General features: G+C 36.1%; 1 non-coding gene across 1 annotated transcript; it reads right to left on the reverse strand.

The window, feature by feature from the left end:
* Nucleotides 1-128,167: 128,167 nt before the first annotated feature.
* On the reverse strand, nucleotides 128,168-128,274 carry LOC141662938 (small nucleolar RNA R71). Its single transcript, XR_012551037.1, has one exon. It is a non-coding gene; the product is annotated as a small nucleolar RNA R71 (small nucleolar RNA).
* Nucleotides 128,275-144,179: the final 15,905 nt, after the last annotated feature.

Raw genomic sequence — 144,179 nt, forward strand, 5'->3', positions numbered from 1 at the left:
CCATAAGAATTGATAATTCAGAAGTTTGTCTACTAAGTAGAACATCTGTGGAAGACAGCTGGAACTGGCGTACAAGACTTTCTCACCTCAACTTCAACAATATCAATGAATTTGTGAGGAAAGATCTTGTAAGAGGATTGCCCAGTGCAATGTTTACTCTTGATGGCTTATGTGTTTCATGCCATAAATCCAAACAAAGGAAGACATCTTTCAAAAGTAAAACTGAATCCTCCATTATTGAACCATATTATCTACTTCATGTTGATCTCTTTGTTCCAGTGAATGTTATGTCTATTGTCAAGAAGAGGTATACACTTGTGATTGTTGATGAATATACAAGATACACATGGGTGTATTTTCTGCACACCAAGGATATATCTCCATCCATTTTTCTTGATCATGTGAGGGAGCTGGAAAAAGGATCAATATACAAAGTGAAGATCATCAGAAGTGATAATGGAACTGAATTCAAGAATAGCTCTATGGAAGAGTTCTACAAACTCAAGGGGATAAAATAAGAGTTTTCTGCTCCTGGAACTCCATAACAAAATTGAGTTGTTGAAAGAAGGAATAGAACTCTAATAGAAGCTGCAAGAACCATGCTAGAAGAAGCAAGATTGCCTACCTACTTCTGGGCTGAGGCTGTGCAAACTGCTTGTTATACACAAAATGTAACATTGATCAACAAGCATGGAAAAACACCATTTGAGATGGTGAAAGGGAAGAAGCCAAATTTGAAATACTTTTATATATTTGTTTGTAAGTGTTTTGTTCTCAAAACTCATCTGGAGCAGCTTACCAAGTTTGACTTAAAAACTGATGAAAGAATCTTTGTGGGATATCTATTGTCTACAAAAGCCTTTAGAGTTTATAATCTGAGAAAAAGAACAGTCATGGAATCTATACATGTATCTTTTGATGACAAGAAGATAACAAGTCTAGAAGATGCAGACGACCATGACAAGTTGAGATTTAAAAATGAAGTACCTTATGCTGAACTTATAAATCCTGACTCTGATTCAGTAAATCTTGATATCACTCAAAGCTCTGAGGTTCCACAGTAAAGTGGAAATTCTTCTGACACTAAAGCATATGTTGAGGGCGAGCAACATGACTCAAATCCAGAGACTACTGCAAGTGATTCAACTCAAGAAACATTAGTAGAAAGATCATCAGACTCATCTTCCTCAATTCTGATGAGTCAAATACTGATAACAATGGGAACACTGATTCAGGGGGAGCATCAGGAAACAATAGTGGTAATACTCAAGGAAATAACAGAGAAGTCATGGATCAGGGGGAGGTTCTTCTTCCAGGAGTCAACTTCCATCTGCAAGAAAATGGTCTAAGTCACACACACCTGACTTAATCATTGGAAAATCTGACAGTGGTGTAAGAACAAGAAAAGTCACACATAATGCAGGTCTCTACCATTCTTTCTATCTCAAAATGAACCTAAATAGGTTGAAGAAGCTCAGCAAGATGCTGACTGGGTCACAACAATGCAAGAGGAACTCAATGACTGGACTCTTGTGCCAAGACCAAAGAACAGATCTGTAGTTGGCACAAAGTGGGTGTTCAGAAACAAAAATGACAGTAAGGGCATTGTTACAAGGAACAAAGCAAGAGTGGTTGCAAAGGGTTACTCACAACAAGAAGGCATTGACTATGATGAGACATTTGCTCCAGTTGCAAGATTATAGGCAATAAGAATCTTTCTTGCCTATGCTGCTCATAAGAAGTTTAAGGTGTTTCAAATGGATGTGAAGAGTGCATTTTTAAATGGAGAACTCGAAGAGGAAGTTTATGTTGAACAGACTCCAGGGTTCATTGATCCAAAGTATCCAGATCATGTCTACTTACTGGATAAAGCACTCTATGGATTGAAGCAAGCTCCATGAGCCTAGTATGAAACACTTGCTCTATTTATGCTAGAGAGTGGTTTCACAAGAGGTATAATTTATTAAATTCTCTTTTATAAATACCATGGTAAGGACTTGTTATTAGTACATATATATGTTGATGATATCATTTTTGGATCTACTAATGATAAACTCTGTGAGAGATTTGCAAAGCTAATGCAGTCCAGGTATCAAATGAGTATGATGGGAGAATTGAGTTACTTTCTGGGGTTACAAGTTAAACAGACCAATGAAGGAATCTTCATAAATCAATCCAAATACACCATAAATTTACTCAAAAGATTTGGAATGCAAGGCTGCTCAACTACATCAACTCCTATGGCCACTGCAACCAAGTTAAATTTAAATACTGGTTCTTCAATAGATATAACTAACTATAGAGGTATGATTGGCTCACTCCTAATTCTGACTGCTATTAGACCTGATATCATGTATGCTACCTGTCTCTGTGCAAGGTTCCAAGCCGACCCTATAGAACCTTATCGGTTAGCTGTGAAAAGAATATTTAAGTATCTCAAAGGCATCATGAATTTGGGATTATGGTATCCTAGAGATACAGACTTTAAGCTAATTGGATATTCAGATGCTGATTTTGCAAAATGCAAAATAGACATGAAAAGTACTTTTGGAAGCTGCCAATTTCTTGGAGGCAGATTGGTTTCTTGGTACATCAAGAAACAAAACTCAATTTCTACATTAACTGTAGAAGCATAATACATTACTGCATGAAGCTGTTGTGCTCAGATTCTATGAATGAAGAATCAGCTACTGGATTTTGGGTTAGACTATTCTTCAATTCCTATGTATTGTGATAATCAAAGTTCTATTGCATTGACATGAAATTTAATGCAACATTCAATGACTAAGAACATCAGTATCATATACCATTTCATAAGAGAACATGTGGAAGCTGGTACAGTGGAATTGGTCTTTGTTCCAACAGATCAGCAAGTAGCAGATATATTCACCAAGCCTCTCTATGAAGCCACATTCACAAGATTGGTGAAAGAATTGGGAATAATCTCAGGATAATTCTCAAACTCTGATAATTAAGTCTGCTGATATTTTGAAGCATGGTATCTTATTATGTGTCAGTACTCGCTAACACTGATTTTTGTGCTAAATGTTTGATGCCATGATAACATGCAAACTGTGCTAAATGATCTTATATGAAAATTGCATGTTAAACTACTGATTATGCTTATAAACTCTGTTATTAGTTAAACTTGTTTTGACTAATAGTTTATATCAGTAGTTGATAAATCCTGATATTTGTAATTACCTGTTGTTAATGGTCAAACTTTGATTGACTATTTCTTCTTGAGAAAAATATTTAAATCAGCATTGTAATTACAAGGTTGAAGTTCGCCTCAAATAGAAATTTTTTATGGGTACAGGTGTTTACTGTTGAGTAAGATTTGGAACATGTTCGTTTAATGCTTAACCTTATTCTCGGGAACTGTGCATACAGTAACACACATTTACATGATTACTTTTTAAGCCAATCGTATGTTGCCACGTATCCTATTAAACTGAACGTGACTAAATTAGTGGAGAAAAGTATTGTATAAAATCAATTTTTGATTCTAGATGATACTTTGCTTATCTGTGTTATTCTCTCTTCGCTACTTTACCCTTCTCAAAATGGTAAACTCTGAAACCATAACTACTGTTCATACATTCTTCTTGAAAAATTAACCATGACTTCTTGATTACTTTCTTATGTGCTTGAATGTTCTTAAATGCTAAATCCAAATCAGTACTGCATGCTACACTTCAGATATTTTTCATAGTGCATGTGAATAAACTAATCTCTGTTTGAGTTCATGTGTCACTTCAGTACAGATTGAGCACTACAGGAAGTAACTGTTGTTAAATAGGAAAATTTAAGGAAATATTTAATTCTTAATCACTAAGAGTTATAATCTTTTAGTGTTGCTTACAATTCAAAATCTTTTGAAACTTACTTTTTCTGATCAAGAAAGTTGTCCACAGTCAATCTCAAATTTCATATATCTTATATCTTAAATTTATTCTTACAACTGAAATACTTGAATTCTTTTCTCAAATGTTGCCAAAAATCAAGTGATATAATTCTTGAATTATGATTCACCACTCAGAAATAACATTTAGTTGGTTAGAGACTACTTGCTGAGGTAAATCTTAATGATACTAATAGAGACACAGAGGTTTCATCAATTTTTACTGAAGACTATGTGATAGCTTTCAATAAACACATTGAAGTTAGTTCTTTACAAGAAGAACAAGGTCTGAGATTATGGTACATGACAGTAACCTGATCAAATTCTCTCCAATTCAAATGGAGGTTCTCATTACTGATGAACAACAACTGTCATAACCACAGTATCTACTGTGAGCCTAATTGTGAATTTACAAGGTATAAATACTAGTGTTACTTTATCAGCATTTATTTTAAATACTGATTTAGTTCTTTCATCATTTATAGTATGATTTTCATGATATAAATCCTGTTGACGAGATTACCTCTAGTTGTATGATCACATATCACCCTTCTTTAGCCACCTCTTATTTCTGTTGGACAATCTTTCTGAGCCTTTTTCTGTGAGATGTGTAAAAAGATTGAGAGAAAAACATAATTTAAGAGAGGTAGGATCCTTCCCGGCAAAAGGAGAGGTAGATGAGAGATAAATTTAGTAATCCTTGTGAGGAAACTCTGACTATTAAAAGTCATGAGATGTGTGGTGTGAGAAGTAGTGAGACTACTGTAAAAGAATAAAGAGATTAAGTTTTATTTGCTATATGTTTGTATATGCTGAGAGTACTAAAGGAATAGATGCTGAACAACAGTCTGTTGAATCTCATGAAAACCCTGATGTATCAAAGGCTATTAATCTCCCTGCGAGTCTAAGTACTGATACTTTCTTGCAGTCCATACATTCTACTATTCTACCACATGAGATAATCCCTGTTTTTGTTAAAAATAGTCCATTCATTCTACTTTTCCATCACCTAAAAAATCCCTGTTGTTGCTAAAGATGTAGTAGCACAACAGTCCATTCATAATGATTCATCCATTTCAGAATCACCACGACATTCTACAGGACCTGAGCTCCTGGAAGTCAATCTTGAAGCTTTAATTCATTTATCTATAATACTTGAAGATGTGGAGATAACTGCTGAAGGTGTGGAAGCTTCTGAAGCCACTGGATCAATTTCTCATTCTATTCTGCATGTTGAAGCTGGTGATAAAGTTCAACAATTAGTGCAAGATCCAACTACTATTGAAGAATCTAATGATGGTAAAGAAACTAGTGTATCTAATGCTATGTTAGATCTTGAGGATGAACTTTTCTTTCTTGAAGATATGCCTTTGCATGTAAGACAATAGAAAATGAAAGAGTTAGATGCTAAGAAGAAGCAGGATTATTCTGATAATCTCTGGAATGCTTATTGGAAAGATAATACATATTCTATTTCCAGAACACAAACAGTTGAACATCTGGAAACAACAGAACAAAATAATACAAATCCAGATGTGCTGAATCATCTGAAAGCATCAACTTTGGTTGTCAGATCCTTACACACAGCTCATGAAGCAACTACTACTCAAATCAATTAGATTAAAGAATCATTGATTGCTTCGAAGCTGCTTACTCATCAGGAAATTCAGAAACAAATTTTACCAATAGTTACCAGACAAATTGCAATTGAAGCCAGTTAAGCTAGATTGGAAGCTCATCAAGCCAGTTAAGCTTACCAATAGGTTTCCTTGTTGTTAATAGAATATGATTCCTTATGCATTGGTAGTTGTGCTCTATATAAAGCACATATTAGGTTCATGCTATATGCCTTGTGACATTGTTATATTGTTAGCAATATATTGTGAACTTGATGATAAGTTGAACAAAATACCTTAGTAGATTTAACTTAGTGTTTTTGTAGCTCTTGACGGATGTTTTACTATAGTCCCGACGGATGACATCTGAACATCCATGGAGAGTGTAGCTTATGTAATAATAAGTATTGTAGCACATTTCTGTAAATATCAATGTTTTAGTTGAGTAGATGCTGTAGGATTCTTTAAGCCATGTTGACTATTAGATTGATATGCAGAATAGGTTGGCTAATTATAAATATAATATGTCTTGTAATTCTGCATAAGTGAAATAGAATCAAGTGACAGAAAGACTCCCGATGGATAATCTACAAAGACTCCCGATGGATGATCTACAAAGGCTCCCGACAGATAATCAACAAGGCTCCCGACGGATGAACAACATAGTCCCGACAGATGATAATATTCAAAATAGCAGTTGACAGTGACAACACAGTCACATGCGTCGGGTGTTTGCAAATGGAATGTGGCAGCCTAATTGCAGAATTTAGAGAACAAAGAAGCATTACCATTTCCATGTAATTGTGAAGATATTCAATGATGTTGGATAGAGTAAAGTAGCAGCATGAAGTTAGACTAGATACAGTTTGTCTTATTTTCTTGTCTTACTATCATGTAACTTGGTAATATATAAACCAAGTGAAGCAAGTAGAACAATTGGACTGAGTAAGCATTATTTTTCAGAGAGATAGATAAAGCTGTATCTGTTAAGAATCTCTTTGTAATTCTGTAAGTTATCTTGTAAGTAGCTGTGTGCTATTCAAGCATCACAGAGTTCTCATCTTTATATATATATATATATATATATATATATATATATATATATATATATATATATCTGGTGGATAATTTCAAATCCACCAGAAAGTTTTAAGGCCTTGTGTTTAATTACTCTGTATTTTGATTTCTATTTTACTTTCATTCCGCACTTCTTGCAAAATCAAACACAGTTATATATTAAGTAAGAACATTCTTAAAATCAGAAAAAGAAGCCATAATTACATTTAACCCCCCTTCTGTAATTCTTGTTGCATTATTTGGGAATAACATATATCTTTCGCATAACCTAGCAGCTCTCAAGGATCTGTTCATCCTTTCGAGAGAGTACATGTATAATAAGTTTTTATCAGTTAATATAAAAACTGTTGATTCTATTGAAGCTTTGTCGATTAGATTGTATTAAATGTATTCACCCCCTCTATAGTTGATTAAGGGCCTAACAAATAATGTGCTTGTTGATTTATTTCTCTAACACAATATCTCTGTAAATATAAACTGCTTTATTTATACAATATTTAAATAAGTTTTAAAAAGGCTAAAAATCCAAGAAACACATTCACCCCCCTCTGTGTTGCATTCAATATCTGACAAGTGGTATCGGAGGAAAATATGAAAGTAAACAGATAAAGATCTTGGAAGTATGAGTGCACAAAAGATAAGCAGTATCAAGATACCAGCCTTTGATATAATCAACTATATACTTTGGAAGAAAAAGATGATGCTATTCATTAGGATGGCAAACCCAATGTACATCCAGATTCTCAAGAATGCCCCTTTTATTCCCATGGAAAGGGTTGATGAATCTACTGATGGAGACATGGTCATTCCAGCTCATTATGCCCCTAAATACTCCTCAAAATACACTGAAGCTGAAAAAGAAAAAGTCTCTTTGGATAATAGCCTGCAACTAATTCTGATAGAGTCACTTGACAATATTATGTACAACAATATTGTCAACTATGACACATCCAAACAGATTTAGGAGATGATTGAGATTTTGTGTGAGGGTATAGAGGAAGTAAGATCTAATCAAAGGAGAATACTAGTGTCTCAGTATAAGGGTTTCATGGCAAAGCCTAAAGAAGGAATTACTGAAGTTTTTGAAAGATTCAACAAATTGATAAATGACTTGCAACTTCATGATAAATATTATGAAGCTAAGGAGGTTAACCTAAAGTTCTTGCTAGCTCTTCCTGACCATCTTGGACATAAAATATAAGTTATTAGAGAAGGAAGAGACTTGAGCAGAATAACACTGGAAGTTTTGTATGGGATCTTAAAAACATATGAGCTTGAAATGTTGCAAAGAAAGTCATTAAAGGAAAACCAAGGACATGTGGTTGATGGTTCCAGTGCCTTAGTTGTCAATGACTGTGGCGCCCCAAAACCCGGGATCAGGAGTCTCGGAAGCCACACCATCTAAACTCACACTACAATATGTAAATACTCACGCTTAACGACCCCACACTTATCACACTCACACTTACAGGTTATTGTCTTGGAAACGAACCATCATCACTAGAGTAATTTTATTACAACCCTAATATAATTAGTCTTACCGGGGTGTGACCTTTAGGTAAGGTTAGTCCTCCGACAAAATATACGTTTCTTGTTTCTTATCTTACATAAACCATACTTATAAATAAGCCGAACTATAAACAACTGAAAACTAATCCAACTTATTCTGACTACCTGAGGTACATCACCAAACAATCTACGGAACAACTGGCCATTTCCTACCCGTTTCCTGGCTGTGGTTCTCATGGCAGGCATCTTGAGTCACTGTTGTGTTATGTCAATTTAAGAAAACAAGTGTGAGCTATAATGCTCAGCATAATAATGTACAATATGGAAATGACTGTATGAAATCATCATATATTATATATATGTTTTATTCGAAAATAGTTTTCCTTGGTGTTACACACCTTCTTACGAAAATAATTCTTTAAAGGGGATTTTATAACCTGCGAATACCTTGATAGTAATACCAGCACCTAGGCTTGGGTTACGGTATTGCATCTCAATTCCAATTGGAAGAATTTGGACATTCACTGGAGCCACCGCATACGATGACCAGTCGTACTACGAAAATAGTAACCTTTTCTACTAGTAGAAGGACGAAACCGTCATCTCTCGGGTATCACCCTGGCCGCATACGGGCTATGTGTCCTCATTTCGGGTATACACACACTTCGCAGGTCCATAGGTACATATTATACCGTCTCCTACGGTACCAGTAGCCTATCCAATACACGAAGTACTTAGATTCTACCCCTCCCTTGTCCTTTAGGAAATCCTATCGTGTCTTGAGAACTCGAACCACATCGAAGTTCCTCCAAGCGTTTTGCTTGTTGATATGCATATCTTTACTATATATATATATGTACTTCCGAAAGTTTCGGAGGAAGTACTAAGGATGTGAGTTGACCGTTGTCAACAGATAATCAATAAGGGGAAAAGTTTCTCCTGGAAACTATATTCAAAATATTTATAAGTCGGGATAATATTCACCGACAATCTGAAATTATTCGAATGATACTTCTAAATCAGAAAGTATGTTTTAAATCAGGATTTATGATTTTTAAGTCAATAATAAACCCTTTAATAAATAATTAAATGATAATCGATAAATAATTAAACTTCGAATGAGTTCACTCTTTAAAATAATATTTTAAATAATATTCCTCAACTAGTTCGTGTCTACATAATTAATAATCTATAATGATTAATCGGGTTTGAATAAATAAACGTTGAAGTATACTACTCCTATAATAAAGGAATACGTATATAATATTTATTATCCGAACAATAAAATATAGTTGAGGGAATATGATCGTTGAAAAATTGTTTTAATAAAAGTTCGAGGTGTTTTAATGTTTTATAAATGGACGATAAGTCCCTCTAAAACGTACTATTATGGACTTATACCCATCCTATAATATCTCCGGAATGTTTTCCGGGTTTTATCTTAAATCCCGACCGATCCTCGGTCTTATATAATACGTCACGCCTAAAGCGAAATAACATTTCACGATATATACTTATCGTACAACATCGCTATATTATGCGAAAATTCAACAACTACGTATCATGAAAAACATGGTATTTATGTGATGATAGTAAAACAATCCTTTGACAACACAACAGTAAAAATGAAGTTGGGTTTGTAAACTTGCCTGGGTATCTCGAGGTGGAGGATGCTCTAGGTTCCGCTCGAAAATCTATAACCATAAACACTTTTCATTTTGTTAGGTTCCGTTCTAATTTACAGCAACTCGCACTCACGCGCTACTTATTATGCACCCTTTCAACTCATACTATCCTTAACATTTCTTTTAAGTCATAATCACGTTATGGTTACTTCATTTTCCTAAGTATCTTGGGTTCATTCTCATTATCGTCGTCGGCTCCGCTTAAGGATTCTTGCGGTTTCTACCCGCGCGGTCTCGGCTCCGACATTTTTATAAAATTGAGAAATCATTATTTTTACTTGAAATTTTTATGTCAGTTAGAAAACTTAATATTTTACTCTCTGTAAAAATTTCATGATTTATGAATACTTTTAAGTCTATCCTTTATATTTTCAAAATTCGTAATTCGTAGCAGTTTTTGTCGCGTAAATCACTTTTACTAAAACGTCCATAACTTTTGATCCGTAAATCAGAATCAAGTGATTCAAGCGCCTAAAAGATCCTTATAACATTGTCTATCCTAAAAAAGGTTATTTTTTAAGAATCTATAGTTTACAACTTCGGGACTTTCTACAGAAACTTAAAGTTACGGTTTGTTGGTTTTAACGAAGTTACGTTTACGATCGGGGTTTCGTTTACACCCTAACTATCAACACAACCACCAAAAATCATCATATCATTATCAAAACACAAAATCCTCTCAAGAACATCATGTTCTTGAGGCAACAACAATCAACCTTAAATCTACTTAACTTAATCATCAAGATTTCATCAATAACACTTAGTAAGCTAGGTTTACTACCTCATACTAAATGGATCTTAAAAATAAACCTTAATTGGGCCAAAGATTTTTACCTCTTTTGAAAGCTTGAGATGTGTTCTTGAGGATGGTGGAGGCTTGGAAGTGCTTGGTATGATTTTTAGAACCTAAAACCACCATTGAAATCAAGAAACCAAAGAGAGGTTACTATTCACACTATTCACTAGTGAGTTTCTCGAATTTATTCCACCCATCAAACCTTGATAAAAAGAGATGAAAGAATTTATTACCTTAGTTTAGTTGCTAGGAGGCTTGAAAATTAATTGGGTGATTTTACCAGAGCTTAAACTTGGAGTTTTGAATTCCAATTCTCCCTTTTTTCTTCAAATTACCGAATGGAACAAAAATGGGGATGGGGGTATTTATACTACATGGTTGTTTCTCTTGGATGCTTGGATAGGTTTCTTCTTGGAAGGTGACTTGATATCTTTGCAACTTGATTTTATTCTTCCTAGGATAGCATTCTAGGTTTATTCCTTGTTGCCAAATCCATGGACATATCTTTGTAGCTTGCTAGCTTACAAGCTAACTACAAGGTTAGCTTCTTAGCACACTATTTGCTAGCTAGCTTGGTCATCCTATGGTTAGCTCACTATTTGATGAAGTAACCATGGTTACTTCCTTACCATGGTTTAGTTAGTGCGTTACGTTTATTTAATCATTTACGCGTTCGCTCGGTTACTTAAACGTTCTCCGTAATACTTACTCGTAAGTGGTTCGCAATGTAATTCCTTTCGTATTTATTCCTTATATTTTTATTTATCCTACTTGAATATAAATCCGTAGGATTTTAATCTCGTAATTATATTATGATTCCCGTAATCCTCGATAAGTCGTAAATACGGTGATTTTTCAAAGTTCGTTTTCTTCGAAAACTAATAGCGTTTACATACACTCATTTGGTACGTATAGTCGTAATATCAATTCCGAAACTCATTTTCTCATGCATTACATAGTGTGGGCTCAAAAGTTTTTTCCCGTCTGTCAGGGTTACTATTCATTAAACGTTTTACAAGGTCTCAAAAATTCAATTTATTACAGTCTTCCGCTCTAACAAGGATTCCGTCCCGGAATCAATTAGAAAATAAGTGGGGATATCTATTCCTCATGGCGTCTTCAAGTTCCCAAGTTGATTCCTCAACATTTTGATTTCGCCACAAGATTCTAACTAGCTTCACCGTTTTGTTCCTCAGCACTTGTTCTTTCTGGTCCATTATCCTTATTGGCTGCTCGATATAGGTCAAGTCTAGTTATAAGTCTATCTGCTCGTACTCTATTATATGTCGTGCATCGGCATGGTACTTTCTCAACATGGACACATGGAACACGTTGTGTACTTGTTGCAAATTAGGAGGCAAGGCGAGCTCGTAAGCTAGAGGTCCTATTCTCCTCAAAATTTCAAAGGGTCCTATGAATCTGGGACTCAGCTTCCCTTTCTTTCCAATTCTCATCACTCCTTTCCACGGGGATTCCTTTAATAGCACATAATCTCCTACTTCATATTCCCTATCCTTCCTGGTCTGGTCGGCGTACTTCTTTTGTCTGTCCTGGGCTGCTACCAGTCTTTTCCTGATGAGTCCTACCATTTCTCTGGTCTGCTGGACTAACTGTGGTCCTAATATCTTGTGTTCTCCGACTTCATCCCAACACAGGGGAGAGCGACATCTCCTCCCGTAAAGAGCTTCATACGGGGGCATTCCTATGCTAGCGTGATAGCTATTGTTATAAGCAAATTCGATCAGGGGTAAGTGGTCATCCTAATTTCCTTTGAAATCAATGGCACACACTCGTAGCATATCTTCTAGGGTCTGAATAGTCCTTTCACTTTGTCTATCGGTCTGGGGGTGGTAAGCTGTACTCATGTTTAGTCTGGTGCCTACACATTCCTGGAAGCTTCTCCAAAATCGGGAATTAAACCTCGAGTCTCTATCTGACACTATGGCTACGAGAACGCCATGTCTCACTACAATTTCCTTCAAGTAAATATCTACCAACTTGTCTACGGTGTACCTTTCGTTGATTGGTAGGAAGTGTGCGGACTTGGTCAGTCTATCAATGATAACCCATATGGCATCGTGATTGGTCTTTGACCTTGGTAAGCCTGTCACAAAATCCATGGCTATATGCTCCCATTTCCATTCCAGAATTTCTAGGGGTCGTAATAGTCCACTAGGTCGCTGATGTTCCGCCTTCACTCTCTGGCATGTCAAGCACTTGCTGACGCACTCTGCTACTTCTCTCTTCATGTTAGGCCACCAATAATATTCCTTAAGGTCACGGTACATTTTCGTACTTCCTGGGTGGATTGAATATCTAGAGCTGTGCCCTTCGTGCAGCAGCTCATCCTTCAATTTTTGCAAATTCGGAATCCAAATCCGGGACGCATACCTCATGATCCCTTTCTCATCCTTCTCGCATCTCATTTCTTCACCGGTCAATGTCCCTTTTTCCTCACTCATCATCTTTTCCTGACATACTCGTATCTTTTCAGCCAGTTCTGGTACTAGCTTAATCTCAAATAATCCTTTCTTTCCCTTACCGGTCACTCTCACGTCAATTTACATCTTCTCAAATTCCTTAATCAACTCCTCCGATGTCATTATCATCTTGAGTCTTTCCTTCCTACTAAGGGCGTCAGCCACCACATTGGCTTTACCCGGGTGATATAAAATTTCACAGTCGTAGTCTTTTATCAACTCTAACCATCTCCTCTGTCTCATGTTCAGTTCCTTTTGAGTAAAAATATGTTTGAGGCTTTTATGGTCAGTGTAGATCTCGCGTTTCTCACCGTATAGGTAGTGTCTCCAAATTTTTAGGGCAAACACTATGGCTGCTAATTCTAGATCATGCGTAGGGTATCTGCTCTCATATTCCTTCAATTGCCGAGAGGCATACGCTATAACTTTGCCGTGCTGCATTAGTACACATCCTAATCCTTTAAGCGATGCGTCGCTGCATATCACAAACTCTCCCTTTCCATCGGGAAGAGCGAGCACTGGTGCTGACACCAGTCTCCTTTTCAGTTCTTGAAAACTCTCCTCACATTTCTCTGTCCATACAAACTTTTCTGCCTTCCGGATAAGTCTAGTCAGTGGACCGGCTATCTTAGCAAAGTCTTGCACGAATCTTCGGTAATATCTTGCTAAACCCACAAAACTCCTAACCTCTATTGGGGTAGTTGGTCTTTCCCAATTGGATACCGCCTCTATCTTGCCAGGGTCAACTAAAACTCCTTTGCTACTCACCACATGTCCTAAAAACTGAACTTCTCTCAACCAAAATTCGTACTTTGAGAACTTGGCATATCTCATTCCTCAAGATTTCTAAGATTATCCTCAAATGTTCTGCGTATTCTTGCTCTGTCTTTGAGTAGATCAGAATATCATCGATAAAAACTATCACACATATATCCAGGTACTTTTTGAACACTCTGTTCATCAAATCCATAAAGGCTGCGGGTGCATTGGTTAACCCAAACGACATAACTAAGAACTCATAGTGTCCATACCTAGTGCGAAAAGCAGTCTTCGGTATTTTTTCCTGTTTGATTTTCAACTGGTGATATTCTGTTCTTAAATCTATTTTGGAAAAATGTACAGCTCCTTTGAGTTGGTCGAATAGGTCATCAATTATGGGAAGAGGGTACCTATTCTTAATAGTCAGCTTGTTCAGCTCTCGATAGTCTATGCATAATCTCATGCTGCCATCCTTTTTCTTTACAAACAGTACCGGCGCTCCCCATGGCGACACACCGGGCCTTATCATTCCATTATCTAATAATTCTTGCAGTTGAGAAGCTAGTTCTTTCATCTCAACTGGGGCTAACCTATATAGGGCCTTGGATACTGGTGCCGTTCCTGGTGCTAACTCTATAGCGAACTCTATTTCTCGGTCAGGTGGTAATCCTGGTAAGTTTTCTTGAAACACATCCTCGAATTCATTTACTATGGGTATGTCCTGTATTTTGGGGACTTCCTTCTTGGTATCTATCACATTAGCCAAATAGGCCTCGTTACCTTTCCTTAACAATATTTTTGCCTGAAGCATGGTCAGAAATTTCTGGTTCTGTCGTTGACCTTTAAACACTACTTCTTTTTCATTCTGCACTCTTATCTTTACTTTCTTTCATTCACAATCTATTTGCGCTCCGTTACTGGATGACCAATCCATTCCTAAGATTACATCAAATTCTCCTAATGCGAATGGGATTAGGTCGACCTCGAAGATCTTCCCTTCTAATTTCAACTTGCATTTAAGGTGTACTTGATCTTCATGGATTATTTCTCTGTTTGTTATTTCCACTCGCAATGTCTCACGTAAGGGTATGGCATTAAGTTTTAACTTTTTAGCAAAATCTTGAGATATAAAAGACTTGGTTGCTCCAGAATCAAATAGGATATTTGCATGTTCGGAATTTAACAAAAGGGTACCTGCTATCACGTCAGTGTTTCAGACAGCATCCTGAACAGTCATGTTGAAGGTCTTAGCAGCTGGGGGTCGGTTGGATGTAGCTTTGCTCATCCCTGAGGCTGGGGGCTTCAACATTGGGCAATCCTTCTTCATGTGTCCTACCTTTCCACATTGGAAACACATTACGATAGACCGGGTGCAGCTGTTGGCAAGGTGTCCGATTTGGTCACACCGGTAACATCTCAGAGGGGCTCGTGTCTGGGTACACACTCCAAGGTGCCTCTTCTTACAGGTTTGACACTCTGTTATTGGGGCACGTGGTTGGCTATAAAATGTTGCCCTAGATTGTCCGCCGCCCTGTCCAACGCTCTCACTCGGGGCCTTGTGCAGGTTGGGACACCGCTCCCCTGACGAACCTGCTTGGAAGGCTCCTGTTCCCAGTTCCTATCCCTTGACTTCCTATCTTCCTTTTCCTATTTTCCTTTTCTTTCACAATCTGCTCACTGCCAGCTTCAAAAATTGAGGCCTTCTGTACTAAAGTTGCATAGTTTGTCAGCTCTAACACTGCTACTCGGTTCTGTATCCACTGTTTCAGACCAAGCTGAAACCTTCACGCTTCTTTTCTTCGGTATTCACAAACTCAGGCACAAATCTAAATAACTCAGTAAATTTGGCCTCATATTCTGCCACAGTCATCTTATCCTGTTTCAACTCCAGAAACCTAATTTCCATCTGGGTTTCCATAAACCTAGGGAAGTACTTGTCTAAGAACAGTCGGGTAAATCTATCCTATGGAATCACAACATCTGTTTCTAGATTTCGTTTGGACTCCCACCAGTAGTTAGCCTCTCCTTTTAGCATGTAAGAAGCGAAAATGGTCTTATGTCGTTCCTCAACACCTAGTATCTCGAAGGATTTTTCTATTTCTTTGAGCTAGGCCCGTGCTTCAACGAGGTCGGCAGATCCTAGAAACTCTGGAGGTTTGAGATATTTGAAGGCTCTAAAGGCAGTAGCCGTAGTCTGTTGGGCAGCATAGGGCTGTGGTGGAATAGGCTGTTGGTTCAGATTTGCTCTTAGCAGTTCCATAAATTCATTCATGGGGTTCCCTCCCTGATGGGTATCCTCAGCCTCTTCTTCTACATATTCTTCCTCATCATATTCATTATAGTCTAGGTCTTCTTCACTTTCCTCATTTACTACTGGGTCACTTCGTTGTTGGTTAACAGATTCTGCGGGCTGTGGCCTGGTTCCTCTTCTACGGGGTGGCATTGTTCTGATAAAGAAAATTGGTCACATAATTATAGCAGTTGGGTTATTTTATTCATATGTAAGCATGTCATTTATTATCTAACAGGTTTTATAAAGAGCAATAATATAGACATCATTTCTTAATAACTGCTTAGATATATATTAATAAGATCTCCCATTTATATCTTGGGGGATGAAACAGCTAGCCGAGTTCATACACGCCTGATTACAATCTATCACTACTAGTTTTGAATACTGAAATGAAAATACATAGGCTGTGTACCCTGAAAGGCTAGGAACGCTATCTACTACTAGCAATCCTATCAAAATTGGTGACAAGTCACCCAACCTTCTTCAAGGTCTACATCTAGTCACTAGTCTCTCAGTCACTATCACTGTGAGTGAGGTCACGCACCCTCCTCATCGCTCCTGCAATCATCATCTCTGCATCAACTACCGGGATGTATCCTCCCACTGATGCCATCCTCATCTGAACCCTGGTACGGAGCTCGATCCCATCGATCTCTCTACGGGCTATGGCTGGGGAAGTAGCTCTGAAATATCCTGGGTATCCTAGTCGGGTGGCCCTCTCAGCTATCAGTGCCTGGCGTAACTCCGCAATGCGAGCAGATGCCGCAGTGATCTCAGCGTTAAGCTGACCCACTATCCAGTCGTGTACGGCTACATGCATGGTCGCCGGTGGTGGTAAAGGTGAATCTGGGTCGCTAGAGGATATGTCATGGACCTCATGGAACTGTGCGCGTATCGCCTCCTCCTCCTCATCATCATCAGTATAGGACATATGGCTCTGGATCCCTGGGGGTGGTGTAGGAGAGCGAATAGCCTGGCGTGGGTACATCTCTACATCTCTCCATACTACGCCATTACTACGGGAATATGAAGCTCAGTCTCCTCCTCTAGGACATCCTCAGTAGGGTCATTATCTGAATCATCAATGGGTAGGCTCTCTGGCTCAGGAATAGGGTCACGTTCAGGAATCATGACATCATCAACAAGATCAACCTCCCTCCTAGGCTCCACTGGTACCTGACACAATAGGCAAGGTGTTACTAAGTTAGAGTTGAAATTCCCTTGAGGGTAAAACAGTCAAGACTACCCGTGTAGCCTGACGACGAACTCGCTTGAGCTCTAATTAATTGTTTAATTATTCTTAGGTCTACGTATTTTATATCCTATCGTTTCCAAGATTTGATAACCTAAGGCTCTGATACCATTTCTGTGGCGCCCCAAAACCCGGGGTCAGGAGTCTCGGAAGCCACGCCATCTAAACTCACACAACTCACACTACAATATGTAAATACTCACGCTTCACGACCCCACACTTATCACACTCACACTTACAGGTTATTGTCTTGGAAATGAACCATCATCACTAGAGTAATTTTATTACAACCCAAATATAATTAGTCTTACCGGGGAGTGACCTTTAGGTAAGGTTAGTCCGCCGACCAAATATACGTTTCTTGTTTCTTATCTTACATAAACCATACTTATAAATAAGCCGAACTATAAATAATTGAAAACTAATCCAGCTTATTCTGACTACCTGAGGTACAACACCAAACAATCTACGGAATAACTGGCCATTTCCTACCCGTTTCCTGGCTGTGGTTCTCATGACAGGCATCTTGATTCACTGTTGTGTTGTGTCAATTTAAGAAAACAAGTGTGAGCTATAATGCTCAGCATAATAATGTACAGTATGGAAATGACTGTATGAAATCATCATATATTATATATATGTTTTATTTGAAAATAGTTTTCCTTGGTATTACACACCTTCTTACGAAAACAATTCTTTAAGGGGGCTTTTATAACCTGCGAATACCTTGATAGTAATCCCAGCACCTAGGCTTGGGTTATGGTATTGCATCTCAATTCCAATTGGAAGAATTTGGACATTCATTGGAGCCACCGCATACGATGATCAGTCGTACTACAAAAATAGTAACCTTTTCTACTAGTAAAAGGACGAAACCGTCATCTCTCGGGTATCACCCTGGCCGTATACGGGCTATGTGTCCTTATTTCGGGTATACACACACTTCGCTGGTCCATAGGTACATATTGTACCGTCTCCTACGGTACCAGTAGCCTATCCAATACACGAAGTACTTGGATTCTACCCCTCCCTTGTCCTTTAGGAAATCCTGTCATGTCTTGAGAACTCGAACCACATCGAAGTTCCTCTAAGCATTTTGCTTATTGATAGGCATAGCTTTACTGTATATATATATATATATATATATAATCCGAAAGTTTCAGAGGAAGTACTAAGGATGTGAGTTGACCGTTGTCAACAGATAATCTATAAGGGGAAAAGTTTCTCCTGGAAACTATATTCAAAATATTAATAAGTCAGGATAATATTCACCGACGATCTGAAATTATTCAAATGATACTTCTAAATCAGAAATTATATTTAAATCAGGATTTATGATTTTTAAGTCAATAATAAACCCTTTAATAAATAATTAAATGATAATCGATAAATAATTAAACCTCGAATGAGTTCACTCTTTAAAAGAATATTTAAAATAATATTCCTCAACTAGTTCGTGTCTACATAATTAATAATCTATAATGATTAATCGGGTTTGAATAAATAAACATTGAAGTATACTACTCCTATAATAAAGGAATACGTATATAATATTTATTTTCCGAACAATAAAATATAGTTGAGGGAATATGATCGTTGCAAAATCGTTTTAATAAAATACAGCTTGGGTTTTGAGGGGAGTTGTTCCCACAGGAGGAACCTCCAATTGAATTGGAGAGGATTTAGATAGATCCCCCTCAGGAGTACTACCCACAAACCTAACAACCTGTGAAGGTTGATTTGTACATGAAGGTGCATTTGTGACCATCACAGGGTCTTTAGTAAAAACTGATGAAACCTCTGTGGTTTTATTGGTGTCATTTAGGTCTACCCCAGCATGTAGCCTCTCACCAACTAATTGTGGGTCCTGGGTTATGAGCACAGTTTCTAGAACCGTGTCACTTGATGTTGGCAACACTTGAGAGTTAGATTCAAGTGTTTAACTATAGGATGAAGTAATTTTATAAATCAGACTTTAAATCTTAGATTGGAGTGTTGGCAGCTCCCCCTGAGTAGAAGAGGGAGCTTCAAGTGATGTGCTCTCCTTGTGTATGCCATCTTTATGTCTCCTTTCATACAGTTAAATTTGTTCAAGTGATGGTGCAGACTCTGTACAGGGTACATTGGGGTGAATGCTTTGTTCAATAGAGACACCCTGTTGGGAGGATTCCCCTAGAGTCTATTTTTGTCCCTCTTTTTCAACTACACCCTTTTGAGAGGATGCATAGGTGTCTTGAGTGGTCATCTCAGATTGTTTTGCCTTCTTTGTCTTTTTCACCAGGGGCGAATCTTGTTTAGTTTGTTCCTCACCACTCTCAATTATTACTGCTAAGGGTGCTTGCTTTCTCTTCTTTTTACTCACTTCACCCTTTTGAGAGCATGAAGTGGTTGGTTTCCTAGCTTCTAATGGTATAGAAGAAATGGTATCAGCTTGGGAAGGCCCCTGTTAGTTGACCTGTGTTTGTACTTCTACAAGGACATGAGCCACTACTGTACTAGAATTAACATTAGTTCACATGTCAGGCATATGATAAGGGTAAGTGTAACGCCCTCCAAACCCGGGGTATAAGTCTGGGGGTTACTAGCTAATCTCCATTCCTGTACAACCTGTATAATAATTGAGTAGAGATATATCTAAACCCCTTTAACAGTAACCATGATCTTTTTAGATTAAAGTATGAAAACAAGAACCACTATCTAACTTTATTATAAACCAAATTTAAAGTCTCATAAACTCTCTTTATTACAAGCCATTGTCTAACAAGTTTTAAACTAATTTTCTCATTTATTTAAACACACTCATTAACTATCTAAACTACACCTGCTCAGGAAAATTAAAGCTTTCTTCCTGGATTGGGATCAACACCTTTGGTATGAGAGGGTTCCGCGGCTTAACTCGCTTCTTTACCACTCGGGTCCTGATAGGTTTCATATTCCTTCTTAACTGAAAACAATAAGGTGAATAACAAGAAGAAATTGGGTGAGCCATAAGTTGCTCAACAAGTTCGCAATATATCAATAGTGCTATAGTAAGTTAAAAGAACCGATAACTTGATTACATCTGCAAGGATATAATCTCACAAGAAAAGAATGAAGGACATTATTGGCAATCACAAACGAACTAAACTGGATACAAGTTCACACCTATATCCTGCTGATCAGTCAGGATACACTGCAGATCTATATCTCACTATATAGATCCATTCGGGTACCCAGGCTCCACGGCCCAACTCAAGGATCCGGTTAAGTCCTGGTCCTTAGGATCAAGTGTATAATTAATCCCAATCGTCACTATTTAGTCCATAGAGGAGCAACCGGAACAATCGGTATGCTTTGATATATTCCAACACCAGAATATATCAATATATGGGTCTAGTTTTGGAATAGGAATAGAGGATTCAACGAATTAAGAGAAATCAGGAATCGAAAAAAAAATAACTAAGGAATAACAATTGTGTATTAGTGTTTGTGAACATGAATCAAAAGTGTGCAAGTGCGATAAGAATCTGAAGTAATTTCACTATCTTGAAATTAGAATAGGGGAAAAAACTTGCCTTTCACGCGATTTACTACGATTAATTCACCGTCTTCTATCTCCGGCTCGACTTGCCTTGTTGGTTTCGCTTCTATCAAAGAAATATACTTATTTAGTCATCCCGTATCTCAATCGCGTCTCAAATCGACTTCACATAGCCCTTATCGTATACCCATACGCGTATTACTAACCCGTATATCAAGTATTAACAGATAAGACTCGATTAACCACGTAATACACATAAGCACATAATCCACATATTCATTTTAGGTTAAAAAAATTTTTTGGAATTAAAATCGACTCGCTATTTGCTTAACTGATCATTATCTGACTCGTTTCCTATTTTCGGGATTTATCGGACTCATCTTTATAAACGACATGGCTTATAAGTAATGAAATATCAAAAGTCAACTAGTTTCTAAAAGAAATTAAAATTTTAAACTATTTTTAATGAAAACATGTCATTTTTCTGAGTCAAAAGGCTTTCATTTCGCTCAAATCGGATAAACTGTTCAATTATTATTCGATAATAACAGATAAATCAATTTATTATTCAATATAAATAATTATTACTAATTATTGAACCCTAAAAATATTTTTAATTAATTATTTGGGAAAAATCAGAATTAAAAATAATTTTTCCATAATTTTTGGAATTAAAATAAATTTATTATGATTTTTGAAATTATTTGATTAATTATCAAAATAATCAATCATTTTTAAATAATTATTAAATTATAAATAAATAATAAATAACTAAATAAATAAATCTGATTTTTAGAAAATATTTTAGAATTATTTATAATATAAATCAATTAATTAAATAATTAATCAATTTATTAAATAAATAAAAACTGATTTTATAATTAATAAAAAATAATAAAAATAATAATAATTCAGAAACACTTGTCAGAAAATTGTTTATGATAGAAACAGATCAAAAGCGGGTTGGAATTGGGTTAGAAACCAGGTTGCCAAGAACAATCTGGGTCGGGATGAACACACCGGAAAATTCCCAGATTCCGGTGGGTTCCCCGGACTCCGGCAACCTCCGATCTTGGTAAAAAACGTACCGTTTGGTACCGTTTTTGATCCTAAATCATTCTAAATCACTTCACCAACTTCAATCAACTGAGAAACAACCAAAATCATCCCTGAATCTGCAACTCCGGTCAAACCCGATTGAAACTCCGGCCAAATATCCATCTAACTATTCTGTACATGAAACTTCGTGTTCTATATCTCACATCAAAGCTTAAAACCTGTAGAATAAAACCCCTAACCTCTAACATACAAAAAATTCTTTAAAATAAAAAACGTTCAAATCAAAAATTGGGTATAAACCCTAATAATCTAATATCACTATTCATGAATCGTTTATTCAATTAAAACCATGAATCGATTGTAAATCATCAGATAAAGCTATATCAATCATCAAATCATCCTAATAACCCTAGAATCAAAAGACCCAATTCGAACATAAACCCTAGAATTCGAAATTCAAAAACAACGAATTAAAACATGAAATTGATGATAGAAATATAAAGAACATATCAAAACCTTCAATTTGGGTACTTGAATCACACGATTTGATGCAGAAATCAGCTTGAAATCACGATTTAATCTTCGACTCGACCCTGGAACGCCCGATCCGAATTTCAGAGAATTTTAATTATTTTTCTGATTTTCTGTAATTAATTAATAATAAATAAATAAAAACTAGGCTATTTATAGTAGTAAAATTAATACTTCTAATTATACATCTTTTAAAATTAATTGGCCCCTAATTTTAAAATTTTTGAGTTTTAAAATTTAATTTTTAAATATTTTATATATACAATATATATGCCAAAAATTCCCAAAAATTGTGAATAATTCAAAAATGAAAAGAAATGGTATAAATGAAAGTCCTATAATTTCATAAAAATATAAATATGATTTTTGTGGGGTTTTTGACATCCAATGGGGCCCAGAAAATTTATTTCTCGCGAAACGAGAAAAATTATAAATTATATAGATGTTCAGAATAACGCGATGGTACAAGCCGTTTTATGAAAAATAAGGCCAATTATTTTTTTTTGAAATATCAGCTATAAAATCATAGTTCGGGTCGTATAACTTTTGATACGAAGGCTGTAACTACGAAATAAAATATCCTAAAAATACCCTGAAATTACCCAGACAATACGGAATACACCTAGCACGTAGCAGTTAGGGTTTTATTGCTAATTACACATAATTGACATATTAAAACACATAATTTTATCATTAATACGATATAATACAAACGTAATTTCCCAGGCGTTACATCCTTTCCCCTTAATAGGATTCTGTCCTCAGAATCTCACTAGGAAAATAAATGGGGATACTTTTCTAACATTTCACTTTCAAGTTCCCAGGTTGACTCTTCAACCATAGGATTTCTCCACAAAACTCGTACTAAAGGTACGGAATTATTCCTCAATTATCTTTCTTGCCGATCTAGAATTCTTATTGGCTGTTCTACATAGGACAAATCAGGTTGAATTTCTATCGGCTCATATTCTATTACGTGTCTGGAATCAGGATTATATCGCTTAAGCACTGACACGTGAAATACGTTATGAATTTGCTACATGTGAGGTGGTAAGGCTAATTCTTAAGCAACTTTCCCGACTTTCTTCAGAATCTCAAATGGACTAACATATCGTGGCTTCAGTTTACCCTTGTTTCCAAATCTGGTCAATCCTTTCCATGGCGATATCTTGAGTAATACGTGCTCTCTTTCTTGATAGTTCATATCTTTCCTGGCTTGATCTGCATATTTGCGTTGTCGATCCTGCGCTGCTTCGAGTCACTTCCGGATAAGTTCTATCTTTCCCTTGGTTTGTTGAATCAATTCTGGACCCAAAATTTTGCGTTCTCCAACTTCATCCCAATATACAGGTAATCTACATTTTCTTCCGTATAAAGCTTCATAGGGTGGCATCCCGATGCTCACATGATAGCTGTTGTTGTAAGAAAATTTGACTAAGGATAAATGCTCGTCCTAACTACCTTCAAAATCAATGACACATATGCGCAACATGTCTTTGATTGGTTGAATAGTTCTTTCACTTTGTCCGTCGGTTTGCGGATGATAAGCGGTACTCATATTCAATTTGGTTCCAAGACATTCTTGAAATTGCCTCCAAAATCTTGAATTGAAACGCGGATCTCGATCAGATACAATAGATACTGGGACTCCATGTCGCATCACAATTTCTTTGAGATATAAATGTACTAACTTGTCAAGTAAAAATCTTTCGTTGATTGGTAAAAAATGTGCTGACTTCGTTAGTCTGTCAATAATCACCTAAATTATGTCATGATTCGCTCTGGTTCTTGGAAGTCCTACTGTTAGGTCCCAATTTGTTTGTAGAAGGGGGGGTTGAATGCAAACAATACCGTTTCGTCGAATAAAATGCGGAATAAAATTGTGAAACAAAATTCAAGTTAAATAAAACTTTTATTAAACTTGAAAGGTGTTACAACTACGGTATCGATTACAAGGGATTAATCTCAAATCAATTATTACAAATTTAGAATAAATTCGACATGAACTTTTTCTATTTTTGTAATTAAAAGATCAAATGCTAAAAGCGATTTGAGATTAAGTTCTAGGGATTTTAATCCGCTAGATTGATATACAAGAACAAGATAAGTAATTCTAGTGGTTTGGATTTAACATTAACAAACTAGAATATTTGATCTTGAATAAGCAGATGAATGATGAAATATTTTCTTTTGTTTTCTGCTGTGTTTTCTTGTTCTGTATGTGCTGCTCTGTTTTTGCTGAGTAGTCTGTTGATATTGTCTTCTGCTTTCTTTTAATCAATCACAGCCGAAGTTGTTGAACTGGTGTGACAATCTATTTGAGCTTGAAAGACTTTCGGTGAGACAATCTATTAGAGCTAGGAAGACAATTAAAATGAACTAGCAAGACTTTCGGTATGACTATTGATTGTCATACCGATTGTCATAGTAGTACAATTGAAATTGTTTTTCTGAATACATAATTGATTTTAATCTAATTGAAAATTCTATCAATACAATCAACTGAATTAGCAAGACATTCGGTATGACTATCAATTGTCATACCGATTGTCATACTAGTACAATCAGTTGTCTTTTTAGAATTATCACAGATTTTAATCAATTAACATTCTGAAAATCCTTATTATTAATTCTAAATTAATTAATCAATTTAATTCAATTAATCAATAAATTAATCCTTGCAGATTTAATTTATTCTCTTAATTAAATAATATGACTTAATTAATTAATAGTGAATTAATACTATCCCTGAGCAGCATCCATTCTTCTGACAATCTTCTGAAAGTCTCTGAGACTTATGAATCAATTCCGTCACTTCAATGCTGACACTCGATGTACTGTCTGGTTCATGAGTGACTAACTTTTGTGACGTTTCTTCATGTCTTGACTTTGTTGTTCTGATTGAATCCTTGTAATAAATGATACCTTGACGAGATCTCTGTCACTTGATTAAATCCACGATCTTGATTTATATCATTGAGGCATGATCAAATTCTTGAACTTCTTCCAGTGAATCTTCAAGTCTGCAGATGAACAATGTTTCTTTATTCTTTGACAGATGTTACTTTGTGAGATCTCTCTGATGCTTGATCCACTATTTACTTATTACATTCTTATTTGAGTTGAGTTAAATACTCGAATAAACGAGTAGGCTATGACATATGCCTTTCAATCTCCCCCTATTTGCTTGTTAGACAATAACAACAAATACCTAGAGGATAACTCAACTAACAAATAAGAAAAAGATATAAACAGTAATGTAAAGTAAATAGCAGAAAAGTTCTGGATTATATTTAACATTTTCCAGATTCCAAATGAAATTTACAAGTGAATACAAGATAGATGTTCCTCTAGCCTGAACATATAACTACATTAGACTATCTTGATTCATAACGCTCTAATCATATTACATTGAGTTTTGAGCTAATTGACTTTAGTTGTCTTCTCTTCTGACTTCACCTTCTTCTAAATCTTGAAGCAATTCCTTGTCAAAAACACGATCCTTTTCTGAAGTGAAGCTTGCAGGTCTGACTGGTTGAACTCCAACTGTCTTCAACTTATTCTTGAGTTGATTGTACCTTTTAACATTCTTCTCACAATAAGCTTGAATCAAGTCAGCAGCTTGAGTCTTCAACATGGATGAATATCCAGCAGTTCTCAAATGATGTTCCATCCAGACCAGATGCTTAGCTGAGTAGTCTTTAAGAGATTGTACATCTAGCTGACAGATTTGAAGACAATCAGACTTAAAGAATCTCACCTGATGAGGATTGTTGACCACTTGAGGACTAGCCCTGCTGGCAAACTCTTTAAGCCTTTCCCGAAGAACTTCATTCAACTCTGAGCTTCTTTTCACTTTGTTTAAAAGAACCCAAATCTCTGACAACGAACGATTCTCAAATAGATGAAGTGACACCTTGAATGATCCTTCACTCTGACAATATACAAAAATGCTCATCTCATTTAGGGATCTATCAAAAGCAGCTGTGATCCTTGAGACTTCAGTCTTGATAGCATTCATGTACATGTCATTGTTAGGATTTGAGATTTCCAGCTTGTCAAGAAGATGTAAGAACTGCCTATCATTGTTAGTGCATAGCTGAGGCATATCGAGTACTCTCCTAGCTTCATCCCACTTTCCACCAATCTTCAGTCTGACATCTCTTCTCCTTTCTTGAGCTTTAATGTCATGAAGACGTTGCTTTTGAAGAGTTTCTGTTCTTTGTATGTCTTTTCTCCTATCAATGATCTGTGAGACCTTCTTGAGTTCAGCTTCTTTTCTTTGCATCTCTGACTGCTCTTTCTGAAATTCTTTCTCAAACCTAGGATCCACTGTATCTTCTTCTTCCCAATCTTCAAAATCACTTTCTTCTTCAGCTTCAAATAACCCATCTTTATCTTCCTGAATTGGTTCAGTGGGAATGTCAAAAATATCGAAGTCATCCTGTTCTCCACTGTAGTAGGCATCATCAGCCTTTCCTTTATCTCCAGCAGAAGTATCTTTTTCTTTCCCTTTGGAACTACTCCCTTTCTTCTCCCCCTTAGTTGAGGGATCCTCTACTGACTTTCCTTTGAAACCTCCACCACTTCCAGAGCCTGATCCTCCACCAGACGGTCCTTCAAAATAAGCTCTTTGTTCTTCATTAGGGCAATGAGAATTCTTGATCATGTAATATAAGTGCTTCATGCCTTCATTTAGATGTTCCATGCCCGTCTCTATCTTTAGAAATCTTGAGTTGTCCAGTGAATGATTCATCTCAACGAGGTCTTCAAGAGAAGTCATTCTTGTATGTAGGGAGCAGAAGTTGGATATGTCATTAGCTGATAAATTTGGAGTGTCCTGAATAGAATTGAGCTTTGGTATTACAGTAGTCTTTAAATCTGAGATGTCATTCCTTATGATTGCAAGCTGATTGTCGACAGAGGTGGAAGAAGAAGACCGTTCAACCACTTGTGCTTTGAATGCTTGAGCTTCAGCTTGACTTTTAGCAAGTTCTTCTTTCAGGGCAGCAATCTGAGCTAACAGGTTGACAGTATCAGTGTCTGTGTGTGCTCTCACCTGAAGTTCACTCGTGTTTGGTTCACTCATCTCACGTGCATGTGTTTCTCTCAATATGATTGCTCGTGAGGAGTCTTCCAATTGCTGTTCTTTTGTACCTGCATTAAAAATCACCCTAGCCTCTTCAAGAGAGGTCAGTGGTGGTGCAATGGGAATTCGCGAGTCCCGATCCTCAGTCAATGCTATCAAATCTTTTGGAATAGATGTCTGAATTGCTTCAGGGATAGATTGACCGAGTTGCCCTCCACTTTCTCCAGATAAATCTGCGAGTGGAGAATCCCATAAGGGAGCCAGAGTTGTTGGATCTGGGAGGGGAGAAAATGACTCTATTAAAGATGGTGGATAGTCAGATTTTCCCTCTGAAGCATGTGACTGCTCTTCTGCCGTAACTATGGCAGGCACTGTAACCGACTCGACGTGCACTCCTCGCTGGGTGTCCTGAGTATTATCTGGGGAAGTGTATGGTTCCATTGTGAGTAATGGAATTGTGCTTGACTCAGTACAAGATGCCATGGCCCGATGGCGAATTTCAATAGATGCATCCTGTTGAGAGAATGCCTCTAGTAACTGTTCATTGGCCATTTCAAAGTCCATGTCCTGTTGGGAGGACAAGGATGGGCTTTCAGATGCCTCAGAATAGGTTTTTCTTTTCTTAGGAGGAGGCAGAGCTGAGGGTTCACTCATATTTGACATTGTACTACTTCCTAGTAATCTTCTGGGTAACATTTTAGACAGTAGGGGAGAGGGTGAGATAGAATGAGACTCTGTGTTTGGCTCTATGACCTGGGATTGAAGCTGTGGTTCTACAACTTCATGGTCAGCCCTATCAACCACTGAGGGTCTGTTAACAGAAGTAGGAAGAGAGTGAGAGTGAGAGTGAGGAGTTACTACCTGTAATGGAAGAGCCTGGGTGGCTTGAACCACTGGAGGTTGAGGTTGCTGTTCATGGCCGGGAAGATTAAAAATAGGCAAGGGAATATAATTGGCCATGAAAGCAGATACAAGTACTGGTACTTGCATAAATTTGAAGGTTGTGTCTTGGCGAGTGTAAATCTTTTTGCTAACTGGTGGGGGTTCGGTTACAGCAGAGTTAGCAAAAAGTGCTTTGTGTTCAGGGGTGAGTAGATGATCTGCTATAAGCATAAGAAAACGAGCATAGTAACATGATACCCTACGATTTGTAGAATGATCACGTAAAGCAGAAGTTAGACGTCTCAAGAGAATGGGAAAAAGTAGTTTGCCAAAATTGATTCTTTGATTGAAAACAACCGCAAGACCAATATACTGCAGGGTGGAAGTAATGTTATGAAAATTAGATTTTGTGCAGTTGGCAAACACTTTGGAAAGTGTATCGAAGAATATATCCCATTCAGACACCAAATTTGATTTAGAAAGTTTGGTTAAATTGATCACCCCCTGATAGTGAATAGCATTGAAAAAATTTGTGATATCATTTTCAGAGGGTAAATTACAGAAATTGTCTAGTGGAAAATTTAACGCACGATTGACGACTGTTTCATCAACTACATACTGTGTGTTTGCGATGGTGAATGAAAAAGATTTTGAATCATCGGCCACAGTAGAAGTTGTGCAAATCAGTCTAAGTAGATCGACGTTTAAAATCACATTTGATTTAATAGCAGAGCTAACAATCGAATGATCATTTAAAAATCTAATCCAAGGCTTAAATTTTTCAACATCACATTTTTCCGGATTGAAATAACCAACTTGATTATGCGCGACAATTTGGAAATTGAGAGCCATTTTTTTTTATAAAATAATAATAAGACACAAGCTTTTCAGAATTTTAAGAATAATATTAAGAAAATTCGAATTAATTAAATTAATTTAATAATTCGAATTAAATTAATTATAATCGAAAAATTTAGACAGAAATGTATCTCGTTAAAATTCTTAAATCACTAACACAGTTTTGACACACCAAAAGACACAAATAAGAAATTAAAATTAAAATGGAATTTGAAGGGGCAAACTGATTTTAATATGATTTTTGCTTTTTTTTTTATAAAAACTTTTATTTTTAAGAAAATTCAACAGCACTTGTTTATGTATATACTTATATGTATATATCACTAAAGTGATGATTAAGTGTGCTGAGTAAAAACTCGAGCAAGGAAATATGGTGACTGTTTTTTTTTGTTTGTTCGAGGAGAGAGAAGAGAGAAAATGAGAGTGAAAACTGTTAGATTTTTTTTTTTTGAAAATGAACTGCTAAGTTGAATTGGTGAAAAACAACACAGCAACAGCCTTTATATAACAGCTGGTATGACAATCCGGGATTGTCATACCGATTGTCATACCAGGCAAAAAGAAGAAAAATAAATAACAGAATGAGTATTAAAATTATAACTGGTATGACAATCTGATAGTCATACCGATTGTCATACCAGTACAAAATAAAACAATATAATTCTGATATTAATTTTATTACTGGCATGACAATCAATAGTCATACCGATTGTCTTGCCAGTTATAAAATTAATCTGATTTTAAAATAAGCAATCATTATTACTAAAATGACTTTCAACAAGACAATTTCAATTGTCTTGCCGATTGTCTTTCTAGAATAAGATAAAATAAGCATTAACAGATTTATATTTTCATGTTTACTGAAATGATTTTCAGCAAGACAATTTTAATTGTCTTGCCGATTGTCTTTGCAGTAGAAAAACAAAATGAATATGTACAGACAACTATTAATGTACTGAAGCTATATTTCATAATAGTACAACTGAAATAAACACTTAAAATTTTCACAGAGACAAAGACAATATTTCAGAATTAATTATTTTTATTCTAAAAATAGATTTCTGTTGAATTTTAGCAAATAAAATTCATAGAAAAATATCTTTAGAGGAAATAAAATATTCTGAGATATTTTAAATTAACAAGTAGAGTAAATAACATAGATAAGATAATATATATTACATAGAAATAAGCAAGAAATATGATAAAATGATAAAATAAATTTGCAAATGAATTTTTCATTTATGAAAAATTCATTTGTAAATTCATTCAAGAACAGATTCCAGATATTAATTAAATTAATCACAAAAACTATTTAACATGCCCAATTTACCAACTAATCTGGTAAATGTGGATTCATCAAGTGGTTTAGTGAAAATATCTGCTATTTGTTCTTCTGTTGGAACAAAAAATAGTTCAACAGTACCATTCATGACGTGCTCTCTAATAAAATGATACCTGATGTCAATGTGCTTTGTCCTCGAGTGCTGCACAGGGTTGTTGGTGATGGCTATTGCACTTGTGTTGTCACATAAAATAGGAATCTTGTTCAATACAGAGCCATAGTCTCGTAGTTGGTTCCTAATCCACAAGATCTGAGCACAGCAGCTTCCAGCAGCAATATATTCAGCCTCGACCGTTGAGTTGGAAACTGTTTGCTGTTTCTTGCTGTACCATGAGACTAGCCTGCTTCCTAAGAATTGACAACTTCCTGAGGTGCTTTTCCTATCAACAACACTTCCTGCATAATCTGAATCTGTATATCCGACAAGGTTAAAACCAGATTCTTTAGGGTACCAAATACCTAGATTTGGTGTTCCCTTAAGATATCTTAAGATTCGTTTAACAGCAACGAGATGAATATCTCTAGGATCCGCTTGGAACCTTGCACATAGGCATGTAGCATACATAATATCTGGTCTACTTGCAGTAAGATAGAGTAACGAGCCAATCATACCTCTGTAGCTTGTGAAATCTACCTTAATGGAGTTTTCACATGGTCCAAGCTTGACAGCTGTAGTTGATGGAGTCCTTGCTGATGCAGAATCCTCCAGATTGTATTTTTTGAGGAGTTCCTTGAGATACTTGGATAGACAAATAAATGTTCCGTCTAACCTTTGATTTACTTGTAATCCAAGAAAGAACTTCAGCTCTCCCATCATGCTCATTTCAAACTTGCTGTGCATTAACTTAGCAAATCTCTTACAGAGATTATCATTAGTAGACCCAAATATTATATCATCCACATAGACTTGGACTAATATAGTATCATTCTTATGTTTTTTAGAAAAGAGAGTTTTGTCTATGACACCTCTAATAAAGCTATTTTCAATAAGAAATTCAGAGAGAGTGTCATACCATTTTCTTGGTGACTGTTTTAGCCCATAGATAGCCTTGAAAAGAAAGAAGACAAAATCCATATGATCTGGATCTTCAAAACCAGGAGGTTGCTCTACATATACCTCTTCATCCAGCTTTCCATTCAGAAAGGCGCTCTTGACATCCATTTGATAAACTTTAAAGTTTGAAAATGCTGCGAATGCCAGAAATATCCTGATGGCCTCAAGTCTAGCCACTGGAGCATAGGTTTCATCATAATCAATACCTTCAGCTTGAGAATACCCTTTAGCTACCAGTCTTGCTTTATTTCTTGTAACCACACCATCTTCATCTAGTTTATTCCTGAATACCCACCTTGTACCAACAGCTTTCTTGTGTACAGGCCTAGGTACCAGTTTCCAGACTTGTTGACTTTCAAACTGATTGAGTTCATCTTGCATAGCAATCACCCAATCTGGATCAGTCAGTGCTTCTTCAATTTTCTTAGGTTCCATCTCAGAAAGAAATCCTGAGAACAGACACTCATTTTGAGTAGCACGTCTAGTTCTGACTCCAACATCTGGATCACCAATAATCAACTCAAAAGGGTGAGCTTTATTCCAGACAGTCTGTCTTGGAAGATTTGATCTTGATGATTCGCCTTGAAATTCAATGTGATGTTGTGTCCTACTAGATGATCCTTCAGCATCTCCCCCTGAGTTGTTGCCATGTTGACTTGAAGATTCTCCGTCAGTAGCAGTGGTATCTCCATTGTTTCCAGAGTTTCCATCACTATTACCTTGAGTATTATCAGGATTAACAGGTTCTTCAACAGCAACAACCTCAGGTTCTTGACCATGTTCTGACTCTGAATCTGACGTATCATCAAACTTCAGTTTCTCAGAAGGATCTTCAGTTTGGATACTAGGGAGTTTAGTGTCATCAAATGTAACATTGACACTTTCAGTTACTTTGTGTTGATCAATGATATACACTCTATATGATCTTCTTCCATATCCAACAAAAATACCCTCATATGCCTTTGCCTCGAACTTACCACGACGATCATCTCCATCCTTGAGCACGAAGCATCTGGCACCAAATACATGAAAGTATTTGATAGAAGGTTTCTGTTCATTCAAAATCTCATAAGGAGTTTTCATGAAGTCTTTGTTGATTAGAGTTCGATTCTGAGTATAACATGCAGTATTGACAGCTTCAGCCCAAAAGTACATTGGAAGACCTGATTCATTTAACATCGTTCTTGCAGCTTCAATCAATGTACGATTCTTCCTTTCTACCACTCCATTTTGCTGAGGGGTTCTAGGAGCTGAAAATTGTCTGGTAATCCCTTTGTCTGTACAGAATCCATTTAGAAGTGCATTCTTGAATTCTGTTCCATTATCTGACCTTATTGCTCTAACAGGGACGTTAGAATCTAACTCAATCATCTTGATATGATCAATCACAACTTGTGGTGTTTCATCCTTAGAGTGAAGAAATAAAACCCACGTATACTTGGAATAGTCATCAACTATCACAAGACAGTAACACTTCTTTGACATAGAAAGGATATTAACTGGACCAAATAAATCCATGTGCAATAATTGCAGAACACCAGTTATGGAAGATGTGTCAGTGCCTTTGTGACTTGCTTTCTTTGACTTTCCTTTCTGGCAAGCCTCACATAGTCCTTCTGGAGAGAATTCCAGCTGAGGCAGACCTCTTACCAATTCTCTTTTGACAAGAGAATTCATTGTCTTGAAATTGAGATGGGAAAGTCTCTTGTGCCATAGCCAACTCTCATTTGACGATGCTTTTGCATAAAAACAATTGACTTCAAGATTGCTTCCAGAGTTCATGTCAGCTACGAACAGATTTCCTTTCCGTATTCCCATTAAGGAGGGTTTTTCACTTTTCTTGTGCAGAATCTGACACTTCAGCTTGTCGAATAAAACATTGTAGCCGTTGTCACAGAACTGACTAATGCTAAGCAGATTGTGTTCAAGTCCTTGCACAAGATATACATTTTCAATGATAACATTTCCAGCTTGCAAACAGCCATATCCCTCCGTTAAACCTTTGCTGTTATCTCCAAAGGTAACCACTGGGCCAGCTTTCTCAACCACATTTAATAGCAGGGCTCTATCTCCGGTCATATGTCTTGACGATCCACTGTCAAGAATCCACACTACCGGTTGTACCTGTTTAATGCCCTCTTTTCTTGACGATGAGGTGCTTGCATCACTAGCCATGAGAGCAAGATTCCCAACTTCTTCATCTTCACTGTCAGTATCATCCCAGCTTCTTCCCTTTGCCAGGTACGCCCTTTCAGATTTACTCTTCTGATTAGAATCGTAAGAGTTCTTCCTTGCTTGTTTTGGCTTCCTGCATTCTGTGGCAAAGTGTCCCAACTCATTACAGTTGAAGCATCGAATGGTGCTTCGATCAACCATCCCTGTTTTATACCCACCACTGCTGGTGTTAGAGGATGAAGATCCACCTTTCTGGAATCTGTTGTAGTTGGACTTGTACTTGAACTTGGGATTCCTTTTGAATCTGACATTTGAGAATCTCTTGACAATCAGGGCCATTGACTCATCCTCCAATTGCTCCAGTTCTTCCAAGGAATAATAATCATCTCCTGATTGATTTGTAGTAGGTGAATCAAATTCTGCTACTATCACATTATCTTCAACCTTGGAAGACTGTACCATTCTATCTGACTGTTGAGATTGTTGTTGATATAGTGGTTGTTGTTGTTGTTGTTCATCAGCTACCAGAGCAGTAGACGTGCTGACCACTCTTCCTTTCCCGTAAACTTCCTTCTGCTGAATCTGCTCCAACTCATAAGTCTTTAACACACCATATAGCCTTTCCAAAGAAATCTCACTCAGATCTCTTGCTTCTCTTATGGCAGTGATTCTATGTTCGAGATGAGTTGGCAGTGTTAAAAGGAACTTTTTATTGACCTCCCTGATGGAATAGTATTTACCATTAATGTTCAGGTTGTTGATCAATGCATTGTACCTCTCAAACACTTCAGTGATTCCTTCTCCTGGATTAGATTTAAAGTATTCATACTCAGAGGTTAGGATTTCTAGTTTATTCTCCCTAACTTCCTCTGTGCCTTCATTAATAATCTCAATAGTTTCCCAGATATGTTTAGAATCTTTACAATTCATCACATGTTTGTTCATTAGGGGATTAAGGGAATCTACTAAGATTAATTGAAGGCTAGCATCCAGGGAAGCTTCTTCTATTTCAGCAGGAGAGAAGTCCTCAGGATCCTTCACATAAGTTCTCGCTTTGGTGATCACCACATCATTCTCTATTACCTCTGGTTCAATAACCATAGGAATTTTTGGACCCTTCTTCAACACTTGCAAATATTTGGGATTAGCAACCTGTAAAAACAGTAGCATCTTCTTCTTCCACATCACATAATTTTCTTTATCGAAAAGTGGAATTTTAACGGTTCCAACTTTTTGTGTAGTCATTATGAATTTTTGAGTGAATAAAAATTCAAGAAGTGAAAGAAACACAAAAGTCTAGGATCTTGATTTGTACGTTAATCAGAAGGCTCTGATACCAATTGTTAGGTCCCAATTTGTTTGTAGAAGGGGGGGTTGAATGCAAACAATACCGTTTCGTCGAATAAAATGCGGAATAAAATTGTGAAACAAAATTCAAGTTAAATAAAACTTTTATTAAACTTGAAAGGTGTTACAACTACGGTATCGATTACAAGGGATTAATCTCAAATCAATTATTACAAATTTAGAATAAATTCGACATGAACTTTTTCTATTTTTGTAATTAAAAGATCAAATGCTAAAAGCGATTTGAGATTAAGTTCTAGGGATTTTAATCCGCTAGATTGATATACAAGAACAAGATAAGTAATTCTAGTGGTTTGGATTTAACATTAACAAACTAGAATATTTGATCTTGAATAAGCAGATGAATGATGAAATATTTTCTTTTGTTTTCTGCTGTGTTTTCTTGTTCTGTATGTGCTGCTCTGTTTTTGCTGAGTAGTCTGTTGATATTATCTTCTGCTTTCTTTTAATCAATCACAACCGAAGTTGTTGAACTGGTGTGACAATCTATTTGAGCTTGAAAGACTTTCGGTGAGACAATCTATTAGAGCTAGGAAGACAATTAAAATGAACTAGCAAGACTTTCGGTATGACTATTGATTGTCATACCGATTGTCATAGTAGTACAATTGAAATTGTTTTTCTGAATACATAATTGATTTTAATCTAATTGAAAATTCTATCAATACAATCAACTGAATTAGCAAGACATTCGGTATGACTATCAATTGTCATACCGATTGTCATACTAGTACAATCAGTTGTCTTTTTAGAATTATCACAGATTTTAATCAATTAACATTCTGAAAATCCTCATTATTAATTCTAAATTAATTAATCAATTTAATTCAATTAATCAATAAATTAATCCTTGCAGATTTAATTTATTCTCTTAATTAAATAATATGACTTAATTAATTAATAGTGAATTAATACTATCCCTGAGCAGCATCCATTCTTCTGACAATCTTCTGAAAGTCTCTGAGACTTATGAATCAATTCCGTCACTTCAATGCTGACACTCGATGTACTGTCTGGTTCATGAGTGACTAACTTTCGTGACGTTTCTTCATGTCTTGACTTTGTTGTTCTGATTGAATCCTTGTAATAAATGATACCTTGACGAGATCTCTGTCACTTGATTAAATCCACGATCTTGATTTATATCACTGAGGCATGATCAAATTCTTGAACTTCTTCCAGTGAATCTTCAAGTCTGCAGATGAACAATGTTTCTTTATTCTTTGACAGATGTTACTTTGTGAGATCTCTCTGATGCTTGATCCACTATTTACTTATTACATTCTTATTTGAGTTGAGTTAAATACTCGAATAAACGAGTAGGCTATGACATATGCCTTTCACCTACCACAAAATCCATCGCTATATGTTCCCATTTCCATTCTGGAATATCCAATGGTTGTAGTAATCCACTTGGACGTTGATGTTCTTCTTTGACTCGTTGGGATGTGTAGCATTTACTTTCCCATTATGCTATTTCTTTCTTCATATTTGGCCACCAAAAGTTTTCCTTCAGATCTCGATACATTTCTGTGCTTCCGGGATGTATGGAATAGTTTGAGCTGTGAGCATCTCGTAGTATTTCTTCTTTCAGTTCTAGCACATTAGGTATCCAGATTTTTGATGAAAAGCGTAGAATTTCTTCATTATCCTTCTGAGTTGTGATTACTTCTCCAGTTAAATTATCGCCATCTTGACTCATCACCTCTTCTTGGCATCTTCGAATCTTTTCTAATAATTCTGACTGGAAGGTCATTGCATGAATAGCTTCAGTGGATTCATTTGGGATACGAATCTCAATTTCCAATTTTTCAAATTCTTTGGCTAATTCTTCTCAAGAAGTCAACAAATTCAATCTTTCTTTTCGGCTTAGCGCATCTGCCACGATGTTCGCTTTTCCTGGATGATAGCTCATTGTGACATAATAATCCTTGATTAACTCTAACCATCGTCGTTGTCTCATATTGAGTTCATTCTGCGTAAAGATATACTTTAAACTCTTATGATCTGTGTAGATTTCGCATTTTTTACCGTAAAGATAGTGTCTCCAAAGTTGTAGTGCAAATACAATGGCTGCTAGTTCCAGGTCATGCGTAGGATATTTCTGTTCATGAGGTTTCAATTGTCTTAAAGCATAGGAAATTACTTTACCATGCTACATCAATACACATCCCAGTCCTCGATATAAAGCGTCACTGTAAATGACAAAATCTCCTTGCTCATTTGGTAACACGAGTACCGGTGCAGTTACTAACCGATTTTTCAGTTCTTGAAAACTTTCTTCACACTTGTCATCCCATACGAACTTTTCACTTTTTTGAGTCAACTTAGTCAATGGCGTTGCTATCTTCGCAAAATCTTTGACAAATCTTCTGTAATAACCTGCCAATCCCAAGAAACTTCTGATTTCTATCGGTGTCTTTGGCCTTTCCCAATTTAGCACAACTTCAATCTTTGCTGGATCAACTTTAATTTCTTCCATGCTGATGATATGACCTAGAAATTGTACTTCTTTTAACCAAAATTCGCATTTCGAGAACTTCACGTAAAGCTGTTCTTTTCTTCAAATTTCCAAAGCAACCTCAGATGCTCGGTATGTTCTTTTTCAGTCTTTGAGTAAATCAAGATGTCATCAATAAATACAATCATAAACTTATCCAAATATCTCTTAAATACCATGTTAATCAAATCCATGAATTCTGCTGGCGCGTTGGTCAAACTGAATGCCATTACGAGAAATTCATAATGTCCATATCTGGTACGAAAAGCAGTTTTGGGGATATCTTCAGCTTTGATCTTCAATTGATGGTATCCCAACCTTAAGTCTATCTTGGAAAACCATGCGGCTCCTTTCAGTTGATCAAACAAATCATTGATTCGCGGAAAAAGATATTTATTCTTGATAGTCAGCTTATTTAGTTCACGATAATCGATACATAGTCGCATGCTACCGTCTTTCTTCTTCACAAACAATACCGGTGTACCCCATGGGAATACGCTGAGTCTTATAATTCCTCTGTCTAGAAGATTTTGTAATTACGTCGACAATTCTTTCATTTCAACCGGTGCCATCCAATATGGAGCTTTCGAAACTGGTTCTGTACCCGGCGCTAAATTGATAGTAAACTCAATTTCTCGGTCCAACGATAACCCTGAAAGTTCATCTGGAAAGACGTCAGGAAATTCACATATAACCGGAAAATCTTCTATCTTGAGACTTTCTTTTTCCGTATCCAATACATAGGCTATATACATTTCACATCCCCGTCGTAGCAATCGTTTGGTCTGCATTGTTGTCAGAAATTTCTTTCGTTGTTTTTCGCCCCTAAACATTACCGTTAGATTTTCCGCAGTCCACAATTTAACTTTCTTATTCGCATAATCGATCTGAGCATTATGACAGGCTAACCAATCCATCCCTAAAATAACATCAAACTCTCCTAACTTGAAAGGAATCAAGTCCATAGAGAAATAATGCCCGGCTATGAATCCATAACTTCAATCCCTGTTGGAATCTCTTAGCCCGCTTTTCTTCAGTATTAACATGCTTCAGAACAAACCTAGCCAACTCAGTAAACTTGGCTTCGTATTCTATCACAGACATATTCCCTTGCTTCAGTTCCAAGAACTTAATTTCCATCTAGTTCTTCACATAGCGAGGAAAATGTTTTTCCAAAAATATCTCTTTAAACCTATCCCAAGTCATAATGTCTTCACCCTCTAAAACTTTCCTTGATTTCCACCAATAATTCGATTCTCCTTTCAGGAAATAGCTAGCAAAATCAGTCTTTTGATCCTCTTCAACCTTCATGAGTGCAAATGCTTTCTCCATTTCTTTTAACCAAGCCCTAGCCTTAGTAGGATATGCTGTACCTTCAAACTCTGGAGGCTTAACTGACTGAAACTGCTTAAAGGTAACAACATGCACAACTGGTGGTAACTGAGGTTCAGGACGAGGTGGCTGTTGTAATATCTATAACGACTCGTGTATTTTTATTTTTATTTTATTTCTAATATTTGGAAGTGTAATAAAAGTTTAAGTAAATAAATAAAAGGTGTGTATTGATTTTGGCAGCGATTATTGATTGTTATTTAATTATTTATGATTTGTTAATATGTGGAATTGGAATTATGTGATTTATTGGCGAGTTATATGATTTTATTTCGCTTGTAAAAGTGATTTTATGATGATTTTAATTCCATAAATATTTGGGTTGTCTTTAAAATTTGTTTTCCAATTTTATAATTTTAATAATTATTTTAGGACTTTATAAAATTGAGAAATCAATATTTTGTTAATTATTTATGTTTAAATGATTTTCTGAGTGTGTTAAATGCTAAAATTCATATTTAATTATGGAAATCTTTAAAAATTACGAAACTTATATTTTAAGAAGTTTATAATATTCTGAGAATTTTAAAATTATTTTGGAAATTTTCGGAAATCGTTTTTCCCGCGCGTCGTTTCGTTATTTGTTAAAAATCGGGTACGGAGAGCACCTTAAAAAGTGTTTTAAAAATTTCAAAATTTATGTCTTTATAAACTTCGGGTTATTTATGACATTTTGATATTATTTTTGCAATTTTATGAAATTATTTTTCGTACACCCAAATTCGTTAATTTCAAGTTGTGGGGTGAATCGAACCGTAAAAACCTCTGTAATTATCCTAAATGCTACGTGTCCATTCCATATTCTTCAGAGGACACGTGTTTTCTGCGTATGCTGTGGAGTTGCAATCAGTTAAAAAAAAATATATAAGAAACCAAGACCCCCTTGCTTTGGCTACACGCGCCTCGTCTCTCTCTCTGTTTATTCTTCTTTCAGTTTCTCTTTTTTTTTTCTTTCTTCCTTCCGTTTCTTCCCTTCATCTCCGGCGTTACCTCTGGTGGTGCTAATTCTGGTAATACTCCCGGCTTGCTTCAGTTCTGTTGTAATTAAATTGCTTGCATGTATATATACATGTATGTATATATCTGTGTGTGCTCCTGTGTTTGTGATGTGTGTGCGTCTGTGTGTGTTGGTGTCAGGTGTGTGTGGCGGCCGTGAGGCCGTGCGTGCGATGGGGAGTGGTGGCTGTGCTGTTGTGGTGCGGCTGTGTTCTTTGTGTTTGGGCTTGGTTTTGTTGGGCTCCTTGTGTTGTTGGGCTTGCAGTTGGGCCATATTTTGGGCCTCTACTGTTGGGCCAAATTCTGCAGTTGGGCTTGATGGTTATAACTTTTAATTCTTATTTCCTAATTTCTGCAGGATTTTTGATTAATATTCATGATATTAATTATTTGTGCGGAGTAATTTTAAGGATTAATCGGTGAAATTTTGCGTTGGAAACCCGAGAATTTATCGGGGACCCGCGAAATTTTGCCGCCGTCCGCGATGACTTTTTACGAGTGGACGGTGGACGGTGATGACGATGTTCTGAGTCCTAAATTCTATAAATAAATAAAATAAAATAATTATGTAAAATATGTTTGAATTTGAATGATTAATTTTTATTTTTATTGGTGTTGGGTTGTACAGAATAATATTGTGGATGGTTGAGAATTGTTGACGTCGACTATAATCGATGGGTAGTCTTATAAATAAATAAGTTGCTGCCAAAATTTTCTAAAAAAAAATATATTTGTAATTATACATAATTATGTTTTACGTGATATCCCTATTTATGTTCGAGAAATATAATTGCATGATTATGTGTATAATATTAATACGAGTCGGGTTGTCGGATTTGGGTTATCAGGATTTGAGGATATCAAGCATGTCGGTATAACTAATTAGGGTATTCTAAAATTGTAGATCCCAGTCGAGTTGTTCCAAGATCAAAGTCAGCGTGAAAGCTATTAGGGTTTGTAAAGCGTTGCAAGGAAAGTACCCCTGACCATTCTTTTATGGTTCAGTGTATATGAATAGCTAAATGTTTTATTCTCGTAATGGAACATAAACGTTTTAAGTTACGTATCCCCTGTAGTTATAAAATCATTGTTTTCGAATTGTTTTGGGGAAAAGTAACTTCGAAAGGTACCTGTCTCAAATAAAATGATTTGCGAAACGGATTTTATATGTGTGCTGGCTAAATAAATGATTTTGAAAATGAGATAGGTACAAGTGTTTTTGAAAATTGGATAAAACGGTCATATATGGGATACATTGGGGCCAGAGTAGGCCTATTGAGGTGGCGTAAGAGGCTAATTCGGTTGCGCACATTATAAAACCGATTAGTCCAGCAGGTCAGAGACCTAGCTAGTCTATGAGTTCCGAAACAGGTAAATGGGATGGCAGTTAGAGCCGTCTGGTGTTGATAGCCTGATCAGCTATCTTCACATATCCGCTATGTATCTGATTGGGATTTGTGAATTATATGAAAGCATGATTGATTGATACAACGGTTTTATAAAATGGTTAGCATGCTAAAATTGGACTTTGATATTTGTACACAGCACACTAATACGTTTTTTTATTGAAAGCATGCTAATTAGTGATATCCAGTTACTTTGATTATCATTATGAAATGTTGATATTATGATTACAGCTCTGTTCCCATTATTGTTACATTACTGTTTTAATCTGTTATTCATATTTGGTACTGCTGAGCGATTATGCTCACCCTTGCAAACTGTTATGTACATTTCGCAGATGCCTAGAAGATCAGTCAGACCGACCTATGTTCTCGCCCCTACTGGACCCGGCTCCTCTGAGGTAGTTTGTATCAGGCCATGAGGCCTGAGGAGTTGCTGAATAAAGTTAGTGTGTCGTAGTTAGTGAATAAAGAGTTTGTAATAATAAGAATCTGAATTATACTTGAACCTGAATCGGATCATGGTTTGGGGTCAAGTTAATATATTCTAATAATAATTCTGTTGTTTATATTTTTGAGTAATTGTGTTTAGTGACGTCAACTCCTAACCCCGGGGTTGAGGCCGTCACAATATCTGTTGCTGTTGTTGCTGCTGTTGCTGCATTATTACCATATGCTGTTGCATTAGATGGAACATTTGGTTCATAGTGTCATTAGTCTGTCCCTTAGAGTTGCTGTTGGAGGTTTCAGTTCTGGTCTTTCTTTTTGATTCCATTTTCTGATAATAAAACAAATGATTCTTTTCAATAATTCGTTAGACAGTTGATAATAGATAAAGAAACAATTTATCTGTTATTCAAACAAAATTTAAATAATAAATTATGGAGAGGAAACAATTTGATTAATATTAAACAAAAATTTGAGTGATTTCAAATTTAAACAATCAGTTGAAATGATTTTTTTTTTATAATTTGAAATGAAAATGATGATACACTGTTTTAGATTAAGCAGAATTTAAAATATGAAAAACTGTAAAATAAATGTAAGTGCTGTAAAGATTGAAATTTAAATTAACAAAAGAAAAAGTTGAAAAAGTTTATGTTATATATATGACACCAGCCTCTGGTGTAAGTGCTTGATACAAAAAGTCTTGGTAAGATTTGTCATGGGTATTGCTACTACAAGTCAAACTAGATAATACACACATACATAGCTAACCACACTATATTATGCTGCATCTACCTACATATGTCACATATAATACACAACTATTCTCCTGCTATCAATCCTCAAAACCCTGGCGGAATGCGCCTCAACTCATCCTGAAGTATCTGAATAACCGACTGTGCCAAACGGGTAGCTCTACGATACTCTGCATAGGAATGTGGTCCATTATGCATCAAAGCATCTAACTCAAAAGTAGCACTCATCACTGTCGACTGAAGCCTCTGCCTCATCACGTAATCTGGCTGAAATGCAGCTAACGGCCCTCGATCTCTCTGGTCAAACATGTTGGGAATATGTTGTGAACTTGATGATTTTATTAACAAAACACCTTAGTAGATTCAACTTAGTGAATAATGTAGCACTCGACGGATAAGGAATATAGTCCCGACGGATGACTCAATATAGTCCCGACGGATGATGATTTGATATCCATCGAGTGAGTAGCTTATGTAACAATAAGTCATGTAGCACATTTCTGCAAACACCTTTGTATAGATTCTGTAGTAGCTTATGAATCATGTAGACTGCTAGTGGATGTGAAGAATAGGCTAATTAAATATAAATAGATGATGTCTTGTAATTCTGCACAAATGAAATAGAGTCAAGTGTTAAATGGCTACCTGGCGGATGATCAATAAAGCTAACCGACGGATTATCAACAAAGCTACCCGACGGATGATCATGTACCCGACGGATGATCAATTCAAACATCTGTTAACAGTGACAACACAGTCACATGCGTCGAGTGTATGCAAAAGTAACGTGGAAGCCTATTCAACTGGGTTTTTGAGAACAAAGAAGCATTGTCATTTCCATGCTATAATGAAGATATTCAAAGATACTGGAATAGAGTAGTGAAGTAGCATAGTATTAGACTTGATAGGTTTTGTTTTATTATCTTGTCTTATTACTGTGTAATCTTGGTGATATATAAACCAAAAGTAGCAAGTAGAACAACAACAAGACTAAGCACAGATTTTCTCAGAGAAATAATTGTAAGCTGTATCCTTTAGCATTTCTCTGTAAGTTTAGTTATTCTTATTTTGTAAGTAGCTGTGAGCTATTCAAGCTTCACAGGGTTCCCTCGATATATATATATATCTCTGGTGGATACATTAAAATCCACCAGAAAGTTTTAAAGACTTGTGTTTTTATTACTTTATGTTTTGATTCATATTTAACTTGTCATTCCGCACTTTGCAAATCAAAACACTAACATATATATTTTAAGTTAGAACATTTTATAATTCAGAAAAAGTTTCAAGATCCATTCAACCCCCCTTCTGTAATTCTTGTTGCATTGTTAGGGACTAACAATTGGTATCAGAGCAAGCTCTTGAAGAACAAAGAGTTTAAAAATCACAACAAACAGCAAGATGATCAAGAAGGATGTTGGAGTCAAGATTCCTTTTCTGGACAAAGATAATTACCATCACTGGAAGGTAAAGATGCATCTTCATTTAATTTCTCTAGATGAGGCCTATGTGGATTGCATAAAGAGAGGCCCTCATGTACCAATCAGAGCTGCAACGGGAAATGAGCCATCAGTTCCCAAGCCAAGGCATGAATGGTCAGATCCTGATATTGAACAAGTCAGGAAAGACAAGAAGGCCATGCATATTATATTCAATGGAGTTGATGGTGACATGTTTGACAACATCATCAATTGCAAAACTGCCAAGGAAGTTTGGGATACAATTCAGATTATCTGTGATGGCACTGAACAAGTTAGAGAAAACAAGATGCAGTTATTAATTCAACAATATGAGCATTTATACTTTGAAGAAGGTTAAACTCTCACTGATATCTTTAGTAGATTTCAAAAGCTACAAAATTCTATAAAGCTGCATGGAAGAGTCTACCAAACCAAAGATTCTAACCTCAAATTTCTGAGATCCCTACCAAAAGAATGGAAACCAATGACAGTCTCCTTGAGAAATTCATAAGAATACAAGGAGTTTACACTAGAGAGACTGTATGGCATTCTAAAGACTTATGAGCTTGAAATAGGGCAAGATGAAAGAATGGAGAAAGGGAGAAAGAAAGGATGGTCCATTGCACTGGTTTCTGAGTTAGAGAAAGAGAAGGAGATGAAGATAGAAGCTGTTGAGTCTACTTCAAAGGTCTGTGAAAACAAGGGCAAGGGGCTGGTAGCAGAAAATGAAGATTCTTTGAGCCAAGATGATATGGATGACATTGATGAGCATCTAGCATTTCTTTCTAGAAGATTTTCCAAGCTCAAGTTCAAGAAGAACTTTGGAGCAGCTAAGCCAAATAGAAACATGGTGGATAAATCAAAATTCAAATGTTTCAAATGTGGCTTGGCAGGGCACTTTGCCAGTGAGTGTAGAAAGTCAGATTCCAGCAAGAAGAAGTTTGAGCCTGTGGATTATAAATAGAAATATTTTGAGTTTCTCAAACAAAAGGAAAGGGCTTTCAGTACACAAGAAAATGACTGGGCATCAGATGGTCTGGATGAGGATGAGGATGTCAGCTATGTCAATCTAGCCCTAATGGCCAAGTCTAATGAAACAAAGACAAGTTCTTCAAGTAATCAGGTAATCACCACTAACCTAGCACATTTATCTAAAGCTGAGTGTAATGATGCTATCAATGACACGTCTACAGAATTATATCATTTGCGTGTTACACTTAAGTCTCTCACTAAGGAAAATGCTAAAATTAAAGAAAACAATTTGTTTTTAAGTGAGAGGAATAATATGCTAGAGTCTCAGTTTATTGAATTTGAAAAATTGAGAATTGAGTGTAAGATTGCTAAGGATGAATTAACTGAGTCCTTGAAGAAAGAAGAGTTTTTGAAGAAGCAGCTTGAACGAGAACAAGATGTGATTAAGGCATAGAAAACATCTAGATAAGTTCATGCTCAAATCACCAAAGTTCAAGGTATTGAATCCTTTTGTGATGCAGCCTGGAAGAAGAATAAGGAGAAGCTGGAATCCAATCTGGTTGAAGGATTGCTAACAGACGTGGACTCGATGGATGATGAGAGTCATCCGTCGGATAACCAAAAGGATTATCCGTCGAGTGACATAAATCCTCATCCGTCTACTGCAAGCAAACCTGTAAGTAAAGCCAAACTTGCCAAGTTAAATGAAAAATATGGATCAGTTTCCAAAACTTCATTTCAGGAGAATCTAGTCAAGTGAAGAAGGAGAAGAAAGTGAATGTTGATCATCTGTCTATCAAGCTATTGAATGACAGACTAGAAAAGATTGAGGTTAAAACAGAGGCTAAAAGGAAAAATAATAGAAATGGTAAAGTAGGGATTAACAAACATAACAACTACACACCTGATAAGTATGCTCCAAGAAAAATCTGTGTTAAATGTGGTAGTGTAAATCATCTATCTGTTAATTACAAAACTGCCATGCCTACTTCCATATCTGTGCCACCTCCTTTTCCCAACATGAATGCCATGCCTTCTATGCCTATAAATGCTATGTCTACACAGAATATGAATGCATAATTTGCTAATATGCCATTTGCACCTAATCTTTGTTATGCTGCATTTAGTATGCCTCAAATGCCATTTAGCATGCCCTACTGGAATAACATGTTTGCAAATAGCATGCCATTTCCTGTTAATCAAAATGTGCATGCTAATTCTATTTTAATGAATGGTTTCAAAGGTCCAACTCAGATGACTAATGATGAATCTGATATCCCCAAGTCAAATGAGATCAAACCCAAGAAACAGAAGAAGAAAGCTAACAAGGCAGGACCCAAGGAAACTTGGTTACCAAAATCAACTTGAATTGATTTTAATGTGTGTAGGGAAATAGAAAGAATCCATGGTACTTGGATAGTGGTTGTTCAAGACACATGACTGGTGATTCTACCCTGCTCACAGAGTTCAAGGAGAGAGCTTGCCCAAGTATTACTTTTGGAGATGACAACAAGGGTTATATTGTGGGATATGGCTTGATTTCAAAAGAGAATGTCATCATTGAGGAGGTTGCCTTAGTGGATGGCCTCAAGCACAATTTGTTGAGTATCAACCAACTTTGTGATAAAGGCAATTCAGTGACCTTCAACTCAGAAGCCTGTGTTGTGAAAAACAAGAGGAGCAACAAAGTGGTTCTCACTGGAGTGAGGAAAGGAAATGTGTACTTAGCTGACTTCAACTCATCAAATGCAGAATCTGTTACTTGTCTTCTCAGTAAAGCAAGTCAAGATGAAAGTTGGCTATGGCACAAGAAGTTATCCCATCTAAACTTCAAGACCATGAATGAACTTGTAAAGAAAGAACTGGTTAGAGGCCTTCCTCAAGTGGAGTTTTCTAAGGATGGACTGTGTGATGCTTACCAAAAGGGAAAGCAAATTAAAGCATCATTTAGAAAGAAGCTTGATTCAACAATTGAAGAACCTTTGCAACTGCTACACATAGATTTGTTTGGACCAGTAAATGTGTTATCCATCTCAAGGAAAAGATTTTTCCTAGTAATTATAGATGATTCTCAAAGTTCTCTTAGACATATTTCCTTAAGTCTAAAGATGAGGCTAGTGAAATCATCATCAATCACATAAGGCAAGTCAACAATCATCCTGATTTCAAAGTTGAAAGAATCAGGAATGACAATGGAACCGAGTTCAAGAATTCTGTCATGAAAGCATTTTGTGAAGAAAATAGGATTTTGCATGAGTTTTTAGCAGCAAGAACTCCACAACAAAATGAAGTAGTAGAAAGAAAGAACATATCACTTATTGAAGCTGCAAGGACAATGCTTGAAGAATCTAAGTTACCAACATATTTTTGGGCTGAAGTTGTAAATACTGCATGCTACACTCAGAATATTTCTCTGGTTAATCAAGCAAAATGCATGACTCCCTACCAATTGTTCAAGAACAAGAAGCCAACTCTAAATTTTTTTCATGTCTTTGGCTGCAAATGTTATATCTAGAGAAATCAAATTGATCAGAATGGGAATTTTGATGCTAAAGCAGATGAAGGAATTTTTGTTGGATATGCTGTTGGTAAAGCATATAGAGTGTACAATCTGAGAACCAAAATTGTTGTGGAATCAATACATGTTGTGTTTGATGATAAAAAGATTGAAGGACTACAAGATGGAGATGACCATGAGAGCCTCAAATTTGATAATATGGAGATGGTTAGTGATGACAATGATGATGAAAGTGATCAAGAAATAGTATTAAATGATAATTCAGAGAAATCTACTACCAATGAAGCACAAAATTCAACATCTGTCAAGTTGCAAATTGCTTCATCCATTGGGGGACAATCTGCTTTATCCGTCGGGAGACAACCAGCTTCATCCGTCGGTACTCAAGATTCACCATTTGTCGGGTCATCAAAAGAAGCTGAAAGTCAGAATAGATCACTTACAAAAAGTTCCCCTTTCTCAAATCAAAGATCCATAAACTCAGGGGGAGTTTCCAATAATCAAAACATAATCACACATCAAGACAATAATGAGGCCTCTTCATCTAGTGCTAATCTACCTCAACAAAGGAAATGGATAAATGATCACCCCTTTGAGCTCATCATTGGTGATGTAACTTCTAGATTTCAAACAAGGAGAGCAACTCAAGAAGAATGTCTATATAGCAGTTTCCTATCTAAGGAAGAACCAAAGAAGGTAGAAGAAGCTTTATTGGATCCTGATTGGATTTTAGCTATGTAGGAGGAGCTAAACCAATTTGAAAGGAATAAGGTATGGAAGATGGTACCTAAGCCTAAAGGAAAGAATCCAATAGACACCAAATGGGTATTCAGAAACAAGATGGATGAAAATGGCATAGTAGTCAGGAATAAAGCTAGATTGGTCGCTAAGTGCTATTGTCAACAAGAAGGAATAGATTTTGATGAAACATTTGCTCCTGTTGCAAGACTTGAAGCCATCAGAATCTTCTTAGCCTATGCAGCCCATGCCAATTTCAAGGTCTATCAAATGGATGTTAAAAGTACCTTTCTGAATGGAGATTTGGAGGAGGAAGTCTATGTCAGTCAGCCTCCTGGTTTTGAAGATCCAAATTTTCCAGAATATGTCTACTATCTTTTAAAAGCACTTTATGGACTGAAGCAAGCACCTAGAGCCTGGTATGACACTTTGTCAAAGTTTCTTTTAGAGAATCACTTCACTAGAGATACTACAGACAAAACTTTATTTTTTAGAAATGTTAATGGCTCTAGCATACTTGTTCAAATTTATGTAGATGACACTATTTTTGGCTCTACAGATGAAAAACTTTGCAAAACGTTTGCTAAATTGATGCAAAGTAAGTATGAAATGAGCATGATGGGAGAACTAACTTACTTTCTTGGTTTGCAAGTTAAGCAAGTTAGTGATGGAATATTCATTATTCAAACTAAATACATTTATGATCTTTTAATAAAGTTTGATCTAATGGATTGCACATCTGCAAAAACTCCTATGGCCACTGCAACTAAGCTTGAATTAAACACTACTGAAATGTCTGTGGATATTTCAAGTTATAGGGGCATGGTTGGCTCACTTATGTACTTAACAACTAGTAGGCCAGATATAATATTTGCTACATGTCTTTGTGCCAGATTTCAAGCTGATCCTAGAGAATATCACTTAGTAGCTTTTAAGAGAATTTTCAGATATCTCAAGAGAACACTAAAACTTGGCATTTGGTACCCTAGAGATTCTGGTTTTGATCTAATTGGTTATTCAGATGCAGATTATGCAGGTTGCAGAATTGATAGAAAAAGTACAACAGGAACCTGTCAATTTCTAGAAAACAAGCTTGTGTCCTGGTTCAGTAAAAAGCAAAATTCAGTTTCTACTTCTACAGCTGAAGCTGAATATATTGCTGCTGGAAGTTGCTGTGCATAGATTTTGTGGATAAAAAACCAATTGCTAGACTATGGTCTGCAAGTGGAAAGAATTCCTATTTTATGTGATAACACAAGTGCAATTTCCATCACTGAAAATCCAGTACAACATTAAGGGAACATGTAATGAATGGTAATGTGGAACTACATTTTGTTCCAAGTGAAAAGCAGCTTGCATATATATTTACCAAGCCACTGGATGAATCCACCTTTTCAAGGTTGGTAAGTGAGTTAGGTATGCTTAATTACTCTTGAATCTTTTTAGATAATTTGCAAGTTGTAATGCAGCCAAAAATTTAATTGTTTTTTCAGTCTAGGATGAAATTTTTGCTAAGTCAAAACTTACATCTCGACGGATGATCATATCCATCGAGTTTGATCATCCGTCAGTATACAATTTTGTTAATAAAATCAATTATTTTTCTGGAATATTTTTTGTCTCGACGGATAACTGATTTATCCTCATCCGTCGAATTATCTTAATCTTAGCCGTTGATTCTCTGAACATTATCCATCGAGTATACTTATAGTTTGTAATCATAACACGACGGATAATTGATGGAATTTTCACAGTTTATTTTTAAACGGCTATTTTGGGCAATTCTTATTGGTTACTTTATTTTACTTTATTATTTTTGATAGTTATTTTTGAGATAGTATAAAAGCATAATTCATTTTCATTGCTTTTCTTTTATCATTCTCAAATCATCTGCTCTAACTTCTTTCTTTCTCAAAAGCACTTATTCCCTCTCTCTGCAAGTTTTTACTCTCTAACAATGGCACCAGTCATCAAGATCATGTCTCAAATTGGATTTATCTATGAGAAGAACAACTTCACGGCTTTAGTGAATAAGGGGATTCGGCAGTCTGAGGACTACCACAAAATGATGGATTTTGTGAAGAACTGCAAACTCAACTATGCCATACTGGAATCACCCACCATTTACTGTGAGGTTGTTGAATAAATGTGGACGACTGCAATATACAACTCAACTGATAAGACTATCACTTTCACTATTAAAGGTAAGGAATTTTGTGTTAATAGTGATATTGTTAAAGCATGTTTCAAAATTTCTGATATTAGTGTAACTTCTTCACACACAGACACTGACATTGTTAATATGCTTAATTTCATGGGCTATGCACTCTCTACTTCTAAATTAAGTGAAATAAGGAGGTTGGGTATTAGGAGAGAATGGAGTTATCTGTGTGATGTAGTTACTAAGGTATTTTCCAGGTAAAATTAGCAATTTTGATTCAGTTAATATCTCTATGCTCAACATGCTTTACATACTAGTAACTGATAAATTTTTCAACTTTAGTGATCTTGTCATATTTGAGTTGGGGTTTAAGTTAGGGGAGCTAAATAAGAGGGGTAAAAATATTTACTATGCTAGATTTTTAATGATGCTTGCTAACCACCTCTCTGAGGATATTGTGCTTGAGAACCCAACCAACAAATTAGATTGTTGGGTTCAAGAAAGGAGAATCATTGCAGATTTGAACAGGGCAAACCATCACAAAGAGGTGCCACTCTTCTATTTTCCAGTTATGGAGCCACCTCAAGTAAATGAGGTAATCTCAACTGTCTCTACTCTTCCAACCTCACAAACTTCTTTGCATTCTAGTATAGCTATGGCAACTGTGTCATTGACCCAACAGTTGCCTACCCAAGCTACCAAATCCAAAATTTCAAAAACAAAGACAAAGAAAACCCCCTTTAGTGTCTCTCAAAAGATGCCAGTTGTAAAATCCACCAAGCATAAAGAGGGGAGTGTGAAGGTGGGTAAGAAAGGTGAGGGATAGGGTGAACATCAAAAAAACCCTAAGGATAAGGTTGGAGAGGTGAGTGTTTCCCAGCCTAGCCACATTGCAGTTTCCCAACAAACTGTAGTGCTTAATAAGGATATAAGCTCACTACTAGTTGCATCCTCCCAAAAGGATGTGACTATTGAACATAGCTCTCAGGCAAGAACATAAGCCAAAAGGGTAAGGGACACAAGCTCACCCCAAACTTACACTAGAAAGAAGAAATCAAAGACCCTTGGGGATGTACATGGTTTACACACTGTGCAAACTGGTGCTAAAGACACAGTCACTGCACCTTCTCAAAGTCAGGTTGATGTGGCTCTAATAAATGTGGAGTCACAGCCAAAATCTCTAATAATAGAAGCATCTGAAACACCAAATTCTCCCACACACTCTTTGGATGTTGACATGATAAACACATCACTTCCAAATTCTCCATCTTTAACTCTCATGGAGAAGCCAAAAATCCAAGCAAGTGAGCATCATCTTCTAGATGATTTGTTGGCTCACTTTCCATTTCTTTCTGAGACTGTTATGACATCTGTGCCAAAATTTTCATCAATCTGCACAGAGCACAATAGTCTCCACTCCAAACTCATTTATTTCTACTCTCTCGATGGATATTGTTCATCCGTCGAGTAGTGATTGTATCCCGACGGATGTGCCTAACAGCAGTCATCCGTCGGTTAGCAAAATTACTACTCTGATGGATATTTCTTATCCATCGAGTGTCTCTGCACAACTTCAAATTTTATTAATTATTACAAGTGCAGAAGACTTAGTAGTAGTGCAATCACTCCTAGGACTGAGGGAAGGGAGTGAAATAAGTGAGAGTCTGGGTTGCTCCCAGGAAAAAGGAGAGGAAAAGAGTGAACCTATGCAGTCCATTTCTTCAGGACTGGAAAAAGTGAGTGTGAGGAGTCCCACCTTAAATGGTGAAGGTGAGGGTGTGAGGGTGGGGAGCCAAGGTGAGATGTTGATGCAACAAAAGAGAGATCATGAGAGAAATACAGGTATAGGAGTGATCAGGATGGAAACCATTGCAAGTGAGTCAATGAATGTGAATGATGTAGGAAAGGAAAGGCTATTTCAGCAAGAATATCAAGCTGTTATAGATTCTATTTCCCTGGATGCTGAGACATTTACTTACCCTGTGACAACTTACCAAACTCTAGCTGTACAGGGCAATGATGAGGCTAAAAGATTGCTGAACATGGTGCATACTACACAATCTTTACAAAGAGCAAATGATGCAATCACTGCTATGCCTTCCAATATTGGCAGTGATTTTGAACTGGATGAAACTTCTTTTGGGGATGCTGGTGGGGATGATGAGGAAGATAGCATGGACATAGGGGAAGATGCAGATGTTTCTGCCTGGATGCTAATAAAAGAATGCTCCTACTCACATCTCCAATCAACACTATTCAAGCTAATTCATGACACCCAAGCAGCCATTCAGGCATCTACTAATGCCATCACAAAGAAGCTACTCACAACATGTTAGTCCCTTAACAATATCACAAGAATTACAGAAGGGAGGGGGGTTGAATGGAATTCTTGAAACTTTTTCTTGATTAAAAATGTTCTAACTCGAATATGTATATAAGTGTGAATTGATTAGCACAATGCGGAATAATTACTTAAATGAATCAAAACACAAGTAATTAAAAACAAGAGTCTTTAAAAACTTTCTGGTGAATTTGAATAATTCCACCAGAGATATATAATATATATCGAGAGAACTCTGTATGCAAAAAGCTCACAGCTGCTTACAAATATTGAACAACTAAGAATACAGAGAAATGCTAAGAATTCTGCTTACAAATGTTTCTCTGCTTGTATCTTAGATAATTCCTTAGTTGCTACTTCTTGGTTTATATATCACCAAGATTACAAAGTAATGAGACAGGATACTAAAAAAAACTATCTAGCCTATTACAATGCTACTTCATTACTCTATTCCAGCATCTTTGAATATCTTCATAATAGCATGGAAATGGCAATGCTTCTTTATTCTCGAAAACCCAGTTGAATAGGCTACCACATTTCACTCGACGCATGTGACTGTGTTGTTACTGTCAATAGATATTTGAATTCTTTATCCGTCGGGTTCATGATCATCTGTCGAGTTATTGATTATCCGTCGAATTCATTGTTGTTTATTCGTCGGGTAGCAATCAGGCACTTGACTTCATTTCACTTATGCAGAATTACAAGACATCATCTATGTACAATTAATCAACCTATTCTGCATATCTAACTAAAGTCAACATGACTTAAGTACTACTACAGATTCTAAACAATGTGTATGCAGAAATGTGCTTCAGACTTATTGTTACATAAACTACTCACTCGATGGATAATAAGTCTTCATCCATCGGGACTATATTGAGTCATCAGTCGGGACTATAAATCTTACCCGTCGAGTGCTACATAATTCCACTAAGTAAAATCTACCAAGGTGTTTTGTTCATGAAATCATCAAGTACACAACATATACACAACACAACATATCTTGAAGCACTCGATCTGTATAAAATTCAAGCCTTCAACACAGTCAGTGTGTAGAGGCAATCAAGCAAGAAATTTCTGAAGTAAAGCAGGATGTCATAGAAAGGTTGGATGCTAGACTTCCTGCAACCACCATGAATGAAATTGTTCAAAAGCTAAGGAAGGAGGCTGATCTCAATAGGAAAGTTGAGGCCATGAACTCAAGAATATCTGCTGTAGAGAAGTCAATGGCCAAGATACTTAACAATCAAGAAACTCAGACTTCCCTACTCTAACAGTTGGTGCCTGCTCAACTCCCTCCCACACAACTTGATGATAACAAAAAGGGGGATAAAGGATCAATTGAGGGGGAGAAAAAACTTAATATTTAAGTTAGCAAAGTAATTATGCCTACAATTGCTTTCACCAAGCCAACAACTAAAGACATCATTGATCTGATTAATGAAGTACCAGCCACATTGAGAGCAGCTGAAAAGAAGCAGTTGAGCCCAATTAACTGGGAGAAAATTGATGAGGACATTCAAAAAAGGTTTGGGTTAGCAAAGAAGCCAGAAAAATCAACCATTCATCACTCTCAAGTCAGGAAAATCTCTATGAATGATATGAGCATGAACAATCTGGAAAGAGGACAACCATCTTGCATCAAATCTCCAAAGGCTGAGCTAATTTTGAAGCCAAAGGTGAACTATCCAAAATTTTCACTAAAGAACCCTTTGGACACAGTGTATGAAACACCAAAGCCTGATGAGAAGAAGTTGTTGGCCAGGTCTATAGCACTCTACAAGGATCCTGCAGATTCAGTTCCAAAAAGGAGAATAACCAAGATTTTCAGAAATGGTAAGGAAATTTGTGTGGTGGCTGGACACCCTCATTTTGCTGAAGCAAAAAGGGAAGAAAAGGAAAGACTGAAGCCAGAAAAGAAGCAAGCTGCTCTGGATGCTAAAAAGCTCAAACAAAAGAAGGAGCAAGCTGCTATCTTGGCCAAGTTACAAGCTGTGAAACCCACACAACAAATTTCTAAACAACCATCTGCATTTACTGAATCTCAAGATCAAGTAATGCAAAATGAACCTCCACAGACAAAGAAGCCAAGGTACAAGCAAAGAATCAAGAGAAAATTGGATTTCAGTGATGAGGAGATGGAATGATACTTTCCCAAAGAGTCTACTTCTACAACAACTCAAACATCCATGCCCTCTGTGGCACATGAAGAATTCAAGATAGATCTATCCAAGAATTTCCATGGTGAACCTATCATTCCAAAGGATGAGCCAATAGACTGGGATAGTCTACCAATTCCTGAACTCAATCTACCTCATATCATGAAGCCAAAGAAGACAAAGACCAGAACAATCAAGAAAGTGAAGCCCTCAATTCTCAGATCCAAGTCCCTAACCAAAGCTCAAACCAAAGTCAACAAGGGAGACATCATGTGCATCTGTGACATCAAGGAATTATCAGATCTAAACCTCTATCTAGATGAACTGGAAGAAGTTAGAGGGATTGATGCTTACAGGAATCTACCTGAAAGGTTAGTTTTCAAGTACAAGGGAGGAAAAGAGATTCAATGGCCACTTCACAGGATCCTTGAAGAAAGCCAATCTATGATGATAAAGGTTTATTCATCCTTCAAGAAGAACTTTGGATTCAATGTGACAGCTAGAAGACTAGTTCTAAAGAAGAATGAAGAACTGAGGAGTATTAGAGCCAAGGATGCACTCCCAAAGACTCTAACTATTCCTTACACTGGAAGTAGAGTGCATCTAAGGCCCTAATGGCTGATGAAATTCATGGATGATAAGGGAGTTAAAAGATTCTTCAAATTAGAAGACCAGTTGAACATCTCTAGCAATGAGACTCTTTTGGAAATGCAAGAAATGCTAAATCTCTCAGAATCTGATGAACTGGAATTCCATAGACAGCTCCAAAATCAGATAGAAGAAAATAATAGAAAGCTTGGAAAGAGATCCAGATCATCAAGGAAATAGATCAATCTGCTCAGGCTAGAGGAGCACCTTGAAAAAGACTGTGAGCAAATCTTTGTACACTTTGCCTTGTAAATTTTTCAAGTAATTATAGTAGCACTATTTAGTTTTATCTGCTACTTTTAAATCAGTATTTTTAGAGTGTTTTGTTATCATCAAGTTTCTCTTAATTTATGGCTACAACTCTAGTAGACATAAATTGGGGGAGATAGTTGGGAATATGTTGTGAACTTGATGATTTCATTAACAAAACACCTTAGTAGATTCAACTTAGTGAATAATGTAGCACTTTACGGATAAGGAATATAGTCCCGACGGATGACTCAATATAGTCCCGACGAATGATGATTTGATATCCATCGAGTGAGTAACTTATGTAACAATAAGTCATGTAGCACATTTCTGCAAACACCTTTGTATAGATTCTGTAGTGGCTTATGAATCATGTAGACTTCTAGTAGATGTGCATAATAGGTTGATTAAATGTAAATAGATGATGTCTTGTAATTTTGCACAAATGAAATAGAGTCAAGTGTTAAATGACTACCCGACGGATGATCAACAAAGCTACCCGGTGGATGATCAACAAAGCTACCCGACGGATGATCATGTACCCGACGAATGATCAATTCAAACATCTGTTGACAGTGACAACACAGTCACATGCGTTGGGTGTATGCAAAAGGAATGTGGAAGCCTATTCAACTGAGTTTTTGAGAACAAAGAAGGATTGCCATTTCCATGCTATAGTGAAGATATTTAAAGATGCTGGAATAGAGTAGTGAAGTAGCATAATATTAGACTTGATAGGTTTTGTTTTATTATCTTGTCTTATTACTGTGTAATCTTGGTGATATATAAACCAAGAGTAGCAAGTAGAACAACAACAAGACTAACCACACATTTTCTCAGAGAAACAATTGTAAGCTGTATCCTTTAGCATTTCTCTGTAAATTCAGTTGTTCTTATTTTGTAAGCAGCTGTGAGCTATTCAAGCTTCACAGGGTTCTCTCGATATATATATATATATATATATATATATATATATATATATATATATATATATATATATATATATATATATATATATATATATATCTGGTGGATACATTCAAATCCACCAGAAAGTTTTAAAGACTTGTGTTTTTATTAATTCGTGTTTAAATTTATATTTAACTTGTCATTCCGCACTTTGCAAATCAAAACACTGCCATATATATTTTATGTTAGAACATTTTATAAATCAGAAAAAGTTTCAAGAATTCCATTCAACCACCCTTCTGTAATTCTTGTTGCATTGTTAGGGACTAACAAAACAAACCCATAATCTCTCTGCACCGTGACCTCCAATACTCAACATCCTCCCTCACAACACTATACTCATGATATGGAACCATATATGGTGCTGTAACCTGTCCCACAGACTCCGGTGATGGAACTCTCAGTATCCCTGTTATACCCTGCTGAGGTAAACCCAACTGTAATCCCACACCGTGCTCATCCATTCCCTCGACCAGGGCCATATGAAATACCTATGGCTCTGGAGCATATACTGGAAAAGGGGGTAGTACTGCTGGTGGAATCTCTGGCTCCATCTCTTGAATGAACTGATACTCTACCGGAAGTGGAGGTGGAAGCATCGGCTCAAAGAACTCTAAAGGATCAAACATCTCTATGAGATATGGTAACAACTCTGGAGCTGGTGGTGCTGGCTCCTGTGGCAATGGTGGTGGTGGTGGAAGTGGTGGAAATATCTGTGCTGGTGGCACCTGAACTGGTATCTCAGTGGACACTGGCGACATAACTGGTGCAACTGGCCCAGTAACAGTCCTATCAGAAGATGCTGACGATGTCATCTGATAACACAACAAGGAAAGAAGAAGGGTCACTTAACAATCCTAGAACTTATAATTTCCCAATCTAAGACTATCTAAACCCTAATATTCCTATTCCTATCTTATGTGATCTCCCTATCTTATCCTAATCCTAATGTTCTTATTTTCAGGGACCTAACCTATAGCTCTGATGCCAAACTGTAACACCCTCCAGACCCAGGGTATAAGTCTGGAGGTTACTCGCTAATCTCCATTCCTGTACAACCTGTATAATAATTGAGCAGAGATATATCTAAACCACTTGAATATTAACCAGGATGTTTTTAGATTGAAGTCTGAAAAGAAGAACCACTATCTAACTTTATTACAAACCAAATTTAAAGTCTCATAAACTCTCTTTATTACAAGCCATTGTCTAACAAGTTTTAAACTACTTTTCTCATTTATTTAAACACACTCATTAACTATCTACAGTACACCTGCTCAAGAAAATCAATGCTTTCTTCCTGGATTGGGATCAACACCTTTGGTATGAGAGGGTCCCGTGGCTTGACTCGCATCTTTACCACTCGGGTCCTGATAGGTTTCATATTCCTTCTTAACTGAAAATAATAAGGTGAATAACAACAAGAAAAGGGGTGAACCATAAGTTGCTTAACAAGTTTGCAATATATTAACATTGCTATAGTAAGTTAAAAGAACCGGTAACTTGATTACATCTTCAAGGACATAATATCGTAAGAAAAGAATGAAGGCCATTATTGGCAATCACAAACGAACTAAACTGGACACAAGTTCACACCCATATCCTGCTGATCAGCCAGGATACAGTGCAGATCTATATCTCACTATATAGATCAATTCGGGTACCCAGGCTCCACGGCCCAACTCAAGGATCCGGTTAAGTCCCGGTCCTTAGGATCAAGTGTATACTTAATCCCAATCGTCACTATTTAGTCCATAGAGGAGAAACCGGAACAATCAGTATGCTTTGATATATTCCAACACCAGAATATATCAATCATTTTTAAATAATTATTAAATTATAAATATATAATAAATCTAATTTTTAGAAAATATTTCAGAATTATTTATAATATAAATAAATAAATTAAATAATTAATTAATCAATTTATAATATAAATAAAAACTGATTTTATAATTAATATATTAAAAAATAATAATTCAGAAACACTTGTCAGAAAATTGTTTTTGATAGAAACATGTCAAAAGCGGGTTGGAATTGGGTTGGAAATCGGGTTTCCAAGAACAATCGGGGTCAGGATGAAAACACCGGAAAATTCTCAGATTCCAGTGGGTTCCCCGAACTCTGGCAACCTCCGATCTTGGTCAAAAACGTACCGTTTGGTACCGTTTTCGATCCTAAATCATTCTAAATCACTTCACCCACTTCAATTAACTGAGAAACAACCAGAATCATCCCTGAATCTGCAGATCCGGCCAAACTCGATTGAAACTCCGGCCAAATATCCATCTAACTATTCTGTACATGAAACTTCGTGTTCTATATCTCAAATCAAAGCTTAAAACCTGTACAATAAAACCCCTAACCTCTAACATACCGAAGATTCTTCAAAATCAAAAACATTCAAATAAAAAATTTGGTATAAAACCTAATAATCGAATATCATTACTCATGAATCGTTTGTTCAATTAAACACCATGAATCGATTGTAAATCATTAGATAAAGCTATATCAATCATCAAATCATCCCAACAACCCTAGAATCAAAAGACCCAATTCGAACATAAATCCTAGAATTCGAAATTCAAAAACAACGAATTAAAACATGAAATTGATGATAGAAATAGAAAGAACAGATCAAAACCTTCAATTTGGGTACTTGAATCACACGATTTGATGCAGAAATCAGCTTGAAATCACGGTTTAATCTTCAACCCGACCCTGGAATACCCGACCCGAATTTCCAGAGAATTTTAATTATTTTTCTGATTTTCTGTAATTAATTAATAATAAATAAATAAAAATTAGGCTATTATAGTAGTAAAATTAATACTCCTAATTAAAATTAAGGCCTGAATTATACATCTTTTAAAATTAATTGGCCCCTAATTTTAAATTTTTTGAGTATTAAAATTTAATTTTTAAATATTTTATATATACAATATATATGCCTAAAATTCCCAAAAATTGTGAATAATTCAAAAATGAAAAAAATGGTATAAATGAAAGTCCTATAATTTCATAAAAATATAAAAATGATTTTTGTGGGGTTTTTGACACCCAATGGGGCCCTGAAAAGTCATTTCTCGCGAAACGAGAAAATTTATAAAATATCTTGATGTTCAGAATAACGCGATGGTACAAGCCGTTTTATGAAAAATAAGGCCAATTATTTTATTTGAAATATCAGCTATAAAATCATAGTTCGGGTCGTATAACGTTTGATACGAAGGCTGTAACTACGAAATAAAATATCCGAAAAATACCCTGAAAATACCCAGACAATACGGAATACACCTAGCACGTAACAATTAGGGTTTTATAGCTAATTACACATAACTGACATATTAAAACACATAATTTTATCATTAATACGATATAATACAAACGTAATTTTCCAGGCGTTACAGTACGTCTTAAATCTCTCCAACATAAATGGAGTGATTTTGAGACTCACACTTACCTTGTTTTTTGTAATAAGTGAACCAAATAAAATTTTGAACACCTGCTTACAATTGCCTATTTTTTTCCTATCTACAACATCAAGTAAATGAATGTCTGTAACTTTATGGATTAAAGTAGACATGAAAAACCTAGGAAAGAAAATTTCCTTACCTCTTGAAGGCAAAGGCTTAGTTAGCCTTGTGCTGAGTTCCTGCAGGATTAGCATCCCCATATTGATGTGTCTGTTGTGAGCCATGGAGATTACTAATTTTTGAACTACACTAGAAATGTTATCATCACCCCTGTCTTTCTGCATGTGAATGCTCTCACAATGGAGTCAAACAGGAATGACCATTCCTTCCTCAAATTCTTCTTGTTGAGACTGGCCAAGTTGATCCTTTGACTGTAGTTGATGAAGTCCATGAATTCTGCTAGTTCAACCTGAGTAGAACCTTTACCAAATTTGCAGTAGGAATGCCCAAGGCCATATTCACATCAGTTTCTGAAAATTCCACTTGTTGACCCTTAATAAAATAATTAACCACCATAGAAGCAGTTTGGTCTTCTTGCACTATTTTCCTTATCACAGCTGTATTCCAGATGTCCCCTACAATATCCAAGTACAGAACTGGATTTGTTGTTAAAGCACCTGCAAAATAAGTTTAAGAAAGAAACTTCATAAAACTCTTGAACGAGTCAGGAGCCTGGTTTGCATCAGTAAAAGATAGATAATTGGTGCCCTCCTTTGGGATGAAAGGTGTAACTATGTTTGATGCCATTAATATAATCTGAATTTGAGTGGGTAAGAAAAAGTAGAGAGAAAAAGTTTGAAACGAGAGAGAGCGGTTGAAAATTGGAAAAATTAGGTCACTTAGATTTCTCGAAGGTATAAAGAGGTGTATTTAGAGATGTCTAGGTATCTATGGTAAAAGGTAAATGACTTGTCGTGAACTAAAATGGTCGTTTGGATTTGCTTATCGAGAAGTCATGTAAAGAGAATAGATACATATCGATATGTCATTTTCCTGACTCTTATAAAAAACTAGAAAATGACTTGTCAAGATGTCAAATAAATACCCAGTTTATCCTGAATGGACTGAATTGTTCTCAAACTTTATTTGAATAAATCAAAATAAAATCACAATGAATTTTATCAAAAGCATCATACTGAAAACAATTTATTAAATATATTTTAGTCTGAGTTAAAGATAAGTTTAAATTTAACTTCTAGAGAACTCATACTGGATTACTCGAGAACTCTACAATACTTATCGAGAAGTCATAAAATGACTTATTGAGATGTCCATTCGAGAAGTCTAGTAATGACCTTATTCGAGAAGTCAATCGAGAAGTCATAATACCTTATCGAGATGTCCACGAGAAGTCTAATAAAGGCTTATCGACAACTCTATCGAGAAGTCAAAATGACTTATCGAGATGTCTTACTCGAGAAGTCCCAAACTGACTTATCGAGAACTACTTCGAGAAGTCTCAAAATGACTTATCAAGAAGTCATTTATACTTATCGAGAACTCAGTTATCTATATACTTTTGCTTCTTCTGAGGTCTATCTTTTATTAATTTCATATATTGACAATATGAATTAACTAACAGACAGTTTACTTAGAATTTTTAGCAAATTCCAAGTTTGATAATAGGTAAAATGAAAAATAAATATGCAGAGAAATTTGAAATATTTTTAATTCATATTTCAGTTAATTTCCAATTAAATCAAATTAATTTTGATTTACTAGAAATTAATCTGATACAAAACATTAGTTGAGTTCTTGCCTTTAGGATGAAGAATTAAGCATTCCAATTTCACCTACAAGTCTAGTGAAAGTTGCTTCATCCAAAGGTTTACTAAAAATGTCAGCTAATTATTTTTCTGTTGGAACAAAAATAAGTTTAATGGTACCATTTGCAACATGTTCTTTAATAAAATGGTACCTTACATCAATATGCTTTGTTCTAGAATGATTAACTGGATTAGCCACAACAGATATAACACTAGTATTGTCACACCTAATTATAATTTTGTGTAACACTAGGCCATAGTCCATTAGCTGATTTCTAATCCAAAGCACTTGAGCACAACAACTTTCAGCAGCTATGTATTTAGCCTCAGCTGTGGAAGTTGACACGGATTGTCGTTTCTTACTATACCAGGATACAAGTCTTTGTCCAAGAAATTGACAACTTTCACTAGTGCTCTTTCTATCAACCATTCATCAAGCAAAATCTGCATCTGTGTATCCAAGAGTTTCAAAACCTGTTCCCTTAGGATACCATAATCCCAAGTTTGGAGTCCCTTTTAAGTATCTGAAAATTCTCTTCACAACCATCAAATATGATTCCTTCGGATTGGCTTGAAATCTTGCACACAGACATGTTGCAAACATGATGTCTGGTCTACTAGCAGTTAAATACAACAAAGATCCAATAATTCTTCTATAACCTGAATTGTCTACATTTTTTCCTTTCTTATCTTCATCCAACTTAGTAGTTGTAGACAGAGGTGTAGATGCAGGTGAACAATCAACCATAGCAAACTTCTTCAATAAATTCTTGACATACTTAGTTTGGTTGATGAAGATCCCATCACTTCTTTGACTGACTTGAAGTCCAAGAAAGTAACTAAGTTCTCCCATCATACTCATTTCATATTCGCTCTGCATGAGCTTTGAGAATCTTTGACATAGATTTTCATTAGTAGAACCAAATATGATATCATTCTCATAAATCTGAACTAGGATCATATTTTCCATGCTATTTATAGAAGAAAGTCTTGTCTATTATACCTCTAGTGAATCTATGTTTAAGCAGAAATTCTGACAGTGTGTCATACCAAGCTCTAGGTGCTTTTTTTAGTCCATATAGAGCCTTGAGCAACTTGTATACAAAATCTAGAAATTCCGGATCTTCAAAGCCAGATGGCTGTTGCACATAAACTTCTTCTTCCAACTCATCATTAAGGAATGCACTCTTCACATCCATTTGATATACCTTAAAATTTGAATGTGCAGCAAATGCAAGAAAAATCCTTATTTCTTTACGTCTTGAAACTGGAGAAAAAGTTTCATCATAGTCAATTCCTTCCTCCTGTGAGTAGCCTTTTGCAACCAACCTTGCTTTATTTCTGGTGATAATTCCATTTTTATCCATCTTGTTCCTATACACCCACTTTGTTCCAATTACACTTATGTTCTTTGGTGCAGGAACCAATTCCCAAACTTTATTTCATTCAAACTGATTTAGCTCCTCTTGCATAGCAGATATCTAATCAGGATCAAGTACAGCTTCTTCAGTTTTCTTTGGCTCAACTTGTGAAAGAAAACATGCATGTAGACATTCATTTGTAGTTGCACTTCTAGTCCTCACTCCAAAAGATGGATCACCAATAATTGCTTCTCTAGTATGACTTCTATCCCACTTTCTGGTGTGAGTTTGTTGACTTGAGCTTTCTGCATTTTCTTTACCATTGGCATGACTTGCAGAACCTTCTTCTCTTTCTCTCCTGAGTTTATGCTATCAGATTCAGGTACATGAGATGAGTTTCCTCTCTCATGATTCACTTGTTCAATTGACTCTTCATCCATTCTGTGATTTGTGTTGACTTCAGTTTCATCCTCAGAATCACTATAAATGTTGAGATTTTCAAATTTTATGGCCTCAGCTTCATTTTCATCATGGCATTCCATTCCTTGTCATCATCAAAAGTTACATCTGTGCTTTCCATAATTTTCTTTTGTTCAAGCACATACACTTTATAGGCAGTCCTCTCCAATGAATATCCCATAAAAATTGCTTCAAAAACTTTAGAGTCAAAATTTTCCAAATATTCAGAGTTGTCTTTTAGAACATAACACTTGCTTCGAAATACATAAAGATGCTTCACAGTAGGCTTTCTTTTAGATAAGATTGAGTAGGGTAATTTGCCAAGATTCTTGTTAATGAGATATCTATTTTGAGTCTAGCATGCAGTGTTGACAACTTCTTCCTAAAAACTAGTTAGCAATTTGGCATCTTGCAGCATTGTTCTAGCAGCCTCTACTAATGTTCTATTTTTCCTTCTAACAACACCACTTTGTTGAGGTTCCTAGCTGCTGAGAATTCTTGAACAATGCCCTCGTCTTTATAGAATTCTTTTAAAGTTACATTTCTGAATTCTGTGCCATTGTCACTCCTCAATTTTTCACATAATTCTGATCTTCAGCCTGTTTCTCAATCTTCTTGATGTGTTCAATTATGATGTATGGAGTTTCATCTTTAGAGTGCATAAATTCTACCCATGTGTATCTTGAGTAGTCATCCACCATCACAAGTGCATAATTCTTTCTTAATATTGATAAGACATTAACTGGTCCAAATAAATCCATGTGAATAAGTTGCAAATGTGCACTTGTGGAATTCACAGTCTTACTCTTGTGGCTTGATTTCTTCATGTTTCCTTTTTGACAGGATTCACAGACTTTATTTTGAGCAAACTCCAGATTTGGCATGTCTCTTACTAACTCTTTTTTGACTAGAGTATTGATTGCTTTGTAATTCAAGTGAGAGAGATTTTTATGCCACAGTTTTTTTCTCTACAAATGCCTTGGTATAGAAGCAACAAATTCCATCCTCATTTGCTGAGTTCAAATCTGCAACAAATAGGCTTTCCTTTCTTACTCCTTTCAGAGCAACTTCATTAGTCTTCTTGCTGATGATTAAGCATTCTCCTTTGTCAAATTTGACATTAAATCCTCTATCCGTGAATTAACTGACACTTAGGAGATTTACTTCCAAACCAGCAACCAATGCTATATCTTTAATGACAACATTCCAGAAATCAATTTACCATATCCCATTGTGAAACCTTTGTTGTTGTCTCCAAAAGTCACTAATGGGCCAACCATCTCCTCAAACTATGATAGCAGGGCCATATCACATGTCATATGTCTTGAGCATCCACTGTCTATGATCCATATGACTTTCTTCACTTTGCCCTGCACACAATGAGGATTAAGTGTTTTTAGCTACCCAAGTAGTGTTTTGTACTTTCTTCTTGTTAACAGAATGTGCAGAATGAGAATGAGTTGATTTAGAAAGAATGGTGTTCATTGCTTGATTTGCACGTTCTTTTTTGGCTGCAAACTCAATGTTGATTTCCTTAAGGTCTACTCTCAGCTTATGGCAACTTGTCATTACTTTCATGTTGCAAGGGATGTAATCAAACTTATCACTTTCTTTGGCTTCCTACATTCTGTAGCAAAATGACCCAATTCATCACAATTGAAGCATCTGATCTTTGACCTTTCTACATATCCTGTTTTCTAGCCATTTATGCTTCCATAATTGAACTGTGTCTTTCCCTTCCAGCTATTGTCCTTGTTGGAAGATTATCCCTTCTTTCTAAAGAATTTTGGCTTCTTTACTATAATTTTAGAGAATTTCCTTGCTAAGTAAGCCATGGACTGATCTAGCTTATCCAATTCATCCTCTTTAAGTTCAAGAATAACTTGTTTCCGTGGTTACTTATTCTTTTGCTCACTACTTGAAGAAGCTGAAGTCTGGACTTCTAACTCATCATCAGATGACCGACTTTCCTTAACAATTAGGGCACTTGAACCATCCACAATGTGTCCTTGACCAGCCCTTAAAGAGTTTCTTTGGATCATTTCCAGTTCATAGGTTTTCAAGATGCCATGTAAAACCTCCAGTGTCATTCTGCTCAAGTCTCTCCCTTCTCTTATAGCTAAGATTTTCTGTTCTAAATGGCCAGGAAGGGTGAGCAAAAACTTCATGAAGGTACAAGTTATTAATCAGCTTGTTGAATCTTTCAAAGATATCAGTTATACTTTATTTAGGTTTAGCCATGGAACCCTCATATTGAGATACCAAAATTCTCCTTTGGTTTGACCTAACGTCCTCTGTTCCTTCACAAAAAAAATTACGTCTTCTCCCAGATCTGTTTGGCTGTGTCATAGTTGATAATGTTATTGTGTAATATATTGTTAAGTGACTCTATTAAAATCAGTTGCAAGCCACTATCCAGAGAGACTTTCTCTTTTTCAGGTTCATTATACTGTGAAGGATCTTTAGGAGCATAATGAGCTAGAATGACATGTCTCTATCTATAGATTCTTCAACTCTTTCCATGGGGTGAAAGGGCCATTCTTGAGAATCTGAACATATAATGGATTGGCCATCCTTATTAACAGCAACATTTTCTTTTTCCATAATGTGTAGTTAGATCTGCCAAAGGCAGGAATCTTGATACTGCTAATCTTTTGTGTATTCATTCTTCTAAGATCTTTAATTTGTTTGCTTTCAGATTTTGCTCTGATACCACTTATTAGGTAATGAATACAACACATGGGGGGTGAATGTGTTTTGGTTATTTTTAAGGCTTTTTGAATTTTTATTGCTTGGTGAACAAAGTAGATTAAAATGTAGTAATATTATATTAACTAAAATTTAAAATAGTACACCTAATATTCCAAACTCACTTAATTTTTTATTAAAATCAAACTAGTGTTTTGCTACAAATTCTGGGTTCTTTGTAAGTAAAGAACTCAGCTTCTTCCTTGAGAGAGTTACAAGAAAAACTAGATTTATTTGATACAATTAAAAGCGAAAGACCAGTTGTAATAACCCCCAAAATTTTGAACTTTTTGTAACCCTTGTGAATAGTGTTTTTGCTGAATGAGAAAACTTTTCATGCCACACTATGTAGGGGTTCTGTTATGGATATTCTGAGATTATATTAGTACTCTATATGGTATATAAGTGTATGCAAAGATCGTCAGAATCCAATTCCGAACACTTTGATTTTTCCCGGAAATCCACTATATACGGAAAGAATTGAGTATAAGGTAACAGGATAAAAAAGGTTTAAATTAAAGGATTATAAGAGAGGATCATAAAAGGAATATAATATATTGAGAAAGGTTAAGGGAACCTAAGTAATAAGATCCTGGGTATGATCCCTCAAACGATAAACGAAAATGAAAGTTAAGCGAACCGTATAACAGATCAGCGGTCATTAGGCAAACAATTAGGAAGTTAATCAAAGGGATTAGAGAGGATGATGTCACCTAACCAATAGAAAGAGGACAAAGGAGGGATGATGACATCATAAAGTGACACAAGCATGACATAAGGAGGAAGGAGATGTGGATGGTTATTAACCACACAAAAAATCAAGGTTAAATTGGTAATTAACCAAAAACAAATCAAACATTCAACCAACCAAGCCAAACAATTCATTTTTCATCAAAACAAGAACACAAGGCATTTTATTTTCTTCATGCTCTCGGCTTTTTACTATTTCAAAGAAAACAAAATTCAAAACTCAAGATCAAGGCTTCCTAAATTGGTAAGATAATTCCCTAGTCATCCTTATGCATAGTTATGGCTATATTATGAGTTTAAGCATCCCATTTATTCTCTATCTTCTCCAATAAATCAATGAAGAAGACAATGAATAGTGATTTCAAGGTTTTAACTTTATTTTTCTTGATTTTCCTTTAAGATCCAAGCATTCCTAAGGCTCCTCAAGGCTTCTTAAGGCTTCCTAGCTACTCCCACCACTTCAAGGAAGGTATATCATCTCCAAACCCTAGCTTTAACTTGTATATTAGGTTGATTATGGTTGTAAGGGTAAAGAGTAGCTTGAAACTTGTTTGTTTAAGAGTTTGGGTTGGAATGGTGGTGATTGATTTGTTGAAATCTTATGATTTGGTTAAAGAGTGTAGTATAGTTTAAATTCAAGTTTTTGGATTAAGAAGGTTGATTATAATGAGTTGATTTGGGGCTGTTGTAATGTAGTTTAGATGTAGGTTTGATTGGGTTGTGAATTGGGGTTGAATTGTGATGGTTTTGGAATGGTTTAAATTTGGGAAATCGCGTAAACATAGCCGTCGTAATGTCCGATTTACTTTAGACTGCTTTTGTTCATAACATTAGGACCCGAGAACCCCCTGCTAGATGTTGAACATTGCCATGTTTAGATAGCTAATGTTGCGAGCTTCGTTTTGATATGTAGTTCGTTTGATTCCGATGTACGGTTTAGGAGAAATGACCGTTTTAAGTAACAGCGTTTCGCGAATGAAACATTTCCCCTCGCCTTACTTTGAAACATAGGTTAAAGACCAAAAAGGGATAATTAATGTATGAATCAATTATGGTAAGAGTGTTAGGCAGTTGGTAAGACACTCGCGAAGGAATCGCCTTAAAACTCGTAATGGTTAAATTATTAAAAATGGTGGAGCCGAGGGTACTCGAGTGACTTAAGAGAATCAGTAAGCGCAAAACAAGCGTTAGAGTCTAAGTTAGTTAAAGTATAGATTTACAAGTGACTTTAGTTTAATTCCAACTTACTTGTTATTTATAGGTTACCAGACTCGTCCCGAGCCTTTTATCACCCCCAATCGTTCAGGCAAGTTTTCTACCCGTTATAACTGTTGTTGTGATGTATACATATGTATATGCATGATCTTGTGATAGATGCTTATTTGTTATTAGCAAATTCTTGCGATATATTGTAGCATGTGATATGGTATATATGCATGCTTGTTTCGTATTCTTGCCATATATATCTGTTGATTCAGTTGATAATACCTATGCTAGAGAATAGCGGTAATTTGCATATACCCTTAGTATAGGGACCCAAAGGTGAAAACATTTTCTAAAACCGGGAGTCAAGGATCCCGAGTAGATTTTATATATATATATATTTATATATATATATGGTTACAGTTTTCAAAACTATTAATCAAATAAGGTTTATTCGATAACTTTATTTTATTAATGAATATTATCTTGAATATTCATTCGAGGACTTATGACTACTTTATATTATTTATTGAATATTACTTGGATATTCATTTGAGGATGTATGACTCCTTTATTTTATTTAATGAATATTATTTATAATATTCATTTGAGGTATTATGACTCCGCTTATTATTTATTAATATTCTTTATTTTATTAAAGAATAATGTTCAATAATCAAACTTACTTTTGATATTCAAATAAAGATATTACTTTCGTATAAGTATATCTTTGATTATTTACAATTCATTTCAAGTATAAGTTTTCCAACTTCTACCTCAAGTATTCTTTATGGAAATATTATTTAATAATAATATTCAGATATTTCTTTTTATTGAGACTGATTTACTTTATTAAATCAGCATTATTCCAAACACTCTTTAAAGTGTTTTCAAGTCTTTAAAATGATTTTCAAAAGTTAGAGCGGATCCCAAAACTCATTTTTTTTTATATTTAAGATCTTCCTTTTAAAAAGGGGATTTAAATACTCGCTCAAAACCTGAGGGATCCGGCTCTGTGGTGTGTTTTATATTCGCAACAAGGTTGCTGTCTTGATAAAAGAATTTTGATTACTTACCCAACACTCGGGAAGTAAAATTCTTGGAACTAGTTAATCCATTAACAGGCATCGCCTGGGAAATATCGGTGAGTTTTCCTTTCCAACTAGATACGACTTCTTGGTGGAGCCGTATCAACAAGTTTCTACTTGGGGAAAGTGGGGACGAGCTTTACGTTTCAGAGTCATGGATTTCATCTGAACTAGGAGTGGCGTAAGTGGCCGAGTAGCGCCGGCCCAGCCTTATTATATTGGCCCAAATGGCCTGGAAGTTCCGCTAAGGCGGTCCATTCCTTAGGAGTTCAGTGTTCGGTTGACAAGTAAATCCGACAGGTTCTCCTCTACATGTAGAAAATGGTGGGGTTGTACTACTACGACTGATCATCGTAAGTGGTCTTCCTGGCGCGGCAAACTCCCGTAATAAGTTCATCATCCAGTTGGATAATTCTGCAACACTACCCGTAGCATTTCGATCGAAAGGCTACGAATGGGTGGTTGCCGAAGCATTGACAGGGTCAAACAGTTTTATTGGTGTATCCATTGAATGAAGTATCTCGTAACTTCAAAGATCAAATATATTCAAGTTTTAATTGTGGTCTCGTCTATGGGATGACCTCGTGAATCTTATTATACTTTGAACAGTAGTAGTTCAAGTAGATTTCTAAAAATGGTATAAGTATCGTGAAGTAATTGGTAACTTCATCTTCTTTTAAAACTTATATCCAGTAAGTAATTACCTTACACATGATAAAGGATTCTAGTAAGTATCCGTTTAGATACTTGTATTATTGTTATCATTATATATTATCTTGCGAGCTGTAAGGCTCACTCTTGATTTATTTCTTCATCACACAACAGCAATTAGGAAAGATGGCCAGACTCCAGCAGACCCAGCGCAAGCGCGTGGGAAGCGTCCCGCGTCTTCCCGTTGATGTTGTAGCTGCTATAGCTGCAGAGGTAGATCTATTGGTAGATCAGGCATTCTACTTTTGAGAATCAATTATGTATAATTATAACTTGTGGCAGATAATGGCAATTAACTGTAAATTTATCAAGTAGTCTTTTTGGGTTGTAATAACTTTTAATTGTGGATTTAAGGACTTGTACTTATTTCAATTTCATCTCTGAGACTATAACGGGTTGTGGTGTGTGTTAGTGTGGGCTCACAGCATAAGGTTATTTATTATTAATTAAGTGAAGTGATATTGTGGAAAGAAAGACCGTGACGACCCGGATTCCTGACCCCGGATCTGGGGGTGTTACAGAAATGGTATCAGAGCTAAGCGTTATAAACCTCAGAGATGATGCGACGATATAATAACAAACTCACAAAGATAATAAGAACTCTTGCCAAGTTCATGGTCGGACTACTTAAAGTAGTGTTGACAGTTAAAACCCTTACGGGAACCCTTATAAGTATCATGATAGTAACTTAACTCGTTTAATGTGTAGGCGCATGAGATAGAGGACCCTGAGATGTTCGAGCGTGAGCAGGATGAGGCACTGCTAGATGTCGAGGATCAGGAGGAGCCTGAGATGGAGGAGGATGAGGAGGACCCCTCAGAGGAGTCAGAGACGGAGGTCATTGCTATTTCAGATGAGGAGTACCCCTCAGAGGAGTCAGAGACAGAGGTCATTGCTATTCCAGATGAGGAGGACCCGGATGAGGTCCCAGTAGCTGAGGAGCGTGTCGGACCTATGGTAGTGTATGCTGGTACCCCTTTACCCACACTTCAGGTGGTCAGAGCTCCTACCCCTCCACCACTATCTTGGATCCCCTATGATGACAGCTCAGAGACCCATACTTCCGAGCCTAGGCAGACTGAGGAGGCACCCCCAGCGGCTCCGGATTCACCACCTCTCGACCCTGCCCACAGGCAGTCTTCGTTAGCTCATGGCTATGTTCAGGATGTACTGAGGACCTGAGTGGCTGTTGCTGAGGCCCGACTGGATGAGGCCAGGAGGGAGTTGGATGCGGAGAGGGCGGGTAGGCGTACCCGAGCTTATGAGACTAGGGCTTCTATACCCCGATCCTTGAGGAGGGAGCTTACGGGGATAGAGCTCACGTCCCGAGCGAGACTCAGATCTCTCCAGGGGGACAGGCATGGTTGGATCTCCAGGCGGCAGGCCGACTATATCTTCCGTCGTGCGATGGAAAGGGTATGGGAGCTGACCCGCTCCGGTGTGTGATTCAGGATTGACGATAGGATAGTCTAGTTGTCTAGTTAGCCGAGGCCTTAGTAAGAGCCAATTTTCCGGGATAGTTGACTTGTATATAGCATCCCTTTTTCTGACTAGACAGATAGACTCTTGTGTATCACTTTTGGGATAGATGGCTGTAGCACTGTTGTACTTTTGACCAGATCAAACTATGTAGTTATCGCATTATATATATATTTGTTTCCTTTCGGTTCAGTTCCTTAGTGACGAGATCACTGTTTTTATCATTATTATTACTGCACTTCGTATTAGAACTGTCATAAAATAATAAAATTGCGAGATACATTCTCCCTATTATAGAATTGTGCAAGGCACAATGTTGTGTATGATTGTGACCTAACGTTGAATTTCCCAATAATTTTTTTTTATTATCAGTATCATGCCGCCAAGAAAGATTGGAACTAGGGCGAACCCTGGATCTGAGGACCAGGGAAGCCATAACCAGGATGATAGGAACCAGGAACACAGTGAAGAGGAAGACGAGGATTATATGGAACAGGATGACTCCCTGTATGAAGAGGAAGAGGAAACATATGATGTTGAGGGATTTGAGATAGAGGCTGAAGAAGGAGAAACTGAGGTTGAGCAACCAGTACCAAACCCAGGCATGGATCTCATGGGCCAGTTCATGCAACTACTAAGGCAGAACTTGGAACGTCAACCCAACCCACCCCCTCAAGGAAATAACAATGCTGTGGCAAACTCTTTCAGGGCTTTTAAGTCCCTTAAGCCCCCTGAGTTCCACGGATCAGCCGACCCAGTTGAGGCAAGGGCATGGTTAAAGGAAATGGAGAAATCCTTTGAGATTCTGAGTATCGATGAGGCACAGAAGACTGTATTTGCTACCTACCTTCTGAAAGGAGAAGCCAACTACTGGTGGGAGGCCAAGAAAAACATGGAGACAGATGCTATTATAACCTGGGAGAGATTCAGTCAGTTGTTTCTGGGAAAGTATTTCCCGAGGTTTATGGAAAACCAGATGGAGCTCAAGTTCTTGGAGCTAAAGTAGAATAACTTATCAGTAGCAGAGTACGAAGCAAAATTTACTGAGTTATCAAGGTTTGTGCTGGAGTTTGTGAGCACCGAGGAAAAGAAAGCTAGGAGGTTTCAGCAGGGACTGAAACCGTGGATTCAGAATAGGGTGGCAATCCTTGAGCTTACGGATTATGCCACTCTGGTACAAAAGGCAACGATTGTAGAAGCCGGAAGTGAACAGATGCAGAAGGAAAGGGAGAAGAAGGGAATAAAGAGGAAAAGTATGAGTATGGGTGGAGGTTCCACAGGAAGGAGCTTCCCAACTAGATTTAATCGAGGAGCAGTGTCCCTACCGGGAAAGAACACTGGGTTTAAGCGGCCAATGAGCATGAGTGTGAGCCAGAGCGGCCAGAAGTCAAGAATGTCCTATTCCAACCAGTCTCGACCCCCATTGCCAGCCTGTAACACTTGTGGAAGAATGCATTCTGGGGAATGTAAAGGAAAGCCAGTAACCTGCTTTAAGTGTGGGCTAGTGGGTCACTATTCTCACAAATGCACTTCGTCAGCCCCTGCCGTCATTCCAACCACCACTTGTCATCAGTGTGGACGCCCGGGTCATTGGAAGAGGGAATGCCCAATGAACAAACCAGCAGCTTCGGGAGCAAGCAGGGCTGCTTCTAATAAGCCACCTACTGCAAGGACTTTCAACATGACAGTCCAGGATGCTATGAAAGACTCAGATGTGATAGCAGGTACCCTTTCTCTAAATTCAGTCAGTGCAAACGTTTTATTTGATTCGGGAGCAACTAAATCTTTTATATCAAGGGACTTTGCGCATAAATTAAGACTTAAAGCTGAACCCTTGATAGCACCCTTACAAGTAGAAATAGCCAATCATGAAATTATTCCTGTTAACCAGGTTCACCCAGCCTGTAAGATAGGCATAGGGGAACAATCTTTTAGTGTTGATCTAATCCCTTTTAAATTAGGGGAGTTTGATGTAATTTTGGGAATGGACTGGCTATCTAGCAATGATGCTCAGATAGACTGTAAAGGGAAGAAAGTTAAGTTAAATATCCCAAGAAAGAAAGAAGTTATATTTAGAGGAAAGAGGCAGACGCAAAATTTTTTGACTATGGCCCAGGCCAGAAGGATGCTACGAAAAGGAAATGAGGCCTAGCTAGCCTATATGGTGGACACGCAGAAGGAGGTGCCCAACTTACAAGATATTCCGGTAGTCAACGAATTTGAAGACGCATTCCCACAAGACCTTCCGGGATTACCACCCGATAGAGTGATTGAATTTGCTATTGAATTGGCCCCAGGGACGGCGCCAGTTTCAAAAGCACCTTACCGGTTAGCCCCGTTAGAAATGAAGGAATTAGATATCCAATTACAGGAACTCTTGGATAAGGGTATGATAAGACCCAGTGTGTCTCCGTGGGGAGCACCAGTTTTATTTGTTAAGAAGAAAGATGGGAGCATGAGGCTGTGCATCGACTATCGAGAGTTGAACAAGCTTACCATAAAGAACATGTACCCATTACCTAGAATAGACGATCTGTTCGACCAGCTAAAGGATGCTGTTTATTTTTCCAAGATTGACCTGAGAACTGGATATCACCAACTAAAGATTAAACCCGAAGATATTTCTAAGACAGCGTTCCGTACCAGGTATGGGCATTATGAGTTCTTGGTAATGTCCTTTGGATTAACCAACACCCCAGCGGCTTTCATGGATTTAATGAATAGAGTATTTAAGAAGTACTTGGACAAGTGTGTGATAGTTTTTATCGATGATATTTTGATCTACTCCAGGACTGAGGCAGAACATGCAGAGCATTTGAGGATAGCTCTAGGAATACTCAGAGAGGAGCAGTTGTATGCCAAATTCTCGAAGTGTGAATTCTGGCGGAATGAAGTACAGTTTTTAGGACATGTGATCAATAAAGAAGGAGTATAGGTCGACCCCTCCAAGATAGAGGCGGTCTCAAATTGGGAAAGGCCAACCACACCCACAGAGGTAAGGAGTTTCATAGGATTGGCCGGCTACTATCGTAGATTTGTACAGGACTTTGCGAAGATCGCAGCCCCTTTGACATGACTTACTCGTAAGACAGAGAAGTTTGAATGGACGGAGAAATGCGAGAGCAGTTTTCAGGAATTAAAGAAAAGGTTGGTAACGGCCCCGGTGTTGGCATTGCCAGAAGGAAAAGGAGATATTGTGATATATAGTGACACGTCGCACAAAGGATTAGGGTGTGTGCTGATGCAGCACGGTAAAGTGATTGTGTATGCGTTGAGACAACTGAAGGAATATGAGATTAGATATCCTACTCATGACCTTGAGCTCGCGGCAATAGTTTTTGCCTTAAAGATTTGGAGGCACTACTTGTATGGAGAGAAGTGCGAAATTTTCACAGACCATAAGAGCCTCAAGTACATATTTACGCAGAAAGAGCTCAACATGCGCCAGAGGAGATGGTTAGAACTAATCAAGGACTATGATTGTGAGATTCTCTATCATCCGGGGAAAGCCAATGTGGTGGATGATGCCCTTAGTAGAAAGGAAAGACTCAGAATGATAACGACTTCGGAAGAATTGATAAGGGATTTTGAGAGAATGGAAATAGAAGTAAAGGTAACCGGAACCGGAACTGAAAAGTTGTTTGAGATATCAATGCAGCCAGAGTTACTAGAAAAGATTAGATTATACCAAGAAAGAATGATGAAGGAGGGCAGAGAGTCAATGACTGGAGAAGAGATCCATACTGAGAGGGACAATAAGGGGATAATGAGGTATTCCTACAGGATTTGGATTCCGAATGTTCAAGAGCTTAAAAATGAGATTTTGGATGAAAGCCATAGTTCAAGGTATTCCATTCACCCGGGAAGTACCAAGATGTATAGGGATTTGAAGGAATATTACTGGTGGCCCAACATGAAGAGGGACGTAGCAGAATGGGTAAGCAAATGTTTGACTTGCCAAAGAGTAAAGGCAGAGCACCAGAGACCCAGTGGACTTTTACGACCCCTGGAGATTCCCGAATGGAAATGGGAACAGATAGCGATGGATTTTGTTGTAGGCTTGCCAAGGACGAAAGCCAATCATGACGCCATATGGGTAATTATAGACAGACTGACAAAGTCAGCCCATTTCATTCCTATTAATGAGAGATACACAGTCGATAGACTGGTGGACATTTACCTTAAGGAAATAGTGACGCGACATGGAGTCCCAGCGTCCATTGTCTCAGACTGAGACCCCAGGTTCAACTCCAGATTTTGGAGGAGTTTTCAGGAATGTGCGGGGACCAAGTTAAACATGAGTACCGCGTACCATCCCCAGACGGATGGGCAGAGTGAAAGGACCATCCAGACACTAGAGGATATGTTGAGAGTCTGTGCAATAGACCTTAAAGGAAGTTGGGATGATCACTTGCCGTTGATCGAGTTTTCTTATAATAATAGCTTTCATGCTAGCATCGGAATGCCGCCTTATGAGGCCCTGTACGGAAGAAGGTGTCGATCTCCCTTATACTGGGATGAAGTAGGAGAGCGGAAGATGCTCGGACCCGAAGTGGTCCAAAGGACCAAAGACATAGTGGATCTTATCAGAGGACGGCTTGTAGCAGCCCAAGACAGACAGAAGAAATATGCAGACCTAGCCCGAAAGGACAAGGAATATGAAGTCGGGGACTTAGTACTGCTAAAGGTATCCCCTTGGAAGGGATTAATGAGATTTGTAAAGAAAGGAAAACTAAGCCCAAGATACATTGGACCTTTTGAGATATTAAGACGGATTGGAAAGTTAGCTTACGAGCTAGCCTTACGCCCTAACTTGCAACAAGTTCATAATGTTTTCCATGTGTCAATGCTAAGGAAGTATCATCGGGATGCCAGACACATAGTGGAGTACGAGCAGGTGGATATGCAACCAGATCTGACTTACGTGGAGAAGCCAGTAAGGATTATAGATAAGAAGGAGCAGGTGCTTCAGAACAAAGTGATCAAGCTAGTCAGAGTGCTATGGCAGAATCATAATATGGAAGAATCAACTTGGGAACTAGAGAGCGCAATGCTAGAAAAGTACCCCCATTTGTTTTCTATTTGATTCCGGGACGGAATCCTTTTAAGGAGGGGAGACTGTAATAACCCCCAAAATTTTGAACTTTTTGTAACCCTTGTGAATAGTGTTTTTGCTGAATGAGAAAACTTTTCATGCCACACTATGTAGGGGTTCTGTTATGGATATTCTGAGATTTTATTAGTACTCTATATGGTATATAAGTGTATGTAAAGATCGTCAGAATCCAATTCCGAACACTTTGATTTTTCCCGGAAATCCACTAGATACGGAAAGAATTGAGTATAAGGTAACAGGATAAAAAGGATTTAAATTAAAGGATTATAAGAGAGGATCATCAAAGGAATATAATATATTGAGAAAGGTTAAGGGAACCTAAGTAATAAGATCCTGGGTATGATCCCTCAAATGATAAACGAAAACGAAAGTTAAGCGAACCGTATAACAGATCATCGGTCATTAGGCAAACAATTAGGAAGTTAATCAAAGGGATTAGAGAGGATGATGTCACCCAACCAATAGAAAGAGGAAAAAGGAGGGATGATGACATCACAAAGTGACACAAACATGACATAAGGAGGAAGGAGATGTGGATGGTTATTAACCACACAAAAAATCAAGGTTAAATTGGTAATTAACCAAAAACAAATCAAACATTCAACCAACCAAGCCAAACAATTCATTTTTCATCAAAACAAGAACACAAGGCATTTTATTTTCTTCATGCTCTCGGCTTTTTACTATTTCAAAGAAAACAAAATTCAAAACTAAAGATCAAGGCTTCCTAAATTGGTAAGATAATTCCCTAGTCATCCTTATGCATAGTTATGGCTATATTATGAGTTTAAGCATCCCATTCATTCTCTATCTTCTCCAATAAATCAATGAAGAAGACAATGAATATTGATTTCAAGGTTTTAACTTTATTTTTCTTGATTTTCCTTTAAGATCCAAGCATTCCTAAGGCTCCTCAAGGCTTCTTAAGGCTTCCTAGCTACTCCCACCACTTCAAGGAAGGTATATCATCTCCAAACCCTAGCTTTAACTTGTATATTAGGTTGATTATGGTTGTAAGGGTAAAGAGTAGCTTGAAACTTGTTTGTTTAAGAGTTTGGGTTGGAATGGTGGTGATTGATTTGTTGAAATCTTATGATTTGGTTAAAGAGTGTAGTATAGTTTAAATTCAAGTTTTTGGATTAAGAAGGTTGATTATAATGAGTTGATTTGGGGCTGTTGTAATGTAGTTTAGATGGAGGTTTGATTGGGTTGTGAATTGGGGTTGAATTGTGATGGTTTTGGAATGGTTTAAATTTGGGAAATCGCGTAAACATAGCCGTCGTAATGTCCGATTTACTTTAGACTGCTTTTGTTCATAACATTAGGACCCGAGAACCCCCTGCTAGATGTTGACCATTGCCATGTTTAGATAGCTCATGTTGCGAGCTTCGTTTTGATATGTAGTTCGTTTGATTCTGATGTACGGTTTAGGAGAAACGACCGTTTTAAGTAACGGTGTTTCGCGAATGAAACATTTCCCCTCGCCTTACTTTGAAACATAGGTTAAAGACCAAAATGGGCTAATTAATGTATGAATCAATTATGGTAAGAGTGTTAGGCAGTTGGTAAGACACTCGCGAAGGAATCGCCTTAAAACTCGTAATGGTTAAATTATTAAAAATGGTGGAGCCGAGGGTACTCGAGTGACTTAAGAGAATCAGTAAGCGCAAAACAAGCGTTAGAGTCTAAGTTAGTTAAAGTATAGATTTACAAGTGACTTTAGTTTAATTCCAACTTACTTGTTATTTATAGGTTACCAGACTCGTCCCGAGCCTTTTATCACCCCCAATCGTTCAGGCAAGTTTTCTACCCGTTATAACTGTTGTTGTGATGTATACATATGTATATGCATGATCTTGTGATAGATGCTTATTTGTTATTAGCAAATTCTTGCGATATATTGTAGCATGTGATATGGTATATATGCATGCCTGTTTCGTATTCTTGCCATATATATCTGTTGATTCAGTTGATAATACCTATGCTAGAGAATAGCGGTAATTTGCATATACCCTTAGTATAGGGACCCAAAGGTGAAAACATTTTCTAAAACCGGGAGTCGAGGATCCCGAGTAGATTATATATATATATATATATTTATATATATATATGGTTACAGTTTTCAAAACTATTAATCGAATAAGGTTTATTCGATAACTTTATTTTATTAATGAATATTATCTTGAATATTCATTCGAGGACTTATGACTCCTTTATATTATTTATTGAATATTACTTGGATATTCATTTGAGGATGTATGACTCCTTTATTTTATTTAATGAATATTATTTATAATATTCATTCGAGGTATTATGACTCCGCTTATTATTTATTAATATTCTTTATTTTATTAAAGAATAATGTTCAATAATCAAACTTACTTTTGATATTCAAATAAAGATATTACTTTCGTATACGTATATCTTTGATTAGTTACTATTCATTTCAAGTATAAGTTTTCCAACTTCTACCTCAAGTATTCTTTATGGGAATATTATTTAAATAATAATATTCAGATATTTCTTTTTATTGAGATTGATTTACTTTATTAAATCAGCATTATTCCAAACACTCTTTAAAGTGTTTTCAAGTCTTTAAAATGATTTTCAAAAGTTAGAGCGGATCCCAAAACTCATTTTTTTTATATTTAAGATCTTCCTTTTAAAAAGGGGATTTAAATACTCGCTCAAAACCTGAGGGATCCGGCTCTGTGGTGTGTTTTATATTCGCAACAAGGTTGCTGTCTTGATAAAAGAATTTTGATTACTTACCCAACACTCGGGAAGTAAAATTCTTGGAACAAGTTAATCCATTAACAGGCATCACCTGGGAAATATCGGTGAGTTTTCCTTTCCAACTAGATACGACTTCTTGGTGGAGCCGTATCAACAAGTTTCTACTTGGGGAAAGTGGGGACGAGCTTTACGTTTCAGAGTCATGGATTTCATTTGAACTAGGAGTGGCGTAAGTGGCCGAGTAGCGCCGGCCCAGCCTTATTATATTGGCCCAAATGGCCTGGAAGTTTCGCTAAGGCGGTCCATTCCTTAGGAGTTCAGTGTTCAGTTGACAAGTAAATCCGACAGGTTCTCCTCTACATGTAGAAAATGGTGGGGTTGTACTACTACGCCTGATCATCGTAAGTGGTCTTCCTGGCGCGGCAAACTCCCGTAATGAGTTCATCATCCAGTTGGATAATTCTGCAATACTACCCGTAGCATTTCGATCGAAAGGCTACGAATGGGTGGTTGCCGAAGCATTGACAGGGTCAAACAGTTTTATTGGTGTATCCATTGAATGAAGTATCTCGTAACTTCATTTCTTTTCAAAATATTTCAAAGATCAAATATATTCAAGTTTTAATTGTGGTCTCGTCTATGGGATGACCTCGTGAATCTTATTATACTTTGAACAGTAGTAGTTCAAGTAGATTTCTAAAAATGGTATAAGTATCGTGAAGTAATTGGTAAGTTCATCTTCTTTTAAAAGTTATATCCAGTAAGTAATTACCTTACACATGATAAAGGATTCTAGTAAGTATCCATTTAGATACTTGTATTATTGTTATGACTATATATTATCTTGCGAGCTGTAAGGCTCACTCTTGCTTTATTTTTTCATCACACAACAACAGTTAGGAAAGATGGCCAGACTCCAGCAGACCCAGCGCAAGCGCGTGGGAAGCGTCCCGCGTCTTCCCGTTGATGTTGTAGCTGCTATAGCTGCAGAGGTAGATCTATTGGTAGATCAGGCATTCTACTTTTGAGAATCAATTATGTATAATTATAACTTGTGGCAGATAATGGCAATTAACTGTAAATTTATCAAGTAATCTTTTTGGGTTGTAATAACTTTTAATTGTGGATTCAAGGACTTGTACTTATTTTAATTTCATCTCTGAGACTATAACGGGTTGTGGTGTGTGTTAGTGTGGGGTCACAGCATAAGGTTATTTATTATTAATTAAGTGAAGTGATATTGTGGAAAGAAAGACCGTGACGACCCGGATCCCTGACCCCGGATCTGGGGGTGTTACACTAGTGTTTACTTTATAGATTAGTAAACACAGGTTTACACAGCATGCAGTAGAATGTACTAAACCCTACTTTAAGTTATCTCTAAAGCTTTTCATTTCTGGCCTAGTGTATCTTTTCAAATCCTGTGAATCTGTGACTTTCCTTTATCAGTTAATCTTGGCCTTTGATCTTGCAATCTTCAAGCTACTTTTGTAGACTTTTGAATCTAACTGATTAGATCGTTTGTTGATTGATAATCCTGAATATTAACTTGTCTGCATTTTGTACTTGAGCTTCATATCGAGATCTCCAGTTTGTTGTATAGAGAACCAACATCTCGATAAGTATAATGGCTTATTGAGATCTCTTAGTTCTCGATAAGTGTTTTGACTTATCAAGGTCTCTGAGTTCTCGAATGTGAACTTGACTTGTCGAGGTCTCCAAGTCTCTGCATATAGAATTGGCTTGTCGATATCTCCAATCTTCATATCTTCATTTTGCCTTGTCGATATCTCTGAGTTCTCGAATGCCGGAATGACTTGTCGATATCTCTGAGTTCTCGAATGCAGGAATGACTTGTCGATATCTCCGAGTTCTCGAATGCAGGAATGACTTGTCGATATCTCCAATTTTAATATCTTCATTTGGCTTGTAGATATCTCTGAGACTCCTCGATAAGTTATCCTTGACTTCTCGATAAGTCATTCTGGACTTGTCGACAAGTCATTCTAGAGTTCTCGAATGACTTCTCTATATGACTTGATCTGTGACTTGTAGATTTCTTAACTTAGAATGTTTTTCCAAAAATAGATTTATTCAACTCTAAGCTTCTTCCCAATTTCTCTGAGGCATGATCTTCTTGATCTTTTTCCAGAGTTTATTCTTAGGCTTGAGATTGTTTACAGAAAAATACTCCAGTCTAATCTTTAAAATTTTTACAGACTCAAGAAATACAATACATAATACAAATTAAGATTATCATACAACTAATTCTTAGGGCTATCAATTTGACTTAGTCTTGTTATAGTACAGGCATGTCTTGCACAACACACATAACTGCTTACAAGAGTTCTTACAAACTTAACTCGAGAGTTCTAAAAGATCTAAAAGATACATCTTACAAATGCTCTCTAGTTCTTACTTGTGTTTACTGTGTCAATTTTCTCATTTTTAACTCTTTGGCACACGTGGTTTATATATCACCAAGTTACATGTGTAATACGATAAAACATAAATCTATTATTTAGGTCTAATCACATGTTTCTTCATTTCTCTGTCTCATGTAATCCAGATAGATATAACATCTTTAAATGTCTCTATTTTGTATGGAAATGGAAATGCTTCTTGATCTTCATAACCCTAATTATAGGCTGCCATATTTCTTTTGTATACAATCAACCCATGTGACTGTCAAGTCGCTTTCAACTGCTATTTAAATCTGATGTTCCTTGAGACTGCATCATTATCCGTTGAGTTTGTTATGGATCATCCGTTGAAGGTGCCTTGAGTCATCCGTTGATAGTATTTCCTTAGCAGTTGATACCCTTTCACTTATGCAGAATTACAGGGCATTACTTATTTATAATTAGCCAACATGTTCTGCAAATCTTGCTGGTAGCCAACATGACTTGGAATGTCTAACAATTTCTAATCCTCTAAGATATTATAGTATATAAGAATGAGCTACATACTTGTTTAATACAAGCTACTCCATCAAAATATGGTTACACATATCATTTAACTTATCTATTTCGAGTATTTTGTTAAGTTATCATCAAGTCTACAACATATTCATAAAAATCTCCCCCAATTTATGTCTAATAGAATTATAGGCATAAATTTAGTTTAACTTGATGATAAAAAAATATCCTAATAAAAATTAAGACCGTAAGCAGTAGATAAATTACAAAATGCTCCAATTAAAATTTGAACAAAGGAAGTTGAGTGTAGTTACATGTCATTTCAAGATGCTCCTCTAGTCCGAGGTGATCATTTCTTTCTTTTTGAATCTATAGTCCTCTTTCTCAGCCTTTTTTCATTCTCCTCAATTTGGTGTTGGAGTTGTCTGAAGAATTCAGCTTCATTTGCATCACTGAGATCCAACATCTTCTGCATTTCTTTTAGTGTGTCATTTCTTGATATTTGCAACTGGTCTTCAAGTCTGAAAAATCTTCTGACTCCCTATTCATCTCTGAACTCCATCATCCAATAAGGTCTGAAGTGCACTCTACTTCTAGTATAAGGAATAGATATGATTCTTAGAAGTGCATTTGGATCTCTCATGCTTTGTATTATGTGCTGAATTTTGTATAGTACATCTGTCTTGGCCACTTTGGTGAAACCAAAATCTTTCTTCATTGTTGAGAATACTTTCACCAAAACACTGTAGCCTTCGTTGAGAATTATATGCAGAGGCCATGTGATTTCCTTTTCACCCCTGTACCTGAACACCAATCTTTCTGGAAGTCTGTTGTGGGTATTAATTGCTCTCACTTCATCTAGCTCATCCATTAAAGGTTGATGTATGAGAATTCCTTTATGTCACAAATAAAGAGTTGATCTCCTTTTTTGACTGTTTGTTTGGGTTTGGATAAGACTTCAGATTGGGATGGGACATGCTTGACTTGTTTTCTTTCTGATTGCTTCTTCCTTTTTGATATAGCCGGGATTGGAATATTGAGCTCAGGAATAGGTAAGTTGTCGCAGTCTATTGATTAATCCTTGGGAATGATTGGCTCATCATGAAATTTCACATCAGGATGGACCTTGAACTCAACTTGCTCCATTATATGCACAGTTGTTTGACTTGTAGTAGTAGACTGAATTGTTTTAGCTTCCTCTTTTTCATCATCAGATAGCTTCCTTTTTGCTCTAACTTTCCAGTACCCTTTTCCTGATTTCCTTGGTTCTTGCTTCTCTGTAGATGAGGTTTTCTCAGTTTTAGTTGGAGTTGCAGCCATTTCCAATTTTCTTTTCACTCCTTTAATGGCCTGCTTCTTCCTTCTTTTCTGAGCTCCTAACCTTCTATTTTCCTCATCTTTAGCTTCTCCAAACTGAGGGTGCCCAAACATCACACAAATCACACAAATCAACTTGCCATATCTGTAGATTCTTGCAATTCCTGTTTTAAGAATGGCATCTTTGGTGATTTTGAATCTTTCAATAGATGCACCCAATAACTTGTCTTCATCTGGCCTAGGAGGAGAATAGTCAACCAACATTGGGTGCTTTGTTGATATTGTCATAATGGCTTGTTTAAGATTCAACACCACAAAGTTGTTGAACTCATTCTTTGTTGAGGTTTCACCCTTAACTCCTTTTCCCAGCTGCATTTTGTAATAACCCCAAAAATTTTGGAATTTTTGTAACCATTATGAATAGTGATTTTGCTGATTATGCTGAATAAGAAAACTTTTCATGCCACACTTTGTAGAGGTTCTTTTATTGTTATTCTGATATCTTATTAGTACTCTATATGGTATATAAGTGTATGTAAAGATCGTCAGAATCCAAATTCGAACACTTTGATTTTTCCCGAAAATCCACCAGATACCGAAAGAATTGAGTATAAGGTAACAGGATAAAAATGATTTAAATTCAAGGAGTATAAGAGAGGATCATAAAAGGAATATAATGTATTGAGAAAAGTTAAGTAAACCCAAGTAATAAGATCTCGGGTATGATCCCTCAAACGATAAACGAGAACGAAAGTTAAGCGAACCGTATAACAGATCAGCGGTCATTAGCCAAGTAATTAGGAGTTAATCAAAGAGGTTAGTGATGATGATGTCATCACACCAACAAGAAGAGGACAAGTGTGGGAAGATGACATAGGAGGATGACATAAGCATGACCAAAAGGGAAGGAAGTGTTGGTTGATTATAAACCACACAAAATTTACCATGGTAACAATTCAATTAATCACAAAAATCAAAAGCAACCAAAACAAACACATTTTTTTCTTCCCCCATCTTTTTGCCTCGGCTTTTTGAAGAAAAACAAGGAAGAAAATTCCAAAACCCAAGCTCCACTTAATCATAATTCAAGAGGTTTGTTTCCTTAGCTTCCATAATTCATAACTTAGATGAGCCATAAGTTTAAGCTCAAGATTCCATGTTTAACATAGCTAATCAATTCATCAAAGTTCTTGGTGAATAGTGTTTTCAAGAAACTAACTTTGTGTTTTCTTATGTTTTCTTCAAGATCTAAGCTTAGTAGAGATAGTTAGTGGTTATTTAAGGCTTCCTAAGTGATTCTCCACTCTCCAAGGAAGGTATAACTTCTCAAACCCTTAGTCTTAAGTTTTGTTGGTTTGGATTTCATAATGTTTAGATGATGGGTTAGTGTAATGGGTGTGTACTCATGTTTAGAGCTTTGTTTAGTAAGTGGTTTTGTTGATTTTGGAGTTAGGAATGATTCTTGTTGGATTTGATGTTCTTGGTCACATTTAGACTTGGTTTAGATGAATAAGTTGAGATCTTGAGTTATAGTTAAATGATCTTGTATTGTGGTTGAATGATGGTGGAATGGTGTTGATTGGTGGTGGTTTGATGTTGAATTGATTTGGTAAAAATTTGGGAATTTTTAAGTTATAGCCGTCGTAATGCCCAATTTTCCTTAAACTGTTTTGTGCTTAACTTTTGCACCCGAACACTCACTGCCATGAACTGAGCATTATAATGTTTAGATAGTTCATGTTACGAGCTTCGTTTTGATATGTGGTTCGCTTGAATACGATGTACGGTTTAGGAGAAACGACCGTTTTAAGTAACGCGTTTCGCGAACGAACCATTACCCCTCGCCTTACTTTGAAACCTTGGTTAAGGCCCTTAAATGACTAATTGGAGTATGAAACAATTATGTAAAGTGGACTAGGCAGTTGGTAGGGTACTCGCGAAAGAATCGCCTTAAAATTCTTAATGGTTAATTTATTAAAAATGGTGGAGCCGAGGGTACTCGAGCGACTTAAGTGAATCGTTAAGCGCAAAAGCGAACGTTAGGGTCTAATTGGTTAAAGTATAGATTCTTAAGCGACTTTGGTTTAATTCCAACTTATATGTTGTTCATAGGTTACCAGACTCGTCCCAAGCCTTTCACCTCCCCCAGTCGCTCATGCAAGATTTCTACCCGTTATACTGTTGTTGTGATGTATATATGTATATGCATTATCTTGTGATAGATGCATGATTGTTTTTAGCAAATCTTGCGATATATTGGAGCATGCTGATATGGTTTATATGCATGCCTGTTTCGTAATCTTGATATCTAATTGTTGATTCAAATGCTTAAAGTTGCATAATACCTATGCTAGAGATAAGCAGTAGTTGCGTATACCCTTAGTATAGGGGACCCAAAGGTGAACATTTTCTAAACCGGGAGTCGATGTTCTTGACTATGTTATATATATATATATTTATATATATATATAGATATAGTTTTCAAAACTATTAATCGAATAAGGTTTATTCGATAACTTTATTTTATTTAATGAATATTATTTTAAATATTCATTCGAGGACTTATGACTCCGCTTATTTTATTTAATGAATATTATTTTGAATATTCATTCGAGGAATTATGACTCCGCTTATTTTATTAAATAATATTCTTTATTTTATTAAAGAATAATGTTTCGATAATCAAACTTATTTTCGATTATTCAAATAAAGATCGTACTTTCGTATAAGTATATCTTTGGTTATTTAATATTCATTTCAAGTATGAGTTTTAAAACTTCTACTTCAATTATTTTTATAAAGAATATTCTTTATGGGAATATTATTTAAATAATAATATTCAGATATCCTCCAACATATCGGGACTGATTTATTTCATTAAATCAGCATTACTCCAAACATTCTTAAAAATGTTTTCGAGTCTTCAAAATGATTTTAAAAGTTAGAGCGGATCCCAAAACTCGTTTTCAAATTTAAGATCTTCTTTTCGAAAGGGATTTAAATACTCGCTTAAAAATTGAGGGATCCGGCTCTGTGGTGTATTTTATATTCGCAACGAGGTTGCTGTTTTGATAAATGAATTGATTACTTACCCAACATTCGGGAAGTAAGTCCATCTAATTGAGTCGGCATAAGCGACATGCCGGGGTACGGTCTATCAAAGTGTAAGTGGCTGGGTGGCAGTCCATCAACGTGTAAGAGGCCGAGTGGCGGTCCAACACAAGGTCCTAATGCGGCTAGGGTGATGACTTGTGGAGGATTCATCCATCTACTAGTAGAAAAGGTTACTTATTGGTATCTTTGCCTTATCAGCAAGATATCCGGTTTATGCCAAGGTTTTCTCCTTTCCAAATTCATTGGATATTGCAACTCTGTTTATAATTTTCATAACAGAGGTTTTCAAGGAGTGTATGAAATGTATATATATAGGTGTATATATATATCGGGACTTAATGAAGTATCTCGTAACTTCATTATTTATAATGATATTTCAAAGATTGAATCTATTCAAGTCTTTTCTTGTAGTCTCATCTATGTGATGAACTTTTGAAACTGATGATACCTTGAACAGTGGTAGTTCAAGTAGTATCCGGAAAAGATATAAGTATATTGGAGTATCTTCTAACTTCATCTTTTCAACTTATATCTGGTTAATGATTATCTTATGCATGACAAAGATTTTCACAAAAACGTTGAGACAAGCTTAAATATATGAAATCACCTTGCAACGATATTTTTATACAGTTATAAACTGGAACTCTGTGTATATTATGCATGGAAGAGGACTTCCAAGATTTTGAAAAGTATATATACATATATACTGAATATTTTGTGACTTGGTCGCGATAAGATATCAAACTTGGTTCATTCCTTTTTGACCAAGACTTTCATGAGTACTATGAGAATGCTCACATATTGTAAATCATTATACATATTATTTTGGTGGGCTTGTTGCTCACCCTTAATTTCTTCTTTCATCACATAACAACAGATAGACAAGATGAACATGACCAAGCTCCCAATTCGTGAGCGGATAGGAAACGTTCCGCATTTTCCTGTAGGCGTTGATGCCGTTGTAGCTGAGGTAGGAACTACCAATAGGCTAGACTTTCAACTTTTGATGTACCAGACTTATGTACATTTATGATTTGTAATAATGGCAAGGAATATGTAAATTAATCAGAAACCCTTTTTAAGGTGAAATGGTTTATAATTGTTGAATAAAATGACTTGTGTTATTTTTGGGTATTCATCTCTGAGACTATAACTTGTGGTGTGTGTGTATATTGTGGGGTCACAGTACGCAGTAGTTGGTTGATTATTAAGATTAAGTATTATTAAGGAAAATGGAACTCGTGACAACCCGGATCCCCGACCCCGGATTTGGGGGTGTTACAAAAATGGTATCAGAGCCAAGCGTTATAAACCTCAGAGATGATGCGACGATATAATAATAAACTCACAAAGATAATGAGAACTCTTTCCAAGTTCATAGTCGGACTATTTAAAGTAGCACTAACAGTTAAAATCCTTACGGGAACCCTTACAAAAATTATGATAGTAACATAGTTCGTGATCATTTAGGGCAGCGGGGCACCGAACCCTGAGGTTGAGGAGCATCCGCATGAGGATGTTTTATTACATGTTGGAGATCAAATTGTGAATCCGATAGAGTACCCTAACGAGGGTCCGGATGAGGTTCATATTGGGAATATTGCAGTTGAGGATGTTATCCTAGAGGGGATTGCTGCCGAGGAGGATCTCGTGGAGGGTCCTGACGAGAATAAAGAGAGGATCGCTGAGGAATTAATGACCGTAGTCAGGGCGACTACCAGAGCTAGAATGGCCGCGAGGGTGGCACTAGAGGATGAAGAGTTACCTAGGGCACAGAGGATAATGAGGGCAGAAGGAGTGGGGCCTTCCACATCACCAATTATACCAGTATCAGACCCTCTTCCAGAGGTTCCTGTAGACATCCATGAGGTTTCACCAATTCCTGTTCCCTCCCCTGTGCAGAGCCCATCACCTACTGAGGAAATGCCACCTTTATCTCCTGCACCATTGTCACCTGATACCGTGCTTGGTTATCCATTTGGATCCCCTGGGTCTGCACCACCTGTACCCCATGGACTGCTAGATGCTACCACTCAGGCTTCTCTTATCGCCGATTATCATATGACTTTGGGTGGCCTGTCTGAGGCCCGTAATGTTAGGGATGATCTATTGGATTGACTTACTGCACCAAGGATTGAGGGTGTGGTACTTCCGGCAGGATTAGCTTATAGCATGGACATGATTGAGGCTACCACCCGAATTACAGCTAGAGGCCATCTTGAGGGTTAGGTTGATCCAGCTCTACTTGTGACTATCTTAGACCTCATCACCTCTGTGATAGAGAAGGTTAGGGATGTCGTGCGTGCCCGCATTTCTTGATCCATGGTAGTGTGCAGAGCCAGAGCGATCAGACAAGGGTTTCATGTAGCACCACTTTTGGAGGATTAGCCTAAGTAATGAATGGTTAGTTTTAATGACTAGATGACTATCTATGGTATTACTTTTGGGATAGAAGCGATCAGATCTAATGATGTAATTCTATTTAATGTGTTTAGTTTTTGTACCGTCGAATAAATGGTTATGTATATATTCGTTAATTTCAGTTCAGATCAGTTTGTTTGTGATAAGTTCATATTGTTAATTGCACTATCAACACTTAAGAGTGTCATGAAGTTTATAGAACTTGAGATTTCATAATTTGCAATCATGTAAGGACTGAACGAGGGAAAGACTTAAGCAAAGTAAGTAAGACAAATATCCAGAGATTCTCAAAAATTTTCCAAGCATTATGCCCCCACTAGGAATAAGAGTAGGGGCAAACCTTGAATGTGATAATCAGGGAGGTCGCAATTAAGATATAAGGAACCCAAAATATAATATTATGGAAAATATGGATTTTAAATTAAAAGATGACCCTAATTATGGGGAGTAGGAAAAAATATTTAGACTGAGAAAACAGAAGTCGAGCAAGATAGGAAGAACCAGGATGGTATTTCTATTGGGCAATCCATGGACCTGCCTAAAACAAAACTTATACTTTAATTCCCAACCACCACCTTGAGGAAACAATGCGGTAGGAAATTCTTTCATGACCTTTAAGTCGCTAAGCTCTCAGAGTTCTAAGGAACAGGTTGACCCAGTCGAGGCAAGAGCCTGGCTAAAGGAAATATAGGAATCATTTGAGATTCTAAATGATTGACGAAGCGCAAAAGATTTTTTTTACCTACCTAAGAGAGAGGCCACCCGCTGGTGAAAGACCAAGAAAGGCACGGAGCCAGAGGTTATAATAAAATGATTAAAGTTTAGTCAATTATTTTCGGGAAAGTAATTCCCAAGGTTATAGAGATAGTGTAAAAGCTTTAGAGCCAGAACAAAGGCGGACGAGTATGATGAGTTATGAATCTAAGTTGTAAAAGTTGTCAAGATTCGTCTGGAGGACAAGAATCCTAGAATGACGTGATGTTTGAAATCAATGCTTATGTTGTGTTGGTTCATGACATGGTTGTAATAGAAACGAAAATAAAAGAAACTGAAGTGAAAAGGAATATAAAGGCAATAAAGTTTGAGGAATGATAAGGGAGTTGGGTATGAGGAAACCCTAAAGACTCATAGAAATAGAAATAGAAAAGTATGTAATCGTCGGGATGAGGGTGATTCACCATGAGTTAAAGTTGATGGTTTAAGGCATAAGTGATATGTATATTGTATCCCCTTTAAGTTGGGAGTATTGGAATACACTTCGAGATAGATCGATGGGCTAATAAGAAAACACGGATGGACTGAGGAGACATGATAACAAGATATTAGGAAAATGGGATGAAGGAAGTGACCTTCAAGAATGTGAAGTATATGTAAGACCGGTGGCATGATACCCAGAAAGGGAGACGCCAGGTATGAAAGATATCCCAATATTGAGATGACTGTTGAGATAAACAACAAAAGTAAATGAGGAGTATTAAGAAGAAGTTCACGTTGAACACGACCAATATCTTCCAGAACATCCCTGTTGTCATTACCAAATTAGGAAAGAAAAGCGGGTAACCATTGTTATCTTTTAAAGGCCATATGGGTTGACCTCAGTTTGAATAAAGATGCTATTGTGAAATTGGTATAGACTATCTGGGTGGGAATGATTGAATAAGATAATCTATCAAGGACATATGACTTGATTTATCTATGGAAGGATGCAAGTACCTTTTTAAAGGTGGAATTAAGGATATAACTTCGATAACTTGAGATGAACCATAGGGGAATGCATGAAGGTTGGCATTTTACCCTTATAGGGACCGTATGAGTTTTGACAGTATGAATTGGAAAGGATTAAGGTAACAACAACCTTTAAGGATCAGTGGAGAAATTTTTCAGAAGTGTATAAACAATGGTTCTAGTATTAGTAAATGATATTTTGATATGCCCTGTATCTAGGGAATACAGGAAGAATGATTTAAGGATAACCTTAGAGGTTTTATAAGGAAAAAGGTAATATTCGAAGTTCTCAAGAATAGAAATTTGATAAAGGAAAAATGGCGTAATTATAATAATGCTAGGTGGGCACGTGTTAAACCATAAGAAGTATAGATTGAACCAATGAAGGTCAGAATTGTTAAAGCAAGAAGGGCCCAAGATAAAAGATGTCCTAAGTACGATCGAGAGTCAGCCATGATAATGTTTACATTTGAAGACTAAGGCAGTGACTTATAGAAAAAGGGTGATTTTTTTTATCACAAGGACTTAAGAAAAGTATTTTCATATAAGCAGTGATTTGAAATGAGGTAGAAAATTTAGTGAAGGTGGTTAAAATGACATTGATTGTAAGGAAGTATTACTATCAGGAAAGGCCAAAGAGGTGGCCGACACTTTAAGTGTAAGAAGACAATTATCGGCGCTCGTGCCAGAGGAATACAGTGATAATGGTTAAAGCCGTGAAGATTGTATTATGGGTTGAAAGATTGACATTCCTTCTGATGACTGTGCAATACCCAACCGTAATAGTAGTTTGGTAAAGATTTAGTTCATAAAATTTCCGTGAGCAGGCTACCTATCTTAGAAGGTCCTATCTTGAGATTTGCCAGGACCAAGTTGGGAAAGGACTTAATAAACTTTTGAACTTCATGTCTCCTAATAAAGACATATGATTAAGAATGGTATTAACCTGCTATCATTGCTTTTATTGAAACTCTTCTGCAATTTTATCTGCTTCATGTCATATGTATGTCAAGTTCAGGAGTGTTCTTCATAAATCATGAAAGGTGATCCTGTTACCTCCTTAGAAGATTTTTATACGGTGGATATGGATTCCGTATGATTAGATATTAAGGTTCCAAGGAAAACGAATGACTACCGTAGGTCCGTGGTGGACTATAGTAATGCATCAACGATTCTATGAATATTTATACAATGACAACTGTGAGAGTTGTAATGTAATGAGCGGTGAGATTGAGTACCACTAATCGGGTCATGGTGATGTATAAGTAATCATCGGTAGACTAACTAAGGCGATCATTTACCTATGATATATTTATTCCTTCTTATCGATAAAGAGTAGTATTACTATACGAAGAAGGTTACGGAATAGAAATGGATTCTAGTAACTATGATGTCTAGAATGAAATCCGAGATTCAATTTTTGCTGTCAAGGGAGTTTCAACGGTGGTTGTTTATAAGCTCGAGAAAGAGCATGTGTCCATAGAATGATGGACGGAATAGTAAATATTCAGATACATGAAATACGATGCTATAATACTTGATGTTGATATATATATATATACATATATATTTTGTTCTCCTATGACAAACCTCTATAGTTCAGAGGTAGATTCCAAGCCAGATATTTTGTGGCAGTATTTTTTTACATATATACCATTCTCTTCAATTCGTTCTTTTCTCTTCTTTTCATTGCATGTAATCTGAGATGAACAACCCTTCCAGAAGGGGAGGTATTGCCGAATGACTTTCTATCTGTGTGATAGAAGCCTGGTAGAATACCACATGTTGTTTAATTACTTGTCAAGTACTAAAGGCTGGCCACCTTCTGTACTAACTATGCAATATAACAAGTGTTCATGATCATAGTGATCTCTCAATAAAATCTTTTACTTCTATATGATAGATCAAGCTTTCGAAGATGGAAGCAGCTAAAGGAAGTAGTATCAGTGCGTTGGTATTCCGAATATAACGTGTTCGTGATACTAAGGTTGACGCGGTTATTAAAAGGTTATAGAATACTAACGAGCAAAAGTGTAACCTGTATAGTATTATGTACGGAAGATAGTAATGACTACGAACAAGAAAAGAAGGAGTATTGAGAAGCAAAAGCTATAGTGCTAGAAGCTATGATGAGAGTCTGTGCAATAGACTTGAAAAAAATTTGGAATGATCACTTAACGCGGATTGAGTTTTCTTACGATAATAGATCGTATGTCAGTATCGAGATATCGCCTTATGAGATCCTTGAGGGAACACAATGTCGATCTCCCTTATGTTAGGATGAAGTTGTAGAGCGCAAGATGCTCGGACCCGCAGTAATCCAAAGGACCAAGGATATAATATATCTAATCAGAGGACGGCTGGTAATAGCCCAAGATGGACATAAGAAGTATATTGATTTGACACGAAAGGACAAAGAATAGGAAGTAGGGGACCTAGTGCTGTTACAGGTATTCCCTTGGAAATGATGAATAAGGTTCGGAAAGAAAGGAAAGCTAAGCCCACGAATTGTTGGCCCCTTTGAGGTATTAAGACATATTAGGAAGTTAGAATATGAGCGCATAGGCATGCAACCAAACGTAACCTATATGGAGCAACCAGGAAGGGTTATAGATCGAAAAGGAACAACTGCTTAGGAGAAAGGTTATCGTGCTAGTCAGGGTTTTGTGGCAGAACCACAATGTGGGAAAATTGACTTGAGAGTTAGAAGGCACAATTCTAGAAAAGTACCCCCATTTGTTTTCTGTCTGATTCCGGGACGAAATCCTTTTAAGGAGGGGAGACTGTAATAACCCAAAAATTTTGGACTTTTTGTAACCCTTATGAATAGTGATTTTGCTGATTATGCTGAATAAGAAAACTTTTCATGTCACACTTTGTAGAGGTTCTTTTATTGTTATTCTGAGATCTTATTAGTACTCTATATGGTATATAAGTGTATGTAAAGATCGTCAGAATCCAAATTCGAACACTTTGATTTTTCCCGAAAATCCACCAGATACCGAAAGAATTGAGTATAAGGTAACAGGATAAAAAGGATTTAAATTCAAGGAGTATAAGAGAGGATCATAAAAGGAATATAATGTATTGAGAAAGGTTAAGGAAACCCAAGTAATAAGATCCCGGGTATGATCCCTCAAACGATAAACGAGAACGAAAGTTAAGCGAACCGTATAACAGATCAGCGACCATTAGCCAAGTAATTAGGAGTTAATCAAAGAGGATAGTGATGATGATGTCGTCACACCAACAAGAAGAGGACAAGTGTGGGAAGATGACATAGGAGGATGACATAAGCATGACCAAAAGGGAAGGAAGTGTTGGTTGATTATAAACCACACAAAATTTACCATGGTAACAATTCAATTAATCACAAAAATCAAAAGGAACCAAAACAAACACATTTTCTTCTTTCCCCATCTTTTTGCCTCGGCTTTTTGAAGAAAAGCAAGGAAGAAAATTCCAAAACCCAAGCTCCACTTAATCATAATTCAAGAGGTTTGTTTCTTTAGCTTCCATAATTCATAACTTAGATGAGCCATAAGTTTAAGCTCAAGATTCCATGTTTAATATAGCTAATCAATTCATCAAAGTTCTTGGTGAATAGTGTTTTCAAGAAACTAACTTTGTGTTTTCTTATGTTTTCTTCAAGATCTAAGCTTAGTAGAGATAGTTAGTGGTTATTTAAGGCTTCCTAAGTGATTCTCCACTCTCCAAGGAAGGTATAACTTCTCAAACCCTTAGTCTTAAGTTTTGTTTGTTTGGATTTCATAATGTTTAGATGATGGATTAGTGTAATGGGTGTGTACTCATGTTTAGAGCTTTGTTTAGTAAGTGGTTTTGTTGATTTTGGAGTTAGGAGTGGTACTTGTTGGATTTGATGTTCTTGGTCACATTTTGACTTGGTTTAGATGAATAAGTTGAGATCTTGAGTTATAGTTAAATGATCTTGTATTGTGGTTGAATGATGGTGGAATGGTGTTGATTGGTGGTGGTTTGATGTTGAATTGATTTGGTAAAAATTTGGGAATTTCTAAGTTATAGCCGTCGTAATGCCCAATTTTCCTTAAACTGTTTTGTGCTTAACTTTTGCACCCGAACACTCACTGCTATGAACTGAACATTACCATTTTTAGATAGTTCATGTTACGAGCTTCGTTTTGATATGTGGTTCACTTGAATCCGATGTACGGTTTAGGAGAAACGACCATTTTAAGTAACGGCGTTTCGCGAACGAACTATTACCCCTCGCCTTACTTTGAAACCTTGGTTAAGGCCCTTAAATGACTAATTGGAGTATGAAACAATTATGTAAAGTGGATTAGGCAGTTGGTAGGGTACTCGCGAAAGAATCGCCTTAAAATTCTTAATGGTTAATTTATTAAAAATGGTGGAGCCGAGGGTACTCGAGCGACTTAAGTGAATCGTTAAGCGCAAAAGCGAACGTTAGGGTCTAATTGGTTAAGGTATAGATTCTTAAGCGACTTTGGTTTAATTCCAACTTATATGTTGTTCATAGGTTACTAGACTCGTCCCAAGCCTTTCACCTCCCCCAGTCGCTCAGGCAAGTTTTCTACCCGTTATACTGTTGTTGTGATGTATATATGTATATGCATTATCTTGTGATAGATGCATGATTGTTATTAGAAAATCTTGCGATATATTGGAGCATGCTGATATGGTTTATATGCATGCCTGTTTCGTAATCTTGATATCTAATTGTTGATTCAAATGCTTATAAGTTGCATAATACCTATGCTAGAGATAAGCAGTAGTTGCGTATACCCTTAGTATAGGGGACCCAAAGGTGAACATTTTCTAAACCGGGAGTCGATATTCCCGAGTATGGTATATATATATATTTATATATATATATAGATATAGTTTTCAAAACTATTAATCGAATAAGGTTTATTCGATAACTTTATTTTATTTAATGAATATTATTTTAAATATTCATTCGAGGACTTATGACTCCGCTTATTTTATTTAATGAATATTATTTTCAATATTCATTCGAGGAATTATGACTCCGCTTATTTTATTAAATAATATTCTTTATTTTATTAAAGAATAATGTTTCGATAATCAAACTTATTTTCGATTATTCAAATAAAGATCGTACTTTCGTATAAGTATATCTTTGGTTATTTAATATTCATTTCAAGTATAAGTTTTAAAACTTCTGCTTCAATTATTTTTATAAATATTATTCTTTATGGGAATATTATTTAAATAATAATATTCAGATATCCTCCAACATATCGGGACTGATTTATTTCATTAAATCAGCATTACTCCAAACATTCTTAAAAATGTTTTCTTGTCTTCAAAATGATTTTAAAAGTTAGAGCGGATCCCAAAACTCGTTTTCAAATTTAAGATCTTCCTTTCGAAGGGGATTTAAATACTCGCTTAAAAATTGAGGGATCCGGCTCTGTGGTGTATTTTATATTCGCAACGAGGTTGTTGTTTTGATAAATGAATTGATTACTTACCCAACATTCGGGAAGTAAGTCCATCTAATTGAGTCGGCATAAGCGACAGGCCGGGGTACGGTCTATCAAAGTGTAAGTGGCAGGGTGGCAGTCCATCAACGTGTAAGAGGCCGGCTGGCGGTCCAGCACAAGGTCCTAATGCGGCCAGGGTGATGACCGGTGGGGGATTCATCCATCTACTAGTAGAAAAGGTTACTTATTGGTATCTTTGCCTGATCAGCAAGATATCGGGTTTATGCCAAGGTTTTCTCCTTTCCAAATTTATTGGATATTGCACCTCTGTTTATAATTTTCATAACAGAGGTTTTCAAGGAGTGTATAAAATGTATATATATAGGTGTGTATATATATATATCGGGACTTAATGAAGTATCACGTAACTTCATTATTTATAATGATATTTCAAAGATTGAATCTATTCAAGTCTTTTCTTGTAGTCTCATCTATGTGATGAACTTTTGAAACTGATGATATCTTGAACGGTGGTAGTTCAAGTAGTATCCGGAAAAGATATAAGTATATTGGAGTATCTTCTAACTTCATCTTTTCAACTTATATCTGGTTAATGATTATCTTATGCATGACAAATATTTTCACAAAAACGTTGAGACAAGCTTAGATATATGAAATCACCTTGCAACGATATTTTTATACAGTTATAAACTGGAATTCTGTGTATATTATGCATGGAAGAGGACTTCCAAGATTTTGAAAAGTATATATACATATATACTAAATATTTTGCGACTTGGTCGCGATAAGATATCAAACTTGGTTCATTCCTTTTTGACCAAGACTTTCATGAGTACTATGAGAATGCTCACATATTGTAAATCATTATACATATTATTTTGGTGGGCTTGTTGCTCACCCTTGATTTCTTCTTTCATCACACAATATTAGATAGACAAGATGAACATGACCAAGCTCCCAATTTGTGAGCGGATAGGAAACGTTCCGCAGTTTCCTGTAAGCGTTGATGCCGTTGTAGCTGAGGTAGGAACTACCAATAGGCTAGGCTTTCAACTTTTGATGTACCAGACTTGTGTACATTTATGAATTGTAATAATGGCAAGGAATATGTAAATTAATCAGAAACCCTTTTTCAGGTGAAATGGTTTATAATTGTGGAATAAAATGACTTGTGTTATTTTTGGGTATTCATCTCTAAGACTATAACTTGTGGTGTGTGTGTATATTGTGGGGTCACAGTACGCAGTAGTTGGTTGATTATTAAGATTAAGTATTATTAAGGGAAATGGAACTCGTGACAACCCGGATCCCTGACCCCGGATTCGGGGGTGTTACACATTTCTTCTAGGGTAATTGGCTTCAACTGTGTGAAGTATTTCAGAGATTTGGCTTGAGTTATAGTTGAGCCAAAAACCTTCTCAATTCTGGCATCAATCTTCTTCATTTGCTCTTTTATCTTGAGCTCATGTAAGAACCGGGAAATTACGACTGTATTATATTATATTAAATGAGTATTGTGTGATTTATGATATTATAAGTTATGATTGATCAGAAAATGCTAGCTGTTATGTGCTATATATGTAGTGTGGTTCGAGATATTTTCCGGCTATTTTATTACGTGTTAAATGAATTATATTGAGTTTTATGTTATTGAAATTAAATTTTAATAGCCGTTATGGCATATAGACTGTTTTGCTTTATATTGCGTAATATGGTCTTTAATTCGATACATCCAGTTAATTTAGAAAATATTTCGTCTCGTGAAAAATGATTTTTCCGGGCCCCTACCGGGATGTCAAAGCCCACAAAAATCATATTTTTATTTTTGTTAAATTGCAAGACTGTTAAATATTCAATATTTTTGCATTTTTGGATTATTCGTAATTTTTGGAAAATTTTGGCATACTTTTTGTATTTATTGGATTAATAATTATTCCCCGTTAATTATTAATTTTGGGCTAATTATTTTTATTAAATGATATAATTAGGCCCTAAATAATTTTGAGGATATTATTTCTGTAAGTATAAATAGAATTTAATTATTATTTAGTTATATAAAAATCAGAAAAATAAAACAAAATTAAGAAAATCCTCTAAAATTTCTAGGGTTAGGGTTCATGTGTTTTTGAGAATCAAAACATGATTTTGGCCTGATCTGGAAAGCAAATAATGTCGTATTTTAACCAAATTGAATCTTATGAAAAGCTCTATTCAATTATATCATCAAATCATACCTTAGGTTTGCTATTTTTAATTTCAATATTTTAAGGTTTATGTTCGAATTAGGGCTTTTTGATTTAGGGGTTTTGGATGATTTCGATGATTGGAACATCTTTATTATGTGATTTACAATCGATTCAAGCTACTAATTGTTATGTTCTATTACTAAAAGTTGTTAGCCGAGGTCTTGGGTTTTGATGTATTTATATTTTGATTTTTCGGATTTGATATCGATTTTTAGATGTTTATGATTCCATGTACAAATTATACGTAATTAGAGCATTAATTTCGTGTATACCACATTGAATTTGGTTGAGAAATGATCGGTTTCGATCAATCGCCGAAAGGTCGAGATGGTGGCCGGATTTCTGGGTCGATATTCGTCGGAATCGACGATTTGATACTCGTTCATCATGGTTGTTGTTGGATTGCTGCGTTGCTGAGATCGTTTAATTGAAAAAGACTCAAAATAATCGAATTGGATCCTGTTTCGATGTTAATCGGCGGTGACCGGCATTTTCCGCCGCCGTCGGAATCTGGGGACAAAACCAGAGCTTCAAACCCGGTTGTGTTTTTCACAACCCGGGATTTGACCCGGTTTCGATCCATTCCCCCCAAACCAGATTTCCAAATTATATTTCCAGGGTTAAAAAAATAATTTAAAAATAATTTTCTAATTTCTGAAAATTGATTTTTAAATTCAAAATTTATTTAATTAATCATTTTAAATAATTAACTAAATAATTTTAATTCCAGAAAATTATTTTAATTTATTATTTTCAAAAATCTAAATTTGATTTAATTATTTACAATTTATTTTAATTAATTAATATGGATTTAATTAATTGATTAATTTATTTAATTAATTAATATGATCTTTAAATAGTTAAATAAAGTGTAATTATTTATAATTAAGTCAAATAATGATTTAAAAATTATTTTGAGCTTTTAAAAATTATAAAAATGTATTTAAAATTTAATTAATATTATTATTAATTGAATTATTCTTATTTTATTCATAATAAATAGACCGTTCGTCCGTTTAATACGAAAATAACGTGTCTAGACTCAAACAAATATTCTACTTCTATTAAAAATACTTTTAAGACATAAAATCTTTTGTTTCGAAAGGTCGCTTGATTTTCTAAACGTTTTTGAGTCTCGTAACTATCAAAAAGTCGTATCTCGACTCAATTTCAATTTTAAACGCATCGAGTCGAATATTTTGACGAACTGAGTTATATGTTATATGGAATATGTGATACATGCCTTATGTGTTTACGTGTTATGTAAATTTTAAGTCCCCATGTCAATTAAACTTTATATGATTATAGATGATCCTTATCTGTTATTGTCGGGTGAGTTGATGATAAGGATAAACTAAGAATAGACAATTACATATTTTTGGTTAATTAAAATAGTATATTTTATGATAGATACACATAGTTCGAGGAATTCAAAGCCAGACAGTGATAGTAAATGTAAAGTCTGATTATGTGTGGTAATGAGACGAGGGATACAGAATATAGGTGAACATAGAATTGTGAATGAAAGTTAGAAAGCGGATCAATTGAGGCAAGTATTTCTTCCCTATTCTAAATTCAGAATAGTTAAATGTTTATATTTCGCTGAAATAAATCCTGATTATGCAAGTATCTTTTGTTCTTGTTCTTTTATTATGAATTGTGATCTCTTGAGCAAATACCTATTGTTCCGGGTTATTTGTGAACCCTGAATCATGATGTTTTAACAAATAAAATGGTTTTCATCAAAATAACGTACATACTGGATGGTTATGAAAGGGTCAGGGATGGAATGGACCCTAAGGGCTAGGGATAGACTAGACCCTATGATTTATTAAGCCATAGTGCCTGGGTCGCCAATACGATGGTGGGTCTATGCGGATTGGCATATATTCGCGCTATATTCTGACTGATTAGCAGATTATAGTGCATATGTTGGTTCTAGTGTCCAGTCTAATTTATTGTTGATCGCCATTAACGATATTCCTTCTTGAAAAGTTTATTAATTACAAACTGAACAAATAATTGGTTCAGGAGATGAATCATTGAAATGTTCGTTGTTCTTTTATAAAGAAATATGATTTATGATGGAAGGCTAATAAGGGCTGATGTCTTATTTTTTCAACTATTTAAACAAACAAGGATGTTTATAAAATAATTCAAAAATTGTTTCCAATGGTTTATTTTGTTACAAGTATCTGGAAACTAAACTATGATACTTGATGGGCATTGTTTTCTCACTCTTTCTTTGTTATTCCTTATGCTTTCAGTATAACATGAAAATAAAGGTTAATAGCTCACGAGAGGCAGCAATAATAGAGATATCCCAGCTGCAGGAAGTTGGAAATGTCAGAGTGAATAAGATGATGAAGTAGGTAAAGAGGTAACAATTTTTGTGTAGTTGTTATAAAATTTAAATGTTAAGATTTTTGTTTCATACCATAACTTGTATTCGATTCGGAATTGAGGGGTTATCTGTAGCGACCGGGATTTTCGCGATGTATCTATATGAATAAAATATAGTTTTTGTGCTGTTACGTGAATTTATGTGAATAAAATAAAAGGATAAATGATTTTTGTGGTTTAAGTATAATTTATGTGAATTATTAATAAGGAACGAACAAAGTCTCGTTCCAGTTTGATGAGTCAGCTAAGGGCTTAAGCTATGATTGTCGGGTCGTCAAGTAGAAAGGGACCCGTAATTCAAAAGATGGATTAAAAGAGAATTATATGGTAAAGTGTATCGAAACGAATTGTGATGTCTAGTGTTATGTGAATATGTGATAATTGTGAGTACGTGTATAAATTGTGAATTCGTGAGCTTTTCAATATTTTAAAAAGGATTTATTTGACTTAAATAAGGATTTAATGGTCCTTACATATTTTTATTATATAACTGAAATATGAATAAGGTATGGGATTTGCCGTATTATCTCTAAAATAGACAAATGAACGTTTTAAAAATGATAGTTGGATTTATTTGGATGTTTTGATATTTTAAAATCATTTTATGGAGTTTATTTCTACTATTTGGGATTTATTTGTAAAATCCATAATAAATAATCTATTCGCTCAAAAATCTATTTAAAAATATGGGTGAAGAGCTAGTTTTATGTTTTATTTTCTAAAAATAAAAGTTTAGTTATTTGTGAATGGTGTGGAGATAAATTGCATTATTTTAATTGATTTTGTAAATCAAAATAGAAAAAAGGGAAATGATGATTTTATATATACTCTCCTCCTTAAAAAAGGGAAATAATGATTTTATATATACTCTCCTCCTTAATCAAAATACCCTTAAAATGTTATATATATACTCTGCTCCTCCTCCTTCCCCCATTCCCTCCCTCTCTCTCTCTCTCCCGCTATCTCTCTCTCTCTCTCTCTCTCTCTCTCTCTCTCTCTCTCTCTCTCTCCCTCTCTCCCTCTCTCTCCCCCCTCTCTCTCCCTCTCGGTATTTTCTCTCTCTTCGATCTATCCCCCATCTCTCATCTATTTTCAATTTTAAACCCATAGCTATGAAGTGTGTTGCGTCCTTTACACAAATATGTGATTGCATATAGCTATTTTTAAGTTTTCGAAAACCCGAAGTTTGGGTTTAGTTCGGTTTTGGATGTAATTAAAGGGGATTTTGATTTCTCATGATTATTGGTGATGTTCTGTGATTGCATGTGTATTTGTGAAGCTAAAAACTGATTAGTGGTAGAGTTCGGTTGAAAACCCCGCAATGGGGCACTACTGTGCTTTTTCGCCATCGGCGGTGAACCTACGGTGAGCCGACGGGGATAATGAAGTACATGAGTCTGAGATTTGTACAAACCTTTTATTTTAAACTAGTATTCTTACATGCATATTGATTTTTGGTTCGAAAACCCGTGTTTAGGTTCGGTTTTTAAAGAAAACGGTTTGAATCATTTTTGATCATTTGTTTTTGGTTTAAATCGAGTATGATTCGTGATTTTTGAACTTGTGTGTTGATTTTGCTAGTTTCATGTCATTTTTGTTAAAGAAATCCGAAAGTTACATACTTTAAAAAGAAAATTTGTTTGAACATTTGATGAAGTCGATGTGGTTCATGGTTTTTATTTGTATATTGTGTGTAAGTTCGATTACGTGAATCATTGATGTTTGATTAGAGTGATTCTAGATTAATCAATGCATGCATGTGTGTATTAGTGTGTGTTTTCAAGGTTTTCGAGTCTAATTCTCATGGTTACTTCAAATTTGGTGCATAAGTTAAGGATAAGTGATAAATGATTGTTGCATGTCATTTTTACTTGAGAAACCGAATTAAATTTTCAGTTGTAAGGAGATTAGTTTGATTTATTTTATGAATTGATTGATATGAAGGTGGTTTGTTAGTTTTTAGTTCGAATTTAGGATAGGTTTTGATTTAAGAGTATGCATGTTCCTATTAAGTGGTTGGATGTTGAGTATCAAAAGAATTTACTCAGATATATTATGTTTTGGTTCGAATTTTTGATAAAAAGAAAAGGGATAAGTTATTTTGGTGTCGAGTTATGCGAATCAGTGATTATTTGATAAATATAAAGCATTAAACTAGTTACGATGCTAGGGGTATAAAAGTATATCGTATTATGTGCTATGTGAGTATACTTGTGATTATAAACTAAATGTTTACTGCGATTGGGGTAGACGTTAGACTTTCTGAGAAATGTCAGGACTCGATTAAGTATCTAATTAGGGTTTTGTGTTGTATTGTAGCTTTGGATAGCGGAGGCATTCAAGATAGTAAAGGGAAGGAAGTCTTAGGTGGAAGTAGCTCGTATACCGTAAAGCAGGAAACCTTTTTGAGGCAAGTAACTATGCCTTCTATTATGAATTGACTACATAAAGATTATTGTTGATGCCATGGTAGAGTAATGTTTCTTGTGAAACTTCTTATTGATAAAAACCTTGTTATTGTTTCTTGTGATAAACTCGTTATCAATCCTTGTGGCAACCCTAATAGTAAACCGTTGCTCAAGTACGTATACCCTATCCTTGTGTTTTGATAACTTATAGTCTCTTAACCCAAAGAGAGTCTTTAAGTGCTTTTCATATGTTATATCTTGTTAACCTAGATTCCTTGATAATCCCTTATGCCATGTTACATATCATTTTTTGGAACTATCTTTATTGCAACCTTATACACTTGTTTAACATTTGATCAATATCTTTAACTTATGATCCTTGCTTAATCTTGATTTGTTCACTTTCCTTGAATTCTTGAATTGGACTTAAGAATGACTTTTGACTTGAAAGAGTCCAAACGATTACACTTATCGGTAATGTTAAAACTGAATTTAGATAAACTTTCTTGTATTAAAAAAAAGGGTTTTCCAAATGAATTCCTTGAAGATTGGATAGAGACTAGTGAGACTAGTGAGACTAGTCCAGTCATATAAGAGGCTAGCGGGGCTAGTCCAATATAATGTTGAAATAATACCATAAGTACCTTAATGACCAGATGGAGGTCAGTACGGGCTGCTCACCTGTATTACATTTAAAAGATGGATATTTCAATCGAGGGTTCTTTAATATTTTATAAAAAAGGTAATGTATATCTTTGATAAAGCAATTTGCTTAATTTACTTGAAATAAAACAGAATGAGTAGTATCTTCTTTAAAGTTATGAAATTTCGTTGAGAACCCTGTCACTTTACTTGTTATTGATTCTTGAAGCTTGAATGATTGCTTCCTTTGAAATGAGAAACTCCCTGAGAACCCCGTTATTGATTATGACGAATGTCGTCTTTCTCTCAAACTTTGAATCCTGAAAGCCCGGAACCTTTTTCCAATCCTGAAATCATTTATTTGATTTGATTTAACCATGGCAGTTAAGGAAGAAGATGGCAAGACTTAGGCTACCGCTCACAAGAGCGTTCTTGGAGGTCGCTATCGTGTTTTGGGATTTCAGATGCCAGAGCAGGTAGATTCTGTGTGAGCAAGCGATAATAAGTTGGTGGGAAGTGTATGGGCTAAATCAGATACTTTTGGATTATCGGTCGATTCCAAGTTAGAATCGATTAATTTGAATTTATTCATATTTTGGGTTGTAATAATATTATACTATGGATGGTAGTTGTAATCTTGTTTCACACTTTATCCTGTTTAGATCCTGTTAGTTTCGGGGTTTATCATATTTTGGTATTATTATGTTAGTTTATTGGTGTTGTGGGTCCTCACTCCTAATCCCGAGTTTGAGGGTGTCACATTATTTGTATATTTATTTTAATATACAAGTTTATATTTTTTAAAGTTATTTGGTGACACCCAATCCTGACCTCGGATTTGGGGGTTGTTACAGTTGGCATCAGAGCCACAGGTTATTGGTCCCTGAAATAAGAATAGGTAGAAGTTAAGATAAGATTAGCAGGTCAGATGAGATAGGGAAGAACTGAAGTAAACTCGTGTTGAGTTTGAGTTAAGATTATCAGATATGATATTGTTTATTAAGATATGATGTTGTTAAGATATATATGAGTCAAATATATTGAATTATAGATATATTGAGTACCCAGATGCTATAATTTCGATGAGTCGATGGCTCGATAAATATTAGGTGAACTACCCTGATTTTGTGTCTTTTAAATGGATTTGAAATTGATTCTTTCGAAAATCTTGGATAAGGAGAGGCGAATGAATTTTAGTATGATCCGGTTTAGGATCATGTAGTGAAACGTAGCTGTCAGCGATTTCTCGGTCACCGCGCAAGGAACGACACGTATACCTTATTAGGCATACTTAAAGTTAATAAGAAGATACGACCTTATCCTCGAACAGAATGTCAAATTACGCTGATTGATTGTAATTATAACATCAAAGACGATGATGAGAGTATCAAAGATAATATTAGATGTCAGCACTGGAGTTAGAGTTACGAATAAGATAATATGTAGTGGTAAATAAAGTTTTTGTCGACTAATGACGGCAAACTGGACCCAAGGAGGGACATAAGATATACTGAAGTGGATGGACCCTTATGTGGACGTTTCCTTAATTAGGTACCTTATTGATAGATTATGAGAACAACAACCAACTCATATAGTAATGATGACCATGTATGTGATTTTTTTAAATTTTAAAGCAAGGTTTCAAACAGATTTTCTTAACAAAATTTCTGAAAGTTCTTTAAACGGAATAAGTTTTTAAAATTTTGTTGTCATATTACTACTTGAGTTTCTTGTTTATTATAAGTACAAGATTAACCAAAAGAATACTTGATCTAGACTCATTATTGTTAACTCGGAGGGCCAAGTGGATTCGCTATTACAGAGAAGTTTAAAATTTTCTCGATAGAGAAGAGTGCAAACCTTGTTAAATAGTACCAACAATAAAATCAACGTGTTGAAACATCATTTGTCTAATTCATGAAACTATTGAAGTTTAAAAATATTCGTTGACCCAAAAGAAGCCATATGATGATTGAAGGAAGTGGAGGAATCTTCGAGATTTTTGAAGAAGCGTATTAATACTATCAAGATGCTGTGTGAGCAAGCGATAATAAGTTAGTGGGAAGTGTATGGGCTAAATCAGATACGTTTGGGTTATCAGTCGATTCCAAGTCGGAATCGATTAATTTGAATTTATTCCTATTTTGGGTTGTAATAATATTATACTCTGGTTGGTAGTTGTAATCTTGTCTCACACTTTATCCTTTTTAGATCCTGTTAGTTTCGGGGTTTATCATATTTTAGTATTATTATGTTTGTTTATTGGTGTTGTGGGTCCTCACTCCTAACCCTGAGTTTGAGGGCGTCACAAGTTGGTATCAGAGCTACAAGATCTAGTCCCTGAGACAAGTTAGGATAAAAGGGTATTTGGGTAATTAATATTGCGAGAGTGTTCGACTCATATAGAGTTGAGTTAGACTATTAATTATAGTCTAAGTGTAATAAATAGGTTAAGGTGATAAATAGAGTTAGGGCATTGAGTCAGTTGCAAGTTTTATTTAACCCTAATGTTGTTTCTTGGATGTTGTTTTATGTTTCATCTCAGGACCCTAATAGTGGTAGTGATGCTGATTCTGAGGATAGTTTGTTACCGGGATCACCTGTAGAGCCCCAGTACATTAGTTCAGACCATGAGGAGGATCCGTCCGAGGACAGTGCTGCCCCTATGCCTGTTTCTCCCCTGATACCAGTACCTGATCTCTCAGAGGTTAGGGAAGATTCCCCAGCTCTTATTCCTGAGTCCCCAGTTCCCGATAGAGTGCCTGTTGTGCCCGTAGCTGCCCATATTAGTGATGATTTGGCCCGAAACCTGACTTTATGTTGACTCATATCCCTGAGTTGAGATCCTTGGTAGATAGGTTGGCCCGAGAGTCTAGATTGCAGATGTTGGTGCCAGAGCCTGAGTGGCGTGTTCATATTGAGATGGTGGAGCAGGTTGCCCATAGATGGCTGAATGAGGGACCTTCTTGCAGTGATGCTGAGGCCGAAGCCCGCAGAGTTCATAAGATTGTGCGTTTGATGCTATATGTGTTGAGGGAGGTTCTGGATCGCCATGTGTAGTTTTGGTGTGAGTTCAGACGAGACATTTTTTAGAGCCCGTAGTAGTAGTTGTTATTTCTTTTTAGCGCCTGTAGGCTTTGGGATACTTGGTCAGATGTCGGGATCCGTTTTATGCTGTATCATGATCTTTTGTAGTGTTGGTTGTGATGGTAGTAGTTAGGTAGAAGTTAGGGGTAGATAGGGGGATACTTTCCAGTTTTTCCTCTGTTTAACCCTGCTATGCTATTGTATTTATCCTCAGAACTTATCGTAATTGAACTATTTATCTATGTACTTTGGTTATCTTGCAAGGAACCGATGAATTTCTTAAACTATTTATCTGTGCACTTGTACTTATATTGCGGAACCCTAAGTTGTTTAAATTATTTTATATACCTTGTTTTTCCAAGTGACCATATTCAAACATCCCTGTGATAATATACCTTATGTCATGTGAGGACCTTAACCCGTGAGCGAATTATGTAGTAATAGGATTGCATGAGCAACTGGGTAAAACTTAAAACCCGCAAAACTATTTCTAAAAGAATCTTTATTAATATGTATGCCATGCTATCGTATTGCTAAGTAATTGCTCATCAGGTTTATAAAATGGCCACTTCACCAAATCACCAAGAAGAAGAAACTCAAAATCAAAACCAAGAGCCAAACCAAGACATCCCTATGATGAACCGACTCTTTCAACTTTTACAACAACCCTCAGCCCCTAGAGTCGGGAACTTCAAACATTTTCAATCCGTTCATCCCCTAGAGTTTGTAGGATTTCCAGATCCAATTAAAGCTCATTCCTGGTTGAGAGAAATGGAGAAGGCCTTTGAGTTATCGGAAGTTAAGGACAATAAGAAAGCGCAATATGCAAGTTACTATTTTAAAGATGAAGCCAGTTACTGGTGGGAATCTACTAAGGCGCTGTTTGAAGGAGAAGCTATATCTTGTGAGAAGTTTATGGAGTTTTTATTTATAGAAGTATTTACCAAGTTACATGAAAGATCAGTAAGAAATGAGATTTCCGGATTTAAAGAAAGAGAATATGACGGTAGCAGAGTACGGAGTGAAGTTTTCAGAGTTAGAAAGGTTTGTGCCCGAGTAAGTGAATACAGAAGCGAAGAAAGCTAAAAGGTTTCAACAAGGACTTAAGCCATGGATTCATAGTCAAGTGGCTCTTCTTGAGATAAGAACTTACGCTGCATTAGTACAAAAAGCCATGATCGTAGAAGGAGAAAGAGAAGCAACTAAAAGAGAAAGTGAACGAAAGAAAAGAAAGTTTGAGGATTCAGAACAAGATCAGGGAAGTTCTAAGTTTAGAGGAAAGTTTTGAAGGAATGCTGGAAGTCGGAATAAGAAATTCCAGAAGTTTAAGCCCGGAAATGGGGGTCAAAAGAATCATTTTCAGGAAGCTAGTCAGCCAGAAAAGGACAATAGACCCAAGATTTAGGAATGCAAGAAATGCGGAAAGAGACACTCTGGGAGATGTAATAAGCTCAATGTGACGTGTTTCAAGTGTAACCAGAAAGGACATTATTCATATGAATGCATGAGTGGTTCGGGAAAGCCAGAGATGACTTGTTTTAAGTGTGAGAAAGTTGGCCATATGGAAAGGAATTGCAAGGAGCCTGTTCAGAAGGCAAATGTTCGTAGGATTGCTGGACCACCGCCTCCACCAGCACAAACAGTCCAACCAAGGGTGCGGATGTTTAATATGACGATGAAAGATGCAGTTCAGGATGCAGATGTGATAACAGGTACGCTTGTTATAATTTCAGTCGAAGTCAAAGTGTTAATGGATTCTGGAGCTACTAAATCATTTATTTCTAAAAGTGTTGTTGATAGACTAAAGTGTGTTACGTACCCTTTAGAATCTAACTTGATTATAAAAGTAGCAAATCAGGAAAGAGTTACTGTGGATAGGATTTGTCCCAATTACGATATTATAATAGAAGGTCGGTACTTTTCTGCTGACTTAATTCTGTTTAAGTTAGGAGAATTTGACATTATTCTCGGAATAGATTGGTTAACGATGCACAAATTGAGTGTAGAAATAAGAAATTGAAATTGAGAACCAATGAACTGAAGTGATATTCATGGGAAAGAAGAAAGATAGGAAGTTTCTAATGGCAATTCAGACAAGAAGATTGTTACGACAAGGACGTGAAGCTTATTTGGCTTACGTAAAGGACATGGAGAAGGAATCTTTAAAGATTGAGGACATTCTAGTGGTTAAAGAGTTTCTTGATGTGGTTCCCGATGAATTACTTGGACTACCTCAGGATCGAGAGATTAAATTCATGATTGATTTGGCTCCTGGAATGGAACCAGTTTCGAAATCCCCTTATCGAATGGCGCCCATTGAAATGAAGGAACTAGCGACGCAATTGCAAGAATTATTGGATAAAGGAGTTATTCGACCAAGTGTTTCCCCGTGGGGCACACCAGTGTTGTTCGTAAAGAAGAAAGATGGAAGCATGAGATTGTGTATTGATTATCGCGAACTCAATAAGTTGACTATCAAGAATAAGTACCCTCTCCGACAAATCGATGACTTGTTTGATCAGCTAAAGGGAGATACTTGTTTCTCGAAGATCGATTTAAGATCAGGATATCATTAATTAAAGATTAAGGCGGAAGATATACCCAAGACGACGTTTTGAACGAGATATGGAAATTATGATATCTTGGTAATGGTGTTTGGATTGACAAATGCGCCAGCTGCTTTTATGGATCTTATGAATTGAGTATTCAAGAAATACTTGGACAAGTTCGTGATAGTGTTTATCGACAATATCTTGAATTACTCAAATTTAAAAGTGGAGCACATGGAGCATTTTAGGATTGCTTTGGAAATTCTGAGAAGAGAGAAATTATACGCAAAATTTTCTAAATGTGAGTTTTGGTTAAAGGAAGTTCAGTTTCTTGGACACGTAGTCAATAGTGAAGGAATCAAAGTGGATCCTGCAAAGATTGAGGTTGTTATGAATTGGGAAAGACCAAAGACTCCAACGGAAGTGCGAAGCTTTTTGGGATTAGCTGGATATTATCGATGATTCGTTCAAGATTTCTCTAAAATTGCAGTTCCCCTGACAAAGTTGACAAAGTAAAATGAAAAGTTTGTTTGGACAGATAAGTGTGAAGAAAGCTTTCAAAAATTAAAGAGAAGGTTAGTTTCTGCACCGGTATTAGTTCTGCCCGACGAGAAAGTCGAGTTTGTGATATATAGTGATGCCTCATATAAAGGATTAGGTTGTGTTTTGATGCAGCACGGAAAGGTGATAGCGTATGCGTCAAGGCAATTGAAGCCGCACGAGCAAAAATATCCTACACATGATTTGGAGTTAGCAGCAACTGTGTTTGCTCTTAAGATTTGGAGACACTACTTTTATAGAGATAAATGTGAAATTTATACGGATCACAAAAGCTTGAAGTACATCTTTATGCAGAAGGAGTTGAACATAAGACAAAGAAGATGGTTGAAATTAATTAAAGACTACGATTGCACGATAAGTATCATCCCAGAAAGGTAAATGTTGTAGCGGATGCGTTAAGCCGCAAAGAAATATTGAGTGTGTTAACTACGTCCGAAGAATTGATTAAGGAATTGATTTCATATATAAATTTCTTAATTTTGGTTAAGATATGATGAAAACCTAGTTCTTGGTTTAAAGAGTTTTTAATTTTTGAATTTCTGGATTTCTTAAAGGTTTGTTGTTAGTTTTGGTTAGATGAATCGATTGTAATTGACTGGAGCTTTATTTTGATACCAAAATCATGGATTTTGGTTAAGAAATCAAGTGAATCGATTGTTGGCCGGATAATTTGTCGGTTTTCTTCGAGTTTGGCCGGAAATGTTGATCTCGACATTATTTGTTGATGTTGAGGCCATGACCGTGTTGCTGAGATAGTTTAGGACTTATTCAGCATAAAATCCATGCTAAAATCGAGGGGTTTAGGTCTGTTTTCGGCTTGCCGGAGTTTGGCCGAATTCTGGAAGGTCCACCGGATTTTGTGCAGATTTTCATATTTCTGGAGAGTACTTCTAGAACTCCGGCCATGTTCTTGGCCATGCCACCCTTTGATCCTCCAAAACCCTGATTCCAATCCTAAAATCTGTTTTTTCCAGATTTTCTTTTAAAAATAAATTAAAAATCCTATTTGAAATTCTAAAATTCATTTTTAATTCAAAATTAAATTTGGTTAATTATTTTTAATAATTAGCTGAATTATTTTAAATTATATTTTTTTCTTTTATTATTTTCAGAAATCCGAATTTGATTTAATTAATTATGCTTTATTTTAATTAATTATTTATTGATTTAATTAAATAATTAATTCATTTAATCAATTAATTATATTTGTAAATGGTTAAATAAAATATAATTATTTATAATTAAGCCAAATAATTATTTAAAAATTATTTTGAGGTTTTAAAATTATATAAAGGTATTTAAAATTCAATCAATATTATTTATTAATTGAATTATTCTTATTTTATTCATAATAAATAGACCGTTCATCCGTTTAATACGAAATGAACGTGTCTAGACTCAGAAAATATTTTTCTTCTATTAAAAATACTTTTGAGACATAAAATCTTTCATTTCGAAAGGTCGTTTGATTTTGTAAACGTTACCGAGTCGCGTAAAAATCAAAAAGTTATATTTCGACTCGATTTCAGTTTTAAACATTCCGAGTCGAATATTGTGATAAACTGATCCATACGTTGTATGAATTATGTGATACGTGGAATAGGTGCTTACATGTTATATGAATTATGTGGTGAGAAGAGTGTTAGAAGACGAGTTTAATCGTATCTTCTCATCCTTAATTCGGATTCAGATAAAATGAAAAGTGATTAGAAGCTTATATTGTCTTTTTTGATATTTGTAATAAAATGATTAAGTCAAAAATGTGAGCACATGTTATTGGATATGCATAATGTGATTATATGTGGTCTGATTATGTATTAATTGACGATTATGTGAAGTATATGTTTATTTCTTATGTTAAGAGCGTGATAAGTGAATTGAGTAACACAATGTCGTGTCCAGATTGATATTAGAATTTAGTTTGATTGATTGATTGTTGATTGAAATAGAATAACAGGGGGATAGTCTAATAACTAGATGAGATAATGTCAGATTTTTGATATGGATTGTGCGAATGTTGGTTTGTATAATATTGTGTTTAAAATGGTTTAATCGTAAGATAAAGTCAAAGAATGTGTATGTGTGAATTGATAATTAGTAAGTCAGAAAGGTTGTATAGGTTGACTTGTGATTCTGTGTTGAGTGTTTATCAGTCACGTGAGATGTATTTCTGAAGGGTTATATATAAGGGGTTTGATAGTTATAAGTTAAAGTCGATAGAATGTTTAGTGATTATAGTATTGTCTTATTCTCATAAAGGATCCGTACGAGACGTGCAATATCGAAGACGTACATAAAGTTAAATGGTGTCGCAAAGCGAATAAGGAATAAGTCGAGAAAGCAGCCATGTGTGGTGAATTGAGTATAGTCAGAACTTATCTGTGAATTATGATATGATGAGATTGTGGAATATTAAGTATGAGATTAAGCTGTGAGTTGGAATCAGATTTAAGGCAAGTTCCTAAGAGCAACTTTATAATATCCTTGTGTGTTCCTTAAAAATAATATAAATTAATAAGATCCTAGTTATTTAAGACATTATAAGGTAGTCCAACTCCAACAACAATCCTTATTTTGGTTCCTTATTATTATTATAATATTAAATTCAAATCGTAATCATATTTTTTAAAGAAAAGAGAGAAAATGGAGTGTGAAAAAAGGAGGGAAATGAATATTTAATTAATAAAAGTAAGATTGGGAATGGTTAAGCATCCCTTATCTTTAAGGAAGAAAAGAAGGATCTTAACTTTTTAGGGAACTACTAGGATGCTATTGGAGTTCCAATTTTTATTGAATCCTTATAATTTTAAGTAAGGATCTTTTATAAGTAAGCTGTTGGAGTTGCTCTAAATCCTTTCTTACATATGTTACAAAGATTTGATATTTTTTTAATAATTATGGTATTGTGTTTTATGTGGTAAACCGCACCTGGTAAACCTTTACTCCTGAGAATGAAACCCATAATTTCTTTCTACCTTCAATTTCTAAATATCCAAACACTTATTTTCTGCTATGAACACATACCATACGATATGATACCACATTGGAACTACCAGATACCTTTCATTCAATAAAATCACACCCTTGTATACCTGATTTCTTATCATAAACACCAAACCCTCGTTATTACAAAGTTGAAACTCTTTCATACAGGATTTGATTATCAAGTGTAAATGTTGTTTTGGTTAAATATTTTATAAATGTTGATTATGATTCTGTTTATGGAAATGAATGTTCTATTTGAATTGAATTATTATAATTGGATTGTTTTTATAAAATATGTGGACAAGATTCATGGTCAAATGTAGGCCAAAGTGTGCCTTGGATCCAATATAGAGAACACGGCTGTGTGCCATGTTCGGGGTTAGTGCGTGACTGATCGGCAACCAAACCTTTGGTTTTAATTAAAATGAGATAAGTCTAGTTCTATAATTCTTTCAAAAGCTTGAATTTTTTTGCCTAGTTTTGAATTGATTCAAAGATTGATGAATCTTTTTTTAATGCCCTGAGCTTATGAATTCTTGATAAACTATTTCAGATTGTTATTGCTATATTGCTACTTTCAGAGCATTGTTGCTCACCCTTACTTTTCTTATAACCATTTCAGAAATGCTTAAAGATGAGTTGCTCGAGTTCGATAGCATTTAAGGCTAAAGCTGTGCAAAGAGTATGAGTGGTTAAGTTATCCAGAGGTTAAAAAAGATATTTATGGAATCTGATGATGAGGGTCCGAGTTAGAGTTTTTTTATTAAGATTCAGTGTTATTCAGGTTTGTAAATAAAGCAGTAGTGATTCTTCTTATCGAAGATGACTTGAAGTTGTAAAAGTTATTATTTATTAATAATAGTGGTTGGTTCTAATTTCAATGTTGTAACCTGTATGCAATCCTGTTTTAGGGGGTTATACTATTTTCTTTTAAAGTCTTTTCAAATTTTCAGGTTTTTAAATTCTTTGATTTTTATTATATTTTCAAAAATACAGGTTTTTAAAAGTGTTTTAAGAAGTTGTTTTGGTGTGATGACGTCAAATCTAGACCCCCGAATTTAAGGGACGTCACTGTTGGTATCAGAGCTACAACAAAGTAATTCTTACTGGAGTAAGAAAAGGTAATGTGTACTTAGCTGACTTCAACTCAACAAATGCATATTCAATCACTTGTCTTTTCAGCAAAGAAAGTCAATATAAAAGTTGGCTATGACACAAGAAGCTATCTCATTTGAATTTCAAGACTGAATAAATTAGTTAGGAAGGACCTTGTTAGAGGTATTCCTCAAGTTAAATTCACAAAGGATGGACTATGTGGTGCTTGTAAAAAAGGAAAGCAAATGAAAGCATCATTCAAAAGGAAGTTTGAAACAACAATTGATGAACCATTACAACTGTTGCATATAGATCTCTTTGGACCAGTCAATCTATTGTCAATTTCCAAGAAAAGATATTGCCTAGTGATTCTAGATGATTTCTCTAAATTTTCATGGATATATTTTCTTGGATCAAAGGATGAAGCAAGTGAAATCATCTTCAATCATATCAGGCAAGTCAATAATCATCCTGATCTCAAAGTAAGAAGAATTATGAGTGACAATGGAACTGAGTTTAAAAATTCTACAATGAGGTTATTTTATGAAAAAAATGGAATCATGCATGAGTTCTCAGCTCCAAAAACACCACAGAAAAATGGAGTGGTAGAGATAAAGAATAGATTACTGATTGAAGGTGCAAGGACGATGTTAGAGGAATCAAAGTTACCAACTTATTTTTGGGCTAAGGCTGTCAACACTGCATGTTACACTCAGAATATTTCTTTGATCAATCAAGCCAAATGCATGACTCCTTATCAATTGTTCAAGAATACGAAACCAGCACTGACCTTTCTTAATTTTTTTAGATGTAAATGTTATATTCTAAGGAATCAAGCTGATCAACATGGGAAGTTTGATGCAAAAGCTGATGAAGGTATCTTTGTTGGATATTGTAATAACTCAAATTTTTGAGACCTTGTAAAACGTTTAATGAATAGTAACCCTGACGGACGGAAAAAAACTTTTGAGCCCAAACTATGAAGTGCGTGAGAAAATGAGTTTCAGAGTTGATATTATGATTATACGTACCAAATGAGTGTATGTAAACGCTATTAGTTTTCGAAGAAAACGAACTTTGAAAAACGAACATATTTACGACTCATTGAGGATTACATGAATCCCAATATAATTACAAGATTAAAACCATTTACGAGGAAGTATTACGAAGACGTTTAAGCGACCGAGCGAACGCGTAAACGATTAAATAAACGTAACGCACTAACTAACCATGGTAAGAAAGTAACCATAGTTACTTTATCAAATAGTGAGCTAGATATAGGATGATCAACCAAGGCTAATGAAATAGTGAGCTAGGGTACCTAAAACAAGTAGCTTAGCTTGTAAACTAGAAAGCTACTTAGATTTATCCATGGATTTGGCAACAAGAATAAACCTAGGATTCTAAACTAGAGAATATCAAATCAATATAAGATATCACCAACATAATTTCCTAGAAGCAACCAAGGAAGCAAGCATAAAAACATTTCTTCTCTCCCCATTTCTTCCATTCGGCTTCTTCTCCTTCACCAAGGAATTCAAAATCAAATCTCCAAGTTCTAGCCATAGATAAATCCTCCCATTAATTCTCAAGCTTCCTAACAACCAAACTAAGGTAAGATAATTCTTTGCTCTCTTTTTATCAAGGTTTGATGGGTGAAATGAAATCAAGAAAGTTGCTAGTGAATAGTATGAATACTAACTCTTCTTTGGTTTCTTTATTTCAATGTTGGTTTTAGGTTCCAAAAACTATACCAAGCACTCCCAAGACTCCACCATCCTCAAGATCACATCTCAAGATTTCAAGAAAGGTAAAAATCTTTGACCCAACTTTATTTAAAATTCAAATTAAAGATCATTTTAGTATGTAGTTATAAACTTAGTTTTAGTGGTGATATTGTTAAGATCTTGATGTTTAGTTAAGTATATTTAAGGTTTATTGTTGTTGCCTCAAGAACATGATGTTCTTGAGAGGAGTTAGTGTGTTGATGATGATATGGTGATTGTTGGTGGTAGTATAAAGATTTAAGGCATAAACGAAACTCAGATCATAAACGTAATCTCGTTAAAACGAACAAAACATAACTTTAAGTTTCTGCAGAAAGTCCCGAAGATGTAAACTTTATTTTCTTAAAAAATAATACTTGATTATGATAGAAAATGTAATCTGTTTTAATTTCATTGATATTAATAAAAGACTTGTTTTGTTTTTATTACGGGCTTTATCTATTTAAGTGTTTAAATAAGATATACTATAGTTTAGAGTAAAGCTTTTTATGGATTATGATGAGATCATAATAGTGAGACCTAAAAAGATGATAACTCTAAACTTAAATAGTTCCTGGTCATAGGATTACTAACTGGTAATTAATAATCTGCAAAGATCGGTACATACTATGCTTGCTTCATTATGAAGGATGTCTATTCTCATAGGCATTTATGTGGTGACACTATAGCTAGTATGTAGGTGCTTATTATAGAATAAGTTCACTGAACATGACTCGCACAGCTGAACAACTGATGGAGTTCACTCACGTGTCAGCAGTTGTTCACATAGTGATAGTTGTACAAGTATCCTTAGACTTGAGGTCATCATAGTCATCTTGTGTACACTGAACTATGCTTTGGTTTAGTTCTTAGTCTCCAGGGATAATTATTAGGGCTCTTCTGGGTATAGGAATTTGTACACGAAGATAGTGTATGATCAATAAAGGATCTACCCCTTCCAGTGAAGGAAGCGAATGTTCAAGGCTGATCCACTTATGCTAGTTTAGGAATCTCTGGCCAGAGTGAATGAAATTAGAAAGGAGTTTCTAATTTGCATAGAACTACGCATAGTAAATGGTAAGCAAGTGATTGAATTAGATAGGCTTGACACGAGATCCATGCCTTGTATTTAATCGGGATATTGTAGGGTAGAAGGAGTTTATTGTACGGTAACTATTCACTGAATAGGTTCTTGGTATTCTAAGCAGTGAATTCATATTATCCGGATAGTCGCGATATGCTGAGAAGTATCCCTCACGATGTAGAATAAATGTGATTAATTAATTAATCATATTTAATAAATTAGAGAATTTATATAAATAATGATAAAATAGTTTTATTATTATTTATTTCTACTACCGGCTTAATATTGAACCTACAAGGTCACACCATAAAAAGAGAATAATTTAATGGTGGAGGAATTAATTAATAATGGCTAATAATTATTTATTTATGAAATAAATAATTAATTGGCAAATTTAATAATTGATTAAATGAGATTTAATTCATTATAAATTAATTAAAAAAAGTTCTTAATATTATTAATTAAAGGATTTAATTTTTGGAAATTAAATCAAGAGAGAGAATTATTTCTAAAGTGTTTAGAAAAAGGATTAATGATTAAAAGGTGTTTTAATTATTAATGAGAATAATAAATGGGATAATAATAATAATATTTATGGGAAAATTTCAGCTGAAAATTTTGCCTATAAATACACTATTATAGACCCTAATTTTATTCTAACCCACACAAAACCCAAAAAGTTTGGAAAACCCAATTCTCTCCACCTCCTTCCTTCTCCTTAACATCGTTTTCTTGGTGGATACCGGTGGAGTGCTTCACACTTGAGGAGCAACTGCTAAGGATCTCTGATCGTTGTCTCCGAATTATTTTTAAAGATTAGATTCGATCCCTCGAATTTTTATTCATGATCTGTATGCTTTTATTTGGATTTTATATGTGTAAAAGTGTTTTGCCATGCCCCCGCTGCGTTTAAAATCCAACAATGGTATCAGAGCACAGGTTGTATGCATATAGATTTGTGGTAAAAATTTCAGAATTTTATGTGCTTGTATGAATTAATTATGATTTTTACAAGTTATATCATGGATTAATTTTGTCTGATGAGAAATCGTTTCTCAGAATAATTTTGAATGTTGATCTGGGTTCTACAAGTGTTGTAGATCGTCTGGGTATTTTTTTTATAATTTTATGATGTATAGATTTTTTATTATGAATTTTTGAAGTTATTGTAATTAAAATTCGTAATTAAATAAATCATATATATATATATATAAATTGTTTATAAGTATGTATATATATCTGTACAACATCTGTATGTTTTCTGTTGATGCTGTTGGCACGGAGAAGGACTGTCAGTACGGCGACACGCAGATCGAGGAAGAAGTGACGGCTGCTGCAGAAAAACAGAAAATAAAATAAAATAATAGGGGTGTCACGCATTCTGGGAATGCGTTACACACCCGTGACACATTCACGGAATGCGTTACACCCTTAAATGGCTTAAAAGGTGTGTAACGCATCACCGGAATGCGTTACAGGGCTTGTAACGCGTTCCTGTAATGCGTTATAGCCCGTCTGTTGATTTTAAAATTGATTTTCTGGGAGTTTCGTAACTCCATTTTGGGCGTGCAATATACCGTTGGATTCGTTTTTCCGAGACGGATCTAATGGAGTGATCAATTTTAGTTTATATAAAAGTTTTGAACTGTTTATATTCCATGAAGTGTTTTAAAGCTGTTTTTGATCGTTTGAATTAATTTTAAATGTTTCTTGTGATACATAGAGATGTATATTGCTTGTTCTAATGTGCTAGATGATGTAACATGCCTACCTTGATGTTTATTCATGTTGATATATGTGATATATGCTTAGTTTATCATGTGATGACAGATTTAGGTGAACTTAAATAAACATAAGGCGTTTGTTAGACAACCTAGTATAGTGAAATTGTTTCATAACCTTAATAATAATATTATGAATACAATCATGAGATTCTTGTGTTTATGAAACACGTAATTGAATATGAATTTTTGATATGAGAGAAATGATGATTCTGTCAACAACAGATTTCTATCTGTAAGAAAGGGTTATTAAGTGACGCCTCTTGACAATGCTCCACCCGATCTGCGAATCATCTGATTATTGATTATTGATTTGAAATATTTAATTTAAAAGGAAGAATCTCTTTATAATATGATTATGATTGTAACGTAATATAATCCCTCTAAAATTAAATAATATCAAGTAGTAATTGGCCAATGACACAACGGGCTTGTGTCGGTCATAGCCTTCCAACATGGTAGAAAGTAGTTCTTATTTTTAAATCATTGTCGTTTCGTGCCACAGCCGAGGGCTTTGATTTCGAAATAAGAAATACTTGTCTATTACATAGAGATGTGTACATTGAATAAAAATCTAAAGGTCGTTACGTGCCACAACCATGGGGCTTTGGGGACTGATTCAATTATACGGAATGTTGGGTTAGACTTGACTTAGAATATTGAGTTTGTCGTGCCACAGCCGTGACTCAATTATTCAAGAGGCTAAAGTTTGATTAGGGAATAACATTAGATGTAATTGACAAGAGTTGTCTGCCTATTGAACATTACATGGCGTTTCGTGCCACAGCCGGGGTTGTGTAATGGAATGTAGGATCCCTATTCCCACTAGCATTATGAATGCTTAATTTTTCAAGTAGGGGGTTGAATAAATTAGGAAAACTAGTGGGAGCCACTTATGAATAAAGACCCGATTCATATAGTGTTTTGAAATGAAATCGAATATTTGCTAAGTGTTGTTATGTGTTTATCATTTACAGATTTACTTTGTACGTTATGTCTTCTGCACTATCACTCAGGAGCATACTAGATGCTCACAAATTGACTGGTCCTAATTATGCTGACTGACTTCGAAACTTGAGAATTCTTCTCAGGATTGAGAAGCTGGAATACGTGATTGACTCACCTAAGCCTACTGAACCTGCTAGTGATGCACATAATGATGAACATGTTGTGTATCGTAAGTGGATAGATGATGCAAATGTTGCTCAATGCATCATGCTAGCTTCCATGAACATTGAGCTACAGAAGCAACATGAGCATATGGATGCTCACACTATCCTCATGCATCTACAAGAGTTGTATGATGTGGCGGGGAGGACAGCTCGATATGAGATATCGAAGGAGCTATTCGGTTGTAGGATGTCTAAGGGATCATCTGTGAATGACCATGTACTTAAGATGATTAATTTGATTGAACATCTTGGACAACTTGGTTTTGTCATGGATGAGGAGCTGAGCCAAGACCTGGTCTTGCAATCGCTTCCGAGTTCGTTCTCGTAGTTTGTTGTGAACTTTCACATGAATAAGTTGGATGTTAGCCTGCCTGAACTCCACAACATGTTGAAGACTGCGGAATCGAATTTTCCCCCTAAGAAGAGTTCTGTTCTTCTAATTGGTGAAGGTTCCAATCCTAAGAAAAGGAAGAGGAACCCTTCCAAGAAGAAGAAAGTAGGTGAGAAAACGCCGGTTCCACCAAAAGCTGAAGACCCCAAGAGCAAAGTTGTTTGCTTTCACTATAACAAGGTGGGGCACTGGAAGAGGAACTGCAAGGTTTACCTTGCAGAATTGAAGAAGAAGAAGGGTAGTGAGACTACCGCTTCTTATTCAGGTATGTTCATGATAGAAATGAATATGTCATTAAATCAAATTTTTACTTGGGTATTAGATACCGCCTGTGGTTCTCAAATCTGCAATTTGTTGCAGGGACCAAGGAGAAGTAGGACTCTTGAGGAAGAGGAGGTGATTCTACTGATGGAAATGGAGCAAGAGTTGCTGCTGAAGATGTAGAATCATTTTATTTATATAGGCCTACGGGCAAGACTATTATTTGAAATAATTGTTATTTTATTCCCTCGATCGTGAGGAATATTATTCCCATGTTAGACTTGGCTGGATTTTCATTTATTATTGAGAATAATGAATGTTCTATTCTTAGAGATAATATTCTTTATGCACGTGGTGCTTTAAATAATGGTCTGTATGTATGTGACATAATTTATTTCAGATTGAACAAACTAATAAAAGAAAAGGGATGATGAAAATCTCACTTTATAGTGGCATTGCAGTCTCCATTTAGTAGACATGGAGAGAGGGCTGCAAATTTGCTAGGAATGGTACACACAGATGTATGTGGACCAATGTCTACGCAAGCCATGGGTGGATTTTCATACTTCATTACTTTCATAGATGATAGATCTGGATTCGGATATGTGTTTGATGAAACACAAGTTTGAGGCCTTTGAAAAGTTCAAAGAATATAAGTATGAAGTGGAGAAATAACCAAACATAGTATTATAACTCTTCGATTAGATCGAGGTGGTGAATACTTGAACGGAGAGTTTATGGATTATCTCAAAGTAAATGGTATAGTCTCCCAATGGACTCCTCCAGATTAGTATTTGAAAGGAGAAATCAAACTTTGTTAGACATAGTTCGGTCCATGATGAGCTATGCAAATCTTCCAGTATTCCTATGGGGTTATGCATTGGAAACCTCAGCATATTTACTGAATAAGGTGCCTTCCAAAATCTGTTCCTCAAACTTCGTATGAGATATGGAAAGAAAGGAAACCAAGTCTTAAACACGTTAAGATTTGGGGATGTCCAGTTTATGTCAAGAAAGTTGACCCAGATAAGCTGGAATATCGATCCGGAAAATGTAGTTTTGTGGGATATCCTAAAGAGACTTTAGGGTATTACTTTTGCACCGATCATCGGGTGTTTGTCTCCAGACATGCTAACTTCTTGGAAAAGGAGTTTATCCTTGAAGGAAACAGTGGGAGCAAAATTGAACTTGATGAAGTTCAAGAAGCACAAACTACTACAGATCGAGTGGAAACACCTGTTCTGACTGAACAACCTTTTGTGGAACAGCCCATTCATAGGTCAGGGAGAGTGTCTCGCCAACCTGAGAGGTAATATGGCCTTGTCATTGAGAATGACAATGAGTTGTCGATCATTAATGATGACGACCCTGTGACCTATAATGAGGCTATGAGTAGTGTTGACTCAGAGAAATGGCATAGTGCCATGAAATCTAGAATGGAATCTATGTATACGGTATACAAAAGATAGATTATAGCAGATGGCCAGGTGGAGACCTTTAAGGCCAGGCTTTTGGGAAAAGGATTCAAACAAAGGCAATGGATTGACTTTGATGAAACCTTTTACCTGTAGCCCTGTTAAAATCAGTTCAGATTTTGCTTGCGAATGCTGCTTACTACGACTATGTGATCTGGCAAATAGCCAGATGGTTTTCTTTCCAAAGGAAATGAAAACCTAGGGTGTAAGCTGCTGCGAACCATATGTGGTTTAAAGCAAGCTTCTCGAAAGATGGAACATTCGTTTTGATGAGACAATCAAAGAGTCTGATTTTATCAAAAAATGTAGATGAACCATGCGTCTACAAAAGGGTTAGTGGGAGCGCGGTAATATTTCTTGTATTGTATTGAATTAGAGTTGACACACATAACAACATAGTAGACCCACTCACAAAGCTACTTTATGAAAGTCACTTTGATCGTCATAAAGACAAGATGGGTATTAGATACCAGAGTGATTGGCTTTAGTACAAGTGGGAGATTGAAAGGAATATGTCCTAAGTCCAATCATGTATAAGGATTTAGGAATAACTTTTATGTAATCTGTTTTGATTTCATTGATATTAATAAAAGACTTGTTTTGTTTTTATTACGGGCTTTATCTATTTAAGTGTTTAAATAAGATATACTATAGTTTAGAGTAAAGCTTTTTATGGATTATGATGAGATCATAATAGTGAGACCTAAAAAGATGATAACTCTAAACTTAAATAGTTCCTGGTCATAGGATTACTAACTGGTAATTAATAATCCGTAAAGATCGGTACATACTATGCTTGCTTCATTATGAAGGATGTCTGTTCTCATAGACATTTGTGTGGTGACACTATAGCTAGTATGTAGGTGCTTATTATAGAATAAGTTCACTGAACATGACTCGCACAGCTGAACAACTGATGGAGTTCACTCACATGTCAGCAGTTGTTCACATAGTGATAGTTGTACAAGTATCCTTAGACTTGAGGTCATCATAGTCATCTTGTGTACACTGAACTATGCTTTGGTTTAGTTCTTAGTCTCCAGGGACAATTATTAGGGCTCTTCTGGGTATAGGAATTTGTACACGAAGATAGTGTATGATCAATAAAGGATCTACCCCTTCCAGTGAAGGAAGCGAATGTTCAAGGCTGATCCACTTATGCTAGTTCAGGAATCTCTGGCCAGAGTGAATGAAATTAGAAAGGAGTTTCTAATTTGCATAGAACTACGCATAGTAAATGGTAAGCAAGTGATTGAATTAGATAGGCTTGACATGAGATCCATGCCTTGTATTTAATCGGGACATTGTAGGGTAGAAGGAGTTTATTGTACGGTAACTATTCACTAAATAGGTTCTTGGTATTCTAAGCAGTGAATTCATATTATCCGGATAGTCGCGATATGCTGAGAAGTATCCCTCACGATGTAGAATAAATGTGATTAATTAATTAATCATATTTAATAAATTAGAGAATTTATATAAATAATGATAAAATAGTTTTATTATTATTTATTTCTACTACCGGCTTAATATTGAACCTACAGGGTCACACCATAAAAAGAGAATGATTTAATGGTGGAGAAAATAATTAATAATGGCTAATAATTATTTATTTATGAAATAAATAATTAATTGGCAAATTTAATAATTGATTAAATGAGATTTAATTGATTATAAATTAATTAAGAAAAGTTCTTAATATTATTAATTAAAGGATATAATTTTTGGAAATTAAATCAAGAGAGAGAATTATTTCTAAAGTGTTTAGAAAAAAGATTAATGATTAAAAGGTGTTTTAATTATTAATGAGAATAATAAATGGGATAATAATAATAATATTTATGGGAAAATTTCTGCTGAAAATTTTGCCTATAAATACACTATTATAGACCCTAATTTTATTCTAACCCACACAAAACCCAAAAAGTTTGGAAAACCCAATTCTCTCCACCTCCTTCCTCCTTCTTAACATCGTTTTCTTGGTGGATACCGGTGGAGTGCTTCACACTTGAGGAGCAACTGCTAAGGATCTCTGATCGTTGTCTCCGAATTATTTTTAAAGGTTAGATTCGATCCCTCGAATTTTTATTCATGATCTGTATGCTTTTATTTGGATTTTATATGTGTAAAAGTGTTTTGTCATGCCCCCGCTGCGTTTAAAATCCAACAGATTGTTGGTGGTAGTATAAAGATTTAAGGCGTAAATGAAACTCCGATCATAAATATAATATCGTTAAAACGAACAAAACGTAACTTTAAGTTTTTGCAGAAACTCCCGAAGATGTAAACTGTAGTTTCTTGAAAAATAACCCTTGATTATGATATAAAATTTTATAAGGATCTTTTAGGCACTTGAATCGCTTGATTCTGATTTACGGATTAAAAGTTATGACCGCTTTACTAAAAGTGATTTACGCGACAAAAACTGCTACGAATCACGAACTTTGAAAATATAAAGGATCAACTTAATAGTGTTCATAAATCATAAAATTTTTAAAGAGAGTATAATATTGAGTTTCCTAACTTCCATAAAAATTTCAAGTGAAAATAATGATTTTTCAGTTTTATAATAATATCGGAGCAGAGACCGCGCGATTAGAAACCGTAGAATCCATAGCGGAGCCGACGACGAAAATGAAAATGAAATTAAGATTCTTTGAAAAATGAAGCGACCATGATGTGAATAAGGACTTAAAGGAATAATAAGGATAAAATAAGTTGAGAGGGTGCATAATAATTAACGCATGAGTGCAGGTAGCCGTAAATTAGAACGTGACCTAACAAAATGAATTATGTTATGATTATAGATTTCCGAGCGGAACCTAGAGCATCCTCCACCTCGAGATACCCATGAAAGTTTACGAACCCAACTGCACTTACTGTTTTGTTGTGAAATGATTATTTTATTATCATTGCATAAATACCATGTTTGCCATGATACATAGTTATTGAATTTTTGCATAATATAGCGATGTTGTACGATAAGTATATGTATCGTAAAATATTTATTTCCGCTTTAAAAGTGATGTATAATTATAAGACGGAGAGTCGGTCGGGATTTTATGATGAAAATCTGGGAATCATTCCAGTGATATTAGGACAATTACAAGTCCATAATAGTACGTTTTAAAGGGACTCAACGTCCACTGACGAAACATTAAATACCTCGAACTTTTATTCAAACGATTTCCCAACAATCATATTCCCTCAACTATATTTTATTATTCGAACAACTAATATTATATACCTATTCCTTTATTATGGGAGAAGTATACTCCAATGATTATTTATTTCAAACCCGATTAAACATTAAAGATTATTGATTTCCTAGTTATAAGTGGCATTTTATACCACTTAGAACGTCTTATAATAGCTTGAATTGGTGTCTTGAAATCAAGTATTTTGTGTATTTGATGTGTTTTTCTAGCGTTTGTGCATCTCAGGGTATTAATTGCATTTCGGGAGAGAATTCATCAATAATAATCCTTGGCATGTGTTTAGCATTGCAAGTGGGAAGATAGGGGCAGATTGCAGCGAAGAAACGAGAGAAAAATAGATCAGTTTCCAGTAAGAGGCTGAGCGCCCGCTCAGCTCTGCTGAGTGACCGCTTAGGAAGCTGAGCGCCCGCTCAGGAATGCTGAGCGGCCGCGCATGATCGGATTTTCAGAATTAATATTTTAGACTCCTATTTCTGTTTGACTTCCAACTTCTGAGTTAGCTGGGCTTTATGAGACTCCTATATAAGTAGATTTCAGAGACGTTTCACAAAGGTTGGATCGTAGTATTAATCGAAGAGCGAGGAGATAAGAAAGAAGACCGTTTTAGCACACCGCAACGAAGAGGAAGCATATTTTCTTGTGATTCTTTATTTCGTTATATCGTTGGATGCTAGTTTTCTTTACTTTAAACCTATTTACTCTTGTGACGTACTCTGGTTTAATATAAGTAGTTTTAGTTATTATTCTCGTATGTTATTATCATGTTTACATATGAACCCATGATGATGACGAGTTCTATCATGGGCTAATCGTGATCATGGGGTCGTAACGGATTTACTATGGAATTCATTAGTTAGTTGTTTAATACCTTAGTGTGTGATGATTATATGATATCTAGTATTGGTTGTGCGTATTCGTCTTATGTGCGTCGCGAACATATAAGATAGGGTGTTAATCTCTTATGAAGCGACGGTGGATCTTGAGAGTTAGAACTTACCATGCTAGCATAGGTTCATGTACGAGTATGCATGATTAGTGGGTAACTGTAACCATTTTATTCACCTGGTGTAATCAAAAGGAATAACTTGTGCTTAAATCGTTATGTTGTCAATTTCTGTAGACATATAGGGACTCAACATAATTGATGCCTATTCAACTTCTATCTTAATTGTGGATGCTTGGTAGAATGATATTAGTACAATGAAAGTTAGCTTTTATCAGTTTAGTGTTATTCGAGTAATATCATCACTGTTGCATGCTAAGGGTAATGACAATAGCTATTGAAGGAAGTAGTAATGAAGTTGTGATCTCATGAGTGTTTTAATATTGTTAATTCAAGTGTTAATTAAGTGTTTAATTCTGGTAGTTAATTATAGTTAATAATTAGTTAATTAAATCTAAGTGTTATTGTCTTAACATTGAGAAGTAATTATACACTGGTGAGTGAGTTTAATTGAACATAATTAGTCTGAGTCTTTGTGGGAACGAACTAGAAAGTATTCTATATTACTTGCGAACGCGTATACTTGTGTGTGTTATTAGCGCGTGTTTTCGCCCTAACAAGTTTTTGGCGCCGCTGCAGGGGACTCGACGTATTTGTTTAGTTTATGTACTTACCATCATTGGTTATTAGGACTCAGTGATTAAGACTTGTTACTTATTGTTTCCAGTTATGTTTCAGGTACTTTAGCGAGCATTTATGCAAACTCGTTCTCATACTCGCAAGATGACTTTAGATACGGCTGAGGAGATAGACGAAGTTCTTGATATTCCGGAGAAGATAGATTTTGAAGATTCGGATTCAGGAAGTGAGCAGAAAGAGCCAGTAACCATGGGTGATCATTTAGTTCCGGCAGATCCAGCTCTTATGGACTTTTCTCGGCCCAAAATTGATGACATTCAGTTTAGCATCATGCACCCGGCTATTGAGGCCAATAACTTTGAAATCAAGCTGGGCGCTATTCAGATGGTGCAAAATTCTGTTTCTTTCGGAGGTGCTGCGACTGAAGACCCCAACATGCAGATAAGGAATTTTGTCGAGATCTGCAGTACTTTCAAATATAATGGTGTGACTGATGAGGCTATCAAGCTGAGGCTTTTCCCATTCTCGCTGAGGGATAAAGCTAAGGACTGGTTACATTCTGAACCAGCTGGGTCTATCACTACTTGGCAAGATCTTGTGCAAAAGTTTCTGGTTAAGTTTTATCCAATAGCGAAGACTGCGGCTATGAGGAGTGCTCTTACTCAGTTTGCGCAGCAACCTACGGAATCTATGTGCGAAGCTTGGGAACGCTACAAGGAGATGTTGAGAAAGTTTCCACATCATGGAATGCCTGATTGGATGGTGATCACTGGTTTCTATAATGGTTTGGGGGCCCAATCTCGGCCCATGCTCGATGCAACAGCTGGAGGCGCCTTGTGGGCCAAAAGCTATACTGAGGCTTATAATTTTATTGAGACTATGGCTGCAAATGAGCATCAAAACCCAACTCAAAGGATGATGCCTGGGAAGGTAGCAGGTATTCTGGAAGTTGATGCAGCTACAGCTATTGCAGCGCAGCTCCAAGCGCTATCTATGAAGGTTGATTCTCTAGCCACCTATGGGGTCAATCAGATAGTTATGGCCTGTGAGCTTTGTGCAGGTTCTCATTCTACGGATTAGTGTTCTCTTGTTAATGAATCTGTTCAGTATGTGAACAATTATCAGCGACAACAGCAGCCTGTGCCAGCTACTTATCATCCTAACAACAGAAATCATCCAAATTTCAGCTGGAGTAATAATTACAATGCTATTCAGCAACCATATCAGCAAGGCGTAAGTAAACAGTTCAATCCACCTGGATTTCAGCAACCACAGCATTATGCTCAAAGGCAATCATATCCTCAACAAGGAGGTGCAACTCCACCCTCTAGTGCTGATTTTGAGGAACTTAAGCTGTTGTGCAAAAGTCAGGCATTTCTATCAAGACCTTGGAAAATCAAATCGGTCAAATAGCCAATGCAATGCTCAATCGTCAACCTGGCACACTTCCCAGTGATACTGAAGTGCCAGGAAGGAAGGAAGCTAAAGAGCAAGTCAAGGCTATTACCTTAAGGTCTGGAAAAGTTGCTGATGCTGAAAAAGCAAAAGAAGGAGAAGCTGAAGCTGGTGATGAAGAAGCTAAGCAAAAGGAGAAAGCGGCGGAACCAAGGAATACTACTATTGAACACACTCTGCCTGAGGGTAATACAGGGGAGAAATAGCTCTATCCTCCACCACATTTCCCTAAGAGATTGCAACAACAAAAGCTGGATAAGCAGTTCGCTAAGTTTCTGGAGGTGTTCAAGAAACTTCACATCAATATACCTTTCGTTGAGGCTCTAGAGCAAATGCCTAGTTATGCAAAATTTATGAAGAGTATTCTTTCAAGGAAGGTGAAATTGGATGACCTTGAGACCGTTGCTCTAACGGAAGAATGCAGTGTTGTGCTGCAACAAAAGTTACCTCCAAAGCTTAAAGATCCAGGTAGCTTTACCATTCCTTGCACCATTGGCAAGTTGTCTTTTGACAAGTTCCTGTGTGATTTGGGAGCAAGCATCAATCTGATGCCGTTGTCGATCTTCAAAAAGTTGAATTTGCCGGATCCAAAGCCCACCTACATGTCTCTACAATTGGCCGATCGTTCTATTACATACCCACGAGGCATAGTGGAGGATGTGCTAGTAAAGGTGGATAAGCTCTTCTTTCCTGCAAACTTTGTTATTCTGGATTTCGAGGAAGATAAGAAGATTCCCATAATCTTGGGAAGACCTTTCTTGGCTACAGGCCGTACCTTGATAGATGTACAGAAAGGTGAACTTACTATGAGGGTGCAGGATCAGGATGTGACATTCAATGTATTCAAGGCAATGAAATTCCCTACAGAAGATGAGGAGTGCTTAATAGTGGATTTGATTGATTCTGCGGTTAAGTCAGAACTTTATCATATGCTAATGTCTGATGCATTAGAGAAGGCTTTAGTGGGGGATTTTGACAGTGATGATGAGGATGACAATGAGCAACTACAATATCTAAATGCTTCTCCCTAGAGGCGAAATCTAGACATGCCATTTGAATCTCTTGGTACTTCTGACCTCAAAAATACTGAAGGAAAGCTCAAACCATCTATTGAGGAAGTGCCTACCTTGGAGCTTAAACCATTGCCTGAACACTTGAGGTATGCTTTTTTTGGTGATGCATCTACTTTACCTGTTATTATTGCATCTGACCTTTCAGGTAGTGAGGAGGACAAGCTCTTAAGGATCTTGAGAGAATTCAAATCGGCTATCGAATGGACTATAGCAGACATCAAAGAGATTAGCCCTTCATACTGCATGCATAGGATTCTTCTAGAAGAGGGTAGTAAGCTGACTGTTGAGCAACATCGCAGACTTAATACTATCATGAAAGAAGTGGTGAAGAAAGAAATTCTGAAGTGGTTGGATGCAGGATTCATTTATCCTATTTTTGACAGTTCTTGGGTGAGCCCCATGCAATGTGTACCTAAGAAAGGAGGTATCACTGTGGTAGAAAATGAGAAGAATGAGCTCATCCCCACGAGAACAGTCACAGGATGGAGGGTATGCTTGGACTACAGAAAGTTGAACAAGGCCACAAGGAAGGATCACTTCCCTCTTCCGTTTATTGATCAGATGCTTGACAGGTTAGCCGGTCATGAGTATTATTGTCTTCTGGATGGCTATTCAGGGTATAATCAGATTTGTATTGCACTAGAGGATCAAGAAAAGACTTCCTTCACTTGTCCATTTGGCACGTTTGCTTTTCGCAGAGTTTCGTTTGGGTTATGTGGCGCACCGACCACTTTTCAGAGATGTATGATGGCTATATTCTCTGACATGATTGGAAATAATGTCAAGGTGTTCATGGACGACTTTTTCATCTTTGGACATTCGTCTGATGAATGTTTGAATAATCTTCGTGCGATGCTTAAAAGGTGTGTGGAAACTAATTTGGTGCTCAATTGGGAAAAATGTCATTTTATGGTGCGTGAAGGCATTATTCTTGGGCATAAGGTCTCTAGCAAGGGTCTTGAGGTGGACAAAGCCAAGGTGGGAGTCATTGAAAATCTTCCACCACCTATTTCTGTGAAAGGAATCCGTAGTTTTCTTGGTCATGCGGGTTTTAACGGCATTTCATCAAGGACTTTTCAAAGATATCTAAGCCGTTGTGCAACTTGCTTGAGAAGGATGTGCCTTTTAAATTTGATGATGACTGCTTGACGGCATTCGAGACTCTCAAGAAGAGTTTGATAACTGCACCAGTTATTACAGCACCTGATTGGACAGAGCCTTTTGAGATGATGTGTAATGCAAGTGATTATGCGGTGGGCGCAGTTCTTGGGCAGCGCAAGAATAATCTCTTTCATGTGGTCTACTATGCTAGCAAGACCTTAAATGGGGACCAAATGAACTACACCACTTCTGAGAAGGAGCTCTTGGCTATAGTCCTTGGTTTTGAAAAATTTCGATCTTATTTGCTTGGGACAAAGGTGAGAGTGTTCACTGATCATGCGGCCATTCGCTATTTGGTTTCCCAGAAGGATTCGAAGCCGAGACTCATTCGTTGGGTGCTCTTGCTACAGGAATTTGAGTTAGAGATCAAGGATCAGAAAGGTACTGAGAATCAAGTAGCTGACCATCTCTCTAGATTGGAGAATCCCGAGTCTACTTCACATGATAAGACATTGATCAACGAATCTTTTCGAAATGAGCAGTTGTTCGCAGTTTAGGAGGAAGAGCCATGATTCGCAGATATTGTGAATTACCTTGTCAGCAATATAATGCCTCCTAATTTGACCACAGCTCAAAAGAAGAAGTTTCTGCATGAGGTGAAGTGGTGTATGTGGGATGAACCGTATTTGTTTAGACAGGGAGCTGACCAGATCATCAGGAGATGTATCCCATTCTGTGAGACAGAGGGGATATTACGAGACTGCCCCTCCACAGTTTATGGTGGACACTATGGTGGTGAGAAGAAGGCAGCTCGTATTCTGTAGGCAGGTTTTTTCTGGCCTACTTTGTTTAAGGATGCTCATCAGTTCATTTTAAGGTGTGATCGTTGCCAAAGAGTGGGAAATCTTACGAGAAAGGATGAGATGCCGTTAAATGTGATGCTTGAAGTCGAGGTCTTTGATGTTTGGGGAATCGATTTCATGGGGCCTTTTGTCTCGTCCTGCAATAATCAGTATATCTTGCTGGCAGTCGATTATGTCTCAAAATGGGTAGAAGTCAAAGCTCTACCGACGAATGATGTAAAGGCGGTGTTGAATTTTCTTCATAAGAAGATTTTCACAAGGTTTGGAACGCCACGAGTAATCGTAAGTGATGAAGGGTCGCATTTCTGCAACCGTAAGTTTACTTCTATGATGCAACGCTACAATGTGAATCATCGTGTTGCTACTGCCTATCATCCGCAAACAAATGGTCAAGCGGAAGTGTCTAACAGAGAGATCAAGCGCATTTTAGAGAAGGTTGTTTTTCTATCAAGGAAAGATTGGTCTTTAAAGCTCGATGAAGCTGTTTGGGCTTATAGAACAGCATATAAGACTCCACTTGGGATGTCCCCGTTTCGACTTGTGTATGGTAAGGGATGTCATTTACCTGCGGATCTTGAGCATAAGGCCTATTGGGCGTTGAAGAAGTTGAACCTGGATCTAGATGCAGCTGGAAAGAAGCGAATGCTTCAGCTTAATAAACTTGATGAATTTCGACTCCAAGCGTACGAGAACAACAAAATGTACAAGGAAAAAGTTAAAAGGTGGCACGATAGGAAGCTTCATCCTAAGTTTTTTGTGCCGGGGCAGCAAGTTCTTTTATTCAACTCTCGTCTCCGACTTTTTCCTGGGAAGTTAAAATCAAGGTGGTCTGGACCTTTTATTGTCAAAACTGTGTTTCCACATGGAGCGGTGGAGATTTTTGAGAATGATCTGGACCAAGCATTCAAGGTTAATGGTCAGCGTTTGAAGCACTACTATGGGGACATGGAAAATCGGGAAGTAATTTGTGCCGTTTTATTGTCAACTTGAGTAAGGTACGCTACGTCAAGCTAATGACGAAAAAGAAGCACTTCTTGGGAGGAAACCCATGATATTTTGTTACAGGAACCCTTAGAAGTTAGTAACCTATCCAAAACCACAAAAAATTCAGAAAAACAGGGCAAGGAATTTTTTTTTCCAGAAGACCCATGAGCGCCCGCTCAGCTTTGCTGAGCGACCGCTCAGGGGCCGACTGGGATAAATTTTTTTAAGTCCAATAAAAATCCAAAACAAATTTGAAAAAAAAAAACAAAATACAGCCCATTACCCACGACCTATTTCCCCATTATCCCATGTTTTTAACCCTCAAACCCACTCCTAATCAAATTTTACCCTAATCCCTACCCTATATATACATACACCTATTCCATATACTCCCCATACACTTTCAAACCTTAAACTCTCTCCCAAACCCAAACACACAAATTTTAAACACTTTTTCTCAGTTTCGATGGCACCCAAGAGATCCAGGACTATCGATAGCAGCAGCACTGTCCCTACTGCTGATTCTTCGAGGGGTACTACTGGGAGGTGTCGTTTGAATGATAGGGCTGCTGAGGAGGAGTATACTAGGCTTCTGGGTAAGTCAATTTTGAAGGAGAGGGGGTTCTTACCATCGGGGAGGGATGGTGAGTTGTTGCCTATGATTGCTGAGAAGGGTTGGATTGCTTTTTGTGAGTCTCCTGAAGCAGTACCGAGGAGCGTGGTTCGCGAGTTCTATGCGAACGCGAAGGCTGAGAAGAATGGGTATTCTGTTGTTCGGGGGATGACGGTGGATTATCACCCTGCGGTGATTCGCCGTGTGATTGGGTAGCGACAGAGGAAGCCCACGGAGGAGAATTGGAACGAGAAGACTGCTGAGGATTTTGACTTGGACTTGATTTGTGCTACTCTCTGTAGGTCGGGCACGGTTTGGACCTTCAAGACTGGGACTAACGAGTATCGCCATTTTCCGGCGATTGCGATGAACAGGTATGCTCGTGCATGGAATGCTTTTATTTACGCTTATATTCTGCCTACATCACATGCACATGAGGTCACAGTTGAGAGAGCACAGTTGTTATGGGGAATTTTGAATGAGGAGTATTATGTGGACCTTGGTGAGTTCATCTACCAAGGAATTCTGATGTTTTTGAGGGGAGCTAAGCACATGAACATCCCTTATGCATCCATGATTACAAAGCTTTGCCGAGCAGTGGGAGTTCAGTGGCCGTCTCATGAGTAGTTGCAGTTGCCGGCCGCTCCTATTGACTCCGGGACTCTGTATGCGATGCAGGAGTGGACCGGTGGTGAGCCCGAGGAGCATGGGCTGGGTTATCATCTTCCAGGAGGGCGTCCAGCACGAGGTGCTACTATGGCGAGGCCAAGGCGAGATGAGGTTGGTTCTTCTAGAGGTCAGGAGGGTGCTGGGATGGCTGATGCCCAGTATAGGAGGCTGTCGAGGAGGATAGATGCTATGTACGAGACACAGAGCAGGTTTGCTCAAGAGCTCACCCTTGCACTTGGGACTACTTTTCGAGGCCTTGGAGCTGACATCCAGTGGCCAGTTTTTGGTGAGGACTCTACATATCCGCCTCCTGATACACCACCTTCTGAGGGTGATGATGATGATGATCTCTCCGAGTAGGTATACCCCCTGTTCCTTTCTACTACCTTCACTGGGGACAGTGAAGATTTTAAGTTTGGGGGTAGTAGTTAAGGAATATTTTGTGTGTGTGTCATATAGTTACATATTCATGATAGTTTAGTTCATATAATTGCATATTTTTTGCCATATAGTTTTTTTTATTATTTATAGCTTTATTTATCATGTCATGTAGCTCATGCATATACCATGATCCCTTTTGCGCTGATTTACCAATTAATTTGTGAAGTTGATACGAGTGTAATGATAGCGTTGAAGTGATGTTGAGTCGTGTAAGTTGATATGCATGCTAAAAACACTTATAATTTCACTAAGTCTTAGAGAATGCTTAAGGACTAGATTGTTGTTATGGTTCGATGGTTTTCGAGGTTAATCTATTGATTATGCTTAGAATTTTATAATAGGTTTTTAGTAATAAAAGGCATGAAAAGAAAAAAAAAATGGAGTGAAAAATGGAATTCATTGCTCATTGTGGCTAGGCGTCAAATGGCTAGTAGCCGGCTCATATTTTTATGCGAGTAGTCTAGGGTTGAGCAAGATGGAGCAAAACGCACTTGCTCAGAATGTTTGAAAACAAATAGAAAAAAAAGAAAAAAAAAGAAAAAAAAGAGAGTTAATGCATAATTGATCACGAGTGGGCTCTTTGGTATTCGAGTTATTAAGTTCTTAGGGGACTTTGTGCCTAGTGACCTAAGGCTTTTATAAGTCTCAAATCCGCTAACCTAACGCTAGCTACATGGATGCCATTGCATAAGTCTTTTGTGGACCTCACTCATTGCACGTTCAAATAAGCATTTGTTGTTATAAATAAAGAGCATGATTCCGTAATAAGCTCCAGAATCTTGAAGTGTTATAAGTCATTTTGTGCCTAGAATTTTTTATTCTTCGTATAATCATGCGATTGCCTTGAGGATAGTCGAGTTATGATAATTGATCTAGTTTCAAAGCATATCTGTTAAGCATCTACACACACCACGTTTCTGGCTGAATGTTAGTTTGCATGATTTAATTGATCTTTATTCGCCTAATTGCATTTGTTGAGATGTCGTAAGTTGGTTGGTTTGGTCGTAGTAAGGGGGATCGCTGCATTTCATATAGATTGCATTCATGCATGTTTTCGTTTTGTTTTTGAGTCTGTGACGCTTGAGGACAAGCATCGATTTAAGTTTGGGGGTGTGATAAGTGGCATTTTATACCACTTAGAACGTCTTATAATAGCTTGAATTGGTGTCTTGAAATCAAGTATTTTGTGTATTTGATGCATTTTTCTAGTGTTTATGCATTTCAGGGTATTAATTACATTTCGGGAGAGAATTCATCAATAATAAGCCTTGGCATGTGTTTAGCATTGCAAGTGGGAAGATAGGAGCAGATTGCAGTGAAGAAACAGGAGAAAAATAGATCAGTTTCCAGTAAGAGGCTGAGCGCCCGCTCAGCCCTGCTGAGCGACCGCTCAAGTAGCTGAGCGCCCGCTCAGGAATGCTGAGCGGCCGCGCAGGGTCGGATTTTCAGAATTAATATTTTAGACTCCTATTTCTATTTGACTTCCAACTTCTGAGTTAGCTGGGCTTTATGGGACTCCTATATAAGTAGATTTCAGAGACGTTTCACAAAGGTTGGATCATAGTATTAATCGAATAGCGAGGAGATAAGGAAGAAGACCGTTTTAGCACACCGCAACGAAGAGGAAGCATATTTTCTTGTGATTCTTTATTTTGTTGTATCGTTGGACGCTAGTTTTCTTTACTTTGAACCTATTTACTCTTGTGACGTACTCTGGTTTAATATAAGTAGTTTTAGTTATTATTCTTGTGTGTTATTATCACGTTTTCATATGAACCCATGATGACGATGAGTGCTATCATGGGCTAATCATGATAATGGGTCGTAACGGATTTACTATGGAATTCATTAGTTAGTTGTTTAATACCTTAGTGTGTGATGATTGTATGATATCTAGTATTGGTTGTGCGTATTCGTCTTATGTCCGTCGCGAACATATAAGATAGGGTGTTAATCTCTTATGAAGCGATGGTGGATCTTGAGATTTAGAACTTGCCATGCTAGCATAGGTTCATGTACGAGTATGCATGATTAGTGGGTAACTCTAACCGTTTTATTCGCCCTGTGTAATCAAAAGGAATAACTTGTGCTTAAATCGTTATGTTGTCAATTTCTATAAAAATATAGGGACTCAACATAATTGATGCTTATTCAACTTCTATCTTAATTGTGGATGCTTGGTAGAATGATATTAGTACAATGAAAGTTGGCTTTTATCAGTTTAGTGTTATTCGATTAATATCATCACTGTTGCATGCTAAGGGTAATGACAATAGCTATTGAAGGAAGTAGTAATGAAGTTGTGATCTCATGAGTGTTTTAATATTGTTAATTCAAATGTTAATTAAGTGTTTAATTCTCGTAGTTAATTGTAGTTAATAATTAGTTAATCAAATCTAAGTGTTATTGTCTTAACATTGAGAAGTAATCATACACTGGTGAGTGAGTTTAATTGAACATAATTAGTCTGAGTCTCTGTGGGAATGAACTAGAAAGTATTCTATATTACTTGCGAACGCGTATACTTGCGTGTGTTATTAGCGCGTGTTTTCGCCCTAACACGTAGACATAAACTAGTTGAGGAATAGTATTTTAAATATTCTTTTAAAGAGTAAACTCATTCGAGGTTAATTATTAATCGATTATCATTTAATTATTTATTATTCATTAAAGGGTTTATTTTTGATTTAAAAACCATAGATCCTGATTTAAAATACTTTCTGATTTTCGGAAAAATCATTCGAATAATTTCAGAACATCGGAGAATATTATCTCGACTTATTTAAATATTTTGAATATAGTTTCAAAAGAAACTCCCCCTTATATAACAAATATGTTGACAACGGTGAACTCACATCTTTAGTACTTCCTCCGAAAATTCTCGGAAGTACATATATAAACGTACATATCCAAGTGTACCTATCAACAAACAATATGCTTGGGGAACAATATAAGTTCCATATATATATGATGGGATTCTTACAAGGACAAGGAGGGGTAGACTCCAGTACTTCATGGACTGGGGAGACTACCAATTTACTACCACATGAGAAAGTATTTTATATACTGATGAACATGTGGAGTATGCGTACCTGGGAGGGATGGGCGCAAAACCGTGTCTTGAGAGGAACAGACGCGAAGTGTGTACCTGAGAGGGACGGACACAGAAAAGGCCCGAATGCGGCCAGGGTGATAACCAATAATAAAAGGGAATCGTCCATCTACTTGTAGAAAAGTTTACTTTTATCGTAGTACGACTGATCATCGTATGCGGTGGCTCCAACGAATGTCCTATACTTCGAATTCAAATTGTAATGCAATACCGTAACCCAAGCCTAGGTGTCGGGTTTACTATTAAGGTATTCGCAGGATAATAAAATCCACTAAAGAATTGTTTTTATAAGAAGGTGTGTGTCACCAAGGAAAAACTAAATTCGAATAAAACATAATTATCATATATGATGTTTTACGTAAGTTATCATACAGTCATTTTCACACTTTACATTATTATGTTAGGCATTATAGCTCACACTTGTTTTCTTAAATTGACACAACACAACAGTGAATCAAGATGCCTACCATGAGAACCACAACCAGGAAACGGGTAGGAAATAGCCAGCTGTTCCGTAGATTGTTTGGTACTGTACCACAGGTAGTCCGAATAAGATGGAATAGTTTTCAGTTGTTTTTAGTTCGGCCTATTTATAAGTACGACTTATGGAAGGTAATAAATAAAAAACGCATATTTGACCTACGGACTAGCCTTACTTGAAGGTTACTCCCCAGTAAGACTTAATTATATTTGGGTTGTAATTATTATCACTTTATGGTTGATTTACTCTAGTTATGAATGGTTCGTTTCCAAGACAATAACCTGTAAGTGTGTGTGTGTGATTAGTATGGGGTCGTAAAGTGTGAGTATTTATATACTGTAGTGTGAGGTATGTGGTTTGTAGTAGTTTAGATGGCCTGGCCTCCGAGATTCCTGACCCCGAATTTTGGGGCGCCACATATATGTTGTACGAAAAGCATATAGAGTCTACACTTTGAGAACCAACATTGTTATGGAATATTTACATGTTGTGTTTGGTGATAAACAGATTGAAGGACTGACAGATGAAGGTTTCCATGAAAACCTCAAATTTGATAATGTTGAGATTAATTGTGATGACGGTGATGATGAAAGTGATCTAGAAGAAATGACAAAAGAATATTCAAAATTATCTTCTAATGAAGGAACAACATTTGATGCCCCGAATATTGCTTCCATTGAAAGACAAAGTGTAGCATCCGTTGAAAGACAAGGTACGACATCCGTTGAAAGACAAAGTACAACATCCATTGAGAGACATAGTGCATCATCAGTTGAAAGGCAGAATACAACATTGGTCGATAATAATTCTAGATTATTGTTTAAAAGAACCCCATCTTCAAATCAAAGATCCACAAACTCAGGGGGGTGTCATCTAGTCAACACTCAGTTACACATCAAGACATCAATAAGGCCACTTCATCTAGGGCAAATCTACCACCTCAAAGAAAATGGACTAAGGATCATCCATTTGAACTGATCATTAGTGATGCAATATCTAGAGTGCAAACAAGGAGAGCAACTCAGGATGAATGTCTATATAGCAGCTTTCTATCATAGGAAGAACCAAAGAAGGTGGAAGAAGCTCTACTGGATCTAGATTGGGTTTTAACTATACAAGAAGAGTTAAACTAATTTGAGAGGAACAAAATTTGGAAGCTGGTACCCAAACCCAAAAACAAGCATTCTATTGACACTAAATGGGTATTCAGAAATCAGATGGATGAAAATGTCATAGTCATAAGGAACAAAGCTAGATTGGTTGCTAAAGGTTACTCACGGCAAGAAGGGATAGATTTTGATGAGATATTTACTCCAGTTGCAAGACTTGAAGCTATCATAATCTTTCTATAGCATATGCAGCTCATCCCAATTTAAAGTCTATCAAATGGATGTAAAAAGTGCCTTTCTAAAAGGAAAATTAGAAGAGGAAGTCTATGTCAGTCAATCTCCAAGTTTTGAAGACCCTAACTTTCCAGACTAAGTCTATTATCTTTTGAAAGCACTTTATGGATTGAAACAATCACCTAGAGCCTAGTATGAAACATTGTCAAAGATCCTTTTAGATAATCACTTCACTAGAGGTACTACTAATAAAACTCTTTTCTTTAGAAATGTTAATAGCTCTAGTATACTTGTTCAAATTTATGTAGATGATATAATATTTGGATCTACAGATTATAAACTCTGCAAAAAGTTTTCCAAATTGATGCAAAACAAATATGAAATGAGCATGATGGGAGAACTCACTTACTTTCTTTTGTTACAAGTTAAGCAAGTTAGTGATTGAATATTCATTAGGCAAACTAATTATATTCATGATCTTTTAAAGAAGTTTGACTTAATGGATTGCACATATGCAAAAACTCCCATGACAACTACCACAAAACTTGAATTGAACATAACTGAAAAGTCTGTGGACATTTCAAGTTATGGAAGAATGGTTGGCTCACTTTTATATTTAACATCTAGTAGGCTAGATATAATATTTGCCACATGTCTTTGTGCTAGATTCCAAGTTGATCCTAAGGAATCTCATTTAGTAGCTATTTAGATAATTTTCAGATATCTCAAGGGTATACCAAACTTGGCATTTGGTACCATAGAGATTCTGATTTTGATCTAATTGGCTATTCAGATGCATATTATGCAGGTTGCAAAAGTGACAGAAAAAGTACAACATGAACTTGTCAATTTTTAGGAAATACGCCGGTGTCCTAGTTTAGTAAGAAAAAACATTAAGTTTCTACTTCTACAGCTGAGGATGAGTACATTACTGCTGGAAGATGTTGTGCATATATTTTATGGATGAGAAATCAATTATTGGATTATGGTCTATATGTGGACAATATTCCAATTTTCCATGATAACACAACTACCATTGCCGTCACTGAAAATCCTGTGCAGCATTCAAGGACCAAGCACATTGACATTGTTAGGTAATAAATACAATACAGAGGGGGGCAATGTGTTTTGGTTAAATTTTTTAAATGTTTGTTACTTGGTGAACAAAGCAAATTAGAAATGCAGTAATATTATGCTAACTGAAATTCAAACAGTGCACACAATATTTCAAAACTCATCTAAATTTGTATTAAAATCAAACTAGTGTTTTGCTAAAAATCCTGGGTTCTTTTTAAGTAAAGAACTTAACTTCTTCCTTGAGAGAGTTACTAGAAATTCTAGATCTGTTTGATACATTTTAAAAACAAAGGACCGTTGTTTACTTTATAGATTAGTAAACACAGGTTTACACATCATGCAATTAGATGTACCAAACCCTACTTTAAGTTATCTCTAAAGCTTTCAATTTTTGGCTTAGTGTATCTTTGCAAATCTAATAAATCTATGAGTTTCCTTTGTCAGTTAATCTTGGCCTTTAATCTTGTACTCTTCAAGCTGCTTTTGTAGACTTTTCAATCTAAGTGATTAGATTATTTGTTGATTGATAATCCAGAATATTTAACTTGTCTACATTCTGTACTTTGAGTTTCATGTCGAGATCTCCAGTTTGGTGTATAGAGAACTGACATCTCGACAAGTATAATGGCTTATCGAGATCTCTTAGTTCTCTATAAATGTTTTGACTTGTCGAGGTCTCCAAGTTCTCTATAAGTAAGTTTGGCTTGTCGAGGTCTCTGAGTTCTCGATAGGCAACTTTGACTTGTCGAGATCTCTGAGTTCTCTTTAAGTGAACTTGGCTTGTCGAGGTCCCCAAATCTCTGTATGTAAAAGTAACTTCTCGATATCTCTAATCTTCACATCTACATTTGCCTTGTCGATATCTCTTAGTTCTCGATATACAGAAATCACTTATTGATATCTCCAATCTTCATATCTTCATTCGAATTGTTGATATCTCTAGGACTTCTCGATAGACCAATTTTGACTTCTCGATAAGTCATTCTGGAGTTCTCGAATGACTTCTCTATATGACTTGATCAGTGACTTGAAGAAATCTTGACTTATAATATTTTCCCAAAACAGATTTATTCAACTCCAAACTTCTTCACAATTTCTCTAAGGCATGATCTTTTTGATCTTCTTCCAGAGTTTATTCTTAGGCTTGAGACTATTTACAGAAAAATACTCCAATATAATCATTGACATTTTTACAGACTAAAGTAATACAGTACAAAATACAAATTTAGATTATCTCACAACTAATTTTTACGGCTGTCAATTTGACTTAGCCTTTTTATGAAGGCATGTCTTGCACAACAATCTCCCCCAATGTGGCGCCCCAAAATCCGGGGTCAGGAATCTTGGAGGCCACGCCATCTAAACTACTATGAACCACATACCACACACTACAGTATATAAATACTCACACTTTACGACCCCATACTAATCACACACACACACACACTTACAGGTTATTGTCTTGGAAATGAACCATTCATAACTAGAGTAAATCAACAATAAAGTGATAATTATTACAACCCAAATGTAATTAAGTCTTACCGGGGAGTAACCTTTAAGTAAGGCTAGTCCATAGGTCAAATAGGCGTTTCTTGTTTATTACCATACATAAGTCATACTTATAAATAAGTCGAACTAAAAACAACTGAAAACTAATCCAGCTTATTCGGACTACCTGTGGTACAACACCAAACAATCTATGGAGCAGCTGGACAATTCCTACCCGTTTCCTGGCTGTGATTCTCATGGTAGGCATCTTGATTCACTGTTGTGTTGTGTCAATTTAAGAAAATAAGTGTGAGCTATAATGCCCATCTAATAATGTACAGTATGAAAATGACTGTATGATAACTTACGTAAAACATCATATATGATAATTACATTTTATTCGAATTTAGTTTTTCCTTGGTAACACGCACCTTCTTATAAAAATAATTCTTTAGTGGATTTTATTATCCTGCGAATACCTTAATAGTAAACCCAGCACCTAGGCTTGGGTTACGGTATTGCATCACAATTCCAATTGGAAGAATATGACATTCGTTGGAGCCACCGCATACGATGATTAGTTGTACTACGATAAAAGTAACATTTTCTACATGTAGATGGATGATTCCCTTTTATTATTGGTTATCACCATGGCCGCATTCGGGCCTTTTCTGTGTACGTCCCTCTCAGGTACACACTTCGCGTCTATCCCTCTCAAGACACGGTTTTGCGCCCATCCCTCTCAGGTACGCATACTCCACAGGTTCATCAGTATATAAAATACTTTCTCATGTGGTAGTAAATTGGTAGTCTCCCCAGTCCACGAAGTACTGGAGACTACCCCTCCTTGTCCTTGTAAGAATACAATCATATATATGGAACTTATTTTATTCCCCAAACATATTGCTTGTTGATAGGTACACTTGGAAATGTACGTATATATATATGTACTTCCGAGAATTTTCGGAGGAAGTACTAAGGATGTGAGTTGACCGTTGTCAACATATTTGTTATATAAGGGGGAGTTTCTTTTGAAACTATATTCAAAATATTTAAATAAATCGAGATAATATTCTCCGACGTTCTGAAATTATTCTAATGATTTTTCCGAAAATCAGAAAGTATTTTAAATCAGGATCTATGATTTTTAAGTCATAAATAAACCCTTTAATGAATAATAAATAATTAAATGATAATCAATAAATAATTAACCTCGAATGAGTTTACTCTTTAAAAGAATATTTAAAATACTATTCCTCAACTAGTTTACGTCTACGCAATCAATAATCTTTAATGTTTAATCGGGTTTGAAATAAATAATCGTTGGAGTATACTTCTCCCATAATAAAGGAATAGTTATATAATATTTATTGTTCGAATAATAAAATATAGTTGAGGGAATATGATCGTTGGGAAATCGTTTTAATAAAAGTTCGAAGTATTTTAATGTTCCGTAAGTGGACGTTGAGTCCCTTTAAAATGTACTATTATGGACTTGTAATTGTCCTAATATAACCAGAATGATTCCCAGATTTTCATCATAAAATCCCGATCGACTCTCGGTCTTATAATTATACATCACGCTTAAAGCGGAAATAAATATTTTACGATACATATACTTATCGTACAACATCGCTATATTATGCAAAAATTCAATAACAATGTATCATGGTAAACATGGTATTTATGCAATGATAATAAAACAATCCTTTCACAACACAACAGTAAGTGGAGTTGGGTTCGTAAACTTGCCTGGGTATCTCGAGGTGGAGGATGTTTTAGGTTCCGCTCGGAAATCTATAATCATAACATAATTCACTTCGTTACGTCCCGTTCTAATTTAGGGCTACCCGCACTCATGTGCTAATTATTATACACCCTATCAACTTATTTTATCCTTATTATTCCTTTAAGTCCTTATTCACATCATGGTCGCTTCATTTTTCAAAGAATT

This window comes from Apium graveolens, chromosome 5, assembly GCF_009905375.1.
Source record: "Apium graveolens cultivar Ventura chromosome 5, ASM990537v1, whole genome shotgun sequence".
Lineage (NCBI taxonomy): Eukaryota > Viridiplantae > Streptophyta > Magnoliopsida > Apiales > Apiaceae > Apium > Apium graveolens.